Raw genomic sequence first — 110,996 nt, forward strand, 5'->3', positions numbered from 1 at the left:
TATTGCGGTGTTTCTTATTTGCTACACTAACTATTCATAAGTTTACTTGCTTCATTGGGATACGACCTGCGCTAGCTGTGGGGATTTTGATAGAAAAAACACAAACCCCATTTTGCTAATGATAAATATATAATAACTTTTGTGAATTTCTGCCAATAGACCGAATTTGAATACTACAAAGGAATTTATCAAAAATCTCCCGATATTCAATGTTCTTCGTTTGATATAGGTGTATTTTTTAAACCTGTTAAATATGTGTAAGTTCACCCTGTAAGTTAATTTCCTGATGAAAATTACTATTTACGAGTCGGACACAAAGAGCTCGATGCCGCATAGTAAGAGCCTCTCTGCACGCCCTTGGTTTAAAGAACAGGACGGTTCTAAGTTGCTGTATAGACCAGGACGGTTCTAAGTTGCTGTTTAGATCAGGACAGTTCTAAGTTGCTGCATAGATCATAACGGTTCTAAGTTGCTGTATAGATCAGGACGGTTCTAAGTTGCTGTATAGACCAGGACGGTTCTAAGTTGCTGTATAGATTAGGACGGTTCTAAGTTGCTGTATAGAACAGGATGGTTAAGTTGCTATTCCGAGTTTCACGATTAATTCGATCATAACGGTTCTAAGTTGCTGTATAGATCAGGACGGTTCTAAGTTGCTGTATAGATCAGGACGGTTCTAAGTTGCTGTATAGATTAGGACGGTTCTAAGTTGCTGTATAGAACAGGATGGTTAAGTTGCTATTCCGAGTTTCACGATTAATTCGATCATCAGATAGTTCGATCATCACGCTTAATATATAGAATTTTTCTAATCAAATTATTAAGAGCATCCTTCTAGACTGACTACACGTATAATCGCAGCATTATAGGCATAAAATGAATGTTTGCTTGAACCTATCAATAACAGAGAAAAAGTGACTTGCCATTGCCTTTGGCCCTTGTATTGATGCGTGTTGCTTCACTAGTGGTTGAACGATGTTAATCTAATAAGCGCATCTCTAGGTCAAACCTTTAAGGTTGTTATTCAAGAATTTCCAGTAGCCAAAGGTTTGTCGTAAATAATAGAACATTTATCATGGAACATATACAATAAGACTTCGTTCTAGGGATGAGTTGCCCCTCACGAAACACCCTTTTCATTTCCAAAAGACTTCCTTTTCTTTCTATACAGAATAATAGTCAAAATTGTATGGTTTTGTAATTTTAAAGTATATTTTTTGTTGGCAACGTATTCAATTAACGAAATATTTAGTGAAAAAATAGAAGTAAGCCTATGAAGGGTTTTCAGATTACTTTGCATTTTGCAAACCCCACATTTAAAATTTTCACAAGAAAAAAGTTTCTAAAAAATATTGAGGCCGTCAAGTTATAGCTTTATCAAAAGTATATGAACACATTTTTCTCAGAACTTTTAAAACTTTAATCACATTACAATAGCTTAAATTCAACAAAGGTTTTGTGTCTTTTGACAATGTCAACATCACGCTACCCACCGGGTTTGGACGCTCGTCCTTTTGGATTACAATGGTTAAGAGCAGCCTAAAATGTTTGGACTTTCATTTTCTTTCATTGAACAGCCTTTTCACCAATTGCATGGCTTTTTTCACTAGTAGCAAGCAGGTAGAAAAAAGACGATTATGGTGGCAAGCTGAATCTTTTGTCAAACATTTGCCTGGTTCTTTCTGACCTCGTTTGTAGATGGTCTTCTTGTTTCTCAATTCGAATTATGAAGAGACCTCTATATGTGACGGTTAAAAGTAGAGTAATATTGCCCAAAAACCCATATCATATTGCGAAAAATAGTGAGTAATATCGCTTATAATGCGATAAAACATCCACATAGACCAAGACCAAATACCTTTGTCGCAGACTCTCTAATTCTCGACGCAGATTTTTGATAAAACCTTACAAGTTTCCTAAATATCTAGTCTCAGCCCGAAAAAGTTTACCTTAGACTCAACACTCAGACCTAAGTCAAAAAACATCTTGGCACTGAATTTGGCACCTATGACACAAAATTAATTTGACATAAGTTTTGTTTAAAAGGAACCACTTATATAGTAAAAAATCTGTTAATATGGACTTCAGATTGGCTTTCTATTTAAATTCTAAGCAGTTTCTGTTTTAAAGAATTACTGATCCATTCAGTGCTAGAAAACTGTAGATTTTTTCAAAATTAAGAGTTTAATATTAGTCGAAGATTTACTGGAAAATTTACACAATATGAAACTTTGGTACAGTAAGACAAAACTAAAGTGGGATTTGAAAAATTTGGAAAAACTACTGAGGCACCTTGGCATTACAGAGATCATAAGAGAACATTTAACTTTAATTTAAGTCATATTGTTAATATTTCTTAGTCTTAGGACTCTTTATCAAATCAAAATTAAAACTCAAATTATAAGAGAATGTATCAATATTGACTATTGTTCTAAAAGCTGCTGAATTTTATCATGTTTACATCTTAAAATCTTCTCCTGTGATTCAACTTTGTTGACCACTCTCGTTGTAATGTGATATCACTTGACTCCAGTATGACTTTTAGTTCTAGGAAAATATATAATTAATGCATATATATTTTAGGTTGAGAAGTTTTATTCGCAGACAAGTCAAGGTCAAGCTGCACTAAATCAGACACCGCGGAGCAGGGGGCTGGGGGGGGGGGGGCTTCAGCCCACTTTTTGCAAAAAAATCCAAATATTAAGGAAAAAACTACTAGTAAAGCCTCTTTTTATACGGTTTTAGCCCTCCTCAATTTTTTAGACCCCCTACTTTTCCCAACGCTCCGCGGTGCCTGCAACCAATCTCTTGAGGGATTGGCAAGCATCTTCGCTTCCACATACAGATTGAGGTAAAGTACGCAGGCATTCTTTAAACAAGATTGTGTCATATGCTTGTATGCACATTTAAGCTAAAATCTTCTTTTCTTTGTATGCCGAACGAATCAATTATATAAACGCTGCATATAAAATTTAGTCCTTGGCTGTTTGCATAGTTGACAATGCTGGTAATATATCTAGTTTTAAATTTAGAAACTTCAGTGGCAAGATATTTGTAGAATAACCACAACAAAATACTGTTTGCAAGCATTGCATTCAGAGAAGTGTGCCTATGTTATAACAAGAGAGTAGGCGGATCGATATACCTTTACCCACAACAAACTCGTGTTGAAGTGTAAACCACAAAACATGGAAGTCATGTTCTGTTTGATATAAGAATTACGTGAAACTGAGAAGATTCATTTCTATGAAAGATTACAAGGCTTATAATAATCTGAAAGTTTAATTTGAATAAAAATTGGAAATTTTCAGCAGCCAGCGTGAGAGATTGCCTACCACACTAGGTCAAAAGATTCACAAAGTCTTAACGTACAGAAGTTTTACTGTCATCAAGCCAATTATTAACTGTGATAAACATAAAACAATTAAAAATGGTGCAGATAACTAAAAAGAGTGCGTCCATTTAATCTATTCATCTTTTCATAAGCCCTTTTTGGAACGTCAACTTTTTGCTATGCACTAAATAAGTTAGATGTGGCCTGATTTGGTGAAAATTCGAATGGCAGGGCTTTTACGTAAATGTTGAATTGGAATGTTCTGAAATAACCTGTTTTTCAAGTTGTTACGTACATTGTCTTAAAGATTTTTCATTTACAATGTTGTTCTACACTGTAAGCGATGTGTCGTCTAAATGTAGCAGAATGATAAATATAACACAGGTGCACATTTATTTTAGTGGTTGAGATTTGAAGAAAGGTTAAAGAAAGCTGGATTGAAACAAAAATAGGACTCGACTTCAAGGCAAGTAAGATAAGGTACATTTGCCCAATGGCACTCCTGCCCTTTACTAGCAATTTTTTTCATTTTATTCTAGTGTAAAACTACTAACACGTTGTAGACTGCGTTGTTGCTCGTTAACTTTCATTAGGCCAAATTGTTTAATCCATGGTCATTAATATGCCAAACTTTATACCTGTGTTAAACTGTTGCTCAAAAACCTGCAGTTAGTTCGCATTCCTACTTTTGGTCATACGTCTGCCACTGGAACAATCATAAAAAACGTTCCCGGTGAAGAGCTTTGTTGACATGCTGCAGAAGCCCTTCTGAGTAGAGAGAGAATCTTTCCAAATCGAAGCAACACAATGAAACTGATTCAAGTGACATACTTGTCAAGAGATCTCTTGTTTTCATAATACTTTTCTTTTCCCTTCTCTAAATAGTTTATCGCTTGAGATAAAAGTTCTCGCACAAAAGTTGAATATTTTTGTAAATAGCCTAGCGCAGCACAAGGCCAATTTATTCGTACAAACTTACTCAAAAACTATGATTTAGAGTTCTCAAAACCAATAGCAGCTGTGATATCAATAACGATGCTATTTTTGTGTCAAATGATGTTTTTTACGGCTGATGAACGTTATCAGCAAAAGTATATCGTCTTTTGGAATAGATAAAGAAACATTAGCTTCTTATCCTTTGAGAGCAGATTGAGTATTTACAGCCAACACTTGCGTTCAGTGACAATTTGGGCGAAAGAAGTAAAGATGACAATGTCCCATTTAGGGAGAGACTGTTCTAACACAGGATAGAAGGAGGTCCTTTTTGAAGATCGGTATGAAAAACCTTTTTCGCAGATCTTAACTCCCAGAATTTTTACTGGAGCGCTTCGGAATGACGTCACAAACATTTTCGGCCTTTTTCGCGGCCAGAAGCATCGGCTGTCCAAAGGGTCAACGAGAACCTGGCGAAATGACAGACAGGGCCTAGCAGCGGCATGCTTGTTAGAAGGCCAGACTTTTATCTGGAATCGATTTAAAGAGACAAGTATCGTCCATCAGTCTCGATATTCTGATCGAATATGGAAGTTTTTTATCGCACGAATCTGTCTGATAGAGCAGTCAAGTTGTCAAATTAGGCCAGCGAGACAGAGACACGATATGTTGACAGGTTTTAAAACAGGTTTTAGAGAGTATCTTTCGAACCTTCCACAGGACCCAAACACGACCCCTTGGAGGAGCAGCAATATGCAAATAGTTCTTTTTTAATAGTTCTTTTTTTGTAAATAGTTCTTTTTTTTGCTGAAAGGTATCTCGTATAAATAAATATTGAATTAAATGAAAAGACAGACTGCCATGTAACGTCGCTCTGATGTAGTTTGATTCGTGATTTTTAGAAGAAGATTCGCACTTTTTCATCAGCTCTACCTTCAGTGCAACAGCTACAAAAGCCATCGCGCAAATTTATTCGAGAGGAAGGACCATAACAAAACCATTATACCAGGAATGAAAGCTGTATGAATTGATACAATAAATTCATTAGGATAAAGAGCTTCATATCAACATGATTTATTGGAAATAAACTAGGACAATCGAGGACATGGAAGTATACAAACTTTCAAGACGAGACTAAACAACCAACATTAGGCATAGTTAAAACCTTTTTTAAAAATTATAAATTTGTTCATAAACAAAGAAAGAAACGAATTTGAGATTATATTTATATTTGAACTTTTCCAATCTACTTGTGTAAAGATAATTTTTAGTATTTAATCTTTAAGCTTAGGCAGTGGCCTTGTCAGCTCCTTGAAGTTGTTAGAATTTTAACCTGCTATATTAGCAAATAAAGAATGCATGTTTGTATTATTGAATTGTATATATAAATACAATCAGGCCAATGAACCCAGCTAGCAAATTGATAATTTCAGTGCACTTGAAAAATGTTCTTACAAAAGTATTACGAGGCAATAATCTATTGCAAAATTGTTAAAAATACTTATTACTGAAAAATTAAATATGAAAAGTTACTAGTTAGTTAGAAATAATCAGTGGATTTGCATACTATATATAGATAGCAACCAAATTATCTATTAAATTTTGATAATTTTAAAATAGTCTCCTTTGTAAACGTTTAAAGACAGATGTTTTTTAACAGACAGATCTTTTTTAACAATGTGTTGAGGTCTTTGTGGTAGCATTTGCAGGGGTAATGGGGGCAAGTTATCACTACCCCAAGGCCAGTAGCCAGATAACAGGATACATGGAATCTCCAACTTACATCTAGCATTGCCAGATTCTTTCTGCTGATCCATAAAAGAGTTTGTTACCTTTTTTATGCCTAGAATAATCATGTTGACAGGGAGAAATACTAATAACCAGTGAAATTTTCTGTAGAGTCATATTATAACATGCAATTATGAAAGAAATTATTATCTTGCACACTCAGGGACATTCAGAGTATTTAAAAGGGTCAAAAAGAAATTGAGAAAGGCAGCCTCTGTTACCAGAGCAAATAGCATCTTAGGTTCATATTCATTTTAAGTGGCACAATAGTAAATTCAAATTATATAGACCATGCCTATCTGAATAATTGCTAGAATAGCAAAGGTATATTTTACAAATACCGTAAATCCCCGAATTGGCCCCCCTCAAACCCCCCCTCGAATAAGCCCTCACTCTAGAATTACAAATTGTCAATAAGCCTCCCCCCTCAAATAAGCCCCCACTGCTACCGTAAATTCTCAAATTGGACCCCTTACTTTGATGGTTTTTGCCATCTGAGGTTGCCTATGGCGTTTTATTGAATTACCACAACAAATTCATACTTTTTGTATTAATTAATTAAACCATCCATTTTTAGGGGAGACCATTTAGGGTGTAGCGCACAGATCATTCGCAGTGGTTTAGAGCTAGGGGGCTTAGGTCCCCTTGTTGATTTGCAAATATCTACTTTTGGAATTTTTTTATGCAACTTTTTGCTTGAGGGCCCCAATAGGTACCTCATTGTACCACACTTCTGACCATTTGGAGGCAGTCCACGAGTTTTGCTGTTAGAAGTTTTACATTTAGAACGAAAAAAGTCTCAAAAGCCCAGCAAACATGGGGAATGTAGGAATAGGGGATTTGAATCACACCTTCCCTAAACCTCCTGCAAACCTCTACACCCTGTAGTTTACCAAAATATTCAAAATGGTAAAAGAATCAAGATGAATTATGGCTTACAGGAAAGATTCCATCTTGTGAATGAACAATTAGCTATCTTCTTTCCAATTTCGTAAGCTTGGGGTTCTACTTCTTTTGGGGTCAAGTCATCAATTTTCAGCTTCTTGGAAATACCTGAGATGAGACGACGATAACAAATGCCTTCTAATAGAAACCTTCTTGAGGTTGTATAATCCATCCACATCCCAAAATTTGTGAAGCATTCAGTTTTGAAAAGTGAAACATCCAGTTTTGAAAAGTTTGCTGCGTTGCAAAGACGAGGATTGGCATTCAGGTAGAAGCATCCATCTTGGATTTGTCGAATTACTAGTCCATTTTGGCTGGAAGCCTTCGCCCAGCATCAATCGCAATGAAGAAACGAAATAAAACGACATCCGATACGCCGACAAGAATCGCCTTTAACGAGCCTCTACCGAGCAAATGTTACACAGAGATTTTTCTATGAAATCTTATAAGACGTTAAACGGGAGTGGAAATTTGGTGCCGTATACAAAATTTTCTCCCCCTTTTCTCATTAAAATTATACGGTATTGAAAATCTGGCTGCACCTGCTGTGACGTAAGCTAAGCGAGTCTCTTGGGAAGAGTAAGCTCTGTCTCCTGAGACAGTCAATGGTTGCATTGACTTTAGATGGGTTTAATTCTGTTAGGAATTGCCCAGAACCAGAAAGAATGATTTGGAATATACCTTTCGGAAAACTTTAAGTCGCCCGTCATTCAAATTTTCTGAAATTAACTTAACAAGCTCTTTTGAGCGTGTTGATTTGGTCTTCCAATCAGACAAGTTAGAATATTTTGATAGCTAATTATAAAGTCCCGACTTTAAAGGGCAAAAATCGATGTACGTCAGAATCCATCAAGAATTTTGATGATTTTGTTTGCATCGGAAAAACCTGATATTAACTGAGCAAAATTGCGTTTACTTGTTGTCAGCATAAGCTCAAATTTAAATGTAAATTGATAGTTATTGAATGATCAAGGAATATCCATCCAATTAATAATGTTGATCTTTTCATTGAATTTATTCTACGAAAAACATGATTTCTTTGGCGTGTGATTTGATGCCAACCAAAGTAAAGAATGTTCCTCTTTGGCCAAGACACTACACTAGCGCCCTTTCTGGGCTTGAGCCCCTCCTGACGAAAACTTGGGGGGGGGGTCAGCCAACCCTGGGAAATAAGGAAGTTGGCTATCGATTTGTTAGACAATTTTTGCCAATTGTTGGTTTGATCAAAATCATTTCAAGAGATTCAATAAAGATCAAATAACAATGATAATGAAAAATGTAAAAGAAAATCGCCTTAGATATACTCATGATATACTCAAGTAGGCCCCTTTCTACACTGTGCCGTTGGCAACCATCATCAGCAATTGCAATTAATTTTTGAGCCCTCCCTAAACTGAATAATGTTTCTAATCTTTGGAAATTAACTCAACTGTAGAAAATTCTCATTCTTCAGTTTTGCAGATTTCCAATAAGCTCAACTTCTTGCTGTTTTTTTGGCTTTGAAAAGACACGAGAAAAATTATTGGGTCTTTCAAAAACAAACGAATTAGTATATAATGTACAAAATAAAATTAAGGTAAGAGGTTTGTGAACAGCTATAAATCTCCATTGATCAATGTTTAGAGCCTTCGTTCAGACCTTTTGTAGGTCAATCGAAGGCCAACTTGGCATGAACACTTTCACTGAATTTTAGAATTTAAGACTGCTTTTTTCTATTGAACAAGATGGTTCTAAGTGTCAACACGAAGTTTTACGCTAAGGATTATAATCAGGCAACTGTAAAATTTAGGCAATGAAAAACAGCTTTATTTTGATAAGAATTGATAAGAATACTTTTTTATCTCGATTTAATTAACAATGTAGAATTGTGAGCCTGGCTATTCTCTAAGAGAACGGAAATGTGAAAGAAAGACTTAAGTCCTCAAGGCCGAGATTAAAACATATTCAAAACAGAAGGTAATCTTTTGCTGTTTTACTACAATAAATTTTAAGAATTGTAAATCATAAGGCTTAAAATTTGTAAGGAAAACTCACATATACTTTTGATAAAGTCCGAGCTCGGCTTTTTTCACTTGTGTCTAAATCTTAACAGCTTTAAGCCTCGTTGCTCTTAGAAACTTTTCTAAGCTTCTTTTTAAGGACATTTTGAAGAAACTCCAAGTCCTACAAGCAACCAGCTAAAGATTTGAAAAGTATAAATATTTACTAAACTCAATCAATTTGTCAAAAACAATTCCATTTGAATTTCTGACAATTTTGAAATTCGAAAATCATATTTTCAAGGTCGCAAAGAATACTTTATAATACCCGAATAGAGCATCTTTCAAACCTAGATAAAGCTTGGAAATACGAGACGAGATGCAGCAAGATGCAAGGGTGAAAGAGCGTTCAAGTATTATAACTACCGACGGGCTCGCAGATTTTCTTGTCCTAAAACTCTGAGATTCAAAATCCAGCTACTTTGAGAAACAGTGAAGGGTGCAACTGTCATTTGACTATCTATTTCAAGGCAGGTATTATTTTAGTCAGTTTAATTAAGCATTCATTAAACAACAACATGGTAAGTAAACAAAACAAGGAAAAGGAAGGTTAACTGCAAAGTTGATAAACATGCAATGAAAGTCTTGCTTAGGAAGCACGATTTTCATAAGCAACAATTGAAAACTTATTTATCAGAAACGAGGACTTTTTGTTTAAATTAGAATTAAGTTCAAAGAAAGCTTTGGAGTTGCTGGCCAACGAGCTAATAAGTTTTGCCAGTGCTGGCCAACGAGCTAATTATATTGTTCTGAAGGAAACTGATTTTTTAAGCCAAGAAACAAAGAAATCAAGATGAAATTGAAAGAAGCTTTTTTTATGACGAACTCCTTATATTTTAAATAGAATGCAAAGAAATTTATCAATTATCAGTTAAGTTATTTCATGGATTTGTTGATAGTTTACAGTAGAAAACTATGTATGTAATCAGAAAAAATATGGCGATTTTCAATGGACAAACACAATTGCTTGCTAGATATCAAAATACTCTAGGAGAATTTCATGGAATTATTCGTCAAAAAATCTTCCACATATTTTTCAAATCACATTCATTGCATCCATGGAATTACGAAAGCTACTAGAAACTTCGGGAAAATTCCAACTGAACTAAAAATCAATTAGGCAGCATAGTGAGTGAAAGAGTATAAACTTCGAGAGTATAAACAATGTAAGTTTACCTTGACTTTTCATTGTAACATAAAACAATTCTATCCCAAGCACTTGCAACATTTTGAAGTAATGATTATCAATCTCTCTTTCAGGCAAAATATTTTGAGATTTTTAAAACGTAATTCCGTTAGATCTCACTGACAATTGTTCAATGGATTTGAAGGTATTCTGATATCTTTTAAAATGTAGATGCAGATAGCGAGATTGTATCTATATCGATATATTATCATTCATAGATAATTATCATTTTTATTCTAAGAACGTCATAATTAAAAAATATCTTCCCAGCACTTTGCTATACACGGCTGGTAATAGACTTTTGCATATGATAAAAACATTGCTACTAACACATAATTTTCTACATGTTTCATGAAATATTTAAAACACATAGCCTAGACTTTACTTGAGCAATGAATTCGTCTAAAGACTTTTAAATCGGCTGATTTCTGCATGTGCTTTTTCAGTAAACAGTCTTGAGCGATCAAAAATGATCCATCTACGACTGAATAATTAATACTTGTCCAAAAATTAAATGCAAATTTTGCTTGTTGCTCGTCGATTTCTACTTATTCTCACCGGGATACTGGCGCGCTCTGCTTGATACATTACTGTCTCCAGGGACATGAAATTTGACTTTTACTCAACTTGATTGGCAGGGCAGTGGTTTCCTTTGTTTACCAATGCAAAGGTCAAAGAAAGATTCCAACAAATCTGCATCCGAACATTTTAATGCAGCGTTTGTCTATGTTCCTATTTAATATTGCAGTATCAACATTGCTTTATCCTTTAAAAATGTTTAAAGGATTAACTTTACTCGTCCCCCATCGAATAACTTTCTTGCATAAACATAGCTTAATTTTCGGCGTTTTAAAATCAAGTTGCTTAAAAAATATATCATTTTCTAAGAAACAGTACAGAGATTAAAGATCATGTTTTCAAAGCAGCTGGAAGAACTTGAACATGGATTTAGCAGCTAAGCAAATATAAAGTTCTTCTACCTCGTATCTAAAACTATTGGTTTCGACCTGTTTAATTCCCATGTTTATTTTTCATGTAATTGCACGCTTCAACAATGCTTATGCTCAAAATAGTTAACATACATAAAGAACATGCTATGAAGACATTTGGCTAGTGTGCTCCTATGCACCGCTCGAAATGGTCATAAAGATAAAGTGCTTTTAGATTTTCATGAAGTAGCTTTAGTTGTAAATTAATGTGCTCTTGGCATGTCCAAATTACAAATTCTCCATTTATTTTTGTCTCGAATGCATAGATATCATAAATGTTTGCAAAAAGGGAAGGATGCTTTGAATTCTGCTTATCGCATTGCAAATAAATAGTACACACAAAAATCATTCCGCCAATGGAATGAGCTTAATGAATAATAATAACAATTTTTAACTTTTTTAAAACGACAAGCTCTTCCGTGCTGCTAAAATTTACATTGCAAAATACAAAGAAATGATAAAGATAATTTCATCCTGACATGAATATGCAATCAAAAATTTATAGAAGCAATTGTCGAAAGTCCCTGAAACATAATGATGTCTGAAGCAAAGTCAAATAGGTCACATTATAAAGAAGCTTGAAAAAGTTGTATTGTTTGGAAAATTTTGAACTACATTGAACTGTATGAAACAACACGGACTAGCTATTTGGCATCCTTAAAATTGCTAGCAACAACTTGAGTTCGTGTTTAGGAACTTGTTGCATTTTCCTGTCTTTGTCACAATTGACTGTTCAGTTCTTTTTAAGACACATTCTTGTCTCCAAAAAAATATGTAAATTCTTTACAATTTTCAATCTGGAAACAAAACTTCAAGTATATAAAAGTTTACATCACTCAAATTATCAAAGTTAAACAGGATGACAATTCATTACAAAAAAGGCGATGCAAAAAACAATTTTATGTTGATATAAATAATTGATAAAGCTTTATTTTTAGTCTCTTCAAAGCTACCAAACTTTCTCCCAATCTATTTAGGCTTTAATAGCTTTTCATGACTTTTGAGGCTTATTGTCATCTCCGAAGTCCGTAATTGATGGGAAAGCGACATATGTTTGGAATCGTGATCTATTGCTTTCATCCCGGTCGACAGCTGGATCAAAAGATTGCTTCATAAAGTGTTTTGTAACTCTTTCTGTCTATGAATTAACAATCTATTTAAAACTAAACTAACATTGTAAGTGACTTTATTTTACAATGTATGAAATTTAATTTGCATTGTGCCAAAGTTTTGTCATTTACTTAACTAAAAATTAGAAAAGGTACTTCTAATTTCACGTTATCTTTGAGCAAATCTTTCTGGAAATTGTGATGGGATGGGACAAGAAATATTAGCAGTTTCTCGGCATTATCCGTCTTTTGGGGTTAATAGTATATCAAAATTTTTTCCTTAAAATCCAAAAATCTACAAAATATCAGCCGTGCTGATCACAGTGGAAAAAGGACACATGGTCATTAAGTTTTAAGTTCCTCAGTGGCAGTACAATACAGAACGCTAATACGAAAACATAAGCATCGAATTTGTTAAATTTTATTCATAGGTGATGCGATTCTTCATGAAGCGACCAATATATTTTTTAGCAAGGATATTACAAGCAATTAATAGCACAGGCAATTTAAAACTTTTTAAACTTCTTCCCTATTCGATGCTCTTTCCTTATTGTCTTTATTCTAGTTTTTTTTCTTTCGTGCAACAAAGCGATAAAATAGCATAAGACGTACAAAAGTTTTCGAAGCAACAAATTTTTTCGTTTTTAATAATTCTGCATTAGAAACGGTCAATGCATGGGTAATAACACATTTATTTGGCAGTCATCTTTTCTTTGTATCTTAGATGTTTTGATGTTACAACGACGGCATTGGATCAAGCAAAATTACTTTGACAAATACTTTTCTTGCAGTTTGTTCTTAGGCTACCTAAAATCAAATGAACAGGTTTGTAGTTCGTAGCTAGAAAACATTCAGGTAGAAATGAATCCGAAAACAGCTGGTCAATAAAGAGGTTTTCGATAAATCTTTAAACCTTTCTTTTTGACTCGTTTTTCTTGAACCATTTCACAGAAGATGGAAAATGTCTTTGTAGCACAAACATTGTTTGGAAATTCAGCCCAGCATCCTTTCAACTAGTAATGTTATGTTAGGCAGGGGCGCTGGAAGCATTTTGAGGTTGCGGGGGTAGCAACTCAAAAAGGGCACATTGTTAATGACTAATATAAGAATGATTATAGAATATGACATTAAATATAATAGAATTCATATTAAATCAAAACAGAAATGTGACATAACGTAGTACTTTGGTACGGATAAAACGTTTCATTCAAAAGGTCTACAATTTTAGAAAATTTCGTCATTTAGATCTTGCAAAGAATCCACTGACAGCTTGCCTGCCATGTTTGACCTCATCCATGGCTTAACACGCTACATTGTGCTAAAGGCACGACCTGCAGTTGCAGATGAAAGTGCAAAAGCATTGTACAATTGCAATAACTTCTGTGGCTCTATCAGGCATTCTTGATGGCACTCCTCGAAGCAACGATTAAACAAATAGTTTCTACCTTTGTTAACTTTCCTTTTGGTTTAGCAACTTCTTTATTACAAATTTTGATGTATGTGGGGAGTGTAAGTTTTGATGTAAGTTTTTCTGACAAAGTAGGAAATTTGATGAGGTCGGAGATACAGGCCAACTTGTCCTTTATGACCCTTTTTTCATTTTTCATTTTAAAATATTTATACAGATTGTAGGTTTCATATCAAATTATGCTTTTCAAACTGCCCTGTTTTAACGAAAACACTTATCTAAGAACAAAGAAATTAATTTACCTATTTTACAATATAATATAATACAAAATCTATGAAAAAGAGCGTAACAATGAAATTAAAGTTTCAACCCCTTCTATAGTTCTTCTTTGAAGATTTTCAGGGAGGGTGCCAATTTTGTTTCTCGTTCTAGACTGTTCCAGAGCTTTGCACCGCGATGAGAAAAAGCCTTTTGGTCATTCATCGTTTTCAGTAACGGTATCCTAACATTAGTATCTGATTAGCGCAGAAACCGCTCCCTGTCATCTGAATATTTAAAGAATAATTTTCTCAAGTAGTCAGGGGCAAATGAATTCAGAGATTCAGAGACTGATATTTGACCAGTCGAGACTCAGAATTAGCGGAGCAGCTGAAGGATCGTATGGGATGTTTGCTACCATTCTTGCAGCTCTATTTTGGATTTTTTGCAGGATGCTAATTTTTGATTCACTACAGCAGCCCCAAACGGAGCAATAGTAACTCAAATTGTGCTCAATAACTCCTCTATACATTTTATTGAAAACGTCAGATGGAAGATATTTCTTAGAATACTTAATAAGTTCAAGGGCTCGATTAGCCTTAGTTTTGACAGCATCGATATGTTTGTCCCATTTTAGTTGACTATCTATCTGAACACCAAAATACTTCGTATTGGTAATCATTTCAAATGATATTCTGTCATCCAAATGATATCATTTCAAATGATATTCAAATGATAATATTTCCTTGATATTCTGTACGCCTTATCAAGCAATCGTGCACTTTTTATGTTTATAATATTTCTAACATCTTCTCGGTCAAGCAGTTCGTGATTACTTGGCTTATCGCAATGACCAATTTATAAAATTTCATGAGAAAACCATTCAGTTCACTGTAGTTTGACACAAAGTCTGCAAGGTGATTTGATGCTGTTCGCTTTCTCTTAGCAGCGCTCACTTTGTCAAGACCTTTTACAATTGGTAAACATGTGCAATTCCTTTACCTGACGCTAAAACTCTTCATCTGAGCGAACTTCTTGCAGATCAATGCTGACGAGGGCTTGTTCTGCTGTCAGGGTTGAGCTCTGGAATAACTTTGAGTTTTTTTCAAGCAGTTCCTGCATAGCTACAAGGAAAAACATTTCTGAACAAGATTGTGTTTTTGCTAGCAACCCTCGTGCTTTTGTTTTGCAAACAGTTCTCATCTTTTAACTGGACGCTAGACTTCTTTAAGCTCAATGTGAATTTAGAAGTAACAAACAATTGCTGCTGGTTCTCTGCTGACCCACCAAAATCCAGCAAAGAAATGAATACAGTATGATTTAACTAAATTGTACAAAAAACATCCTTGATATAAAAATCTACTTTTGTGCTGCAAACATGTCATAGTTTGGTTTCATAGACAAGAGACATAAAACCCTTCAAAGGATTAAAGAAAAACATACCAAACCCCCGAAATTTCCTTCCTTCATTGGCATTTTTGCTGATGAATCTATAAAAAAGGCACTCAGTGCTTTCGTTTTCATAACAGCAACACTGTTTTATTCTAGTCGCATAGATACAGTGAAATTCTCACAGGGGCACAGTGCTGCCCCCGCTGCCCCGTGCTTCCGGCGCCCCTCGTGTTAGGTATACCTTTCTTGAATAAAACCTTCGAAGAGAGGTAACAAAATCACTTAACAATGTAAATACAGAATAAAATTGCATCTGTTTACTGCAATACTTACTTATAACTGGATTTGCCTGCTGTGTTGACGTCATTTTTGCAATGAATACTCAACTCCGTCTCTTGAATGAATAAAAATTGAGGTTTACTTGATAGTATTTCTTTTCAACTTTTCAAACAGTTGTATTTCGTATTCATGAAATCCAATTGAAATTTTCGATACAATACGAACGTTTTTTCCAATACTGAGATCTCAATAAGGTGGCCTAGATAATTTTTTAATTGGTATAATGTAATCCATAAAAATTATCAAGAATATTTGCACCCCTGTTTAACGAGCCCGATGAAAACCGTCCACAGGGAAGTATTTCCAGGTCGGGGAGCCCCCTTTCGGAAAATTGAATGAATTTTCAGAATTTTCATTTCTGAACTTCTGATAGAATGAAATTGCTACCAAGATGATAAATGAAAATTTTATACGTTTATCTCAAATAAGAAAAACTTAAGAGTATTCTAACAAAGCTTTTTTCGCTTTTCCGCTTGTTGGAAATAAAATATTTTTGTTTAATTCTCATCAATTTTTCAGCTGAAAAACATGTTTCCAAACTTCAAAGCACATTTTTCGCAATAGAATTAAAATACCTGGATCATTTCTTTCAGAGAGCAAAACAATTTTAGAGAAAGCACATTTCAGAATTATTGAATCTTGATTGAAAAAAATAGTCGGTTAAATGAAAATAGTAGTAGTGTTTACGTGGAATTGATCTGTATTTTTGCTCGGGCTTCCGTTAATAAAAGTTGCTTCCGGCTGTCACAGTATGACTGAAATTGTGGACAAAATGAACTTCTCCATTGTTTGGAGTTGTCCTTGAATAGAAGATGTGAGTAAATTGAAATCTAAATGTTTGCTGAATACAGCATAATGTTGCCCACATAATAATTTCTTTCACAAGTTTTTATTTTTTCATTTCAACAACCACGAATGATACATATCATTTATACATATCCTATCAAAATTTGAATGAAAACACAATCTTGTTGAACATTGATAAATTTGATCCCCAGACAACCAGTCTTTTTTGCTTCTTTTCTTTTTGTTTCAGTAATTTTACTATTTCTCACAGGCTTTAGGGAAAAATAGGATTATTATGTTGTTTGATATCAAACCGTGTTATGAGATTTAATTTCCCTGAACAAAAGGATTTCGATATGAAAGCTTGCTGTTCTTAAAACAGCTATCGAGTAATCTACGTAATTTCTAGCTATAAAAAACAGTTACAGAACAGCTGCCTTCGCTGGTAAAGGCTAATAGAGATGAACAGTGTGTCCAGTCTGGCCATCAATATTCTATTCTGCTCACATTTAAAGACTTTGAATACACATCATTTCCATTGTTTTGTGTGGGAACTCAACACTTGCTAGAGAGGGTTGTTCAAACATTGCCGTACATGTAATCATTAATTCCACTGTTATATGGTTTGTTTGACAAACTTGAATTTGTCCTCCAATTGCCGCTTCCGACAATGTAATAGCACATCAGAAAGGCTTCAAATGTGTTCGGACAACATTCCTTGTGTTTCCAGCTTTCCGCACATCTACCTTCGAATTTGTTTCCATCAAGTCTGAACAAACATCAACTTAGCTTAACTCGAACTCATCAAGACCTGCTCTTGTTAGAATCAACAAAATCAAGTTCTTGATTCATTTTTTAATTCAAGAGATCCTAATAAAGTAAGGCTGACTTGATTTTAATTGAGATGGCGATTTGCAGTTTACTTATACATGGCTGTTCAACTTCTTTTGTCAACAATGAAAAACAAATCTCGATTTTATTTTACCATTTCCATGTTATGAAGTATCCATAGAAGATTTGATACAGAATGTTTTTCTTATTCGCGCCAGACATAACAACTTTGCTGCATTCAAAATTAAATCCCTGTCGAAAGTGTATTAACTGTTGCTTTTTTTATTATAAAATATTAACTAATTTCTGCAGTCAATCAAGCAAGGGCTCGTTTTTGGCAAGGTTTGGTATAGTTTCAGCCTAGCTTTAATTCCATTCGAGGTAATTGAGACGAAAATTTATATTTGCTGCTGCTAAAAGCATTTAGTCATTCTGATAAAAAGTAAAGGGAATAATTTAAAATTTTGGCGTGTTTGGTATGAAAATCGAGAGCTTCTTGTTGATTGGCAGCCAATCATTGCTGTCATCACATGTTTGTTTAGGCCACGAAATTTGGTTTCCAAGAGAAAAGTCAAGAAAACTTGTGAGTCCGTCTGAAAGATGCGTTAAACGATTCGAAAGCTTTGTTGATTGTTCCTGGACTTTCGACACGACGAGTTTCCAGCTATCGATTGACCTTCTTTATTAAAAGAACATGCTTAATAGAGGACGTAGATTCTAGGTTTATTGAAATGTGGAAACAATACAAGAGCAAGATCAGCCTGAGATAAAAGAAATGAAGTAAATGCAGGGCCGTTGCGAGGAAAGCCTTGTTGGGGGGGGGGGGGGGTGTGGACTACAAATTTACCTGATTAAAAAATTTTTGCCTGAAATTCTTTAGTTGCTGTCACAAACCTCTGCAATGCATTTTGTCAATCTAACTCTGTATATAACTCACAACTTTCATTTTAATTTGATAATAACGGAATTTTCCTAATAGTTTTGTCAAATCTCTATATCGGAACCGGCACAGATTGTCAATTTAGATCCCTCTTTCCATCTTAGCATGCCCTTTGAATGTTAAAAAAATCTGGAGCTCATAGTGAATTGCAGTTGACGCTTCTACCGATAAAATTTAGGGGAAATGAACACAAGACACAATTTTACCTAAAGAGGGCCTGGATTTTTCGATCTAGTGCCAACAAGAAATCTTCAAATCTTCAAATCATTAGTTTGTTTACCTTCATTCATATCAAGCAATATCATAATTAAGCAACGGAGTAACTACCTTTGCTTGATCCTTTATTGATTTTATGACATGAAGGTCTCTAAAATACCTAAAGCGTTTCTTCCACCGAGCGGATTTTACCTGAAATTTCCTATTGAGATACTATTGGGGGGGTGACACCCCCTCACACCCCCCCGGTCGCGACGCCCCTGAGTAAATGCAATGTGTTTTTGACATTGATGCAACCATGTTACAAAAAATAAAACTCACATTTGGTTCTTGAAAAATTTATAGTATGTGAATGTAGAAAAATCATTGCTGAAATAAGAACAACATTCAAAACACCCAAGCGTCAGGTTTATCAAAAATAAGAACATTGAGCCGTGGCAAAATCATTCCGGTTTTTATAAAATGAGTGCAGCTAATGAGTCAAAATTACTTTTCAAGGTATCAATCCGCCCCGTCTTAGTTTTCAAATATTCTTTACGCCACTGTCAAGAACGAGAGGTTCATTAGGTATATGCAAAAAGGGGGAGTTTCAATATTATTTTTCGCGAATGTACCCTACTCGTGTCAGCAAAAACATTCTTATCATGTTAAATGAATCACTGACATCTCAGTTTTTCCATCCCAATTCATTTTTTTATGTAACGATTTACCGCACTAGAATAATGTGGCAAGAACTTTCACAATAGCATTTTCAGTGGTTTGCCCGCTTTTGAGAGCTGAAGATACCAACCATGTTACAATTGGATCTTGCGTCAAATTGATTGATCTCCTAGGCCAACTGGTGTTTCGTTGCACCCTATAACAAGCATTTTGAAAACCCTAAAACTTTTTGAGTTTTCTTTATGAACATATGTGACCAATTAAAATAAACAAGACTTATATCAGATGTTTTTTTTGCACAATTAGTGATATCGCTTTTATTTATCTAAGTTGCGGTTTCATCTTGGTTGCCTTTCTCTAACCAATATGTTGTGCATCGAGACGCTTGTCATTTCTTCTTCACTCATATTGTAACCGAATTCTCTGAACATATTCGTCGAATTCTCTGTAGCAGATTCTAAAACCCAATGACATAGAAACCTAATGAAACACCAAAAAATATCTAAGTTTGGTTCAAGTTGGAAAAGTCACTTTCCAACAAGATTGTTGCAAATACAGAGAAAAATTGTTCATCACACGCCCATTTTGAAATTACAGGATATAGATCGTCACGAAATCAAGCCTTGAAGCTTTGTTTTACTCATCGAATGTTTAATGCTCGGAAAGGACCTCTGAGGCATTTGAAATTTCAAAGAGGCTTTCACTATTAATGGCATGTGACAAAAGCCAAAAGTTCGGCAGTTCCAAAATGGTTTTCATGTAATGCACAAGTAATTCTTTTCTAATCTTAAATTTGTCTGTATATTATATCCAAGTTTATGTTTTAACTGTAGCTACAGCGACGTGATTGCGATACCTGCAGCAAAAATGCCTGTCCAGCACTGTCAAGGCTACAGGGGGACGATGATGCAGAATAACGAGAATTTAATTGATATAGCGCCACAGAATTCTGTGATAGCGCCGACTGGTTGACTAAAAACGCTTTTGTATCAATTATGTCTAGGAAGGCAGAGCTGTTGAGGCAAACAAGTAAATTGTGAATAAATTCAGACGGGTAAGGAATTCGTTTCCGGAACTCACTGGGAAACCATACCAACGAGTTCATCTCCACGCATTCTCACGGATTACAACCACTTGCTTCTTCGTATGAGTCTACAACAAATCCTTTTGTTTTAGACGATGAAACGTATCGTTGCAACAGATGCGAGACAATATGACCTTATCCATATAAATAAGCTTTAAATCATCATTGGTGATCCAAAAGTTAGCGCGCAGTTGCACACAAAGCTTCGGTCTTTCATGTTCTGCCACTGGCCGCTGGTCTGGGTTTTACACGACGGGTAGCCGAGGTTGCTATGGCGTTTTACAGGGAAGCGAAAAGAGCAATCAATTTGTTTTTGGATAACAACTGAGGTTTTTAGCTGAAACACTGTGCACTGATTTTTACCGTTGCTAACAGGCTGCTTAAATGATGGAACAGGTCTGTATACGACATATTAAATTTGTGTATAAGAGACAATATTTTGGATCTACTGCTTGCGCGCCAAATACAAAAATTTCCTGCAGATAATGAATGGCCTAAAATAGCGATGTTACGTCGAACATTTTAACCACATTTTATCACTAACGTACCAGCCACCATATACACATATTTTGAAGGTAGTTAATCAACTAACCAAATGATATGATAAGTTTATCTTTGCCGCAAGCTTTTTTGCCTCACTCGGTGAAATTTCTTCCCTGTGTTAACGTTTGTATAATATGTTAACATCTTTGTCATCAAACAAAGACAAGATAAAGTAAGGCGGGACAAGTTAAAAGTTCAAAATTATCTTATCTGGTTCAACCATGATGTTTTATCACTAATTTTTCTATGTAAATAACTCTCCAAAATTTTAACTGATACTATGAGAATGGAGGATGGCTCAGTGGTTACGGATTGTGGACTTAAAATGCAATGTCTGTGGTTAAAGTCCATGACATGACCAAACTTTCCCTTAGAATGAGGAGAGTGTGGTCACATCAAGGGGAAGAACTGGGACACTGCCCAATAAGCATAGCTTTTTAGTATCTTTAAAACTATCTTTGAAACCTAGGTAGTAACATGAAAGTGGTTGGCTATTTTATTGGTAATACATTTTCACTGCCTCTTGTAATGTTGATCCCTATTTCACTTTATCTATTGAAGTTTTTGGTCTTAAAGTGGACTCCAACATAGTAAATCTTGTTGGGCTGTAACCTCCCCTCCAAGAATGTCAAAATACTTCAAGACTGACTCCTAAGATAACTTCTCAGGCATTTTAGGGTTTGTGGTATCAGAGATGTTCCATAATTTTATTAAGATGCAAGTAATCTGGTTTATTTTAAAAAAAATTATGAAATTTGAAGAACATTTTGCAATGAATAGGCTTAAGTTGTGAGATCTTGCAGATCTTCACTCCTGTCCCAACCACAAGTCTTATCTGCCCCTCAAACCCCAATATTACAAGAGTTTAGTACTCAAAGTGCTTAGTGCTTTGCCTTTGGCATGACCTTTGCCTCCTATTACCATTCTCTGACCCCTTGAAATTCCTCCATGTAGCTGAGACTTATGAAGCTGGTAGCTTTTAGGAAAATGATATTTAATTTTTGAAGGGTTGCAGATTTTTGGAGTAAATGTACCTTCTGATTCTCTTTCCAAAATTGATCTTTCCGGATGAATCTCGGGTACTATACGTAGACACATCCTTCTGTAGACTGCTGCAGTGGCATAATTCTTAGCCTTCGTCAACTGCTCGTCTTTGCCTGAGTAGAGTTGACACTTATTTGTCATCCAAGTTTAGGAATATAATGGTATGATCACTTTCGGGGGAAAATTCTATATGAGTATCATAATGATATTTTAACTGTTAACATTTACTGTTAAGTTATTTTATTGGTTATTGTTAAGAAGTTTAATATTGTTTTGCTTGTTTTTCTTGTAAACATGCCTAACAACAGTTTGGATTTAAGCTCTAAAAACCTGTATTTAATTTATTCTTTTCAATTTGATTAACAATCTGCAATAGTGACACTGTTTAATGAATTATAGTTGCAAGATGTCTCTGCTTCAACACAAATTTTAGAATCGTTAATTTTACAGAATACAAGAAGGGAGTACAGTGATGTTACAGAAAATTTGCGGAGGTTGAGAGGGCTTTCAGAGGATGAAGTTTCTGAAGAAGGACTTCTTAGGTCAAGAATAGAACAACAATCAGAGTTGATTTGCATCCTAAAACAGAGAGCAGATGAATATCTGAAGAAATATATGGAAATAGAGAAGAGAACTGGTGACCAGCCGTTTTTGTAATGTTATCAGAAAGGTTTTCTGCCAGATTCTGATTGTAAAATCAACAAAATATTCCAAATCATTTTTTGTAAATATGCAATGGCTGATACCAAAGACATGGTTTTGCTGCTTTTTGGTGCATATATTACTTTATTACTTAAAATATATGTTTGTGAATGGGTAAAGTGAACAAATGTATTTATTCAGAATGAGTTCCACATGCACCTGGTCAGGTTCCTTATTCATAGTTTGTTTTCAGGTGACTTGACCTTTCTACTCCCCAGGTAACTCTTTATATGCAAAAGGATGCCATGCAATTTTACGAGTGTGCCATAAACCATAAAATAGAAAATGCAGAAAGTGGATGAAGGATAATAATAAGTGTAGGGAAGTTTCCTGAATACACTCACGTTGTCTGCCGAAATTTACCAATTTATCGATGGTATTTTGCTAATGATTTTTAATTTGATACTTCACATTTCAGAAAATGTTCGAAACGAAATGGCAGAGTCATTGAGCCGGTATGAAGCTGAGAAAAAAGACCATGAGATTTTAAAGAACAGATTCAACACTTTGGATCACAATCATGTTGAAATGATCAAATTGAAGGATGAGTACAAAAATGAGAACGAGAAGTTACGAAAAGAGAACATGAAACTGAAGCAGGACAATGAAAATATGTTCAGTGAAACGATTAGGGAGAAAGATCGTATTCTTGAAGAACTGAGCGTGGACGTGATAAGGTTTAAAAAAAGCTTAGAAGAAGCTGACGAAAAGGAAAGGTACGCTGATAATCAGTCTTGAAATTCTTCCATGATTGCCTTGTTTTCGCTCAAATTTTAAAGCATTTTCTTTTCATAAATCTGTGGCTTATATATTCCAAAGACGCTCATCTAGAATGTTGTTTGAGAGTTTTACTCGGAGGGGGAGGGGGGGTTCTGAATTCTGGATAATGTTCGGCAGTTTGACGACGAATTTTCCAGAGCCACTTTGAGCTGAGATCAAAACTTCTACAGAGGGACACGAATGAATTAGTGCATTTCTTTTGGTTTGATATGTTTCTGTCTCACAAATTACACTCATCGCTTCATTTGAAAGCCGACTTTGTGATATTTTAAATTTTCCAACTAAAGGGGGGTACAGCATGCCTGACCTTCTGAAGAGACCATCATGGCTCTCAGGGTGCCTGGCGACAAGAGTCAAAATTGATGATGACTTTTATGCTGTGCTGTATATGTGGTGGAGATGGGTATCGTATTGAATGTTTGCTAACAGTATGTAGTAACAGTATGTATTAAACTTCCAAAGTGCATTTTCTCAAATTTTGTTGGGCACTACTAACGTATTTCTCGAAACCTAGTCAGTCCAGTGCAACAAATGCCCTGCGCACTACGAAAGAGGGGGCGGTATTTGCGAGTGGCATGGCTTTGAGCTTTGATTTGAAAATGTTTCTGGGTAGTTCAATTGCGGACGTACAGTGTCACTTTTCGTGGTTTTGAGTCCTCTCCTGGTTTGTCACTGGCTCACATTTTCTCTAAGTAAACTTTCAAAATTTAGTCCTAAGCGCAGATGAATGAAATATAAAAACGTGTAAAGTAAGCTATTTCCAATCGATTTTTTCTCCTTATCTTCAAACTATTATGCAGTGTTTTTCTTTATCTTATGTTGGCTTCATGTCGCTATTTGGTTAAACTTGCTAAGCATTTGACAGAATGTATTGTTTTTACTCAGGGATCTCAAAGCCCAGCTTGATCAAATGAAAGAGCAAAACGAAAACCAACTTATCGAAATCAAAACTGCGCAAGATGATGAGCAATCTAATAACAAAGGTATGCTGTGATATTTATCAAAAGCCTGCGTGTTTAAATTAGTGCTTGATCATTTCGTTGCTTTGACCATTCATTATAATTTTGTAAAGATGGTCATGCGTAATTACATGATATACTGTTGTTGCTGTTGCCGTTTTCTGTTGCTGTTGCTGTTGCTAAGGCTGGTTGCTAGGGAGAGTCTTTCTCAATGCCGATGGGAACTGCTCATTACGCTTGGGTTATTCTCCTCCCACATAAGCATTAATACTTTGTATTTCAGAGACATTCAGACGACTTGAAGAGAAGTATTCAGCTGCTCAGAAACAGCTGACGTCACTACAAAGGCAGCTAGACGAATCCGACCAGCAAAAAACCGGGCTGCAAGATTTGCTGGAAGCTCAGCAGCTAGTTATCAAGGTATGTTTAATGCCTAGGCCTGGGGTTGCATTTCTGCCTCTTCGCTAAGCATAGGTTCTTCAACTTTCTATTCTGAACGAAACCCAAATAACGAACGCAGAGCGATCTTTGCTTTTACGATTCCATGCCATCCTCGAAACGTATCAGATATATGGCACATCTTACCCGAATCAACTTGAGTAAGTAAGATTCAGCTTTCTTTCTTTGTTGTCAGCAGATGGCCCATGTTGTTTCAAAGTGGATATTCATTCATTAGTATTTGTGAGAAATGCGAAGAAACTTAATCAAATTTAAGTAAGATTGGTTCAAATCAGGGATGCCAACTGTGATGATGTAGGAGGTGTCACACCGTCCCGTCAATTGTTTGAAGTGGTTGATTCAAATTTATTCATGATAGAAGGGATTTGGCCATGATCCATGCTAGCGGTAGACTTTTGTCTCTATGCTTGCATTTATTCAGAAAATTGGTCCGCTCTCGTCAAAAGTTGGTTCCATTTGTGAACCCGCCTCCGGAATAAGTTTGGAACGATACTTTATTAAGTTTGATGTGACACTTGTTTAAGTTATCCCAACTCCTAAGTTTGTAAATGTCTTTGAAAAAAGCAAACATGACGCTATCTATGTTCTGACATTTTAAATTCTGTAGAGTGTCATACGAAAAACTTTAGTTTACTAAATGTCTGCTTTTTTCAAGCCATTTTCAAGTTTTGTACCACCAAAAGATCCTAAGTTTGTTTAATATTACACTTAATGTTGCCCTTTTGTAAGTTTTCAACTACTTCATAGTTTGTGTAGTACGAATGTTAAGTAAATTTGGTGAGACACTTTATCCCCAACCGCTGCAAATTGTTCTGTATTTCACTTCTGCTCTTTCCAAACGCAGGAGAATGAGATCAAATTTAACGAGCTGCAAAGACTTCTAGAGGCTGAAAATGAAAAAGTGAGACATTTGGATCAGAGACTCAAGTAAGTGGATTTTACCTGAAATTTTGAATATTTCAAAAAATTGAAACCATATCAAAATTTTGCAAATTGAAAACGAATTTTTGGAAAGTTCAGTGTTAGGGTTTTAGGGTAAATGATATGCAGAAATATAGATTTTTGAGGGTGATTTTGAAACTTAAGCGTAGAGCATGTATATAAGAGCACAATTTCCAAGTTTGTATTTACCAAATGATATTCGTCTTTACATAACTGGTTGTGGTTTAGAATGCATATTGATGTCGCATCTTTAACGTTTGTAGACTCAGTTTAGCCCCCCCCCTTCTCTATCGAATTCCCTGCGAAAATTTAAGATCTTGTTTGTCTTCGTGTCGATTTAAGGAGCCGTAAAACTTTGCATGATGTTATGTTTACAAATATTTGTATGAAACCGATTGCTGTGCCATGAAAGAAATTTGAAAAAAAGGAGTTTAAATCTCATTACATTATTACATTGAATTTTCAATTGCTGCTTTTACAAATTTTTACTTTGAAAACATTATCTGAGAGTAGCAGAAATATGTTGCTTTTCAAAGAATGAAGTTACGAAATAATATTGTCACGATTTCGATATTATATTGAATATTGTCACAAATAATTAATCTATTGAAAACAAAACTCATTTCGTTCACAGTCAGTTTGTGATATTGCGTCGATATTTTTTAATCGAAATGGTCCTAAGGAATAGTAATAACCGTAAAAGCTCCCCCTCTCTATTAAGCCTACCCTTACCAAGCCAAAATATAAAATAAGCCCCCCTCTTTGTAAAGCCCTCTCTTTATTAAGCCCCCTCCTTATAAAGCCCTCTCTTTATTAAGCCCCCCTCTTTATTAAGCCCCCTCTTTACCATCTGATGTCAAACAAAGAAAATATGCACATTGGGTCTCTTGACGGGTGTGATGATGATATGATCATGTTCATCAAATACGGCCCATGTGAAGATTTCCTTATGCGCCTTAGAAGTCAAGATGATACTGATGTTGATTCTTTTGAATAAATCCCAGAGCATTGTGGCATTTTTATAATGTTTTATTTTGAATAGACCCCCTCTCTTATAAGCCCTCTCTCTTTTAAGTCCTTTTCTTGGACTGATGAAATAAATAAGCCCTCCCCCGGTCTTAATTGAGTTTTACAGTATGCATTAAGCACGGTTATTCTGGATGATAATAGCAAAACAAGCTAGGCAACAGGGCTTTCCGAGGACTGCAATTTGTGATTGTGACTGCATGCGACTTCGCTTTGCAGGAGATCTTAGAATGAAAAGCAGCAGTAGATAGTAATTGCTACTTTATAAAATTAATTGAATGTTTCTTATCTCTTTGATGCATTGGCTATTTTGATATAATTTCATTTTAGGAAAGAAAGCGAGTCCCTTTCTACTAATCAAACAATTCGGCGACTTAAGGTTGAAATAAACGAAGCAAAGCAGTCGAACATTCAATTACATAAGGTTGGTACCTTTAATAACCTATATTTTGGCAGAATGTTTAACATCACTTGGTACACAAAGAGAATTTGAATCTAAGGTTAATCTGCCCAATACTTATATAATCAGACAATTTTTTAAAATTTTCCGAATGCTTTTTCTCGAAATTTCCAATTTTTCAAAAAATACCAAACTTGAGTCAAGTTTTAAACTTCTTTAATGAAATCCGTTTGTTAAAGGAGTCAATTGTTATGACTTTTTGGCATTTTAATAAAAAATTCTGCAGCCCAATTTTAGAAACTGTACTAACTTCATGATGTGTTATTGTATTAGATACAGGTCTTTCATCGTCTGCTAAGCTCTTCAAAAATAGATAATAAGATTTAGGTATAGCCTACAGTGTTGAACTGTTTTCGCCTGTGAAAACATACATCATTGAATAACGTACCTTCCCTTTTTAGGAATTCGATGCCTATAAGAAACATACTTCAAATCTACTAAACAGGGAACGCGACCTAAATGTGAAGTTACGAAGACTAAACATTCCTTAAGCTTTAATATTTCATTATACTTCCGATCCTGTTGTCCTGCGTGCTAATATGTTTGCATCTACAGATAACAATTAACACTTTTTGCGAATCTGAAGTTGAAGTAGGCGTTCACGATGAAATGTTCATGTCTCACAATAAAGAGGCCTTCAGACCGTTAAGACGAAAACCGTTTCTGCAAATACACAAATAGCCAACATAATTATAGAACCATAGCATGGCAAAGAGCTGCTAAATGTACCAAGAATGTGCTCCAAGACCTTTTGCCAGTAATTGTATATTTTTCATATGCTTAGCTTTGAGCGTTCCACAGATAACAAGACTCGTAGGAATCCACACATTTCCCGGGGGATTTTGGGGCCTAAAAAACATTTTTGTGTCTTCAGTTCCAAAAGAAAAGAGAAAATCTTGAAAATTATTTGACTAATATATATCCTAACATAAAACATCTTAGCGTTTAGAATAAATTCATCTGGTTTTAAAGTCAAGAAGATTATGCTTGCCTTAACTGGATAGCAATGTTCTTGTTGAAATTAGAATCCCAAAAATAATAATTGCCTCCCTTGCAGTTTCACATACAAACTTTAATTTTGTTTCATTTTGCTGACACATTTCACAATTGTTTGAGGTTAAAATTGCAATTAGGTTAGTTCAAATTGTTTATTTTGGTCCAGTAAGTTCATTTTAAATTTATTTCCAGGTCATTTTTTAATTAGGTTATATGCTTTCTTGGCCTGTATACCTTTTTATTTAAAGAAAACTGAATCACTCCAAAAATTTCCCAAGATGGTTTGTAAAATATCAATTTTGTATACTTTTGCTTGATAAATGGCTGCTGGACCGGTTGGCTGGACGTAGTTTCGTTGGCTTTACAAAAACTGTTAGATTTTGATCAAACCCTTAAATCTTTCTCTTTATAGCCTTACTGAATTGATGGAATTTTGAAATGACTAGCTTTTGTCCGTTTTTGACAATAGTATTCTGGTTTCATCACATGAATGTTTCATCAAATTTCTTAGGTACAGCTGATCCAAATAATTTCAAATATGGATTATCTATAAATAATTTGCTACTTCCCTTTAAGTTTGAGCTTGGGTGGTGTGGAGTTTAAATTTGAATTTAGAAGGCGTCCGTTAGCCTGCTTTGAACTGTCGTGTCTTTAGTTACACATATTTTTCCCGCTATTTTGTGCCTATCTTTGTCGTAGAGCCCCGGTAAATATCGTTGCCATCGACTGTAAAGTTTGATAGAATTGTAAATTTATATCATTGCATGTTTGGAATGTCATGATTTGTGGATTGAATCAATGAATTTTTTTGTATCATTACTTGTATCTTCTTTTGGCATTTCAAATTTTTTTTTGTAGATTCTATAGTTTTAATTGCGATAAAGACCTCATAATTTCATTTCTTGGCGAGATTTCGTTCTTGCAAAGGCTTGCTATTTTTGAAAATGTTATTATCACAAATTTATATAAATAGAAACTTGTAACGAATGAGAAACACTGTTAAAACAAGTGATTCTGCCATCGGTCAACATCTTTTAGACAACCCAGATTGTGCAGAACTCTAAAATGACGACATATTTCGGATAATTGGCAGAGCCCAGTCATCCTTCCATCTAGCAGTTTTGGAGTCGATCTACATAAAAACGAAAAAGCCGCCATTGTGTAGACAGAAGGAGTTCGTTTTCTCTCTTGGACTCCAGTGGTAATTTTTCTTTAGGCTCGCGGCACTGATTGGTCAACTATACCGTTCTTGTGCTTGCGTTTTTCTGATTGGCCTATTTCGATCCACAACTGGGTATATATTTTCCATCGTGTTCTTTTGGAACCTTATTCTGACGTTTATGCTCTGAGGAGTGTCAGACGAAAAAGCTTTAAGTATGTTGTAAAATGTTTGCTTTTTTGAAAGCCATTTTCAAATTCTGTACCGCAAAAAAATTGTTCACAGAAAATATATTGCTAGTTTCAACAAAATCGAAGTTATGGAATTGAATTTAATTATTACTAAAAATTTGTAATCATTTTTGTCGGAATAGTGACTAACATTCAGCTAGATGTTGAAGTCCTTATCTGTTGTTTTAGAAATGAAAACTTTTTGAAAAAGTAGGACAGTAATTCAATAACAACTTTTGACACTATTTCTTTCTGAACTTTGCTTAATTGCTCAGCAGCGTGTTTCTTGTGGAACTCAGGGGCGAAAATCCCGTGTGACACCCCCCCCCCCCAATCTAAAAAATTGTGGATTTTGCAGGGCAATCGAAGATTTCGCAGGGCGCCCAGAAAAATTTTATTGCAGCGCAGGAACGCCACCTCGGAAGTTCGTTGAAGAATTTTGAAATGGATACATCATATTTGCGCCGATTTTCCCTTCCTGACATAGCATTCAAGCGAAGGTAACAGGTTATGTCAGGAAGAGACCAGTTACATTCATTTTTTATATGAAACTGGCTATAAGAAACGAATGCTGGACGGTCAGAAAAAATCAAGAAACTTCACTACTCGAAGCAAAAGGTTTAGAAACTATGAAAACGTCATAAAACAGAGAACAATGGAATTTTGTAAAATCTGTTGGGACCACTATTTCTAGCGGTGCCCCTATCTTAATATTTAATGATAAACGAAGTGTAAGATGAAGACTCAGAGAAATATCACCATTTTGTGTAACTATTTTGTATCAAATCCATCAATATTCTGTTTCACATTTTCGCCGATCACCATCATTACTTCAACTCTACTCCAACCAACTAACTAACTTTTTACGAGTTTCAACTTAGATAATCACTGAGACTTGTCGATTGATATTTTCCATACGTTTGTCCTTATTAGGTATTGAGATTCAAAACATGTTATTTACTACTGCTTTAAATCAAATATAAAATCAACATTATAATTAAAACTCTACATGCCGCCGTGTATCTCGGCACGTATTACACTACCGAATGTAATAACAATAACTGTGTGGGGTCTTAGGATACCAAGGAAGGTCTGGGCCCCAACAAAATCCAAGAACAGGATTGCCCTGAAGACCTAAAACTCAAAACACAAGGGATAAAAGTATACTTCCCACATCTAAAAACAGCATCAGAACGGAAGCGAATCTCTTGACGTGATAAAAAAGGTTAGGAACATTTCATAACATCATTCATGACATCATAATTAAGAAACTCTCGGAAGCATTTCGCAACTAACTGTCATAGCTAATGGATGCAATGATGATTGATGCACATATGTTTATGAGTGCAAGGTTGATCTGGTACTAGTTCGTATGTTTGTTGCAGTGACTGTGATGACATTGTATACTGTAACACTCCAGATTTGCAGAAAAAAAGTATAAATTTGCAAAGTATAGATATCAACAGATTTCAAAGACTAAAGGAGAGGTTTTTAACAGAACTGCAAATAGGTTTAATTCGCACAGTAAAAGCAAGAGTCAGGTGTTGTTGCAGATTATTTTGGGGTGATAGTTGTCGCCCATTTATTCTCGTTCATAGCAAACTACCCGACAAAAAACTGAAGCAAACATTTTTCTTCATTTTCGTTTTAAATCATTGAACAGGGTATACATAGTAATTAATTAAATTCATTGATTTTTTCAAAGTTGCCCTGTATAAAAAAACAAAACCTTATAATTTGCAATCCAAATATTAAATAAATGATAAAAAAAGTAAAAGAAATAATTGGGCGTAAATTATAAGCTTGAAAATAATTGAGCGATCGGTAGGAATGAAACATGATTCTATCATGCTCTTGAGTTTTCAAGACGGAAACTTGATTGCTGCAGGTTTTTGATGAGTTTGAATTTGGGGAAAAACTCTTCCATAATTTCGCCACTCGAAAATAAAAGATTTTTTGGCCACATGTTGCTCGTGGATACGGGACACAAGTCTTTTCTTGGTGACATAATAGCTTAATAAGCAGCAAATTGAAGCCAATAATTTTACAGAGTTAAAGCTTAAATGACAACGTGTTAACTGTATTAATTGTTAAGTGGCTTAATTTACAACCATGTATGTTGATTGCTCACATGCTAGAATGCTTGGTGACAACGAATATTTTCATTGTCATCAAGGACACATCTTTTATCCCTTGATATCAAATTAAACATCAAATTTTCATGATTAGAACAGTCGTTTAAAGCAGCAAAAACCTTTTCATGTATCTTCCCCTTGGGTCCATCCGTTTCAGCATTCATCGAGAGGCTTAAGCAGCCATCATCTTTAGGGTAATTCCAGGGGCATTGAATACAGCCCTTACCTTATTCTTAGTTTATTTTGCTTAATACAAGGATTTTTTAGGTGCGAGGATGCAGTGATTAGGGTCACCGATTATAGATCCGAGGATCTCGAGTTTGAGTCCCTGCCAAACCATGCTTTCGTTTAAAGTAAGGAGAGCTAGCAGCTCTCTGCAATTCCAGGCGTAGGAATTAGGATATGTGGCCACATCGAGAGGAAGGACCAGGACACTGCTCGATAAGCATAAGCTTCTCAGTGTCCTTAAAACTATCTTTGGATGCTAGGTAGTCACAAATACAAAGACAAAATACAAAGAAAGCGAAATATGTCCATATTTCTTATTTCTTCGCAAATGTGCATAAAACAAAGGAATTTTAGATGATGCCATCAAGTGTGCCAGCAATAAAATACTTTTCAATGAGAGAGAGACAATTCGAAGTTACTTTGGATTTATAGAAGAAAGTCTCTCAACAAATTTTTTGTACACTCTATATTCTCAGTCTTTTTCGTTGTTAGTCACATTCAACGGCTTTTAGTGTCTATTTTTATAAATTTTGGTTTCTAATAAAAGTTTTATAAAATTGACTGAATTGTTGCGAATTGCTATGGGTTATTTTTCAATGTCTTTTGCATTTCAGAGATAGACATAGGATTCTAAAATTCATAGAGGTCATTTTCTCTATCAAAGAAAGTTCAGAAATTCTTCGCTTTGCAATAAATATATCATAGATACAAAGATATTATTTTCCGAAATTTCTGACAAATTTGGTAAAATGTGAAGAAAAGAAATATGTTTTGGAATAAAATATAGATTGAAGCTCTGTCTTTTACAAAAACAGTATTATTGTAATTTAGCTTTGTTTAATCTCGAATTTTTTGAATGGAAGCAGCCTGGTGATTGGAATGGACCTTATGATAACCCTACAGCTGATCATCAACGAGACATCAACAACAACAACAAACCAAAAACTGTCGGAACAAGGTGCCCTTTTCTCACAAAGGTTTTCCAGGTTTTCCGCTTCATATTGTCGCAACGAAGGGCACCTGTCTAGAAGACAACATTTATACACAAACTATTACTATCAGTTCCGTATGTTTTCGTTACATTGTGGCAGAAATTCCAAAAAAGACTTTATCTAGATTTAACTACACATTGGCTTATCAGCATTGTTAATGCGATTTCTAATCAGATTTTTTGGAGACGGTTTTATCATGTCAATTGTCTTTTGTATTTATAGAATTCCAGGTTCTCTAATCATTAAAGTTTCTATTGAAACCCCCAAAAGGTCTGAAACCATAGCATCATCTGCACACACATACCCTCTCTCTCGCTGCTATCAAACTTTCTGTTGAGATAGGAACCTTCATTATTTTTTAAAATTTGTTTCAAATTGATGTGTAACAATTCATAAATGTCATCCAATAAATAATTATCATAAACATACTGTGGGTCAAAAAAAAATCTTCTTGGTGCAAAATTACTCGCCCTGCTTGGCAAAAAAATATGACAAGTGACGCCTGACAAGTCAAATTTTTTAGGTCAGCTCTCTATAGAAAGAGCTTAGAAATATTTGTCGAGTTTTAACAGCAGAGGCCCATAGCAACGCAGCTATATAGGACCGGTAATTTTGACCTCTCTAGTAAACATTTTTGCAGAATTTTTGTCAAAGGCAGGGCTATGGGGATGCATACTTCAAATTTACTGTACAGAATTTTGTACCATTGACTTAACGTCAACCAAAGCACATTGGGCTTAGATTCAGTTGTTACGATGTCAGGTCTGGGCTTGTTTCTAACATTAACGCAAAGGAAGGCTGAAAGGTTTCTATTTAGCTACAGTTGCCCTACTTCAGTTGAAATGTAGTCCTGAATTCGACAGAAGAGCGACCATAAGCTAGGCCATTTTGATCCACAAGTGGGTATGTATATTTCTGAGCATAGAAACCTACGCTAAGTTTTTATATTCTTAAAAGTGTCAAATGGATGGCTTAAGTTTGTTTTAAAATATTTTTTCTTTTCCAGTACAATTTTTCAAACTTTACACCAGCAAAAATAAGTTGTTTAAAGGTATTCCTGCAAGAAAATCTGGAAGATTTCTCTTCTTAATTTTTGAGTTGGCACATTTCTGTAAATGACAAATTCAATAAAAAAACAAATTCGTGCATTTTCTTTTGCTAATTGAGTATATTTTGAGCGTGATAGCTATTTTTCTGTAATATTTATGTCTATTTTTATAAAACTAGCAACAATTATCATTATTACAACGAAGAATTTCTATATTGCAACACGATCCAAGTGGAATTTAGAAAGTTAACAAGTGAAATTAATTTAGATTATCATCAAAATTTCTCGACCTAGCGTCAACATTAGTTCACTGTTCACAAGTATCTAATAAACATATTTTACTTCGTGAATCATGTGATATCTAAAAAATTTGTTTTTCTGCCGTTTCTTTATGTTTTCATGACCTGAAACTCACTGAAACTCAATATGAAATTAAATGCGATGCATAACAAAAAAAGAAGGTTGATATGAAATGATAAAACAGACACTACGACATTGTCTGTACCAATCACACTGACCACAAATTGTCTAGCATATTAGATAATTCAAAAAGGATTTTCGAAAATGGCGGCTTCCAGCACGGTTCTTGTTACTCTGTTTATTTTCGTGTTAAACTTGCAAGTTAAAAGAAGCTTATTCGTTAGCTCAGACTTTATTGGACTCACATTACTTAGAAATGAGATTGATGAAGTAAACCACAGAGAAATTTTTATCTATTCCAGTTTATTTCAAGTGGAAGGTGGCAAGTTTTGTTTTCGTATTCGAAGCTCGAAACAAAGTTTTTTTCAACGTCCTTATCCTCATGTGCGGTGATGTGCAGCCATGCCCTGGCCCTAAGAACTGTACAAGGAACATACAGGAGTTGCATTCCCTAATCAAAACCAGAGGCATAGAAATTTTATGCGAGTGGTTTCAGTGGAAACTATGGTCATATTGCCGAATTGCTTCAAAGTTTTCCTGGTATCCATTTTCTGTCAATTAGTGAAACGCATATTGAGGCGAGAAGTAGCCAAGGGGGTGGGGTCTGTGATATTTCTGGTTACTCTTTCATTAGCCGCCCAAGGAAATATGGAAAAGGCGGTGCGGTTGGAGCATACATTTTAGATAGAATCAGTTGGGATTGACGAGATGACCTGGAAAACGAAAATGTTGAAACAAATCGGCTTGAATTTAGTTAGGCCCAGTCACTCGAATAGCTTTCAGTTGTGTATAAAGCCCTGGTCAAACGATCAAACATTTCACCCAACATTTCGCCCAACAAGATGTTACTGTCTACGGAGTTAGCAGCAACCCTGTTGTTAGGTGAAATTCGGAACAATCTCGATCAAGGCAAACTGGTAGGCGCAACGTTTATAGATCTCACCAAAGCCTTCGATACCATTAGCCATTAAAACCTACTTCAAAAAACTCCCTCAGTATGGTATCAATGAGGGTGAACTTTCTTGGTTCACAGATTATCTATTCCACCGTTCAGGAGCTGCAAGTTATGGCAAATCCTCATCAATGACAGCGAACATCCAAACAGGAGTACCTCAAGGCTCTATCTTGGGTCCGTTGCTATTTTTTCTAGTCTTCAATGATATCACTGATGTAATTGAGGTTGCCAGGATAGTCAAATATGCTAATGATACAGTGATCTACGTTGCTGATAAAGATTTGAACGTCATCAAAACCAATGTCACAAAAGATGTGGAGTCCATCGCTGATTAGTTTGATGAAAATGGTTTGATATTTAATTTGAGAAAAGGCAACGCGGAATATCTTCTTCTTGGGACTTTGCAAAGAATTTCAAAGCAAAGTGAGACACTTGATGTAATGTACCGAGGCTCTAAAATACTAAACACCAAACAGTACAAATATCTTGGTATTTAAATAGATAGTACACTAAGTATGAATACCCACTTTGAGAAGTGTTTCAAACGGGCATTATCCAGATTGCGATTATTGGTAAAGATAAGGTATTCCCTTGATCTGACCTCTGCAACGGCAGTGTATGACTCGATGTATTGCGGAGTACTGCTACTCAAGTTGACCTCAACTCAAGCAAAGAGACCCTCGTCATTTCATGATCGCTGTTTGAAAATAACCAACGTAAACTCAAAAAATCCCACAGCAACTCAATCAGTTACCAATGCCAAAAAGACCAGGGCATGTAAACTTGTGCGTAAATGCTTAGATAATGATATATGTGAGAGCTTTCAAGGTTATTTCGAGCTACAGCAGCACAAGACACGAACAAGAGACAGCGAATGTTTAATTAGGCTTTCAGGCATCAAAACAGAATATGCTAGGAAGTCGTTCCATTGTATGGGTGCAAAGCTGTACAACGAATTACCAATCGATCTTACAAAAACTGAATTTTTAAGCAAAACGATGGACTGTTAAAAAAACATTTTAGTTGAAAATTGTGATATTATAAGTATGGATCTTTTAAGTATTTTATTACTGCTAAGTTTTATAAAAGTTTATTTTTATAGGTTTTCATCTTTCTTTTCTTTTTTTACAGGACACATATTGATAACTGCATTTTTATGTTGAAATGTACATCCTGTATAAAGATTCGTTATATTATTATATAGTATATATCCCCTTTATTGTGTTTTAATGCATTCCCTTCATACTTTCATAAACAATAAGCAAAACATTTAGGTTAACATCCAGCGTGACAAACTATCTTAATTTTATCTCCTAATGCTGCAAAATGTGTTATAATTTCCCGGTGGGTCCACTCTCCTTGTCAAGTGTAAGTCCCCGAGTCTTCAATATCTCGGAAAAAGGGGTTCAATACTGCTATGTATGTATCTATGACATAGAACATAGAAAAAAGGGTGTTTGATATGGGAATCTTAACATAGTTTCTAATTTTTATCTGTTTGGCCTTATTGCAACTATTTAATTTCAGGAAAAAGGAAATAAATTTTCTTTGGTTTCAAAGAAAAGGGGAATCAAATTGGAATCAAATATCAGAGATAAGGGTCAGTTTTTTAGACCCTCAGACACGACCCACCGTGTATAATTTCAACAATGATCTATACTCTAGTGTCTCTAATAGACGCCCCCCCCCCCCCCCCCCCGTGTATTAATTCCACTCCCCGCCGTCACTTATTAGCACCCCCCTTCTGTTAAATTTTACAAATCAAGTCATTTGATTTTCATTATTCGTTGCTTTCCATAGTTTTTGTAAAACCTCAACCGTACAAAAAAAACCGATGATTTTTGACTTGGAAGTTAAAAGCTGTGAATTTGATTTATCTTGGTATGATTGCAATTTTCTCTAAAACTATGCAAGAAACTGAAACCAAATTTTGACAGTATATTCTAAAAGGTACTTCGATTTCAAAGAAGGATTGCCGACATGATCATCCCCTTCTATTAGCACCCCTTTCTTTTGAAAACTGGTCGACATGAACACCCCCTTCTATTGAAAATTGGTCGGAATGAACACCTCCCTTCTATTACCTCCCCCCTTCTATTAGAGACACTAGAGTAGGCCCCAGTGGCGCTCGGTTTGTTGCTGCGAAGGTGCATGACTGTTGTTGTTGTTAATTGCTTTTCTTGATCTTCGTCCTCTCCAAACTCGCCGGGTTTCAGTTGTTTGGAAACACGAAATGTGGTTTTTCTAGCAACAGGACACAAGTGGAACCGATGGTTTCAAAATACATTGAAGGCATAAAGATGGTAGCCGGCCATAATCAACGTTTAGCAGCCAAGGTAATGAAATGGCCGGCTGTTGCAGTGATTGCTGCTGCGAGCTCTTTGTACACCATGAATCATGCGAGAAACTGGTGGATGGATATAACTGATCGCCTGGGATTAACTGTTAATGCCCTTGATGGGTCGGGTATTTCTGAAGGAGGGACCAAGCAGCCTTGGTGGAAAAGCATTTTGGGTAGGGTGAAGGAAGAGATTCCTGCAATACCTGTCGAAGTTATGGACGAAGTTCTTAGAAAGGACGAGTTTTCTAAACCTATGAATGAAGGAATCGTTTCAGGATTTGATACAAATCAATATTCAGCCAACAGCCCAATTGAGGATCGTCATATAGAGTGCTTATTCAGTTCTTCCAAGTCGTTTATGTTTGGGGTATTCGATGGACACAGTGGTTATCACTGCTCGGAAACCCTGAGACAAAGAATGCCTCAATACATTTCTTGTGCTATAGCAAGTGATGATAAGGCTGAAAAAAAGATGGATAAAATTAAATCACGTAGTTATGATATTATAGGAAAAGAGCATGATGATAATCCTGTGATAGAACTTGCTAAAAACTTTGACAGGAAACAGAAAATGCTTCAGACTGGCTCTGATGAATTCTGTAACTTTTTGGATAAATCTGAAAATCGATTTTCTCAGAGTGAGTTGTTGAAGTTGGCTTTCTCCACACTTGATAGAGATATATGCAAAGAAGCAGTTCCAAGTGGGTTTGCAGATGAATCATTGCTAATTGGGTTGGCAGGATCATGTGCTATTGCTTCAGTTATCCAAGGAGATGATCTCTACATTGCTAATACAGGTATGAATGATTTGCTTATTCATCCCTGTTTTTAATATTAGGCCTGTCAACATAAAATTTTCAGAACTGGAAAAATTTAGATTTTTTCTTAATAAAAACAAGATGATGTGGCCAAAACATTGAGATCACCTCAAATTGGTTGAATTGTATAAAGGAAGTCATTGTAATCATTTTTGTTATAAGAATACCTTGGGGGAGAAAATTTGGAAAAACAGGGAGGGAATTTTAAAAATACCAGCAAAACCTTAATTCTGCCAGTTAAACTTTGAGTGTTGAAGTGGCAAAGTACTACTCTTAGTAATACAGGTTCAGCTTGGAAATTAGAGTTATTTTGCATGAAATCACACAAGCTAATGTTGTGGCTGTTTAAAGTTGTTCCAAGCATTTTAATTCTGCTATAATTGTGACCACACCCTTTATCTTGCCCACGTTTTTGTTTTGTTGATGGCTGAAATTAACCGTGATCTTGAGCAAACATGGTAGACACATACAGAAACAGTTCAGAATTTAAAAACTTTAGAAAGGTAATTGACAAAAGAACAGAAGCCTTTTTAGGGCTGTAAACTGTCCTCTATGTGAATGAAAATCAGAGTGCTTGATGAAGACCCTTTAAAATAACGACCCAAATTGATAATGATTTAATTGAAAAGCCAAGATTAAACTTAAATCCAGTGCAACAGAACTTTCAGTCAGGGTCTTTGCAATATTGGAGGTGCTAGGGTACAGCTTTGTCTAGTTGTACCCATTACTTTTAATTAGAGGGAAGAGCAAGACAGAAATAGCATGCAACTGGTAGTGAGAATATAAACTGACTGAAATCATTATCAATTGAATAAAGATTATTTACAAGTGAAAGCGATATTAGCATAATATATATCTTGTGAAATACAGTCTTACTACAGTCCAATTCTTCTTACAAAAAGAAGCTTGTCTTCTTTTGTCGTTCTATGTGACATTACAGAGGGACACGAGTGTCTGGACTTTATCTAGTCCATGAAATAGATCATTTGATTGGATACTCTGATTTCGGCATCAGGCTTTTGAAGATGGTTTTTTCCTAAGATGATGTCAGCAAAAAGGCGACAAAGTCTACCATTTGAACTTGATAGTGCGATTGTTTGCAAAAATGATAAGAACAGAGATGTTTCCATGAGGCATTGAAGTTGAGTCATCAGCATTCTTTAGAGTATACTTGCATGATTCCAATGGTTGAATGGATGTGGAATCTGCTGCTTTGGCAATGATGTCATTAGCATGGCGTTATGATACCGGAGACAATGGCAAACATGTTGCTTTTGGCATCAAAAGTGTTTTGTTTGCTGACACAATTGCTTTCCCAATAAGCCACTATTGGAGAAAAAAATAGCCAGTGTTTCTTGCTTGGTGAAAAGAAGTGTTTTCCTGTTGCTAGGTGTTGTAGGGACCTTGAGATATTTATCTTGTCAGTAATTTTCTGTTTCTGATTTCAGTGAGAGGAAGGTTTCTGAGAGTTTATTTATGGTTTCAACAATGTTCTGCAAAATTGTCACAGTTTTTCCAAATGGGCCTTTCATCGATTTGATGTGAAAGAAAGTCTTGCAAGTAGATGCTTTACAAAAGGTGCACAAGCCATTGACTTCACAATATAAATATGCAAATCTGTTAAAATCTTTACACACATCTTAAGCATCAGAAGTCTCTGTAAGACACTCCAGGCAAAATGCTATAAAATGGCCTTTGGCTTTACAGGGAGAACAATGGAACAAATCTTTGATCTTAAATCTTTGACCTATTACTTTGAGTAGTCTTTAGAGCAAAGAGCAAGACAGAACAGCATGTAACTCGTAGCGAGAATATAAACTGACTGAAATCATTATCAATTGACTGAAGGTTATTTACAAGTGAACCAGTGGCGGCTTACAGTGGTACTAGTGGTACCAATCAAGTACCATTTTATTTTTAAATCTTGAAATATTTTTGCTTTGTATGATTTTTCTTTTTTCTATGATAATTGAATTAAGGCAAAAAAAGGGAAGAGCAGCTGAATACACAGACAATACACTCCTTATCTGAATTCTCATTAAAAGACTGGCATTGAATAAGCCCTTTATGTACACCACAGTACTGGACCTCATTCACCCAGTGCTGCAGAAGTCTGTCCCATTATCATTTGTGACTCAATGATAGGTAAAATCGTTTGTCTTTTGACAATCCAACAATAAACAAATTGTTAGCAGTACTAGATTCCTCTTTTTAGTGATAAAATGCTGCTAGGCCCTTTAACCTTTGCAGCTAGCAATATCACATGACATCAGACAAACCAAAGGTATTATATTAAAACTACTCACCCGCCTTTAAAAGACAATTTGGCCATATTAGCTATAAGAACAAACATTTTCCAGGGACCATGCCCCTGTGCCACCCTTCCTCTAGCTGTTTGGCTCTGCTAAAAAATTTGTTTGCTTTACTAGTACCATCTTATTTTCCTGCCAGCCGCCACTGAAGTAAACGCAAGGTTACCATGATTTCATGTGAAAAACAGTACTACACAGCACCCCCCCCCCCCCCTAGGCCAAATCTCAGTCAGCAAATCAAGTAAAAAATTACATTCAGTTGGCAAATTGAGGCAGAACCTAGGCAGTTTTCCTAGATAAGTCACAATCTGGTAATGCTTGTCATAAAACCGAGAAAAATGGTTTATTATCAACCAAGGTGTATGCCAATTTAATCATAATTGGTACAAAATTATAATAAGAGTGCAAATTTTTCATAATTTGAACAATATGCCACAACATGTGTCAATTTTTCATAATTTGTACCATATTCTGTGTACCACCATTCTATAATTAAAGTAAAGTTCAATTTTACACCTCCCCCAGCCAGGAAAGCCAATGTACACCACTGGCTACAATGCTACAGTCAGTCACGCTAAAATTTTCTCTAATGAAACCATATGAGGTCGTTTTTTTTCTATAGTTTTTAATAGGCTCAGTAGTTAGGGTGACTACAGATTGGAAGGTTTTGGGTTTGAGACCCTAACATGACCAAACCTTTCACTTAGAGTGAGGAGAGTTGCAAGCTCTCTGAGTTCCTGGTCTAGAAAACACAAGTTTGAACAATTTTTTTGCGGTACAGAATTTGAAAATGGCTTTGAAAAAAGCAAACATTTTATGACATACTAAAAGCTGGGTATATATTTTCCATCGTGTTCTTTCGGAACTTTATTCTGACGTTTTATGCTCTGAGGAGTGTCAGACGAAAAAGCTTTTAGTATGTCGTAAAATGTTTGCTTTTTTCAAAGCCATTTTCAAACCACAAGTTGTGATCATAGGAAGAGGAAGGAGCAGGACACTGCATCATTAACATAACTTCTCTGTTTCCAAGAAACTACCCTGGAATGTTAACTAGAAACAAATACAATTAACAAAGTCATTCCCCTTAGCTAAAACTTTCCACTTTGATAATCATTTGTAGAATGCCCTACTTTTGTTGTGTTGCAGGAGACTGCAGAGCTGTGATTGGAAAGCATTCGGCATCTGGTAAGTGGATTGCCAACCAGATTACTCAGGATCAAACGGTCGAGAATATCAGTGAAGTTGAAAGAATAGAGCATGAACACCCAAATGAACAGAAAACTGTAATCCGCAACGGGCGTCTTTTAGGACAGCTGCAGCCATTGCGTTCTTTTGGTGATGTACAATACAAATGGAGCAAGGAGCTGCACGAAAAAGTCATCAATGTAGTTTACGGTAGGCCTGTAGTTTCCCCTTTTAGTTACTTGACGCCGCCTTACCTCACAGCAGAGCCTGTTGTTAGTCATCGAAAGATAACAGACGAAGATAGGTTTCTTATAATTGCTACTGATGGACTTTGGGAAAAGGTTTCCAGTGAACAAGCAGTGAAGCTTGTTGGCTCGCATTTAGACAACATAAAGAAAAGTGAACAGGAAGAGAATGGCGCCACTTTGTTGATCAAATACGCGTTAGGAAAAGGAAATGACAGTGCTTTAGCGAATATGATGTCATTACCTGTTGAATACAAACGTCATTTTCATGATGATATCACAGTCACAGTCGTTTATTTTAATAGCAATTTTAAGAATTCAAAACTTTAGATGATTTTATTGCCTAAATACGTATATACTATTTTTAGCAAGCTACTCGTCTATTGTGTGGTTTTAAAACTATATTTGCTATGTTCGCACACTTATTAAACTGATCTTATTAAAATGATAACTTAATATATGAGCTGTGTGTTTTTGTTATTTTTATATGTTTAGATTAAAGAATCAAATAAAGAGATATTGTTTTTGTTTTTCGTAAACGACTCACCAACCATGGCCTAGCAACAGTTGCACAGGTTCAATTATTGCTTTGGTTCTCAACATCTACCAAACAGGAATCCTTGTTTCTGTCGGAGGATTTATGTTAAACAAAACTCGTACAAAACTCTCGGACGCATTTTCTGTAATTTCGGAAACTGTACTTTCCGACAAGTAGTTTTTTCCTTATACGAAGATATTTGTTAAAGCTAACTGCAAATTTACGTTAATTTATCATGGCAAACATAAAACTTAACGAACCATTATCTTTGCACTGCATAAGAAGCACTGCACGGAAAAGAGCCTTGGAATTCTGATACAACGGAGTTTTGAATATATTGAAGCACCCAAAAACATTTTAAAAAGCTTATGTGCAATGTCTGAGAATTTCACAGAAATTGTTCTCGAAATTAGGTTTGCCATTAAAAATGTTAATTAACGTTGTCATGAACACCGTCCTGCCATGTAAAGGTAAGCAAATTTTGAACTTACCATGATATCGAAAATCTTTTAATTGCTTTCCCAATATCCAAAAACAATCCCATCATAATACGTTTCTTATTCTATCTTATAAATGTAAATAATAGATCAGTTATGAGCAAAGGGGACCAAGACAAGATCCTTGAAGTACCCCCAATGTTTATAGCCTTGACATATCTATATATAAGAGAAGCCGAATGAATTCAATATTGTCGCTTCGCAATAATTCTATTTGCTTAGCAAGATTTAATGATCTAGTCAAGTTTCTTTTAATCGTTGAAAGCCACCACTAACAATCACTTTGCTGAAGCAGCAAATGATAAAGTAAGCGCTTTACAGGCATCCTACTATCTGCACCCACTCTCGTCCCCTCACTCATATTCTTAATGGAGCAGCTGAGTGTCTAAATATTGCGTGAGATAGTGAAACAAAGAAGAATCTGCAAAAGTTTAGCGCTTTGGGTGATCACAAGAATCTCGTTAGTATCAGTAAAACCTCCTTAGAATGATAAATTAGCAGCCATTATCGAAACAAGTTTTTATGAATTATTTAATCGTGCATGTTTCATTTTTCAGACAATTCACCCGCTATTAAGTTGTTTCTTATGTTTTAATGCAACAGACAGTTGTCGCGTGGATTTGTGAAATTTTGTGTAGAAGCGATTGAAAAAAACTGGAGCCGAATGAATGTTTTGACAGACTTTATCAATTGTCATTTTCTACGTCCTCTGTGGGAATGATGTTGTTTGTGCTATTTATGTAACAGCCCAGTGCTGCTAGCGTGCTTGTGCTTCTCCTTTGCCTGACTTCTATCACGATCAACATCTGTTTCCTAAGAAATCAATTCGACCAATTCAATGCAACGACATTTCAGCATGTAATATTGTCCTAAAGTAAGCGATAAAGATTCTAAACAAAAAGAGTAGTTCACGTTCCATGTTTCAGCTATTTCCAGTCATCGTCAGATTTTGCAGTACCAGAAACATGTTTAGTTAAAACGAAGTAGTTTGATCTGCATGAAGTCGAACTCTGCTCCTATTCATTATATGAACTCTGCTCCCCCCCCCCCCCCCAAAGAAAGAGCCCGCTTTCATAAGATTTAATCAATTTCAATCTTATTTGCTCTTCGCTGTTCACAAATTTTTATAAGGATACCTTGATTATTTGCTGATCTTCGATATTTCTCAAAAAGTATTCTGAGCTTAAAATTTATTTTGAATTGTTCTAAAAGGGAATGTCCAAATCTTGGCTACTGGATTTCCTCATCACCAAAAATATTGTAGGAAATGAATACATTTAAGCACGATAACAGCTTGATGATCTCAAGGTATGTATGACACCTTTCCTTGCTTTACCCAAAATACACACGAATATTCAGGCTCGGAATCCTCCTATTTTCAAGATTTATATATGCAGATTGCTCAGCTCGCATAATTGTGTCTGCCTGTTTCGCGATGTTCATAAAAGGGAATTGCAGAACCGACATACCTCGTTTTTCCAAAAGCGTGGTTTTTTCTCAAGAGAAGACGATATCCCCCTGAAACTATGTATATCAGTTTGAAAAAAATACTTCAAGAATAAAATCAGGCTTAAAACGAATGTCTTCAGAATATCAAGGCTGGAAAAAAGTTAAAGTATTCTTATAAAAAGATAAAAAGTCAACCTGTCTATGAAATTCAACCTGATTATCATTCGGAATTGGCTCTAAAATCTCAAAAATTAAGACCTCAATATTATTTCAAAATTTCTTCTTATAAAAGAGTGTGTATGCGATATGGTGATACGGGCACATGATTGTAAGCTGTGTTTTGCCGCGTGCAGTGTCTTACGGTTGAATACGCCAATTTGCTTTTTTGTATTTACTATTTGAGGCTAATTTAGAAACCTGCCGACACCAGACCTCTCAGCAGATCTGCATTCAATAAATTACAGGTCATTTGTTGTCCTCTGCTGTCTTGCTGACTTCAATTGCTATAATTTAACGAGATCTTGGCCGCTGTGTCATTTTTCTCGAGGTTTCCATCAGTTCATGTTATTGAATTTGACAGCCTAAATCCTGCTGACGTCAAAGCTGAAATGACATACATCATTAAAATAAACTAAGAGCAAAGTTAAAAGAGATTCCCAGTGAGAGCCGCAGGAGATACAGTCAAATTTTCGGGCAATTTAATTCAAGGTCGCGCTTTATTCCACTTGCCTCTTTTCCTCAGCCATCCCTGTGGGAAACCAAAGAGCTTTCGCTTCATCATCCGAAATTCTACTCTTGATTGCAGGCCCGTCGCTAGCTATTATGCTCAAGAGGCGGTCTCCAAGTTCCATTTGCCGACAAAGTGGGTGAGCCATCCTTTATTTGCCGACAGGTTTGAAAATTGCCAACTAAGCACCTCTAGATGGCAGCAACTCCACGTTTTTTCAATGCAACTATTTTTTCAAGGAAAGTGCTACGCCCCATGCGCCTCCCTATAGCGACGGGCCTGCTTGAATGAGGTGTGTTACATAGAAGTAGCTATTATCATCAAAAATTTATACACTTCTCCATATTGTTCAGATGTTTTGTAATACATTAATATTTTCAAGAGAGTATCCGTGCTTTTATCATTTAAATAAATTGATTGCTCATAGCTTGCGTTACGTTGCAATTCCTTTTAAGTAAGAATGCGTTTGAAAACCAAATGAAGACCCTACAAAAAATAAAGACTAAAGAATAAAGTCCAGAGCTACTAAAGGTTAACATGGACCCTGAAAAAATCATCCATTTCTGGTATTATAGTTAAGCAATGTTTGCTAAAATCTTTCGAAGTAAACTTACAATTAAATCAGGACCAGCTTCAGCTGTAATATGAGATGAAGCTATGGCGGTGATGAGTTAGTAAAAGCAAATTCAGGTGAAAGTCCTACGGTGAAACCACTCCTGTGATGAGAGCACCCTTTTTAAGCATACACTCTTTTTTTATAAGAACAATTTTATAAGAACACGAGCCTCAAAACTGGTCAAAAGTTAAGAACAAAATAAGAACAAGCTGAGGCTGAGCTTCTGCGAAATGCAATTTTGAACAACGTTTTTCTCAAAATCGAGGATTTTTAGCGATGTGTGGGTGCTTTTTCGGTGAATATTCAAATTTGTCAGCCAATTAAGGTTGTCTCACTCACTTTGTTAGCAAATGAGGCCTGAACACCTCCTTAGAGCGAAAATGCTAGCAATCGCACTGCTTAAACCCTCTTAATTTAAGAACAAATTAAGAACAATCCAGCCTCAGATTTTCGAAAAAATTAAGAACAGTCAGCCTGAACTTAAATTTACTGGTTCTTATAAAAAAAAGAGTGTTATCATTATTAAGAATGAGACCGTTAAAGTCATGTTTAAAAACTTTGTGCCGGGGAAAGCAAGAATAGTTTGGTTATATCCACAGAAAGAGACAGTGAATACGTAGGAAAAAGGAAGTGAAGGGTGGATCTTGCAAGCAAAAGGAATGCAGGGAGTAAGAGGAGGCATGGGAACGAAAGAATGTATAAGGACGATCCACGCCTAGGGGTGCAGTTAACAGGAATTTAGAGGATGTGACGCCTCCAATATTCCATGAGTTTGTCAAGAAATCTTTTTTTGATCAAGAAGATCATTAGTTGGTCGGTAAGATAAGTAAAATCACTTAAATATGTTGCAGGTCGGCTGAGATTTGACGATGTGGTTGTAGGCTCTTTCCCCATCAAATCGCTGCAATGTTGTCTCGGTTCCCCTTTTTATACTCTGGATAACAGAATATTTCTAAAGAAACACTCTCCCTTTTTTTTCTAGAGAGAGTCTTGTACTCAGGGAGTAAAAGCTTTGAATTAAGCCAGAGTTGAAATATCAAACTTTAGAAAACATTAAAAATGTTCAAGATCGTTAGCTGATTTTGAATATTAAGATATATTTCATATAAGTCTTTTAGAATATGTGGTCAAAAGTAAAAAGTTTGATAAATTTCTTTGTATGATGTCACATTTAAGCCAACAGAAGAAGAAGAAGCAAATCCTCTATAAAGCCAGCAGAAGAAGAAGCTGATTGCAACTTCGCAGATATGACATCTAGCTTTTGAAAACTGGTGACGATTGCTCGCTCCCAGACCCTTGAGACCCCGACGAAAACTTGAAACAAAATTTAGAGGATGGAGATATGAGATGGAGCTGTAAAGGTCATGGCTCTTTCAGCCCAAAATGATACAGGACAAAGCGGAGCTGAAGAGCAAAAAATGGTCAAAAAGAATGCATTAAGTGCTGAAGTGAAGAGCAAGGTATGTTATTTGAGCCTAGCAGCGTATAAGGGCAGTTTTCAAGGGTTGTATTCAGGCCACCGGAAATTTTGGAGAACAGCTTTTTTGTGTTTACAACAACGTAATTGTTTTTCATTTGACTAAAAACCCTGGGTATTAAGTTGAACTCAATCATCAATTGACATTCTGTTAAAATATTGCTGCCATTTCTCAATCAAGCATCCGTTGTCCGTGTGATAGAAAGTAACCTGAGCAAGCGTTGTTGTCGATTCATGTTTTCCAAAACCAGAAGGCTTAGCGTAGGCCTATTTGATCTCTCGAAAAGCAGGCCATTTGTGTTCAAGGCCCGGGCTGTTGAAGCGATGAAGCTGCAACAAGAAATACTTGGGTGAATCATTTCCCTCAGTTGAAAGTAGTAAGTTGTTTGTTTTCTAGATACACTGCCAGTTGCTCTAGTTTTGTACATCAATGCTCTCCCTTATTGTTACAATGTTTTGGTCACTTTATTGATGAGAATTAGGTCCGGTGAACCAAATTTATTGTTAATTAATGTGTACCATACGAGGCTAAGAGCAGGCTTCAAGACATATAATTGTATCACATCTTTCACAATTGAATGGCTGTTACAACTTCAGTAAATGTATGCCAACCAAAAACTGCATGTTGCTAAGGAGGAATGGAAACATTTTTTAAACAAAACAGTTCTTTGTAAAGAAGATTGAAATTTCTATTGTATAGATTTTCTTTGCTGTGTTAATAAAGTTAATGTATGGATGTAATCTTATGTCAAAGGGAGTATCAATTAGCTTATAGATAGAAAATAAGAAATAGAATTTGCAATTCACCTGGTCTATTTTGATTTTAATATGTGGTTGAGGCTGTTCAAATTATCTCATGAAAAACTTAGCATTGTCTTTGCTGGAAACCTTTCTTTAGTTTGAAAGAAAAGCTGGACTGGGTATGAAAAACCTAAGGTACAGAATTGATTAAAAAGTTAGCATTCAAAGTAACAGGACCAGTTGATGGATTCTATATCTAATAAGGAAGTCTTTCAAAAGAATGCGAATTCAAATCTTCATTATTGTTTGGTTAAGCAGGGATGATTATGAAGGAAAAGTATTTTTTCAAATAGGAAAAATGAATTATTAGGCAGCTGATTGTTGAAAGTGGTTAGGGAGTTTTGAATTAAGATGAAGATAAAATAGTGTCTGTAACTAATTATTTCGAAAAGATTTAAAAACACCTTTTAAGACAGACATGTTGCTAAATCATGGTAGTGTATTACATATATAACTTTACTGGGAATCAGTTTTATCAAAGTATTTTTATGTGGTCGGAGACCTCAATAGTTTGATGTTGTGTTGTCAAAAGCTATTATGAATTGTAGTGACCAAATTTAACTCTGCACTCATAAAATTGTTGCAGAAGCTGCTATCAATGACTGAAATTTTGTGGATTTCTTAAACATTAAACATACTGTTCATAATATCACCAGTTATTGTTCTCGTTAACCAATCCACAAGAAGACAGATTGCCTTTAAGCCCTGTCTTGTAAAATCAATGTTTAAAGAGGCAGTTGCTTGGTAAACATGAGATAGGAAAAAGCTTGATGTTTGGCCCAAACATAAAAACACTTGTGTTGCAATTGAACAAATGTGTTCTTCTTTTTAAAAAGTCTGCTGTTTATACATTATATTAGGGAATAGTAGGCAAAGAAATATAAAGCAGTTATCAGATTGTTAGCTTGGAGTGAATATAAAAGTTATCATGCAAATTGATGTATTTATGGATGGAATTTTCAATAAGGAGAGACCATCAAACTGAGCTAGGCTGAATCAATAATATTTATAATGCCCTTAACACAGCAAATTGCCTAAAATCACTTTTGGCAAGGTTCTGATATGTTGAAAGCAAGGCTTATGATAGAATATTAATTTGAACCTCCATCATAATTTCTTTAAGCTTTAATGATAAAGATAAATGCCAATTTGTCACATCTATTTATTTGCCCTGGCACTCTTGATATTTCTTTAATGTTAAAAACCAGCTTTGTTACTATGAAACTATACTCATCAGATCATAGGTGATAATGTGATTTTTTGTCTTTGAGATAATATATCTTATTCAGAACCTCTTGCTTCCTTCAAAAATTTTAGACCTATATATACAGTCCTTACAGCAGCATTAATTTTCAGAAATTGACAAACAAATTCTTTTTTAATAAATTGTTTTCCATTAGATATCACTAAAAGAAACTCTGATCAATTGTACAGCAGAAAAATCTGTAGTCTTTGATTCAAAGGGATCTTTTCTAGCATCATGAACTTCTGTCTTGCTTGCATAATTCAGATTTTTTTAACATTTACTTTTACGAATCTATGTAATTTTTCCCATTTTGAAATCATTTTGTACTTGGCATAATTTCTCCTTCTAAACACATAATTTCAATTTTTGTTTGATTATTTCCCTTTTTTCTTCACAAATTCTGCATTTCTATATTATCAAATTCTGTTATTTCTGTATTTTTCTATCATTTAGTTCCTATGATGCTACTAACTTAATTTTAGTTCCATTGTGTTCAAAAAATGAAGCCCTTAATTGTTGCAATATGCCTGCAGCAAATGTTTTGGTAAAATCCTGTTCAGTTTTTCATGTACCAACAATTTCCTTCATTTCACTTCATCTTCTTTTAAATATGGTTACTCAAGAAATTATTATGTAAGGGGGGGGGGGGCGCTAAGTATGGATCTTGCCAAAATATTGTAGCTTCATTGAGATAAAATTGTCTGAATGTTGTTGAAACTCAATAAATTTTGCCTGATTGGGGGACTGGTGCCCCTGCCCTATGACTATGTGCCAAAGTGTCACAAATCCTTGCCCCAAAGGGTCCCGTTTAACAGCAGCCTTTATTTTTATAAGTTATTCCTGTTTTCTTTGTCACATGCTTTCTCAGGTTGGGGGGGGGGGGCTATTTCTACTCTTCTGTTTCACCTTGCCCAGTTTTTATAAGATTCTCCTTAGCCACGAATGCCAACTACATTCATTTTTAGCATAAGGAACTATTTTTAGGAGCTATATTGTAAAACTCTGTAATGCAACATATTTGAGTCTTCTAGGCAGTGTCTACAGATTTAGAACATCCAGATGGTTATAGAAACTGACCATGCGGCATCCATGTGCAGATGTGCAAAAAAAATATCAGCAATTCACATTACCCCCTGGCTCTTGTTTTTCGCACCCAATGCGTATTTTTATTAAGCAATTATCCAAAAACACAAAAGACCTTTCCCTTGGTCTGATATGACATCTAACATAACAGTTCATCGCTAGAGGCAGTACGGTAAATCCCGGATTGGACCCCTCAATTTGATAACTTTTACCGTCTGAGGTTGCCTTTGGCGTTTTGTTTTTGAATTTCCCTAAAATTGCTACTTTTGGTGATGATTAATTAAATGCTTTTTAAAGAGATTCCTACTCAAATAAATGAGGTCTTTAAATAATTTCTTCTTATTGTCTACAATAATTTTATAAGCCCCCCTCCTCTCGAATAGGCCCCCATCCAAATATATCAACGTGAATAAGCCCCCAGGGGTCTAATTCAAGGATTTACGGTATGTCAATTCCGGAAATCAAGCGATAAACGGAAATAAACACTACTAACATTATTTAAGCTATTAACATCTATTAAACTATAAATTTATTTATACAGTCGCAATAATTTGTTTTTTTACGATCGGCTGTAAAAATTAAAATTTGTTCTTTATACGCACAGTACCAATAGGTGAAATTAGCTTCAGTTTGAATAGGCAAACAAGACGTTTAGATGCATTCTTGCATCAAATAAAAATAGGCATCCTTGCATCAACCTTTTTCGTTCATTCCTCTACATTTGTCACGTTCATCGTTTCACTTAAGTCCTTTCGTCGTTTATGTGTTTCAAAGCTTTCATAGTTCGCCTCGCGTTTTCTGGCTTTTGAAAACCTCACCTCACGTACCACGGTATTACCCCTTTCGTTAGTATTGTCATGCCCAAAGTTTTTAGCCCATTACAAACCTCAATGCTCGAGTTTTTCTCCTTCAGGAGTTTGTTTGAAAGCCCAAACTTCAACTTTATCGTGTGAAGGCCTAAGTGGATCTTTGATTATTTGTATTTTGACATTGTCATTTGTCTCGGGTGCTTGAATGTTTGTTACTGTCTGTTGAAGACAATTATTTACATTTGGCTTTTGTCTGTAAGTTTCCATGCTGCATCTATGACGTCAGCAAGTTTATTTACACTGCACGCGAAGCAGCTGAATTACCTGTAGGTACAGCTGAGGGCGAGGTCCGTTGTTTAATAGCTCTCTGGTATCAATATTTGATGTTTGCTTTTTATTCATGATTTATTGCTCATGTGCAAACTTTGGAAAAACAGTTTGTTAGCAAAATGAAATGGTTCTTTGTTTCATCTATTGACGATGCAATGTGTGAACTGTATTTTTACACTTCCCCGAATTCTATTGCAACATTCAAACAACAATTGGCTTTCATTTTCTCCTTTTATTTGACATGTCAAAGGTCATCAAACAAGGTTAATTAGAAGATATACATTTGATAGTTTACATCCTGAAGTAAAGGCCAATTAATATAGGCCATATGTTGCTACTGGTGTTTTTGAAACGTCCTTTTCTTTTCAACAACTTTATTGCAATGTCTGTTTTTTGGGTATTGCGCAAATAAAATCACTTTAAGTTTATCGGTCTGTTTAAATGTGCTCCATGCTCCATAAACACGGACAGTTGTCATATGGTCTCGTTAATCTTGTAACTTGGGAGTTGCAACTTTCAACTGACCCAATCCATATTGCCAAAAAGTCAATCTCATTCTGCATTGGTTAGCTCCCCTGTGTTCATCGCTGGTGTATTTACTTCCTTAATAAATATCTTCCTCGTTACTTTCTACCATGATTTCAATTTCAGCATGATTCGGGGATCTGCCTGGAAACTGGAATGTGTTTTCCACCTTTTGAGAAAATGGAAAGTATGAAGGTGCCAGGCTCAGTGCCAATATCGCTGGCCCACAGCACCCCTAATTCCGAAGAGAATGCACCGCCTTTGATGGATGTACAGTTTGCTGGGCATTTTGATGATGAAAACCAACCATCGAAACAGCACATCGCTTACCACGTACTTTCAAACCTGCTAGATGACGAAATCAACGACGGAGGAGCGCAGCACACGGCAATATCCAAAACAGAGCTGAATGATGTGTAAGCCTTAATTAATTAATTTCCTTGGCAACTCTTTCGGCCGTTATTCCGCATATCTTAAAACTTCCAACAAAGAGCAAAAAGTAAGCGGATGTTTATATCCACGTGTGAATCGAGAATGACTACAGCAGATATATTTTGTTTTCAATTGGTTCCGTGCTTTTGACCAGTCGCTGCCTGCTAACCTACTTTTCAATAAACAGCTAGATTCTGTGACAGAAGATACTGTTTCAATGGAAAGTACAGGTGAAATTTCTACAGGCGTGTTTATTAGAGAAGATAATTTCAGCGTTTATTTTTAAAAGAATTCTTCACCTAAAGAACGTTTAAATCTTAGAATTCTTTACCTAAAGAACGTTTAAATCTTAGAATTCTTTACCTAAAGAACGTTTGAATCTTGTTCACGGTATCTTTAACATTTCTTTTCAGCTATGAGACCTTTTTCATAGGCCTGTTAACTTTCCGGAATAGTACCCAGCTTTGTTCCACCAGTTATTAAAATACCTTTGGTTTTGAGACTTAAGTTTTTTCTAGAAATAATCTCAACTGGTGCCAATAGACTTCTAAGCACCCTTGTTGATTTTACTCTTCTTTATACTTATCAACTGAAAACATAAAATCAAAATAATTTGGTAATATTATCAAGATGCGTGTTTTCATTTTATAGCAGCCTTTCTGATATCTATCAAAGTGTATTGCCACATTGCAATAAAAAACTGTGTTGTTTTAACTCGATAGGTGATGTTTGGATCAGTATTTTTCCGAGAAACCGATAAATACCAAAACATGATATTCCATTTTTTATCGCGATTTTTTCCAGTATACTGCTTCCCAAATCAGTACTGCTTTAGACATTAGTTTATACTTCAGAATAGAGAGATTATAAAATGTACGGAAGGTGTAATACTTAGCAATTGTCTGATCCAACTACAGAACTTAATGTACTAGAATAATGCAGTTGCGTTGTTTTGTTCTCTCCAATCTTGTAATATTCCAACAGCCATACTTTTTCAAAGGACATTTTAGTTACATTTTAATCATCACCAATTCATCTGTTATTGGATTGGACTTTGATATTTTGGTTTTAGTGACCTAAAATGTAAACCAATTTGCAGTTTTCATGTAGCTGTTGGGAGAAATCAGTGTCATCTTACGTTTAGGCCTTTTCATCTCGATATAATTTACTTCTTTACTTTACTTTTTTCAACCACTTTGTTACTACTACGGCCATATGCTTGAAACGAAACTGCTTTCCAATACCTTCATTGGTCCTTTTGCAGGTTTGACGCTGGCTCCTGGCCGCCAAGCATCTCTTCTTTGTCATCTAGTTTCAGTCTGAACCTTGACCTCCACGACAATGCCAACCAGGCTGGATTTCCAGGAAGAATCATTCACGACATTTGGTCGCCTAACCCCTCTCCCAAAGGCTCCTACCCATCAACCCCGAGTGAAGACAGCATTCCGTATTTTCCCAGTAGTCATGACAACCGCGAGTCCCCATATCACAACGGCAGTCCAGTAGATCTTCTTATGGGGAGGTGCAGTGGTTCTCCGATGCTTGCATCGCCGTGTTGCCTCTCATCTGACCAGTCGTTTTTGTCACACAATCAAAGGAAAGAGACATCCCCGTTCTATGGATCTGGCTACGTCAGCATGGATTCTTTCAACAACAACCACGGAGTAAGCAATGGCTTTGATAACGGACTTGATATTGAGCATGGCAAGCTTCAAAGGCAGAATATGCATGCCATCAGAGCCTTGCAGTTCGCCGACCCTGGTAATGATGGGCAGTTTGGTGGGCAGGACTCAGGGGGGAGAGAGCCAACTCCAACAGGGCTTTCAGATGATCCACACAAGCACGAAACAAGGTCTAGAAAACATCAGGTTCACTTCGAAGAAAGAGAGAAGAACGGTTTTGTGAGCAAGCATAAGAACGGACAAGTCATACCGTCGAGGGAGGAAATGATGTCTGCAGGAAAACGACTTGGATCAGGTCTGGATGAATGTTTGGAGCAACTTAGGCACTTGGAGAGGGAATGTCGTAAGGTAGGAGCTTCAATGCCTTTTAAGATATTAATTAATTATAATTACATATTTATCCTCCTTTCATGTATTTATAGGCAGGCAAAACCTCATTTCGCAACTGATTTTGTTTACTTCATTTTATGTTAGCAATTCATTATAGAGTCAAACCATTCGTTAGCAATACACCATCGCTGTATCATATATAAGCTAATTTCTCGGCATTCACTGTAAGCAAGATTTATCAAAATTTTGACAATCTATTTTGAGTACACCTATGTGTATGATAGTGACAAACACTAGTATGGCAATCACCAATCACGGATCATTAAAACTATATGTCAATGATTAGTCGTGATTCCTCGCTCCTACCCAACAATCACCTCGGCTGAATTTTTCGCTTGAATCATTTTCAATCAATCAAACCACGAAAAGTCCAGGCAATCAACAGGTACTAACGTGGCTTATGCCATTGGCCAATCTGCAATTAGCCAATCAGTGAGCTAGGTACTACTCAGACGCTCATTGATTGGCTAATGTTGATTGACAGATGAATTAAGCCACTTTTCGTATATATCGATTGTCTTTAATATAAGCTATAATCAGGGTTGAAAAATGCCCCGCAGCGCCGGGAAACGTTTGGTACAAATTCATTGCAGGAAACTGTTGCTTTTGTCAGGAAATTGTTAGCGTGAAATCTCCATAGTGTGATTTTAATATAAACATTGAAATTTATGTTACTCTCTTTCTACCGAACGCTGTTTTCTTGTGATATGCATACATTCTATATAACTTTTGTTCTGCACTACTAACTAAAAACGAAGTTTAGCTTTCAAAATACAATCATCTGGTATTATCAGCGTCTGTTATGCTAAATTTGCGGCAATTCGGGCATGATTTTCAGCTACTGATTTAATCCAAGCAAGCTAAAACAAAGTTCATTTCTCTTTTTACATTAGCCATTCTAGATAAGTAAAAACACTTGAATACGGCAATTCTTGTTACGTCATTTGTGAACATGCCACAATGTGAACATGTGAACACACTGAAAGGTGAACATGGCCCAAAAACTGTGTGAATGTGTCCATTATTATTCATACTTTCTACTGGGATTTGCATAAATGTTTCATCGCTAGCTTAAATAGAACGTAAGCATTTTGGGCTTACATCTTTGACTCTAGCACCACCCCTGATTTAAAACATTAATTTTAACCATTGAAAAGTAAAATAGTATCCACTGGTTGTATGAACTACTAGCTTTGATGATAAATTGAGCAACAAACATGAAACCCAGGACATAAAACAGTAGGATACATCAAAACTTTAATATTATCTAGTTTGCTAGTACTGATATGAAATTAAATCAAAGTTATTATAGATTTTCAGATCCACTAACTTCAATCTTGAAAACAAACATTGAGCTTTGTGCTCGATCTTGTTCTTCTTGATCCTCTTATAAAGTATAAACAAAATGATTGCTGTTCGAATAGCTTTGACCAAATTTTTAGGACAAATGTTTAAACAAATCAGGCAACTTAAAATATTACTTTCAGTTGATGGAAACTTTGTCAAAGCTTCGCAGGAAATTTTCATTTTTTTTTTCTATTTGCTGCCAGGAAGAAAAATCTCTTTTTAAGCCCTGGCTATAATTTTTCGGCTTCAGAATAAAATTTCTTTTAAATACCGCTTTACCACATGCCATTTACTGAGGTTATAGAAACTTGACTGTTGTCGAGTGCGGAGGAGATCTTCTTGTCAAGCCAGATGGTGGCAGCATGTTTAGATAAAGAGTATTGAGAATTGTCACACGTTGTCCTCGGCATTGCCGCTGCAGGCAGCCCTTTCATCCAACTTTAAGCCGTTAAATCTTCATTTCCCCTCAGATTGTTTATCTTTTCACAAATGTTTTTTGTATTACCTTTCATTCTATTTCTGGCGCCAAGGTAAATTTTGGTTCCTATAAACCCTTCTTTGATGAATGACAGCCCTCTCCAAGGGAGAAATCTGTATTCTTTACAATAGAAAAAGGTTCGTTTCTCGAAACTAATCTAAATTTAAGCAACATTTAGCGTTTGTCAACTAATAGATAGCCCCGCCGTTGGAAAATTTCTCGCGCCACCATGTTTTTGACTAAGTGTATTTTAAATTCCCTTTTTCCATGCAGGCAGAACAAGAGCTGTCCAAGGTTTACCCTTCGAGACGCCGATCGTCATCAAGTGGTGGTGGCTATCATACCAGAATGTCGTCTAACCCAACAAGAGTGGATAAAATGATTCACGAACAAATCAAAGTTCATGATAAGGTATTCATTTAGTAATTGTGATCTCAATTTCGACCTTAGTTGAGCAGAATTGCTTTCTATAATGGCTGTACTGCAAAAGTCAGTGGCCTACTTTTTGTCCGACACTGGTAAAGTACTGCGATAACAAAACGTACAAATTTGTTTTGTTTGACCCCTGAACTGAGGCAATGTGAAGCAATTTAGGCTAAGAGGCAACATTTGTTTTCTAGGCCTGCCTAGCCCTATATCCAAAGGTTTTTTCTAAACTTTGGACCCAAAGTATATCTATAATTGAATTAGAAATGAAAAAATGTGGGCATGCTTTTAAACAGTTTATCATAGTAAGGTCCCCTATCTATAGAGAATTTAATACCCCTAGACTTGCGATACTGCTTCTAATTTCTTTGGTATTAATGATGATGAAACAATGCTACAAGGTTGGAAAATTACTTTTGACAGAGCAACCATACAGATATCCACTATTCTTGACATTTTCATTTAATGAACATAGACATGTGTTGTAGATTTTTAACCCAAGTGTAATTTTTCTCCAGGTTGAGTCTCTGATCGGTCGAATTGAACGGCTGGGAAGGAGGCCTTTGCATTCCAACGTAGGAGTTGCTTTAGACAAGTGGCTGGCGTGTATAAGAGAGCTGCAAAATTTGAGGAAAAACGAAATCAATAGCAGCCCAGGGTCGCATGTGGGAAGTTATGGCTGTAAGTCTTACGATGATCGAGGTACGTGAATTACAGTTGCAAACTGATATTTTCATAAAGATCTAGCTTTCTAGTTTTTAAAGAGCCAATGAGCAAGGGGCACCACTTTCTACAGAATGTGCAAGATGGAGGACTGCTAATCGGTTAGGGTCGTAGAAAGCAGATCCAAGGGTTTAGGGTTCGAGTCACTAAGATAGCCAACCTGTTACTTAGCATGGAAAGAGTTGTTGATGCTCTGTGATTCCAGGCAGAGAAATCATCAGGTGTTGTCACATCGAGAGGAAGTGCCAGGGCACTGCTGAATAGGCACATACCTTGTCAGTTTCTCAAAACTACTTTTGAAAGTTCAGTTGCAACAAAAGGAAGCCAATATTATTTACTTGCCCTTTTTTCCTGAATAGAATAAACTTTGTTAAGTGACTTTTTTAATTCAAATTGATCTCTCGCTCTAAAATAGTGCTTCAGTGGATGCTTTTCATAACAAACTGTAAGGTGGTGTTCCCAAGAAATCGTGCTCCTTTTTAATTCCATTTCATTTAAATGTTTTTATAAGAACACCGAAGGATTGTGATCAACTATAGCCAGATCAAATAAAATTTGGCTGATTTTCATGTTCATGAAAAGAGTTCTTCAGTATGATTGCAAATTCACCAATTTTGAATCTGCGTCTCATAACGTGAAAAGCATCCTGAAATACCTCTAAATATGCAAAATCAGTTCAAGATATTAGGAATATGTCATGAAAATATTCAACTCATTTCTAGATTTACTGGCGTTAGGAAGCTGCATAAAGAGTCTGGTTACGCACACAAGAGAGGCTAGGACAACAGTGTGGTGTGCCACCCAGATGCTGCATGCTGAAGACTACTGGATGATGCGACCAAGCGAGAGCTGCACCAGCCTCGAGCACCACTCAGACCTGTCTAGCGAGAAGTCGTAGAGGGCAGAGGGCCTGACCAGTCAGTCTTGGGTATTTACGTGATGAGGACGTGGTTGTTTCCTCGGTTTAAAGATCTTTGCTGTCACGTGTTGTTGGGTCATTTTATGGCACCCAGCCGTGATTCCTCGGCACTTGTTTGTCTTGCAAAATTCTCGTGGGATCAATATTTTCGCTTCATTAGTAGCAGCTAGCCTGCTACAAAAGCAATTTAATCGTGTTGTTGACTCGTGTTTTGCAGAGGAACTTTAAAACATTTTGAATGAGAAATTGAAGATTTTGGAGAGAAGAGATCGAGCTTGACAAGCCTGGAATTATCTTGGGACCTTTGGAATTTAATTGACTTTATTACGACACGTGTAGAAGTTTGCATGAAGAAGTCCAAAAACAGTCACAGCTTGCTACTGATGCACAATTTGCAGTTTGTTAGCAATGGGATTGCAGCTTTTTGCTAGTATTTTCATCTTTGTAGTTACCAAGTCATCATGAAGTTTTACTGCGGAGGATTTTAATGCAGTTACTAAAAATTGTCAACTTTAAATTGACTTTATTTACTTTTTTGTCTTGGAAATTAACACACTTCGCCAGCACTTAAAACTGATATTCCGAATCCCCATTTATTTACTCACGATTAATGTACTTGTTGTGATTGCAATTTTGATGTTTCAAATTTTTCTTCCCTTGATTTAGGATTGTCCAATTTCCAGACTTCTATATAACATTTTGAATTTTTAAGAAGATTTCTGATAATATCAGCGATGTAATTGGGTTTTAGAGGAGGGAGACCGATGAGTTGGGGTTTATAAATATTCAACAATTATTTTTTCGATTATCAACATATGCTTCAAATTTTTCCCTGATTTTTGCTGACTTGATTATTTCGCTGATTATTATAAAGTTTTCACAATAGCCACTTAAAACCTTGTTAACCTCCATATTGCAATATTTTTCACTGAACTTGTGTAAGAGAAATTCGTGTTGTCAAACTCGTTTTACACCGGTAATTTCACTCATCCTATAATTGTTTTAAAAAGGTTGAATATCTCGATTGGCCTTCTGGCGGGTCAGATGTCTCCTCTGTTCGGTGGACCAAGATTGGAACATTTGACTCATTTTAATCTGACTTTCCCAATCTTTTCCTTATTTTCCAATGAAACACTTGCAATGCGGGTTTCATTAGATTTTGCCCCCTTATACCCCCTAGAGTATTTAAGCCCCCAGTCGATATGTTATTTTGATTTGTGAATCCTTTATGCAAGAACATCTCTGTAGCTAGCAGCCATTGTTTTAAGATGTCAGTTAAAGGGGTTCCTACTAATACTAGATCCTCTGTATTGCCTGAGAATTCGCGATGTTTCTTCCTAAATAAAGATTGCGTCATTTCACTTCGCTGCATGGTTCATGTCTATAGTCCCTAAACTGAGGATGGCATTGGATCCGTTCGAGGCATCATTGCCTAGTGTATTTATATCGCTGCATCGATGGTTTGTACGTTTTATTGTGTATCTCAAGTGTGCCTTGGAAGGAATTTATCAAATTATAGCGGGAGATAAATCAAAACCTATTGTCTTCTTTGAGTTTATATTTTGTGTTTTGTTTTTGTGGTTGTTGATTTTAATGTACGAGAAATATTAGCAAACAGCAAGCTTGAGTACTTGTGGTTTAGCTACTCACCTTGGACACAGATGCTTCGAATGAAAAGTCTAAATATCTTGTTGAACTTTATTATCGAACGTATGAAAATATGTCTAGCAATTAACTGAGAATAATGCAGGTCGCTGCAATGTCAGACAGTTTATGGTTTTGAACTAATTACAACAATTTCATCTCTCGAAAGCAACGTTATCTAAGTTTTTAATAAATCCTGCTTACTTGTTTCTGCTTGTTTTCATTTCAAAAGTCAAACATATTACGTCGACGTAATATGCTGAAACATTGGTCAATCTATTGCTCTTATCTTTACAGACCTGTGCGATATCCCTGTCATATGTTCTGAATCTTCTGCTCTCAAGAACTTCTCTTCTCTTTAGGGTATCCTCACTCACCCCCCACCCCCCTCCCAGTATGGAATGAAGCATGCCCAAATCGGTGCATTCTAAAAAGAGGAAAATAGTCTCTATCGAGCCAATGATATCAAATAGATTCTTTTTGAACACCACAATTTCCAGTCATATCTACGACACGGGATTATGCAAAGAAGACCTTTATGAGCTCTTCCCTCACTTGTTATTGTCAATTTGGTTTCTCAGTTCTGATACTGTCTCTCAGATCTGTGATTTCATGGCTTTTGTTACTGATTGCCACGATTCCCAAACCTTCAAGTTATCTACCTATGTATTCTTCAATCAGCTCGTTGATACAATTAAATATAATAAGCTACAATGCCTGCCAAAAGTCTTGGAACACTTGCTATAATTTACGTTGTGCACGAGCTGCAACATCCCCCCTCCCCCGCCTTTGTACAATGTTGTGCCACGGAAATGTGAATAATCATACATGTACAAGTGATACATTTTTACATAGCTATGGTTTTCAGCTAGCGATCAATATTGTATGAGGGGGAAGGGGGCAGCACCCTCCTTGTTGACATGGAAATAGAACGGGACACGCGAATTCACAGAAATCTCAGGGTGTTCCAAGGACTTTTGGTAGGCATTGTAGATATTTGCAGTTCTGGTAAGATACTTCCGAGTCTGCACGCAGGTTAAGATATGGTTGACATATCCCCCATCTCATAAAATTCAGATAACCGATGTTTTAGGAGACAGCAAGGCCAGTAAACACATTTTGATTGGGATTTACAAAGCAGGGCACACGCCACAGTGAAGGCCGGGGTGGCCATGCCCCCTCCCCCACATTCTTGCAAAGCAAGTATTTTAAAGCTGTAGTATAAGGGGTGACAAGCCTTGGCCCCCTACTTCCCCCTCCCCACTTTCAAATTCGTGGCACAAATATTTGGTGTAGATATAATTATTAGGTGTAACTTTAAACGCCAGAGCTGTTACTGTACAAACATTATCAGAACTGGGATACTATGCTGCACCGCAAGAATCTCTTATGTTCTCAATCTTTTTCGGTATATCATCTTATGCTCTCCCAAAATTTCAATCCTGTTCTATGTATAGAAGAGTTTTATTTTTACGTGTTAATTTGTGTTTACATAAAGGTGACCACGTGTAGAGCAATTTTTTCCACTATTATAACTTTTCATTAACTTTTCAAAGCAATAAAAGACTGCTATACCTTGACGTCAAATTGAAAATTTGTCAAAAGAGCTTTACGAGATATGGAGAATTAAATTCATGTTTACAAGCAATAGACTGCGCTAACTAAAACTTAAAGTTGCAAAAAATGACCTGAAGCTTTAAAGATTAATCGCAAACAGGGTACCAAAAAATTCTTATTTTTAATTAAAGAAACCTTTTGATAGAGAATTGAATTCAACGAAGAAGCAAAACGTTCCTGATCCATCACATGAATTTTTTTACTCAAATTTTGACGCTTGTAAGTTCTGATATGCATCTCATAGGTTGTATACAATCTGGATATAAATGAGAATTGTCTTTTTCGGTTGCTTTTCGAGAGAAGTTCATTCAGTGTTGTCTGAATCCTTTGCTGGACTCATCTTCAAACTCTGTGTCTTGAAGAGACTGACTAAACCGAGGCTTGACGACGATATTCTAGATGAGTTTTCTCCACACGAAGGAAAAGCCTCTCCTATTTTAAAATTGCTGCTTGATTTCATAACATGACTGGATTCCCCCTGAATTAACAACGGCCTTGTTTTCCAGTTTAACGGCATCATTGTCTTGCTGCCTGTCTGACTGGGACTGTCCTCCTGCTGTTGACTTTCATTTCCAGTTTGTGGTTCGGACATACCTTGCTCAGGTAGCTCCTACTCGCCAACAATCAGCTGATCTGGTATGCAAAACATTGCAACTTTAGTTTATACCAAAATAGTAGAAATTCCTTTGACGTCATAAAATCAAATTTATCGATGTCACAATCAAAACGCCTAATCATAGATCTCAGTGAGCCCTCAAAGGAGCATGGGACGCGTACATTTGATGTGGGACATTTTCCTCTTTCAATAAACCAACGACTTAAATCTATAATCAGTGGAGTTGTGTGTGTTGTACATCGAGTAATGAACAAAAATTGATACAATAAAATAACGACTTTGTACAATCCAGCTATAATTAATTTTTACCCTATCTAGTCTATACGCTTTCTACCCCCTCACCAAAGGATTCCGATTTGTGTAGATAGAAAGAATTAATTTATCTCTTGGACCTGCGGCCGCCGATTGGCCAGAAACAAGGAACCAATCAAATGCACTATTCTTCCTCTCGAATTACTTTCGATCTATATTCCAGGGGGCTAGGATTCCAAGTAGGCAGTTTAACTTACCCCCCCCCCCGAATTTTAAGTCTCAGTTTTCAGGAGCTCGAAAAGCGCGGGCCTATAATTTTTTGAGAATCTAAACATTGAAGAAATAGATTGTCATTCTGATATTTATATAATTAAAGATATACATGTTGCTTTCCTCGTGCAATTTTCTTTAAATTCGCAGATCCCATAAAGTCGTTTTAGTTTTGCAATTCACAGTCCCCCAGAAGTTGAAATGGGAGGGATTACCGCGAATGTATTGGGAACAGCTTAAAATGTGGGGTAATACTCTTTTCCAATGCCACCCCCTCATCAGTCAAACAACATTCTTCTAAGTGTCGATTTAATTTCATTTGTGAGACACATATTTGGAGGATTTGTAGACTTGCTCCAAGTCTATTTCATGCTTGAGAGAGGAGTATTTATTTCCTCTTGTGGACTTCTGCGAAGGAGACCGACGGCGGGAAATAAATACTCCTCTCTCAAGCATGAAATAGACTTGGATCAAGTCTAGAGTATTTGCTACTCTTTACTTGGGCCGCTATACCCAATATATAGTGCTTTCTCGAGCCATTGACCTGTCACCCACTTTATGCACTTGAACCTAGAGGTAGGCTGCTAAAGTTTTCGCGGCGGCTGTTCCGCTCCTTCGCATAGGTAGCATTTGTGAGAAATACACGGAGTACCTATGACTTTTTAGACTCCCGCCTAGAGCACGAGGTTTGGAGAGAGTTTGCCGAGTAAAATTATCAACCATTGCTACACAAGCTGTGAATACAAAAAATGTAAGTTGAACGCTGTAAACAATTATTTGTTGAATTATGTTATTCAAATTCCAGCGCAATTTTAATGATAGTAGAAGAAAATTTACTATGGCGCTAACTTTTTGCTCGTAACTTTGGTTTTTCATGGAAAAATCTAGAAATCTGAGGGCTGGGCCTAATGAAGAAACCCTTGCCTTGTGTTAAATTTTTGCAGAGCTGAAAAATCTCTAGTGAATGAGGCAAGAAAACATGTTTTTTGGCTGCGTTGATAATTATACATACCAATGCAGGCAAAGACAGACTATGTTTGATAACTGTGTCGTGTAAACTACTCTGCCGATCAGGCTGAAAGCAAGGTTTTTCCCCTCCATTGTCATTACATTGAAAATTTCTTGATATTGCGAAAGTTAAGCAAGGACAACTTTGTAAATTGTTACCTTAATTTTAGGTTCGATTCTATCCAGTGTTAATTGTTTATTGAAAACCAAACTTAGGAGTAATCTAACCGGTATGCAGGTTTTTCGACTCCACACCAAATTAGTATTTCCAAGAAATGAGATACACACTGGAGTCTTGCGTTTTGCATTATGTAGCAAAATAGGTTTATTTGTATATAGCCTAAACATTTGGCAATCGCTGGTTAACCTTAATAAAATTTCTATACTAAACACATTTATCTAAAAGATACAAAAACCTCTGAAGACAAAAGATTTATCAAGAGACATCATGTTTGCTCTTTACCCAGTCTGCAGAGTGTGGCAAATGCATGGGAGGGGTCATTTTAGTATGGCTAGCTTTGCATGCCGAAATTCGAAATTGCAAGCCAAATGTAATAGGAGGATATTAAATTTAATATGTTTATAGACATCCAGTGGCTTATGTGGATACTTAAATTGTATATATTCAGATTCTTTATGTCGGTCTTTTACCCAAGGCAGCACTATGGTTGCCCCTAAAGGGTTGGAAAATGTTCAACTTTGGATGCTTTCCGTTCTCTGGAAAACGCACCCTTTGAAGCAATTTTGACTATATACAACCTTTTCTCCTAAATGAATATTAACAGGGAGAAAGCCATTTCAAGGTTTTGATCGTTTTCTTTGTGTTACATTTTTATTGTTTAGCTTATTCAACATTATTAGATGGGTTTTCTTGAGATCGGGACAATATCTCTCAAATTGGGTTGTTGGGACAAAGTCTTGATATTGTGACTAGTTGGAAGGGTTGGAAGTTATTAATAAAAAGAGGTCAAATAATTTGAATGAGGCCTTTGCCTGCCATTACCCTTAGCTGTTATACCTTTAAGGGTTTATAAAAGGGCAAGGGATATGGAGATTAATGCTGAAATTGGTTTTAGCTAAAGTCCCCATCTGGTAGGGCAAGAAACAAAAAATAAACAAAAATATTTGAAAAGAGGAATTTTTTAAAAATCCATTCAAGGTCAAAATGAATATTTTTCAAAAATATTGAGGCTTAACAAAATCTATATATAGTATTCTTATAAGAAACTAAGCATAATGGTGGTGTCACAAATAGCTTATGCAAAGATCTTGTGGGCTGTTTATCAAATATCTTCTGTGCTTAGGTGATGGTTCTCCCTGTATTGTACTATAAAGCAGTCAGTGGCAACACACACTGTAACCTTCAAATCTGCTTGATTTGACAAAATATATACATAGTAATGTACAAATTAAAGAGTATACCTTTAAATCTGCTTGATTTGACAAAATACATGGTAATATACCAATTTAAGAGCACAAAAACACATTTCTTGGTTAAAGTTCTTTAAGGAGCATCTTTTTGTGACAGGTTAATCAAGTTGTTATTGTTGCTATAATATTTAATGGTTTTTATCGGGAGTTCTTCTCCATTTTAGTGCATTACATGCAGGTCTTGATTCTTTCAAATTTTTAATTTAAATGCACAGATAAACCACATATTCATGGTGGAAAGGCTAGAGAAACATGACTAAATGGGCTAGAACATCCGAAGATATTTTTGATTTTTAAAAGGCATAAGTTTAATCAATGAATTATTTTGTAATTTATCAAAGATTAATGGAAAATTCCATAATTGACAGAATTAACGCCCCCTGCTAAATAACCACCCCTAACAAATAAGTGCCCCGGGATAAGGCAATTTTTGCAATAGCACTCCCTGCTTGAAAAAGGCACCCCTTAGACAAATGGGGCACTAATTTGAATACAAAAAATCAGACTGGGTGCTTATTTGAATTTAGCAAAAACAACATATTTTGTTGTCAACATGTATTTCAATGTATTTAAAAACAAGAAATCATTTTATATATAATTGGTTGATATATATTGATGGAAACTGTTTTGTTAATACACCAATTCGACTTACGACCTCGTTTTGGAAATTTCTCCAAACTTAATTATACGACTTTTTTAAGCTCAGATTTGGTTTTATCGCCATAATTTTAGGCGGGATACTATTTTTCATATTGTTTCAGCTTGTATTTTAGATTTTACGGAGAAATGAAGTTTAAAAACTTGTAAGGGATTTGACTGCAAAAATCGTTCCGGGGGAAACTTTACCCCCCTAGTCGCAAATCACGGTCAAATCCTTTATAAAGTTTTTATCTTTATGTCGTCATAAAATCAATATCGTGAGCAATATGATAATGAAAACTTACAATTAGACTAAAATCATTGTTCTCAATCTGAATCTGAGGTCAAAAAATTTATACAAAAGAATTTTGAAGAATTTTTCAAAATGAGGCCGTAATTCAAATTGGTGTATCAAAATGAGGTAAGTTCATGTGCCCAGTTTCAGCAGTGGCAGACACCTGGGAGGGGGCAAGAGGGAGCAGTCACCTCCTTCCCCTTATATTTTGAAGGAGGGTAGTCTTTTCTTCTAAAAAAATGGGAAAATGTGACATCATGTTATCAAAACAATAGACTTGCCCCCAATATTTGACCAAGTGTCCCCCTGAGTTTCAGGTCAACCAATAGCAGGCATTGCTGTAAGCAGAATGGAGGTGCTCCATAAAAAGAGTCCCGTAGAAACTCTAGGCGCTCTATTTCACACCTCAAAATAGAATGTCCTTGAGAGCATCCTTGGAGAGCTTTGGGAGATCGAGATCTTCATATCTAGAGCTTCGAAAGATTGTTAAATATGAAATTCAATGATGATACAAAAAATCACAATAATATGAAATAACAAAACACGCAACAAACACTATGTTGATATAAATATAGAATTATGATAAAACAAAGCAATGCGATAATCTGGACAAAATTGTGATCTCTGATTTGCACAGGTAATTTTAAGTTATTAAGAAAAAATCAGAAGATAATACTTCAACAGAACATTAACACTTGCTCGAAAATCAAGACATAATATTGAGGTCTGTTGAGAAGATTTTTTTTGCTTGATCAAGTTTATTCAACAAAGGCAAAAAAATATTTTGTTCTGTGGTTATATGGTTTTTGTGTTTTAAGGGGCTCTATAAATGGCCCTCCAAGGCTTTTTTAGGGTGCGCTCTAGGCACACATGCTAGATTGAGCACCTTTCCGGGCAAGGCCAGCAAAAGTAAGCTTGCAAATCATGACTCGGCAGATTTTATTACGTTTGGGTATACCACCCCTTTATATAATGACTGAGTGCCTTAAATTGTTAGTTAATAACTCTTGTAAAGCACTTGAAAGAAACCTAACAAGCAAGACAATATCAAAGAAGGTGCTTGCAACAAAACAGGAATTAAATATTGTATTTTCAACAACAAAATGTATTAATAAACAAGTTACCTATAAAACTTTGTCATCATAATGTTGGTTATTGCTCAAACCTGATTCCGGTTATTCCTTTACTTTCCTCTATGATCTCGACTCCACAGATGATCATTCTTGTGTAAGAGTTTTCTAACCAGACTGCTCTACCTAAACCAGACTGTTCTGTAGTTACTTACTTAGTTACTGTTGCATAGTTACTATTGCTATGCTTCAGGCTTCATTTTTGCAAATAAAAATCATTTTCAGTGAGAATGCTTTCATTTTGATTGTTTTATGTTTCCAATGACATCAAATTGACCGCAGATGTATGTATGTAATGGGAGCCAAAATACGTTTTGTCCTTTTTTGCTGGTCAAGATATGTATCTATGAGTTTGTGAAATTGTATTGTTTTGAATTTCAGTAGCATTTTGTTTACGTACATATAAATATATATGTATATCTATTATTTTAACAAAATTATTTTTGTTTCAGACATATATGTATGTTTCTTTCATTGTAGGGCACTACATCCTCCAGTCTATTGGGCACAGAGAAATGACAGAATTTTAGTCAGTGTACAACTTGAAGATGTGAACGATGAAAAAATTACTGTAAATAACACAATGTTAAGTTTCAGGTACATATCTTAGAGTGGTCTTTTCAATTCTACTTTTCAAATTATATGTAGAAGAATATATAGCTTATGTTTTTGGTTTTTTAAACAAGCGAAATACAGAAGGCTGTTTTGAGGACAGTAAGAAGCTATGCGGTGCCCTTTCCTTCCTCTCGATGTGACTACATTTTTGGTCATAATCTAATGTCTTGAATAGCAGAGGAGAGCTGATGACTCTTCTAACTCTAAGCAGAAATGTGGTCCTGACTGGGACTCAAACCTCAGAACTTTGGATTTGTAGTCCATGTTGCATGATGTATTGTGTTTGTTCTTGTGCACCCTTGGTATTCCTCAATCAACTTATAATGAGGGTCTTGTCCACCCTTTGTGTCAGGGACTCATATATCTCTTCATGATTGCAACTTTTTCTAATGTAGTGAAGTTTATTAGGCACCATTTGCCTTCCAATTATAGAATCATTGGTAACACCCTTTATTGCATAAATCCATTTCTGTGTTGCTTTTTTATCAGTCTCAGCATTTTACTACTGCCACATTGAGTTCCTTGATGATCACATTCTATTTAACATTGAACCCTATGTGGCAATATTTCTTCCTTGCTTGTCTCTGTTCATGGTGATATTTATTCTCTTTGCAGTGGTAAAGGTGGTTCATCACAGAATCAGTATCATGTTGATTTAGAGTTTTTGAAAGACATAATTCCAGAGGTGAGATTTTCAGTTGAATTGAAATCTTCCTTGAATTATATATATGGGCCATTATAGCCTAATGATTTTGGTTTCCAGATTCAAAATGAAAAAATTATGATTACTGACTGCACAACAAAGAGCTTCTTGTTCATTAGTGCTACTCAATCCTGTTGTTGAATTAAAATATTAGTTGTCATAGTTAAATTTTACAAATTGGTTGAAAAGGGGGGGATTTATTGCCAGTATGCCAAAAGAAAGAAAAAAGGGATGTTGTTTTTACACTGAGGCTCGACAAGTCTAGTTATAACAGCAAGTATGCAATTTTGTTGTCGGTGTTACTGTAGGCTGAAGTTGTAAGCAACAATGGTTTGTTACAGATAAAAAATATGTTGAGTTGATTAAAAGGAATTCCTGATTTGTCTTGTAGGACAATTCTTGATATGAGATAGAAAATATGCAATGAAATTTATAAACATCAAATATATAATTCTGATTTTATCAATTTCACTGCATGGACTGCATGTAAAAGTTGTTTCTTCTGGAGAAAAATAGCACTTAGTAGTCACAGAAAAGATGTAGTAGGGGATTTTCTGTAAAAGATGGACCAGATATACAGCAGAATGCAAACCCAAGCAGAGACCAAGTTAGATTTGAGTTGCAATCTGATGGCCGTACTTGTAGTAAAACAGCAACCCCATGTTAAGATTATTATCACTGAATGTGTTTTGCATTGTTTGTTGGAGAATGAAACATAAGATGGAACACTTTTTAAGAAAGCTGAACAGAAAATAGAAATAATTGGTTTCCTTTTTTAAAAGAATGACTAATGGTACAAATACATTGTTTCTAGTATATATTTAATTGATAAATATGTTATATAATGTATTTAAATATGTTAATGTATTTATGTATATTTGAGGCTAGTACTTTTTACTTTTCTCAGGAATCGAAGCAAAGAAAAGGAGGAAGGGAATATTTCTTTGATCTAAAGAAAAAGGAAGAAGGATTTTGGCCACGACTACTAAAGGAGACAAAAAAGGTATTTTGTTATGTTTTTTACTTTCAATAAAACTGCTCTTTTTAAATCAACAACCTTGTCACAAATTTTACATCTGTGGAGAGATTTAGGTGATTAGGAAGGGGCTCTTGGCATAATCATTTTGTGCTGTCCATTCTTCTGCAGTTGAAAATCCTGTGATTGAGGATCAAAGTTTTTTATAGTAATTGCAAATAGGCAGGGGATAAAGAATAAAGGCGTTTTTCGCTAAAACCATCCTATTGAATGACAGCTCGAGATTCCATGCTAAGGCTGTTTATAGAAAATCTGGATCACTGTATTTACAGCCATGGGTATATTTACGATGCCTTTATTTAACTCTCCTGCTCCTTTTGATGCCATAATCTACGCCCCTCCATTGAACTTCGCTTAGTGACATGAACACTTCCTTTTAAACGTCTAAAGCTGAATTCACACTGGATGCATCACGGCGCGGCGCATCGTGACGCTAATCAAATATGGTTATCATTTTCTGCAGCTATGCGTACGCAGCAATTTTTTCAGCCACGCGTCACCAAACGTCAAAGTTAAATAAATTCAACTTTGACGCTTCAGAAAATTTAGAGAATAATGACAGCTAGAAATGTAAACAAGCAGCTTCTGAAATAGGCCATTATAAAACTGTGTTGCTTGTACGGTCAAGCATATTTTAATGAGTCTCTCTGAAAAAAGCATTCGGAAGCTAAATTCAAAAAGTAGCAAAAACAAATTACATTTATTAGTTTATAATAAAAAAAACATTATTATTCGTGTTTTGAGTCTCTGTCTACAAAGTTACCTCGTTGATGTGCAATTCAAAAATGATGTTGAGTCATTGTATGTTCAGTTTTGGTAAAAAAATATTTCAGTCATTTCCCGTTAAGCTTTCAATACCTTCCAAAGGTGTACTTGCGAGGGATTTAATTCATGTAAATATGGGGAGTGTTGCTAAAATTAAGCTGTTTGATATTCCTCGAATTTCGGTGGAAAGAAAACCCTAAAAATTCGTAAAGCCAGCCATTTTGCTAATTGTAGTAGACCTTCCTAATCTTAAATATCAATAAAAATCTAGGTTCTCTAATGGATGATCTCTAAGAGAATGATCTTCCTGTCAAATAATAGGCCAGCCTATCAAACCGAAATGTCGAAGAAACCACATGAGACTGTATATGATATATTAGGTTCAGATAACTGTTTCATCCGTTTCTGTAGCAAACTTAAGTTTCCGGCTTGATTTTGCAATGCAAGGAATACAGTATAACTTGTTGAGAATTTCGCAAGTTTGCTTTGAACAGCATTGGAAAACAGATGGCGGGCGCTTGATGACGCATCGTCTCTGAATAGCATGAAAAAGCACATGACGCGACGCTCGGTGACGCACCACGCCGTGACGCGTCCAGTGTGAATTCAGTTTAACCCATGGATCCAAGAGAGCCTTGATCCGAATTTATGGTGCTTTTAAAAGGAAGAAAAAACATGGAACAAACCTTTAATTCTGGTTGATAACGATTAACAAAAATGCCTTCACATTTTAAATGATTCACTTTCTGAACATCTGCCTCTTTTTAACGCCCGTCCTTTAGAGAGCAAGAATTTATAATTTAAAAAGGGATTACCGCTCTCCAAATAGTCGATTTTCAATTGACTGCTAAATCTGAGCATCTTACTTGAGCAGCTCTATTGGCTTTTTATCTTAGGCAATTCTCCTGTTGCTACAGGCGGACCGAAAGTTGGTACACTGAAATCTTTCAATTATTGAGCTTCTGAATGAAAAAGAAGAAAAAATTGTTTATGTAGTGCTGGCATTGAGTCCAACAAGATACGTGGATAGTTTTAACTTGTATAATGAAAAATGAACAATGAATTATGTGGTCAATTAGATTTTTTGAAGCTCCATGACACCACTTTCTTTTAGCCACCATATTTGAAAGTTGATTTCAACAGATGGAAGGATGAAGACGATTCGGATTACGAAGGTGATTTTCACGAGCCAAATCTCGAAGATGTAAGTTCTCCAATTTTTCATTTTTGCCAAGTGTGACAAAGAGCACAATTGATTCCAAAGAATGAGAGCTTCAAGTTATTCAATGGAGGCTAATAGCCTTAATTTCACCAAAAGATTTCCCCATGATGCAATTTGCAAGTCTTGTGAGATTTCACGCAGGGCTTCTTGCAAATTGGGTCTACAACCAAATTTTGCCAGGGAGTGGCGTGTCAAACCGTGTTCCTAGACTTTGTAGGGCCATTTTCAATTATGTATCTTTGAAGATTTTCTGGCCTAGTGATGCCGCTCGCTTTTTCTGATGAATTGTAGTACTGGCTTTTGTCTCACAAGCATTTTACTAAAACCCTGGGACAAATTAAATAAAGAGGATCATAACGGCCGAAAACAGCTCTAAAGTATTGTAGTGTGAAGGTGTTATTTTCTTAAAAATGATATTTTTCAATTCAATTTGATATTTTTCAAAAGTAACAGTGTACCTAAGCTTCATTTTGTTATAATGTTATTTTGCTGCTTCCAAGACCATCTTTAGGCTGTTCGTTCATTCGAACTTCTTCTTCTCCTTCAGATGATGAAGAACATGGGAACAATCGACTCGAAGGTTTGTTCAGATTTAATGATGGCTCTTTATAATGTTCAAATATTTTACTGTAACTTTATCACAACTGGGACTTTTTCGAAAAACATCGACCATCCTGCGCCTCAAAGAGCACTGGTGCATCTTTACTAACACAAGAGAAGGCATTTTTCATATGCCCTGTAACGAGAACATATTTCATCTATCTTTATGACAAGAACTATTTGAAAAATATATTCTCAGTTATTTAATATCAACTTTGCGCTTTATATCTTGAAAAAGAAATCTTTATCTCGTTCTCCGCGATTTTTCTATTCGGGTGAAACAAGAAGTGATAAGAATTACTTGAGCTAGTCCAATCTCGATCAGAACTTAGCAAGTCCCATTCATTTTACATTTTTAGATTATTTCAAATCTCTTTCCGTTTTTTCTCAACCGCAGTATTTAACTTAGCTGGCTGCATGTAAAATAACGCCTTAGAAATTTCAATTCTATCACGAGGCTATTAATTTTGTTTGTTAGTAAGCTTGATTAGAGGTCATTAGCATCGAACATTCGATTATGATTGGCCAAATTAATGGTGCATGCATTTCGGTAAGGCTTTTAGCAGGTTATTTGTTTTTTCTGTTAATCAGAGGTGCCTTTCAAGTCCGTTTGTGTGATCAATGTTGACTTGAAAGAGACAAAACTTTCCATATACTAAGAAACATAGACTTTCCTCATTAAACTGTCTCCCAGACACGGTTTTAGATCATTAACACCTTGACAGAAAAAATAACCCGTTTTATTAGACAAGCATTTTTTCGCACTCTTTTTTTAAAGAAATTAACAACTATGTTGCTGAGATACTTGAGTCATAACAAATTTTTAAAAAAGGGGTCTTTATTAAATCTTTTGTGGGAACTTTAAGCATGTCAGATATTTTACTAATTTTATATGGTTTATTCAATTTTGCTTATTCCGGTCAGATCTTTGATAGGCACGTGGTGTGATTCTTGAAATGTAAATTACGATGAGTCAGCACCCTCTTTCGCCATTTGTACATTCGCCTAATTCTCTTTAAGTTTTTATGTATTTTGGCATTTGAGGTTTTTTCTACAATAAGTCTAGAAATGCACCGAAAATTCTTCAATCTGGCAAAGATGCCCAAAGTGATAATGAAATATTGAAATAAAGATGAAATTAAATAAATGAAAGAACTTTGACACCTTTTCGTTTCATTATTATATCCATTGCATTCCATCTCAAATGGAGTTTCTTTAAAGCGCAGAATGCAACATTTTATTACCAAAACTATCAAATTGACATGGGATTTCTTTGAGCTTCCATTACAGTTTTTGTCTTATAATATGTTTTCAATAAAGCTAAAAACATTTCCACATCTTGTTGTTTTCGATGTTGTTAACCTTGATTGTATTACCATCTAGGGCTTTGACCCGGAAGATGGCAATGCTGATGCTGATGCCGAAGACAGTGACGACGAAGGTAACTTTGGCAATTTTTAATTTTCTCTTCACATGCATTTCAAATTGCAAAACTCGTAAGTCGTAGCAAAACTCTTTCAAGCCAATGGATTTTATATTTTATGATGTTTATGTCCTCGTACTCTGTGTGATAGAAAACCAATTTTTGTTTGCCACAAATGCTTCGACAAACCCTCTTTGTTCAAGCTTTTGCCTTTAGTCCATTTGTAGAAGAAAAAATATTATTTTGATGATAGACTTGATATTTCCTACAACGATGTCTCTTTCTTTCAAAATATCAGTGTAAGTTATGCGTGCTAGGCATGGATTTGTTATGATTCTAAAGAAATAATTTGCAAGAAGATCCTCGCCTTGGTTATTCAATAATCCACCAACTGTTCTTAAATCTAAAAACTTGATATGTCCAATCATAGTCATATTTTAAAGAAAGTAGGTCTTGTTTCCAAATGATTTAAATTGATAAAAGAAGGACAATTACTGGTTAATCGCAAAGTGTTCGATTCTGCATAGGCAGAATTTAACATGCTTTTATGTATGTTCTACACATCAAGGCGTAAATGTTAAAGGGTATAGCAAATGTTATATTCGAATTAAAGTTCTGTAGGCATCTCTCGCTCTATATTTTTTCAAGGCAAAATCAAACTGTTGTGCCTTTTTACTTTATAAGAATAAGTCTTATATATAATAAACTTTTCAAACCTCATCTTTTTCACACTAATTTTATAGATGTTATGCATTGTGAAAAAACGTTTTAATGTTTTGTAGAACTGCCCGATTTAGAATGAACACAGCATGATAGTATATCGAAGTTGGTGCACAGACCAGACGAGAACTCAAGGAGGAGTGCCCAGGCATGAATTCTTCTTAACGCCTTGTCAGTTTTCTGAAAGTCGCCAAACATTGTGATGTTTCTGTTTACACCTACGGTAGCACTGTAAATTACTCTATTCCGTCTCTTGCCCTAACATTTCGTCTGTATACAAATTTAAATGTGCTTTGTGAAAGAGAGAGGACTTGCTACTCTTTGTCGATTTTATGATTGCTGTTCTTCTTTGTAGTGTTTTGTGGTGCATTATTGGCACATAAAATCATGATCAAGTTTATTATCTTTATTGTTTACTAGTGAACCCTTTTTTAATTGTTTTCGTTTCCATCTACGTCAGTGTGTTTTTCTCACCATAATTCTTGCCAGGCTGTTCTCTTGAATTTCTAAACCGTTTTTTGAGACTCAGAAATAAATAACTTCTGTGGGGTTTACATTTTTAACGGTAAATAAAAATGAAAAACGTTCACAATATGATATATCAATAATTATTGATATGATTCTTGGAATCCGGTAAATGGCCTTTCGCAGCAGCCTTTCTTTTATCAAAGAATTTACACTTACCAGGTTGCAAGTTTCTATCGATTTTTACTTCGACATCAGCCAGAGAAAGAAATATTTTTTTTATTTCTTTTTTTTCTTTATTCAGATGAGACATTCGTTAACTTTTCTTTAATAAGATGAGACACTAAGAAATTCGAGTTATGTTGGGTCATAGATTCTTTTTTTTAATTTTAAGCTGTTAATGTTTTGTCCACAATCTAGAATGAGTATGTTTGCCACAGATTTAGCAATAGTTTTGACATATTTCTTTTTCTTAGTTTTCACCAGCCCAGTCGTTTTAATTTCCGTCTTCAACTTTACTAAGCGTCATTTTCCTTGCCTCGACCCTCTTCATTTTTCTTTAGTGGCTATTTATGTTTGAGAAACCAATGCTGCTTTTTTCCAATTTGTTAACAATACTGAGGCTTTTCTGCCAATGAACACAAAAAAAGTTCCCCTTGTTAGTGAACTGGAATTTCTAGGATTGCCGTTAAAAATTATATCGCTGGTAGGTCTAGCATTGCCCTATCCAACAAGCCCCCTATCTGACAAGGCCCTTATCTACCATGGTCCCTATCAGGCTGAGCAACCCCCCCCCCCCCCCCCCCCTCCCTTTACGAACGAGCAAATATTTAGTTAGGCAAAACCTCTATGATGCTGTAGATCTCCCCTGAATGAGTAATTTTCTGTCAATCCCTTTGAGTCGGTGAAACGAATCACAACAAAGAAACTTTATCACAAATGTAAGTATATTTGTGGGTGTGGTCATGGGCAAAGTTGCCTTCTGCAAAGCCACCCTTCTCCTCATTGTTTAGGACGGCAACCCTAGTCCCAATCTACCATGCCTGTTGTTTAGCATTGTCCCTATCCCTGTCCCTAAAAAGCATGACCCGATAAATTATTCCCCCTATCAAGTATAGCTCCTTTCTATGATCTACCATGGCCCTTACCTATCATAGCCCCTATCTAGTATTGCACGTCTCTAACAAGGCTGAGATCTTATATGGCTTCTATCAAATATGCCATCTATCTAATTATGGCATCTATTTAGCATGGCCCCTATTTAGCATTGCCCCTTTTTGTTATGGCCCCTTCCTAGTATGCCTCTATCTAGTATGACACCTACCCTAGAGTGATTGTGATCTAAGATGGCCCTACCTAGCATGCCCTTTATCTAGTCTGGTCCGTATCTAGCGTGTCTCTGTCTAGTACGGTTCCTACCCAACATGGCTGTGATCTATTATGGCGCTACCTAGCATGGCCCCTATCACTTGGCCATTGACAGCTGCGTGCATTAGAGGGCTACTGTAGCGTATGATCTAAACCTTGTTTGAACAGCATACAACTTGCATGGCCTGGCCACATCACAGCAGTTCATAACTATCTCTTTAGTGTGGTGATCCTGAGATGGTTCCACCTTCTAGCTAGCTCCTTTTGCTTGCTTTTTGGCAGCATTTTAATCCTTTCGGCAAGGATTACACGCTTTAATCTTGTAGATATACCGAGACTATTCAGCACCTTCTCGTTAGGGCGATAATATCTTAATATAGCCTCCAGCGCTTTACTTATTCGACTGTTTTCCACCTTTGCCTTGGCTAGAAAGCGAATCATCTGATTTCTCACTTCTTTCTCTGTGCGTATATTATCTCTCAACCGATTAATCTCCTCCAGATTACAGCACTTCGAGTTCTGCCCACAAGCCTCAACTACTTCTCTATTGCTGTTTAAAGTGTCGATACTTTGACTCGAGCCCGCCATTTCTGCCTTGCTTTTATTGCCTGAGCCATTTTTCCCATCAACCATAAGCGACTTATATAGTTTATCTATCTCCAAGGTTGTGTTAACAATTTGTACCTTCAAATCTTCCATCTGCCGCTCCACGTCCGTATTCTTTGCATAACTTACACTGCTTGCGTGTTTCTCATTCCTCTTTCCTAGGTTGGATTCTTCCGTATTAAGTGAAGAAGAGCTAGCGAGATTCGGAATCGAGTAATCGCGTCTTCGAAATCCAGCATAGTTTCCTTTCAGATTTCTAATATTGTTAAAAAAGGCCTTAGCCTTGCGTAAACTGGAGACATCCAGGTTGCTGTACGTCTCGACATTTCGCAAACCTTCTGATTCCTTATTTTTGTTTTGGTCAACGTCACTTGAAAATTCGTTGATGATTGGAAATTGGTTCAGTTCATTTTGAATTGTTTCCACGGACCCCAAATCATTGAGATAGTCAACTTTGGCTCTTGCAATATCCGCTGTGAAAAGATAATTTGATACAAGCATCAGTTTATCCTATCCTGTCTTTGTAAAAATACACAATGTTAAAGTACATAATGCTTGAATATTGTTTATAAGTATTAAAATGTCTCGAAGAATCGCTCTAAATATCTCATAACTCAAATATATGTTTTCCTAAAGTGTGTTACAGCCGAATTTTCATCATTTATTTAATCCCTGAAAGATAAAAGAAGCTACGCATTTGTTGGTTCATAGCTTTTGCGATTATTGCTGAAATTTGAAATTCATTGATTTTCCTAGCATTGTTTTTTCGTAAGTCGTCTGTTGGCAAACCTGGGACCGTTGAATTCATGTTAAATATTTATAAAGATTGACTTTTTGGTGTTATTATCGAACAAATCGTCTCATTTTGAGTGCTACTGCTAGCTATACAAACTATATTAAAGTACATATATACTAAATATTTTAACAGATCCAATGACTTGGGCGCCAAACTATGCTTGCCTTGATTTCCTGACCTATGACAGATTTGTGCAAAAATTTTATCGCTGTTTGTCGTCACAACCGTAAATATTGATAAGTGCCTTATTCTTCGAAAATTTTTCAAACTTCAGCGTTTTTTCGTGTGTTTTCTCATATATTGGCATTGGCAAATTCTTATGTTTTCCATCTTGTGATATGGCAGATCCTGCGACATTGCATGAAATGGGATGATCTCTCTTGAGACAATGTTTTCTTACTTCAAATAAAGGTGCTATTGTCCTCGATGTCAATTTCACAGCTTTTTCAGTACTCTAGGGAGAGTTGCGAAGAATTCCCTTGTAATGGTCGTTTGATCTCTTCTAAATGTATTGTTATCATTGAAATTTCATCAGTTTTACAATAGTTGCCATGGAGATGTTGAGCTAGGCCTTCTCTACGGGTTCAATGTCGAATGAAATACAGAATTTACAACATTTCAAATGATAGTACGAAATATAGTATTGTTTAAATACTACTTTTTTTACATTGATATGAAAGCTACAATGATTTGAGTTTAATACATTCACAGTAAAAAAATATGGACAAGTAACTTTTACAATGACCAGTATTATACTGCAGTAATTATGAGAGATATATAGAAAAAATAGTTATATTTGGTTATTATTTATTTCATCTTCTTGCTAATTTATATGACCTTACCTTGTTTTGGTATGTTTCTTACCCTTACAGTTTTTATTTTTATTCCAATTCGAACGATAAATCTTGACTAGACTATTTCTTAATCCTTTCTTTAATTATCTGCACTTAATAAATTCTATGTTGTTGTGAAGATGTTTAAAATTGAGATTGATAATTTTTAAGAATGTTATACCGATTTTGTCTATATATGCTAATTATTGGTAGGTTGTATTGCCTCCTTGAAATCCCTACCGATTGCTATAGTATTTGGAATTGTGTTATCAACAAATACGTGTTTTTTAATTATTTCGTTAAACATACCTTTTCCTGAAAGGACAGCTAGCACGATAGCAAGGCTGGCCAGGGCTGCAATCAACGCCATCGCTTGAAATATTGGTACAACATGACTTTACTCTTGGTTTTATCTCGGAAATCATCTACGCCTTTCACCCATTATCTAGGAAGTTAAAAGTCTGATTCATGGTGGCTATGAATAATCATGAGAGTGAAGGGACCTCTTTATCAAAAGCTACAGCCACATATGAATAATTTATCGAAAAGTACCCGTTGTGATCATCCTCTTCATGGCATATGTACTAGCGATTCACTTTAGCTTGTATACTTCATTGTTTTAACAATTATAGCAATACGATTATTGATTTGCATTGTTTTGAACACTTTTATTGGGGTTCATTTTAAGTGCTCTGTGATTTAATTTAATATTATTTCTATATCGTGGCTTTTGAAAATCAAAAGCCAGATCTGGTTCGCACCAAACTTTGTTGAAATCTTTGCCCATAAGCCTATTTATCTTAAAATGTAACCGAATATAAAACCTTCCCCTTTTCTTTGGTTATTCCATTTTCTGTTGCGGTTTTGGCTTTTCTAAAGATAAACTTATCTTCAGACATCGACTATGTTTCGCAAATTTTTATAGGCCCACAAGTTTTCGCAGTGTTGGTTTCTTCATTAACTAGACAAAATAATTCATTTTCCCCTCTGTTTCAAACAAGTCCCCGCTCGTTCCACGTCTTCTTTAAACATCATCCTCCCCTGCTTTGAAGCTTTCCTAAAAAAACTTATAGTTAACAAATCCCCTAATTCTTTGTCAGATAAAAGGAATCCTTGTACTACCTATCCCTGTCTGTTTTTCATTGAGTATAATGGTTTCAAATTATTTCCAAACCATGAAGAAAAAGCAAGTTCAAAAGCAAAAGAAAAAACAAAAAACTTTATAGGCAAAACTGTTTGAATTTCAAACAACTCATATTTTCTGCTACTTGGAAAAGGACATTGATTTTTGGTGATGAGTAAAATAGTGATAACACAACAACCAAGAGGTTTAGTAACTCGACTGGTACCACAGTGATTCAGTGGAAACTCGCACAGCTTATTCATCTTGGAAGCAGACAAATTAAACGACTTGCACGTCTGAAATTCAAATTGACGCACCACAGAGTAAAAACCAAATTTCGACTTTACAAGCCCTTATCAAGCGCCAAAGACTAAAATTACGGAATCCTATCAGCTGAAATGTAGATATAAAAGTTAACCATCCATGGACAACGTTAATCTTATCATTTATACCTGAACTTTACTAGCAATAGGCAAAGATTTGTTGGTCAATTGGTCTATCGAGGTACAAACATGTGACAATCCGACTTACAAAAGTCTGTGCAATTAATATGTATAGTGTTTATTCAAAATCAACCGGACCACGCATTTGTGTCCGAGTCACAAAATATCTAGCTTATGCGAGTCTAATTTAGCGAATCTGATACACCTTAGTCCGACTTATGCATGTCTGACTTATGCAAGCCTGATGCCAGTCCGACTTACGCAAGCCTGGCTCATGCGATTCCGACATAAGCAAGTCTGATTTATGCGAGTCCAACTTGTGCAAGTCGGACCTGTGTGAGTCTGAATTATGCATGTCCGAGTTTGACTGCAAAATGGCTAGTTGCCGAAACCCTGTTGTGTAAAATTTAAGCAAGGACTTGAATTTACCAACGATGCACTACAAGCATTGTTTTGTAGATTTGTAAGCGTTGAAAGTTTGTAAGCGACAACAAATATATGACGTCAAGATTCCTCTAGGTGGATATCAAGTAACATATGTTAAGGCTTAGTGGAAAAGGGACAAAATTTGAAGTATATACTTTGAACAAGAAAGAGAACATTTCTGTAAGTTACATATTGATTTATCAATAAAATCTATTTTGACAAATACGACCCACACACGAGGTAGTTTTGTCCTTTGCTAGCTGTTTGCTTACAGTACACTGTTTAAATTATCCTTATGAGTTGTTATTTGTCTCAGCTATGTTCGAATAAAGCCAGCTGAGAGCAAGGGAGGGACAGAAAATGGTTTGCATTTATATCAACATTCCTTGCCTTGTAATTCAGTTTCCATGACGTCAAAGCTACAGTATCAGCGAGGTTGAAATCCTTGTTGACATTTCTTCTACTCAAATGAGAAACATTTTTACAAATGACAGAGAAAAGACGGAGGAATTTAGACTGTAATCGATTTTATTTTTGTTATCTTCAATTTAGAATTCATTGAGTCGTTTTTAAAAGCAGCTAAAACTCTTTGAATCAACTGAACGCTTTGCAGAAATTGGTCATCAATGCATCTTTGAATGGAAATTCCCAAAAAGGCAAACAATTTGGTGGCAATTATCGTGAGTAAAACTTTGCTTTTTTCGCAAACTGTGCATAATTTTCAGGTAGATTCTAAATTTTTTTCCGTGCTTTTTACAATGTAAGGCACAAATCCCATGTTATTATTTGGTCAAGTCAATTCCATCACATCTAACGTTAATGCAAACGAGAGCCAAAATTGCAGGGATTAGGAAGCAAGACAGTAATTGTTTATACTTTTCCCACCCTGGTTATTTCTCCTATTCAACTCACCCCGCATAAACAGAGTGTCACCAACCTTTCCATTATTCTGTCTACATTGTAAATCGCTTTAAAAAGTAAATTAGCAAATCTAAGCTGGTAGTAAGCTAATCTACTGGGCTGGATTTCCGATTGTGGACAGCGCTTGAGGCAAATTAATGGCCAATCGATTAGAAATCAAGCCAATTTGCGTTGCGAGGGTGGCATTGCATGGCCAAAGAAAGCGACTTCAATTATTGGATTCGGTTTAGGCAGTTTTGGCGCCCTTTCGTTTCCAGCTAGTCTTTCGGCAAAATAAAATGGCTCTTTGAACCAAATATAATAAAGAACTTGCTAATGTGTAGAATAAGGAATGCCTACTCTTTTTATGTGTAGATGTAAAACTTGATCTTAGCTTGTCTGTCAAAACTGAAAGAGAAAAATATTGTATTGCTTTTTATTGGTTTCTTTTTCAATTGGTACACAGCCAGTGGTTAAACCACGCTTTTTACTAAAGGTCAGAAATACGAATAATGGTATCAGATCATTACGTTTCCAAGGGCCTAAAATCTGGAATTCACTCCCGGAATCAATAAAGACAGCACAGAATACAAGATAGTTAAAGAATTTAATCAGAACTTGGTTCCTTGAAAAGAAGTGCGCGTGCTCGTTTTGCAGTAAATAATCTGGTATGTTTTCGCTATTGTAAAAACTACATTGAATAATCTTTACAATACAATACAACAATTCAATACTAAGGGTTTGTCTGAACGCCAAGAACATTAAGTGCACAAACCCTCGGACGAAAAACTATTGGACAATAAACTTCGACGCAGATATTTTTAGAAGCTTTTTAGATTTTTAGAACAAATATCCACTTTTTTTCTGTTTAATCCGCTATATGGAACATCTCAAACCTAACCTCAGTTAATTTTCGATTTTTTAGAAGCAGCAAACTTTTGTATTGTAGAAAGGAAAAATGCATTTTTAAAAATAAATGCTTCTGCATACCAAATATATTTCAGAATACATTGGCACGTTAGGCCATTCTCTTGAAAATTCAAAGAATACTAGATAGAATATTGAGAATGCATATATATTTATGACATTGAGAGGTATCTTCTTGAATTGATAAGAGTCTCTTCATGACGCTTCTCGTTGATTGTCCTAAGATCGTCCAAAATGCAATAAATCTTTGCTACCGTGATATCTTGCCGTTCTCATTATTAATGCTTTATCATTTTCAAGGGCCAAACTGCGTGAATATCAAGAAATCTATGGAGTAGGTGGTAACATTATTTGCTAGTCTTTCTTGCGTAATCATTTCATGAAAAGAATTGATCCATTAATCAGGGTGGCGTGTCCGTATCCACGCACCCCCTCCTGTCTTGCCACTATGATATCTTGGAATTGCAGTTTTTGTGCTTTTGCAATCATAGAATTGCCATTACAAAACCATTCTCGCAGAAAATTTCAATATTGATGTTTTCTAAGTTTTACCTATTTTCAACGTTTTGGGAAAGAGTGAAAAATAATGGGCGTGACCCATAGGACCACGCCTTTGTCCTTATTTTAGTGTTATAAACCAGCTATTTTTTCCAAAGGCAACTTTTAAAAATACATTACCTTCCCTAACCCAGTGTATTTTTATCAACTTTTTATAGAAATATGTGGACCATATTGAGATTATGTGGACCATATTGAAGAGTGAGGGACCTCCCCCCCCCCTTCCCCGCCCATACCATTCATTTGCGCCACCACTGAAAGCAATGTGATATTTGAAATGAATCTAGAATCTAAGGACACGCTTTTTATCTATATAACTAAAGAACACTGAACTACTTAACCACTTCACTGTGTTTCTCGGGACTTTCAAGTTGAGGTGGAGCATTCTTTAATTTTTCATTTATTGCGTTTGCTAAGGCCTCTTCAAGAGATGTATATGTTTGGGGCTTCGGTATTCTTACTGCTTTTTTTATTTGCTGGGTATAATGCGGAGCTATTTCTGTTGTTTGAATCTACTGCCACCTGCCTCTCGCCAAGTAATGCCGCAATTTTTTCTTTAGCATACAAGATAAAAAGCATAGCGCCATATAAACCAAAGGCAGAATTTCCTGTGTTTGCTAAGCAAATTTCTTGAACTGGCAATTGATTTATAGAAAATTATATTTTTTGTTTGCTTTGTACGAAACAAAAGGGCATAATAATTCTAGGTGGTTGAAAGTAGGAATGAAGAAAGTAAAAGTATTAGACTTGCTGCTTGCTACTACAAACGAAAAGTTGTAATTTTTAAGAATATGTACACATCAAAAAAGGAGTGTTATCCGTCACTTTAAAATCATCCATCTTCTTTATCCAGGCACGATGTGGAGTTACTACGATCAAGATGGGTTTGCAGTGAAAGATACCGTTTTAAAGACCAAGTACGTCTGCTCTTATTATACTGTGTTTTTAAGTCCACGATGAGTTCTAGTTGCATGTTCATATAAGCTGGATTTGATGTTGGAACATTTGGAAGTCAAAGATTCGATTATGCTGTCACATTTCAATTATCATGCAATGTGGGTGCATTAGATTCACTGAAATATTTTCAATTGAGATCAAAATTAGAGGAAAATACATTGCAATATGTGTTATCTACTATAAGTCTAAGAAACGAGTTTCGGAAAAGTTTTTGATGCACTTTTTACTAATGGAACACTGTAAAAGGAACTAACATATGAAGGCAAAACTTTTAAGGAACTGATACTTCTAAAGACAATTGAAATTTTCGGTTTGCAAATAAGGATGCCGGTTCTATTCATGTGGCCGGTTCTTCACTTTTTTGCCTTTCTTTAAGGGCACTTAATTTGCAGTTTGCGCTTCTTTAAGGGCACTTATTGTGCAGTTAGAATTGAGAAATGATTTGGGGTTTTTGGTACCTTAAGTGAGCAAAAGATATCCAAAAATAAGGGACATAAGGAACTAGGCCTTGGGACAGGTCCTTTATTAAAAGTACAAAGATGAAGAATAGCTGTATGTATAGAAAAGCTTCAAAAAACTGGAAAAATTTACTGATAGACTCAACCTAAATTCTGCGTTGGATATTTCTGGCAATGTTCATTAATTCAATCGAAAGCTTAAATTTAAAGAATACAAAATGATAGTAGGGAGTGAGACTTATGAAAATTTCTTTCAAGTTCATCAGTTCAAATTCAAATGATGCAGCTGAGAAAGGCAATGCAAAATGCCATCTTTATACGAATGCCATTCCAACCGTTATATGCCATTCCATCTAATGCCATTCCAACCGTTATACATAATTTATTTTCGGATTTGGCAGCAGGCTGTTAATCCTATACAATCCTTGCAGATGCATGAAAAATGTGTCTTCATTTGTTTATTTTCAAACTCCGGCAACGACGCTCTTTGTTGGCAATTCTAGTGTTATTTCCTCATTTTCTATAGTTTGATATCAACATGTAGTACTTTTAAAGAACTTTGATCTTGTTTAAAGTCTTGCTCAGGGGAACAGCTGGATGATTCAGCCGGCTTTAAATATTATCAATAACATTGAATATTCGTCCTCTTTATGTTCGAGCAACACCTTGATATAGGCTCTTTGTCACGCGCTGAAAAATCCATTTTATAACAAATAAAATATTGGTTTAACAAAGGCTTCTAAAAAAACTTCAAGTCTTTTTTCATAAACTTCGTTTGCATTGCTGCAAAATTTATCATCTTCATTCTCAAGTAGGTAGATTGTGGAGTACAAAGGTTTAGACGAAAGACGAAAATTGTTTAATTATAAAAAATTAAAGGTTTGAAATTCAGTTGAAAATTTCTGATGATATTGTATAATGAATTGTTAATTCGTAATATCTTTTGATACTAAAAGCTGTTAATTAATAATTTCCCATATCTCAATTGTGAGACCAGTAGACTAGACCCTGTTTACACGGGATCGATCCAGGCCGGGATCGATCCCAAACTGGTACGGATCGGCCTTCCGTTTACACGGGAACTCTCGGGATCGATCCGCTATCCGTGCTAATTTGGGTTCGCTTTGGAAAGCGTTCCAGTTTGAGATCGATCCCGTCTCGTGTAAACGTTTGGGATCGATCCCGTCATTTTGTTGTCAATCTTCCTACAAATTTGGCGCTATCTTCTTTAGGTGCTAATGACATAAGCAATACGCATGTGCGTTCCTCCCTAGGGACCGATCTGGGATCGATCCCGTGTAAACGCAAGCGAAATGTACGGATCGATCCAGTTTCTTCCGTTTAAACGGGGGACTATAACGGCGAGACTGTCTCATGAGAATCAAGAAAATGACATCATTTCCCGATGAATCAAGTCGCTTTGCAATTTGCAAGCCTCGAGGGTTTTTCTTAAACATTCTTTGCCATTGTCATCTGGAATCTGTAAGGTTTTAATCAGCTAGAATTTTCCGGCTCGATTGTTTCTGTTCCTTGTTAGGTTTGATTCATCGAACAAAGCAATCTTTTCATGTTTAGTAAGCAAATATTTCCTATTGAAACCATCTTCGTTTGTTATCATTATTCGTTGACTGTACGTGACGAGGAAAGCAAACTTTTGATGATTTTAATGTCCATCCAAGCTAAAGCAGCAAGTCTTTTGTTGGTATCAAAAAAAATTTCAGTGATCGGTATTCTTTTATTTGCATCGATAAAATGAGACATTGTTATCTATCGGTTTTGGAAGTAGGAACAAAAATAAACGGAGATCCTGAGTAGCTAAAGCCAATTACTATTAATAGTTGCGGGTTCCTGAACCATATCCTGATCAGCCTCAGCCTCGTTAGCACTGAAGGGCCTCGCCCAATTATGGATTTTTGATTATCAAACGCTGATTGCGTCATGGTTTGTCAATGTACAATATAAAGTTATCGTTGATCAAATGGAACGCTATTATATTAAAGATATTATTGATTGCGTTTGGTTGCGTTTGGCGATCAATTTTTAACGAGTTTGTTTGATGAACAGGTGGGAAGAATACTATTTGTTGTTCCTTATTCTCATGCATTGCTCCTATTGTTTCAGGTCTTACATGACGAAGAGAATTTCGTGGTCATTGCGATCCTAGTTCATTTAAGCCCACTCACATCAGAAGCACATGAAGATCGGTTGGTAGTAGAATATTTTGGGGTAAACATGACACTTTTCATCTGATCGATAATATTTGTTTTTTATCTCATTAATCTCTGGAAGATCGCAGTCACTGGACGTGTGTGGACAAATGCAAAAGCTGTTTTTCTTGAGTTGACAATATTGCAAGCTTGTTTGGTGTTATCAATGGGAATTAAAGGCGGATAAACATTTTTTATCGGAGTTATATTGCGCGAATCGTATCGGTGAATGGAAAATGAATTGTTCATGGTCAACATCGTGCTTGGTCGTCCCGGAGTACATGATATCTTGCACAGACGATGCTTTTAAATACAACATTCTTATCAACTGCATTGTCAACTTCCTCTTTGCTGTAATCTCAACCGTGCTTAATGGAAGTGTCATATGGGTCATATTTTCGCACGAACGTCTCTGGACAACCTATTACATGATACTGCTATCTTTAGCAATAACAGATTTTACTGCCGGAATTTTGGCGCAGCCGTTGCACATAGCAAGGCTAGCTGTTTTAGCCACGAAGGGACAGCCACCATGTGCTCTTGACATTGCCACTGTAGCTATTGGATATACATTACCAGCCACCTCGTTTTTTACTGTCTCCTACGTGACTCTCGAGCGTTTTCTCGCCATTTTTTATCCGTTTTATCACGAACGCCGTTGCACCAGCAAGAGCTCTCTGAAAATGATTTTACTGATATGGATAATTGGGGCCTCTTATGGGGCAGTTGGGTGTCTCCCGTACAAGCAAACCAGACTCGCATTTATCGTAATGGTCACTGTAATTGGGACGTTCTTTTTGCTATGGAACAGCTTTGCTTATTCAAAAATATTCATCATATCGAGAAAAATTAGAAGAAAAATTCGACAAGAGCAGCAACGATTCGCAACAGACGAGAAGCTAGTGAAAGAGGCGAAGGCTGCCAAAACAACGTTCGTAGTAGTTGCAACGCTTTTTCTCTTCTATGGTCCTGCTTTTACCACGACTGCAGTGTCACATAGAATCGAACTTTTTCCAAAATTCATAAATATCTGGGCATACACCCTTATGCTTGTTAATTCGGCAGCAAATCCTCTTGTGTATTGCTTCTTTTGCCAGGACATTGGACGTGAAATGAAGAAACTATGGTACCGTGTTAGAGTAAAGTCTGCATCACCTATTGAAGTAACTTCGAATAATCCTTCACAACAGTATTCTTAATAGTAAAGATGGGTCTTGTTAAAGAATGTTGCCAATAATGACAAGCGTTCTAATTCATATCGACGAAGCTCCATTTTGTAGGTCCCTAAAATGCATAATGTAATTTCCGTGAAATCTGCGAATATTTTGACTGTTGCCGCCGAACTGAAATTCATGTAGATAATCGTTTTATTTGAAGTAGTAACTTTGAATTATCTATTTAGCCTACAAAAGAAACTCGTCCGTTCTTTTTGCTAAACAAATGATCTTTGGTTGACTCATTATAAATCTTAATTCAAGTCACCCAAATTATTTACAAGATCAATACATCGATTCACAATTTTTCAAAACTGTCCTTTTTTGTTGATTTCAAGGTTAACAGTTTCTTAAAGGCTTCTTAAGTACGAAATGCCAAAGAGCCACTTTACAGTAACACCAAGACCTTGGACAAAGTAACTTGAAATAGAACCCTCAATAAGTCACGGAGCTCTTTTTTCTATTTAATTGTATCAATTAAACAGAAAGAAGAGTCGTCGAAGGAGTCATTTTCACCCCATCTTTAAGAGAAGGATTTGGAATCACTTTCACCCCATCTTTAAGAGAAGGGTTTTCGAGAACAGTACTTTGGTTTCCTAATTTTTTTATCTTCTAAGACTTGGTTTTTAAAGACGATTTCTTTCAAAAAATGACTGTAAAAGACCTCATTTAAGGTCTTCTTGTGGCAAATTTTCGAAAAATGTGGTTAATTTTATAACATCTTCGAAATTTGAACCGTTTTTTATTTCCTTTTATTTCATTTCGACCACGATTCAAGAAACACTCTACCCGCAACCTCCCAAAAATCGATATGAAAATGATTGTCTGGTGTCTGCCCTTTGCAAAAATTCGTTTCGTTTTTGATTCGTTCTTGCTCGATTTAATTTATTTCATAAGATTTTCTTATGTAAATTTCCAAAGTTCAAAAACTTGTTGGAAATTCAAAAACTCGAGTTTGTTTAACTTCGCTTAAAATAACCTTGAAATTCAGAGACTAAACCTTGGTTTGACCAAATAAGTGATTATAAAAGCAAAAATTGCTCAACTTCTTTCAGTCTTACTCAGCGAGAGTTATACATTGCCAGCCAGTTTTACTAAGAACTACGAGAAACTTATGTTGTTTTCGTATATTTTTTGTTTCATTTCTCATAAGCTAACGCTCCCAAATCTCAAACGTTGTTTTATAAAAAAACCAACATTGTTGCCTGGGGAGAGGGAATGGCTAAATTTGCGCTCGAGAACTGTCCTTAGTCGAGTCGTGACTTCAGACTTGCGTTATTGTTCCAAGACTTTGGGCAGGGCTTGTTGATGCAGCCAAGAAGTTAATGAATATTTTACAACCAAACTATCAACTAAACCTAAATTCCAGCTAAAGATAGAACGAACAACAAAACTACAAGAGCATTATAATGAACATGAACTTACTACGAATACAAAAAAAATACAGAAACAAAATTACTCAAAGAAAGAGCTCCCTCACTAGATAAACCTATCAAGGAGAGATCCACTTCTCCAATTCTGAGATAATATTTATGAATTTTGATGAATCGAAATAGTTTAAAGAAATTTAATGATTCATCTTTTCTAGCAGCAGTCACAAAAGTAGCCCAGAACACCCCTCAGACATGACCATTCGTCGTTCACATAAAATAACTGTAAAAACATTGAAAATAGCAAGCAAGACTGAAAAAAGCTGAAAACACAAGAAATAAATTGTGAGGATCGAAATATTTAGCTGGTTTACCCTGCTCAACAAGTAGTTTTTTAGATTTACTTTGTTTAAGATGAATTCTGAGTACAACAGGTAGTGCTTAAACAAAAGCAAATCACCGTCACTGGCTTGTCTTGTAGAATATTGATGAACTAAATTAGAAAAAGTTATAAAAGCAACAGGTTTACGTTTTGTTGGTAGAATTAAAAACAAAAGTAAAAAGTCGAAGTTTAGAAATCTTTGAAAGTTTCAAAAATTTGAGATCTTTTAAGATAGACGATGATATCGAAGCTGAAATGAAGCTAATTGCCTTTTTTCTGTAAATTGAAGCTGGTTAAATTCATCATTCATATGTTTGGCCCCAAACAATAAGGTAATGTTTCAAGAAGGACAGAAACATAGAATTGTATAAGCAGAGTTAGATTTCTTAGTATCTTAGTTAAATATAATGGAAGTAAGCAGGAACTCCGACACAGGTTTGAAAGTAAGGAGGGCCAGAGCAAATTAAAGACCCAGTAACAAATGATTTCACAAAAAACTCTATTCTTTTGCAGAAAAAATTGGAGCAAAGGTACCCCACCCCCCGTAGTCAAGCATCCTGATAAGTCTCTTATTTTTAAAAAGATTTCACATATTCTAGCTAACTTTTTAAGTAGTTCTCTGAGTTGGTATTCCCAGCTAAGTCTATCAGAAGGCCTAAAAATCCAACAATTTTCACTCTATTGACACACCCGGTTACTTTCACAATAACAGCACCAGAAGGCATATTTGGAGATAATGTAGAATGAAAGATATCGTAGATAGTTTTATCAATATCTAGATATAGTTTATCAGCATCAAGCCATTTCTTTACTGGGCGTAGCTCTCTGTTATCAATTTGATTGGATTAGACAGATCACCTGACTCATAAGATATGCTTTTATCATCACCAAGTAGATAAAACTTGAATTTCTTACACGCACTATAATCGTCACCAAGTAGATAAACTTAAATTTTTTAGATGCATTAGGCAGTTCAGTGATATGTATAATGGAAAATAAGGAGCCCAGCACAAACCATTGTGGAGCACCACAATTAATTTAGAGCAAGTCAGATTACTTCCGTTAGCAGAAACGTATTGCTTTCCAGATGTTATAGCAAAGACTCAAGGCCGCTATTTTTAATCATTTCGTCAAGAAAGATTTGATTCTTAAACTGCAGGATTCATCAAGAATTTGCCCAATAAGACTTAATCATGTCTTCCATTGTAACACTGTCCTTTAAATCTTGCATTATATTCTAATCCACAGTAACGTAATCAATCACACGTTCGTAGCGTCCCCTTGTTTGTGTTTGCTGCACGTCAAATATAATCCTTCAAACGACTCTCAACACAAGCAAATTATATGAACCAGCGATATATAAGCATCATCTAGAGTTCTTATATTGGACTCAATCGAAAATATCTCTAATAGAGTGAATCCGAGGAGTTTTTCTCTAGATTTCTGGTAGCCCCTGGTATTCGTTGTGAAAAACAATAGTAAGTTTGAGGGAAGATTATACCAGATACCAGATATCAGGGTTGGAGAATTCACCGAACTTTGGGTTGTTCAGGAGTCTGCAAGCACCAAACTAAGTCTTTCCTGTGACAGTAAAGCACACAATGAAAAGAGATTTTCGCTCGAAATTTTGAATATTCATTTACTTTCCTTGTCATAATGACCACACACCGTGCTTACATTGGATCAAGAGTGCCCCAAGACTAACAGAAATTTATGAGAGACTAAATTTTCATCTCTGCTTGCGCATTTGTGAGTTGTTGCTCTTATGTTAAGAGGGGTTTTCCATAAGGAAAAGAAATCGAATAAACGTAGGATTTGATTTCCAGAGACAAAAATTGAATTGAGACAACAACTAACTTAAATAGGTCAGCTGCACATTGTCTGCTTTATTTTTTCAGTCTAAAGTCTTTCCATAATCTGGAGTCTGTAATTCTGATTTCTAAGTTAGGAAATATATATACCCAATTGTGGTTCAAAATAGTCCAATTACTTCAAGGCGAACATCTGCTTGTTAATGAAAAGTCATTGAAATTTTAATGTTTTGCTCATCTTTAACAGTCTCAGGCTGAGCCGTGTTTTCATGAAATACGTACGATAAGCTAACAGAAATATCAGCGACGTGGTCACAGTTTATGTTCCATAAATAGCAGCAAGAAGCTAATCAAATCGGATAAGTCTGTCTAGATCAGAAATTAGATCAAAATGTGACCAAATATAGAATTATTTATCCTCATAACCACTTTAACGAAGAGATTTAATTGTTAAGTCTATTGTATGGCCTTGGTTGTTGGAGAGTTCTCTGGGTAGTGTTAAATCAATTTAAGACGCTAAGTAGTCGGGCCCACGAAGAAAATTAGGGGTTGCTGCCAACTGAAAGCCAACGACAATACAATTACTCGTGTTAGAACAGAAAGATGTTTTATCTATCAATTTCTCCAGGATTTTGCTGCCCAAAGCGTCCATCAAGTAGAAAAAGAAAAGGAAAGATTAATGGTTTGCAGATTAATGGTTTCAACAACTGAAAGGAAGACCATTGAAATAAAGAATTTTAAAAGCCACACCTTGGCTACGCCTATTTCTTTGCATGTTTGAAATATCTGTAAATTTGGGCCCATTTGTTACAGGAAGGATGAAGTCATTCTGAAGCTGATTGCTTGCAAAGAGAAAATACGAAAAGGAATCCTTTCCTTGATGCATTAGACACTTGAGAAGATTATGAGATACCCGGCCCAGGTTTCAACTAGCAATCATGTTATCCAGGGATCAATTTGCTTATCCCAGGTTTCATTCAACGATTCCTGTCGCTGTTGAATCTAACGTACACTTGTTATTACAACAGGCACCGCACACCAGTCTAAAAGTGGGTGGGCTGAGAAGTGTGTGACGGAAAATCTGATTAGGCCACGCCCTTAAGAACGCCGGAAAGATAATAATTACTGTGAAATAGATAAACAAGATAAGACACCAAGAAAATGAACAAAGAAGGTTCCCAGTCAAGAAAAATTGCTACTACTTAGGATCCGTCAAAGTAAATTTTACAAAAGTTGCGCTAGAGCAAACTTCTAAAAATTTTCTAACCTATTATTGCAAAAGGAGGGGGGGGTCTTTAGCCCCTGCTAGCCCAATGGCTGCGCGGTGCCTGTCTACAATGCAATCGCAACAAGAGTTAAAATTAGTCAGTTTCTTGATCTTACCTAAGCTTTTGACACCGACAATCAGGAAATTTTGAAGAATCTATTGGTGCACACAAAATGAGCATTCGTCGAACAGAGCTCGTAAAAACAAATTAAGCTGCCGTATTCCACAAGCATCGTGTTTGGGACTGCTCTTATTTATTATGAAGAGAAAATGTTTGTACACATTTGCGGGTAGTATGCATTTGTACACAGCACACTTGTTTCCTTCAATATTCCGAATTATAAAGGGGCAGTTATGAAGATTATTACTTTTTTGATAATAATGGTTTGTCTGATAGAGCATCTATGAAAAGAATATTGAATCACGAATTATCGAGGGTGAGCGGAATGTTTGCCAGGATAGTGGTATCAGCTTTTATCGAATTTGAAAAATATGGCGATTGGATACGCTCTAGGCCAAAACATAGCTACAATTCGGCATCTTTATATTGCGGTTGTGAGCTTGCAGCGTATACAACAATCGTCAGAGGATCATGGGATTGCATGGCCATGTTTGATTTGTTTTTGTTAATTCCATGGCTTGCTTGAAACATTATCACGTTTATACCATATTGGTGTTTTTTCTTTACCATTACCTAACAAATTAAGATATTCATGTCATGCAAGTCGAAGAAGTTTTTCATTCGTCTTCACGGCAGTTGCCTCTGCAGAGCGAAAACTCGCAAACTTCTTTCACGAGCAAACTGAGATATGTTGATTAATATTGTTGCATTTTGCATATGAAGTCGCAGGGCCTATTTTAGTGTGGTTTTTCCCACATTTTATGGTCTTGGAAATCCAAAATGTGGTCTTGGAAATTCAAAATTGTGGAATGAGGTTTGTCATGTTAGCTATGATAAGTACATGGTAATTCGAACAGCCCTCGCAAGGATCGTAGCAGCTAAGCCACATTCTGCAGACGTTGAACGTTTGATCAGCACATACAACAAAATAAAAACAAATGACCGTGCCTCCCTGTCTCCGCAAACGATGTTCAGTTCAGTCAGAATTTGACCCTATTACAGCTGCTTTGTTCTGGATAAACAAAAAGCAACGACGGGAACATTCTGTATCGAAAGCAAAAGAGCAAGAATGGTTCCTTAAAGTGTTTTTCGGAAGCAGGTGATGCCTACAAAGAGAGAAGGATCAGAAAATATTAAGAAAGGCAAACCTGATGTCGATTTCTGAAACCTGAAATAATTGAAACTGATCAGCTTACTCTAAGGCCCCCAATAAATGAACTCCCCCCAATATTAATCTTTCAAAAATCTTATAGCCCTCTGCTCTTATTAGAGCTCCCCGCTTTTCAAATTTTTTGGCTTCGCGTGTCCTTCAATATTAAGATAAGTATAAACCTTTAACTACTGTTACTGTCGGAGTCCATAAAGAATAGGCTATCATAGAAACATATTTCTAATCGTGTTATATTGAATATTTTTGTTTTACACAAATTGACATAAAGGCTTTCTACGGAAACGGTCGATATTTTGAAATTCCATGCTTCATATACAGCTTTCTTTTCTTAAAGTGTGGGCTTTCCATGAAAATTTCCATAAAATAGGCTCTGTGAATTCACAATAAAAACCTTAAGAAACCCTTATTGAACAGTCAAACACTCTGAACATGAATCGTCTAATATTCTGATTTGAAGGGGTTAGTGAATGAAAAACGTGTTAAAGTTTTAATAAGTTAAATGTACCATTGATTAAGTAATTTTATATTGATAAAAACAAACAGTTAAAGAAGCTAAACATTGCGCACTTTTTAAAGCATACTTTTTAAAGCACACTTTTTAAAAGACGTTTTTTAAGTGAAATTAGTGACGCAAGTTTTGAAGATAAGGAAATGTTTTGATTGGTCGGAAATTTGTTTTTTGAATTAAATGATCGCAGCTATAATCAATCGGAAAGATTGAAATAAGAAGGAAAGCATCGAACTAAGCGAATTAAGGCAAAGAGGGACTCCCTGTCAAAGGAACAAATTAAATGAAATTTTATCAGATACAAATGAGTTTGTTATTTCTCCCAGGCAATGTTTATACAGAATAATGATTCTTTGTTGCTTTAGGCCATCAATTCGGAAAAAGCTTCTGATCCTTGAATCGTTTCAAAGTTTCTTATATACTTCCATTATTCCAGGTTCAAAAGCATGATACAATATAAGCTTTCTGTGATCAAGACATTTAACAAACGTCTGCTGTATACCCGCTGTCTTTGCCCTGTATAAAGGTTTCGAAAACATTGCCACTCTCTAATTTCAGGCAAATACATACATTACAACAATATAATGATTGCAACAGCCGACAATAACGAGCTGATAACAATATATTGATATTCTATCGAGAAATCTTTTTGGATAATTTCTGCCGACAAATTAGAAAAATTTATTCTAGCTTTTTGAAACGTATTGCAACGACCCCGTCCCATGAAAAGACCTTGGTTATTTTCAAAGATTCCCAAGTTGAGTCAAATCGAGTCATTGAGTCAAATTACTTGTTTCAAGTTAAATATTCACCGCATCGAGTTAAATTGGCAAATTTTTTCGGTAGTTTTTCTACCATTATATTTGTTGCCATAACCTGAATATCATACTTCGGCAAAAGTGAGGTGGCCATAGCCCCCCCCCCCCAGCCCCCGCCTCCGGCGTGCCTGTAGTGTTCTTCTGTGCTAGTATAATTTATTTTTCATACCTAAGTGGCCGTGGCCCCGTCCATCATTGGCTCTTTTGCAGGGGGCTGTGAAAACTTTGAAAATTGTAATCTTTTATAGGTTAAAAATACATGATACATAAGACTAAATTAAAAACATATGTAGTAGTATGTTTTTTACTGTTTATTACTCAAGATATATTTTTTCATATCCAATGAATCACATTACATGTGCTTTGTTCGGCTATTTTGTTACAGCCTCCCTTTCAAGGAAAATATTATTTGATCACTTGAAGGCCACTTGTTAGAATCTCTGTTATTTGAAAATTTTTGTACTTATAATTATGGAAATCCCATTTTTTCCTTTATCTTTGTATCTTTTAATTGTGTTTCCAATTGCTGTCAATTCTTATGACACAACAGATCTAGAAATTTTCGATTTGGTCGAAGAAATTGGGATTGGAAACTCTTTTTATGACGTGCTTCAAATTTCACAGGTGAGTAAATTCTCTAGCTATCTTTTTCATTGCGTAAGATCATCGAAGATTATTTGAATACGATGGTCTCTTTTCAGCTAGAAAGTTTTGTTCAGTACAGTTTGACATCTTTGATATCTTTTTTGTCGAGGGCTTTGTGCGTGAAGATAGGCCACAAGAACGACAATGGTTAGTCAAAGCATTCCTCAGGCCAGGAAGACAATCGATAAAACTCTTCCGTTTAGTGAAAATTAGCCAAATTAAAAAAGCTCTATCTTTCACCAATTTCTAAGATCTCATTTTGTTTTTTACAATCTGAATTTAATAATCTCGATTTTACAAGACACTGCATTCTGGTGGTATCACTAATGTAGAATTGTGTAAGGATTGAGTGATAAGTAAATTAAACTGACTGTCCCTGACTGGTCAACCTTCATTTTGTTTTATATTTTTGGATTAAAGTAAACTTTCAAGATTTCAGATATTTTTGATAATGTTTTTGTCCTTGCAGGCTGTCTAGCATCCTCTAGATTCTAAAATCTGTAGCGTAAAGCCCGAGTCAAATGTACCTATTCTAATGGGCAATATCTATTTGTTGACATATGTGCACAAGACAGTGGCATAACAGAGGCAGCAGAGACCCCTAATGATTTTTCATTTTGCCCCCCCCCCCCAAACATTAGCATCCTCCCAAACATTAGCATTAGAAAGCTACATAGACAAATATTAATAAACAGACTTTCCACCCTGTTTGGACTGATATATCATACCAGCCAAAGAAGATATATCATATTTGGTTGGAGGTTCCACCCAAAGAACAGCTAAAATCAGGAGTTTTGTAATCAATTCCTGTGAAAATTTGACTTTGGCACATCCACCAAAATTAATTCCTTGATATGTCGAAAAGAATTCAGACCCGAGGAATAAAGTAATACATTATCCATTACAAACATTCAGTACTTTTTGGACAATCCTTACCTTAATATGAATCCACTTTCTAACATATGTTGAAAAATTTACTATAAAGAGGTTTTAAGAGACAAACACGCTGGAATGAAAATCTAAAGTTGAACTTAAAAGTTCTCTGTTATAAATCATAAATGTAGATTTACATTTAGGAATTCAATTATTTCCTCAACATGTCTATGGAAATAAAATTTTATTACAGAATCATATATCACTTCTGAAAGCGTGAGGTTCCATCTGAAATCGGGAGAGCGGGAAAAGAATACTAAAGTCAAATACTCATGCCCAAATTGGGAGAGTTGGAAGCTTTGAATGTGACCCTGAACAGCTTTAAGTTAAACATCATACTTATGTACAACATCTAAAGCATATGTAATATATACATACTGATTATAAAAGTTAGCGCTCAGGTCATGGTAAAAAGATGCTGGTATTTCATTTTAAACTTGTTATTCTGAGTCACAAACTACAACCAACAATGGGGTCATTTTGCTGTAAAAAAAGCTTAACAAAGGATTTTTTCTAAAATATCTGGCTTTATTGCAAGTGGTTTAAACAATTGCAAGTTTATCTACTGAAAGAGCTCATCTTTTTTAAGATTTCTCACTCTCTAATCTCCGTAATCTAATCTAATATCAGTTTATTTTTTGTAATATCATATTAGTATATGTAACTTATTGTTTTATTTTTAAGGTTTAATGTTTGTGTGATAAACCAAAATTGATCCATTTAGTTCACTTTCATGAGAGAAATTATTTCTCTTGCTTTGAAGCAAGGGGAACTTGGAGATTTTAAGACTGTTTGTGGTGCTATCAATTGCTGGGATTTGTAGTGAAATGTTACTGAGAACTGTCAACAGGAATGATTTCAAAAAATTTTAATAGCTATGTCCGTTATTTTTAAAGCCTTTATTGAAAAATGGGTAAAAGTAACAGTGAAAAGAGCCCTTTTATGAGCTATTTTAATCAGCTATAAAAGAAGCAAATTTTGTGTTGTGATTAAATTGTGATTAAGTATTGGCAAAGCAAATTAGCTAACCAGGCATCTTTCTGCATACACACCCATTTTAAACATTAGTGTTAAAGTTTGTTTTGCTGTTCTATCTTAGTCAGCCAAAGTTTCAGAAGTCAGAAGGGCATACAGGAAGCTGTCCTTAGTATGGCATCCAGACAAAAATGATAGCCCAGATGCAGAAACCAAGTTCAGACAGGTGAAAGCAGCAATTATATTAAAAATTATGTAAATTTTCATGGCTGCAGATATTTGCTCAAATACATTATTGCCACTGTCTAGCATTTTACAATGCATTTAGTAATAAGATAATAAATGACACATGAAATTTTAAAGAGTATGATTCATTTGTCACTTTTGCAATCACAAGATTATGTCTTCTGATTTATGAAGTCAAAACAAAAGTAAATCAATTTGGCTTTTTGGTTGCTTCGTCAAATGAAACAATCAATGGGAACATCTTTGCAAAATTAGTTTAGACTCGTTTGATCATACCATCACAAACCAGTTTAATTATAAATATCTTTATTTAATAATAGCAGGTCAGCTTTTTACGAAACAGCTGGTAGATTCATAATTTGATTTTCAAGTAATTCCTTTATTGTAGCTGGTTGCTATATATGACGTACTTAAAGATGAAGAAAAAAGAAAAAAGTAGGTCAAACTACTTTTATTATTACTGTGACAATGTATTATGGTTATAAGAAGCTATAAAGTATAGAGTGTTTTTTAATGCAGTTTTGAAGTGGTTTTGAAGCCAATTGTTTCAGCAAAGTGGGTCAATCACCAGGCAGCTGCCATGCAATATTTTTGCATCAACCGAAGCAAGTACCATAATGAATGAAGTACAGTCGACTCCATTTAAAATTTAGACCCAAATAAGCAAAAATTAAATATAGATTAGCTTACATTCACACTCTGTTTACATTCACAAATTTTAAAGCATCATTTTATGTGAATATAACCAGAGTCTCCTGTAGCAGCAAATTTTCCCTTCACTGAAAAACTCTTGGCATATCTTTCTATTTTGTCAGACATTTTCTCACCACTTATAAGTTTGCTTCTTCTTTTTTGTCAAATTATCAAATTTTGTCAAATAATAAAACACAAAAACTACCATCTACTTCTATAGAAGATTTAGGGCTCTGTCTTTCATCTTGGCTTTCATCAAATGTCAAGTGAACGACCTAAGAACAGGCTGATAATTTTGATTTTTTATATGCAAACTTTTCTCCGTTTAGGCCAGTTGTTGATTATTCAAAAATTCGAAAATTGAAAACTCCTGCTCTCCTAGAAAGTTTGAATCAAAGAAAACTGCCTGTATCTTAATGAATCAAAAATAATTTTTTAACAGGCAAATCAGACATGGCTTAAAAATTATGAAAGGGTATTTTGTCCTGACACAAAAATTGTTTTGTATGGATATATCCTACCGGCAAATTTATTAACACTGCTTCGCTTCGTCTGTTTATGACATGTCCCTCGAAGCTATTAGTTTGTCAGAAAATATATTTTGTAATGTTTAGCCAAGTGATTTACCTAATTTTTTCTAGGTATGATCAGGTTCTTCAAGATGGATTACCTGACTGGAGACAGCCAATATACTACTACCGAAAGGTCAAGAAAATGGGACTGGCTGAGCTGGCGGTTCTCCTATTCTTTGTTTTAACGCTTGGCCATTATATAGTTTCATGGGCCGTCTATTTGGAAAAAGCATTTGAGTTAGTAAGTATATCTTTAGTCTTTAGGATGGTTCCAATGACGGATTTTGATGGCTTATACTTCAGGTTTTATTTGTGTTTCTGTTATGTTCGAAATGGGGATGGGCAGGCATTACTGTACGAGGATTGTTGCTATTGAGAATATGGTAGCCCTGGAAATATGATTAAGATAACCCAATTTAGGGCCCTTAAATGTATGTATAGAGGGTGGCCAAGGGAGGGATCGCATGCAAATGTCATTTGCAAGTCCACCACTGGAGTTGAAAATTCTCGATATTGTTAAAGTAAAGTTTGATAAAAGGACAATTATTATGGTTCTCTGCTTCTGTTTCGCCAGCATGTATGTAACTTTACGAGATTATGGCTCCTTAGCGTAATGTAGTTCCTCTATATAACGCATGATAATTTAGTCAAAATATAAAGTAATAGATACCTAATTTTGTTGTTAACATAGCAAAGAACAAGTTCATTGGAGCCATATTTCATATCCGCATAAATTTTTATCCGGATTATCCGCATAAATTTTTATCCGAATGAAAATTTATCCGGATAAAACACTCTAGTGTAAACGGGGTCTTAGAAGAAACTCAACTTAAAAAAATCATAATTAAGTAGAACAATATAATTAATATTTGATTTCTTTATATTTATGTTTTGAACGTTAATTTCTTTGTTCTGGAAAGAGTCTTGATGGTGTTAAAAGTGTTCCAGAGCGAATGTCTTATTTGTATATCGTCTGCAATGTTGTTCAGGGCTATTAATTTTCTAAAGCTTGACCTATCATAATTCTGTGTTATTAGTTGTCAACTAACGGACGTTATCTTTTATAGGAAGAAATATTGGCCCCTGTGAAAAAGCGGCGGGAGAAGAAGCGAGCAAAAGGAAAGATCGTTGCAGATGACATCGATATAACTCCAACTGCAGATTTGCTAGGTGCTCATGATTTAGGCATCTGGAATAAGTACATCATGCTTGTCAAAAAGCAATGTCAAGTTTCGAAAGTAAAGAGAGCATATCAGACTTGAATTTTGATCTATAGTTGAGCAGAAAAGGATGTGAACTAGATTTTGAGTTGTAATAGCGTTTCAAATGATGATGAAATAAGCCTGTTGTTGATCGCTTATATACTTTGACAAGCTTTCATGGAACAGAAATTAGAAAAATATGATAGGCCCTTCGGGAAAGATCTCTTTTTTGTATCGATAAATTAAACTTTATTTCTTTATTGTAGAAAAGAACTATGGGTACAAGAAGCCAGAACTACGAAATCTTTTGCCATTTTTGATATACAGAGGAACAGTGTCAACCGTTGTAGGCATTCCTCAAACATACCGTGATTTGAAGCAGAAATATCATGATTACAAGGAAAGGAAAAGATTGGAAGAAGAAGAGGCCAAAGAAGCAGAAGAAGAACCGGCTGAAGGTAACTGTCTATTGAACCAAAAGCTTGCTCGTTGCCTTTTAAACCCCCACGGGGGGTACTCCCATTATGACCTTACAGGTCCAGTCAGGGTCGAAGAGGGCCAAAGCTAAAATGTTAAAAAATTACGCTCAAATGGTAGTCTTTTTTGTAATAACCCTCAAATGTTAGCATAAGGACGGAAATTATATTATTGATAGCAACCAAATCATGTTATTGATAGCATCCATATCTTTGTGTGCGCCTGGTCCTTCTTTTACAAATTTCTTCACAATTGACTGCTGTTGTTTCAAGTAAGATAAAATCTTGTTCACAATCTTTAATGAATCGTAAGCTAAACTAAGCCGTTGTGTTATGATCGAAACTTAGCCATTTGGGAGCCATTTGGTAAGACCCTCAAATTAACTGGACCCCCCCCGTCAGGCTTTAATGGGAGTACCCCCTGGGTTTTATGCATGACAAATGTTTACTTTTCTTGTAGTTTTTTCAGATCATTTTTGTTCATTTTCTCATGTCTATTTAAATAAATTTGCATTGATGGAAAAGCATCCTTTTGATCTTAATGGATGTTTCCAGTTTCAAAGCTTGCGGTTTCTGTTGTCTCATCTTTTACACCTTTTTAATTTTTGTTAATTTGAGTGAAGATGGCACTTTATGGATAAGAAACTGCATACATTCAGAAATATTTTTACGAAAATCAGATATTTTTGTTACCTGTTTACTTCCCATTATTTGAAATCTCTTAAGTTCATATCTTATAAGTTTAGTGTCGGTTAACAATCAATATGATTTACCACATTATCATTAAAAAGCAGTGGCCGCGCCAGCTACTGTAGAGTGAGAGGGTAATGGGCGTGACCAGTGATACCACGCCCCTTTTGCCTCGTTTCATTGCTTTGTACCAGGTTAATTTTCCTCAAGAAAGATGAATTACTCCTACCTAGTGTGTTTTAATCCGTTTTTTGAAGAAATTTGTAGACCATGTTTTGACAAAAGTGGGGGGGGGGATATTACCTCCCTTGGCACCGCAACTGTTAAAGAGATGTTTTTGTAATGACGGCTTTGAATTTTCTAAGTCACTTCTCTGAGTTGCTCAATGAGGTTATCAGGCAAGTGTTCTATGCATTAGTACGACTATAAAAAGATAAAGGTAGAATTAAGTATAATAACATGTCTAAAAAGCAGCTGATCTTCTAGGAGATATGTTTTAAGTCAATTTCAGCTTGTGAGGTAAACTTTTATCTAAAAATTGTGTTTTTAATTCATAACGTGTAGATCTCTCATTATAAATGGGAATATCATAAATATGCTTTAAAAGCCAAATGGCACACGACTTTTGATTTATTTAAGATCATCTCTTCGAATTTTTAGGTTCCTGCAATTTCTTGTTTATAGTTATAGGGTTTGGCCCTATAATTATATTTATCCTTAAGGCTACCAGGACATTGCCTGTTTATTCTTTTGTTTTTAAGATATGATCGATCGAAGTTTATTAAAAAGATGCCGTGAAAGACTCTGGTGTTCAGGGGGGGGGGGGGGGAGGGTGGAGCTGGTGGGGCTAGGCCCACTCTAACAAGTGTGCATATGTTGTGTTCGACGAATTCTGTGTAGACAATCTTTTATTATGCTGGGACTATTTTCCGCGAAAGAGCAATTCCTATCAGTCTTTGAGCTGTTGAAGGACTTAAATGATTTCAAATAAACGACAGAGAAACTTCAACATAAGAGTGTGGAAATGGGTTTGGTCATTGATGTGGCTTCTTGCAGTTGCATATAGCAAAGTCCCCTCCAAGCTTTATAGGACAGCACCCCTGTTTATCCCAATACCTTTGAATATAAATTGTTTATTTCATAGAAAAACCGCGGCAAATAAAGAAGAAGCCTGTAGTTAAACTGCGAGATGCTTCAGAAATTGACGACAGTTTGCCAGTGATGTCAGCAGCCTATATGAACCGACAAAATGAAGATGATGTGGAAAGCGACGATCAAGTAAATCGCAAGGTGAGAAGCATCTTTTAAAGCATGAAATAAACAAACTTCGTCAGGAAAGCATTTATCGACGTATCATACTTCATGAACTGATAATATCTGATTTCATTCCTGCTAAGCCCTATCTATGCTGGTGCCCTTAAAGAACGTTTCCACATCAACTCTCCATTTCAGTCGAATTTAAAGCGTCCATTTGACATTTAGAAACGGATAGAGATTTCTGTTCCAACGTTGATCTGTTTTCCATTTTGGCTGGAGCTGTTTGTGTCACTTCTGGAATACCGCTAGTGAGATTTTTCGTGCCAGAGAGGTCTGGGAAGATCTTTTAGTTCTAAGCTGCAGCCCTGATTTAGTTTGTAGTCTACATTGTTGTGGAATAAAGCAAATAGATAAGCCAATGATGATGACGCAAAGGGGTCTTTTACATCGATTATCAGGACTGCTAACAAAGAAGATTGCTATTTCAAATCTCAATTAAGTGTCAGGCTCCTTCCGCGACGCTGATTAGCAACCGTTACAGCCATGTGCTCGCTTTACTAATTGGCCTATTTCAATCCAGAACTGGATATGTATATAAATGTATATATATCATATATGTTTTCTAGCTTAGAGTTCTCGAGTGTCAGGCCGAAGTATTAAAAATTTTTGTCGATGTAAGCTATTTTATATTCTTTACCGCCAAAACTTTGTTTGGATGTATGTTTATAATTTTTGTTTGCTGGCTCAGCACTGAACTAAATGAATCTCTGTAATGACTTTAGAATTCCGAATGGACCGAAGAAGATTTGTCAGCCCTTGCAAAAGCCATGGCCAAGTTCCCTGGAGGGACACCAGGTCGATGGGATCGCATTGCGCACCAGATTGGCCGTACTGTTCAAGAGGTTAGTTTCGTTATTGGCTACAGTTTTTGTCGTTGCATTTTGCATTGTAGTGGATGCCATTTTCATCAAGAGGGAAGAGATCATACACGATAAAACCGCTCTCTTTGGCAGAAAAACTTGCTTATTATCCAACAAACAGATTCCTTTCATAGTTGATTGGGTCCTTTTGAATCAGGTCCTTTACAACAACTGATGGCAGCCAAGAACACTTCTTCCCTTTATTTTTTGTTAGTATTTTCACTAAAGTTTTGCAGAACAGTAATATATTCTCATATTTCCATCAAATTTAAGTCGTTAATGCTGCTGACTGTGTAGCCTCTTTGCTACCTTGAATTTTTTAATACACTTACTCTGAATAATTTTAAATATTTTATAGTCGAACTTTAATGTATAGTGATCAACATTTCAATATATATTTGAACTGGCAATGATTATTTCGGTTAATAGCGATTAAGTAACATGAAATGTTTCATCTTTATTTGTTTTTGTTAAGGTTACAAAGAAGGTCAAAGAAATGAAGACTTCTTTATGTGATTCTGGGACAATCGCATCAGGTATTACTCAATAGTTCTTGAATTTATTTGTCATATAAATAGTTTTGATTGTCATATAGTAATTTATACCTTGTTAAAATTCCATCAGTTTTTGACAGTAAAGCGATGGAAGCATTTTATTAAGAGTAGTATAGTTGTACCTTCTTGTGCTTATTTGATTAAGACAGAAACAACACTAAAAGAAACACTTTATAGAATCCACCTAAACACAAGTTTTTGCTCAAGGATTAAAAGCAACATGAATCAAATACATAAATATTTGCCCCCAGGGCTAGACCAAGAGTGTGCTCACTAACCAGCATGACCCAATCCGGAAAATTGTGAATTATTCTTCAATCAAAGAAGGTTCCATATAAAACGAGCAGGAACCTGGAGGCTCTTTTCCATAAACTGTAGAAACAAATTTGGGAGGACAGTTTCCTGGCCCATGAAGTGCGGAAATGCATATTAGATTGTTCTAGAAAAAGTATCTGATAATACAGAAAATTGGGTGGCTTTTCTCCGTTTTGATAGTAAATTGCCCTAAAATAATTATTTACAGGGTGGAAAGCATGAAAAGATGTTTTTTTCTGTAAACTTTTTCCAAACAAAGTAATGGTGGAGGGTGGAGTTTATGTGAAAATAGGGGTAGTGTAATTGGGTTTGACTGCAGTTTCAATAACACGCTCTTTAATATTGATTCATAGGCTATAAAGATTCCTAGAAATTCACGAAGAAAGTGCTCTTATTAAGATATCCAAAGAAAAACATGGATATTTATAAAGCGTTGTAATCTGCTACTAGCTGTGTATCACATACTATAGTTTATTTTCATCTTACAATTACATTTGAATTACGTTTTAAATGATAAATATTCATTAGTTTGTTGAATGTTATTTTTTTGTTTTTATCAGGCAACCAAACATCAGTGGCAGTTGGCAAGCGAGCTGCATTCCAAATCAGCGATAATATAATTTCAAAGGCGATAGAATCTGAGCTGAGTACCAAACCAATCATCACGGTCACTCAGAACGAGCTGTACATGACCCAGGATGATATACCAGATGATTACGACCAGGGGTTTTCGAACAATGATGACGAAGATTCAGACATTGAGCAATACAGACAAGTCAGGAAGCGGAAGGTCAAGACGAGAAAAGAAGTACCCAAAGAAGAAGAGCAACCAGAAGACTCAACTGAGGAAGAAAATAAGACGCAATGCAAAGAAGATGAGAAGGAAGAAAATAAACAGGAAGATGCTACGAAGGAAAAAGAGAATTTAGCAGATGTTTGGAGCCAAGTACAGCAGAAATGCTTGGAGAATGCATTGGCTCAGATACCGAAAAGTAGAACCGATCGCTGGACACACATTGCACGTGCTGTTCCAGGTAAAACGAAGGTAAGCAGGATGGGCTTTTCAATATTAAGTTAATCTTATATTGAGGAACAAAGAAATGATCTTGAATTTCTCAAATCAATAAAGTTTTGAATTGTCAATTTAAAGGAAATATTTTCAACACTTTGATCAATATAAAGAAAAATTTCAATTTTTTATAGAAATTTCAAGAATGGTTTTTCCAACTGATGTTGCAGTTTTTTCTCTTTCTTTGATGAGGAATATAGGCTTTCTATGACTTTCTCTTTCTTATCATGTTTATGCGAATATACAACGAGCTTCCAAGCAACATTTTTGTCTAAAATTAAAAAAGATTATCAATGTAAATTTAGCAGAAACAAAACAAATTCAAATGGGTTGAAATAATTCAATTACTTTTCAGCACGTTTACTCAAAATGAAATAATCAATCGTGTGTAAACTCCATAGGTTTTTTCAATGCAGTAAGTTGCATGTTGACAATTTAAAATTGATACAGAAGTGTATCCACGATTCTTTTCAAATGAGTGTTTTTTATTGTATGATAATCGAAAGATTTATCTTTAATTCCTGAATTGCATTCACTAATTATGTGGTAAATCTATTGTAGCTGGTAAAATTTCATTTTTTGAATTGCCAGTTATAATTGGCTGGCATTGTGTCGATTCTAGTTTTTTTGTGTATCAAAATTTAATTTCAATCATGCATTACTTATTGTTATGATATATAATGCAGCTGCTTCAATGATATAAATATTTTTCATAAGGCCTAATTAAACGGTGTAAAATTACTGCTGAAAGTTGTTTCGACTTTCTCAAATACTGTTAGAGAACGTACATAGGCCTTCTTGCCCTATCATTGTTTCCCTTGTTCATTCTTCGTGTTGCTTGAAAGGCTTTAAGGCTCAAAGGCCTCGAGCCAGTACATATCTGCACATAATGGCGTGATCAACCTAAGAATTAGCAAATAAGAATGTAGCAGGAATGAATTTTGCTTCAAATTTTTGTTTCACAAAAATTGTTTTTTTACAGGAAGAGTGTATTCAACGATATAAAATTCTCGTGGAACACATAAAGAAGATGAAAGTATCAGGAACTACAAACACAGTAACTAAAGGGAAAAAAGTTGAATAGAAGTATAGAAGCTTGAAGCAATTCTAGTTTTTGCATTATTACTCTTAATACAGGTATTGCAATGCGCGATGCTCAAAGTTGGGACCAATCATTTTTCTGCAAATTTGAAAAATGTTTAGAAACTAATAAATGCAAATGTATAGTTCTCCTGGGGCATGCCCAACTGTTGAGCCAACTTTCGGAAATTAAGTTGGTTCCTGCATGGGGATGTACGCACATGCATCCACACTCCCTTGTAAACTTGGTAGTCAGTGATAAAATAAGTAATTTCAAGTATTGAACTTGTTTTGTCTGATCTGATTAAAATAATTTAAAAACCACAAGCCTTTGGACAAGTAATCTTCTATCAACAAGTCCAGGATTTTTGAAGAGTTTCTTTGGTTTTGCATTATAAGCTCGATTTCTGGATTTGAAAAATTATCTGAACAATTTTCTTAAAGGAGCGTGTGCTTACATGAGATGCAAAAATGGGTTTATTCCAGGGCTTATTTTAACGTGCAGTGATAACCAATTTGTGCAGGGATAAATCATAATTGTGCAGTGATGAGCTCAAATTTTGTGCAGTGACAAAACTAAAATAAAGAGATTTGGTATTGAAAAAGCAAATTTGCAGCAGATACCAGTAGACATTTAAAAAAGCATTACAGTATTAACAACGAGAACAAAACAGCACCATAATCATAGTCTGTGAAATCTCTCTAAAATTTGTTCATTATTTAGAAGCTATCTGGTTTGTTTCGCTCTTAATCATTTTCCTTTAAATCTTTCTTCTCGAAAACATGTTTAAACCTAGACTGCTTCTCCTTGTCTCTTGTGAGGCTTTGACGAGAGCTGGTGTAATTCGAAAGCTTCAAATAATGTTAGTTTGATTGGTGTGGTCATGAAAGTTTTTAAAAGGCAACACCCCAATCTTCAAACATTTTGAATATGTGCAGTGATAAAAATTCCTTAAAATATACCCTGGTTTATTCTGTCCTGCTTAGTTATCTTCACACGCAGACGTTTTGGCATGAGGTTTGTAGTTAGATGAAACTGAGCTTGCCAGGGGCCCGGAAAACAATGCGACCATACGATCAATAACAGTGGGGGAGGCTAATAAATAAGAGTATAAAAAAACTACTTTATTTTCTTTGTTTTTTTATGGAAAATTTTGAAAACTTGAAGATTTTGCTTGGAGAAATGGTCAGTAATTTTCTTGACACCTTAGCTTGTAAATTTTCATTATATCTTTAAAATTCGCCTGAGTGGCATATTTTGTAGTGCTTATGAAGTGAAACGTTTTAATGCTTAGCGAGTGGAAATTGTTTGCCAATTAAGAAATCCTGTGCCATTTATTCAATATTGCTGTCCGTTGCCGGGAAAGTAATTTTAAAGTTCACGTTAATTGAATGTAGATGTGTCCATATGTGCTCACAATGGTTTGTTGATACAGATGAAAAATGTTTTATGTCATTTTGAGGACCAAGGATAATAATGAAAAATAAAGCCAGAATTTGATTCTATTGCATTCATTTATTGGATTTAAGAGAGGGGGGGGGAACTCAGTTCAGTTCAGTTCATTCATTCATTTCAAATTCCACTACATACAGATACTCTAATAATAAACTACTTACAACAATTATAATAAATACATGAGACAATAAACATAGAAAGTTGCCCCTCCCCCGACGAGTTGAAGCAAGTACGTTGTCCTTTTTTTGGAAATTGTGCGCCCCTTTTGTAGAATGAGAATCAGGTGAAAAAGTTTCTGAGACCAATAGATTAATTTGCTTCAAGGATTACTTCAAAGTTATGTTGTTTAGTCCGAAAATGGATCTGAAATTGTTGTATACAGCGTTCTCTCGTCATCAATTTTTGAAAATTTTTCAGCGCCCCTACTACCAACTGCCCCCTTCTTCAAGTTTTCTCTGGATCCACCCCTGCAAGATTAAAACTTGGCATGTGTGGAAGTATGGCAGGCTACAAAACTTTAAGTGGTTGTAATTATTGTCATATCAATTCTAGTTTAACAAGGCTGTAGTTTCTTTAATTATTACACATAAAATATAACATCAAAACTTCGTGGCAATAGAAGACATTGAATAACTTGAAATTTAAAAAAACGTTTTTAAATAATATTATATACTAAAATAATTTGGTTAGGCTTCCATCCCAAACGAGTCACCCTTTCCCTCCTCTTTTGCATCGAGCTTTGAATGAGCCCCCCCCCCCCCCCTCAAATTAATCTCCCTATTATGCTGTCATCTTATCACAAAGACACCAATTAATTATAACTCCTTTAAGACTGCATGTCATTTTATTTAGGAGCTTTTATATCAACTTTCTTGGGTTATAAATCTTTTTGTTTTTAGATAAACTCGTCATGCCAAATAAACCTCCCAATGATGATGTTTTAGATAAATATATTCTCAAACACCTCCCCCAAGGCTTATTCAAATTATTTCGATACTCTTGTGATGATGCCCTAACTAATGGAATTTAGCTGCAAGAGACCAAATTAGGATGTTGAATGGCAACTATGTTACTTTCAGTCTAAAGCGTTTAGTTGCTTATGAATCTCCTGGCAATGTAAAGCTCTGTACAGGACATACTACTCTGAAATTGGTAGAGACAATTAAAAATCGTTTTCACAGGCATCATGCAAAATAACATAATAGTATCAAAAAGACAAGCCATACCATTTTTGCAACAGTCACAATTTTGAAATAAATATCACTTTATATTAGGCCGGCATTTGATCAAGAATCCAGAGTTCACCACTATGACAAAAATCTTGAAAGCATTGGGCAATCAAGTGATCTTTCCGCTTGAGCATTTTGGAAAATAAATTCACTTTAATAAAAGGTCCTGTCTTGTGTAGATCAAAAAAGTTTTTTTGCTTTGGAATTCTCTATGGATTTAAAAGACAAAAAACTAATCAAACACAAACATATTGTTTTTGGCAACAAGAAATTAATCACAATATACATTGAATAAGACAAAAACAAATTACTTATCATATTACCCAACATTTTATATTTTGAAAAGCATCTGATAAAAACTTTCCTTACACATTTATATGATTTTTGCCTATTTTTGTAATCTACAAAATAAAAAATATTGTATCAAGACAACTAACTGTTCTTGGCATAGCTTTAAGACATATACCTGATAAAAGCTCTCAATGAAAACTATTATTAAAAACAAAAAAAATCATGGCTGTATCTTTGGGGAAATAAATAGAGAAAGTGACTTTGCTGTGCTAGGTTTTCTTAAGAAAGGAAATAGATTTACTTTGATGGACTTATGATAAGTGAAACAGCCATGAAACAATAAATAAATGAATTTGCAAAGACAATTAAAAGTTAAATATTTGAAAACATTGTAAACTATGCACATTTATACCAGTATTTTAACAGAATGTGTGATGCAATGCATGTGTTGTTGAGTTGTATGTTGTTTTGGGTCATTTTGTGATCAATGTGATGATTTGCTGATCTGTTTAATCACTGCAAATATATCAACAATGCTATCAATAATGAAATCAGGGTTTTCTTCCATTAAATTTGATCTTTTTTGAGTCCCAGTCAGTACAGCAACTGTCCAGCAACCAGCATTCTTTCCTTCCTGGATGTCAATCCGTGTATCACCAACCTTGACAACTTCCTTTGACTCTGTTACATTGAAATCTCTCATCGCTGACTGTATCAGATGAGGATGTGGACGACCATGGCCTTCTTTCTCCGCGCTGGAAACAAAATCGACATAGCTCTCCCACTTAAGATTCTGCACAATTTTCACAACAACAGCATGAGGAAAGCCACTACCAACCCCAATCAAAATACCAAGTTCTTTTAATTTCTTGAAAACATCAGTTGTTCCAGGTATCTCTTGATTAATGCTGTTAAGATTACGGTCTAAGGCTAACTTGAAATCTGCAAAAATCTTATCGATTAGCTT

The 110,996-nt window shown here is 35.6% G+C and overlaps 7 protein-coding genes across 10 annotated transcripts; 6 read left to right on the forward strand and 1 right to left on the reverse strand.

Moving 5' to 3' along the window:
- Window positions 1-20,113: 20,113 nt before the first annotated feature.
- LOC135682560 (coiled-coil domain-containing protein 89) lies at window positions 20,114-31,790 on the forward strand. The gene is made up of 8 exons (XM_065197506.2): window positions 20,114-20,633; window positions 22,275-22,461; window positions 22,945-23,242; window positions 24,192-24,289; window positions 24,549-24,685; window positions 25,569-25,651; window positions 27,023-27,116; window positions 27,554-31,790. The coding sequence occupies exons 1-8, from the start codon at window positions 20,622-20,624 to the stop codon at window positions 27,641-27,643; spliced, it is 999 nt and encodes a 332-aa protein (XP_065053578.2). The 5' UTR covers window positions 20,114-20,621; the 3' UTR covers window positions 27,644-31,790.
- Window positions 31,791-37,483: 5,693 nt separating this feature from the next.
- LOC148958376 (pyruvate dehydrogenase [acetyl-transferring]-phosphatase 1, mitochondrial-like) lies at window positions 37,484-44,299 on the forward strand. The gene is made up of 2 exons (XM_089113077.1): window positions 37,484-38,453; window positions 41,933-44,299. The coding sequence occupies exons 1-2, from the start codon at window positions 37,586-37,588 to the stop codon at window positions 42,544-42,546; spliced, it is 1,482 nt and encodes a 493-aa protein (XP_088969203.1). The 5' UTR covers window positions 37,484-37,585; the 3' UTR covers window positions 42,547-44,299.
- Window positions 44,300-47,341: 3,042 nt separating this feature from the next.
- On the forward strand, window positions 47,342-60,269 carry LOC148958377 (uncharacterized). The gene is made up of 6 exons (XM_089113076.1): window positions 47,342-47,503; window positions 52,441-52,730; window positions 54,011-54,776; window positions 56,917-57,054; window positions 57,588-57,771; window positions 58,515-60,269. Exons 1-6 carry the CDS (start codon window positions 47,408-47,410, stop codon window positions 58,688-58,690), a joined length of 1,650 nt encoding a protein of 549 aa, XP_088969202.1. The 5' UTR covers window positions 47,342-47,407; the 3' UTR covers window positions 58,691-60,269.
- A 3,481-nt stretch (window positions 60,270-63,750) lies between these two features.
- Window positions 63,751-75,014, forward strand: LOC135682405 (prostaglandin E synthase 3). Its single transcript, XM_065197280.2, has 8 exons — window positions 63,751-63,861; window positions 68,094-68,210; window positions 68,844-68,913; window positions 69,839-69,934; window positions 71,847-71,936; window positions 72,502-72,534; window positions 73,938-73,995; window positions 74,760-75,014. Coding segments are annotated over exons 1-8 (486 nt in total). The 5' UTR covers window positions 63,751-63,859; the 3' UTR covers window positions 74,780-75,014.
- On the reverse strand, window positions 74,853-79,263 carry LOC135682404 (uncharacterized). The gene is made up of 2 exons (XM_065197279.2): window positions 79,075-79,263; window positions 74,853-77,609 (listed from the first exon to the last, which is right to left on the reverse strand). Exons 1-2 carry the CDS (start codon window positions 79,133-79,135, stop codon window positions 76,741-76,743), a joined length of 930 nt encoding a protein of 309 aa, XP_065053351.2. The 5' UTR covers window positions 79,136-79,263; the 3' UTR covers window positions 74,853-76,740.
- Window positions 79,264-79,428: 165 nt separating this feature from the next.
- LOC135682555 (trace amine-associated receptor 1-like) lies at window positions 79,429-92,457 on the forward strand. 4 transcript variants are annotated; one of them, XM_089112976.1, is made up of 5 exons: window positions 80,256-81,437; window positions 82,197-82,325; window positions 82,885-82,918; window positions 83,996-84,059; window positions 86,679-92,457. In XM_089112976.1, the coding sequence occupies exon 5, from the start codon at window positions 87,001-87,003 to the stop codon at window positions 87,961-87,963; it is 963 nt and encodes a 320-aa protein (XP_088969102.1). In that variant the 5' UTR covers window positions 80,256-81,437; window positions 82,197-82,325; window positions 82,885-82,918; window positions 83,996-84,059; window positions 86,679-87,000; the 3' UTR covers window positions 87,964-92,457. The 4 variants fall into 4 exon arrangements, with proteins under 4 accessions (XP_088969103.1, XP_065053568.2, XP_088969102.1 ...); XM_089112977.1 differs by having other exon boundaries at window positions 79,429-82,325; XM_065197496.2 differs by having other exon boundaries at window positions 79,429-82,918.
- A 3,361-nt stretch (window positions 92,458-95,818) lies between these two features.
- On the forward strand, window positions 95,819-110,228 carry LOC135682353 (dnaJ homolog subfamily C member 1). The gene is made up of 11 exons (XM_065197213.2): window positions 95,819-96,050; window positions 98,104-98,205; window positions 98,614-98,660; window positions 99,560-99,731; window positions 100,558-100,660; window positions 100,959-101,150; window positions 103,003-103,148; window positions 103,898-104,017; window positions 104,511-104,571; window positions 105,465-105,949; window positions 106,956-110,228. Exons 1-11 carry the CDS (start codon window positions 95,898-95,900, stop codon window positions 107,055-107,057), a joined length of 1,683 nt encoding a protein of 560 aa, XP_065053285.2. The 5' UTR covers window positions 95,819-95,897; the 3' UTR covers window positions 107,058-110,228.
- The last annotated feature ends 768 nt before the right edge of the window (window positions 110,229-110,996 follow it).

This window comes from Rhopilema esculentum, chromosome 16 (genome assembly GCF_057945365.1).
Source record: "Rhopilema esculentum isolate cy_ngs chromosome 16, ASM5794536v1, whole genome shotgun sequence".
NCBI classification, from domain to species: Eukaryota; Metazoa; Cnidaria; class Scyphozoa; order Rhizostomeae; family Rhizostomatidae; genus Rhopilema; species Rhopilema esculentum.

Excerpts from the sequence above, each read along its gene's own strand:
- LOC135682560 (XM_065197506.2), top strand. Across the intron at positions 24,290-24,548 it reads TGAGCAATCTAATAACAAAG|AGACATTCAGACGACTTGAA; the intron begins GTATGCTGTGAT and ends TTTGTATTTCAG. Across the intron at positions 25,652-27,022 it reads CATTTGGATCAGAGACTCAA|GAAAGAAAGCGAGTCCCTTT; the intron begins GTAAGTGGATTT and ends ATTTCATTTTAG.
- LOC148958376 (XM_089113077.1), top strand. The coding sequence starts at position 37,586 with ATGGTTTCAAAATACATTGAAGGCATAAAGATGGTAGCCGGCCATAAT. Across the intron at positions 38,454-41,932 it reads TCTCTACATTGCTAATACAG|GAGACTGCAGAGCTGTGATT; the intron begins GTATGAATGATT and ends GTTGTGTTGCAG.
- LOC148958377 (XM_089113076.1), top strand. The coding sequence starts at position 47,408 with ATGGCTCTTTCAGCCCAAAATGATACAGGACAAAGCGGAGCTGAAGAG. Across the intron at positions 57,055-57,587 it reads AAATCAAAGTTCATGATAAG|GTTGAGTCTCTGATCGGTCG; the intron begins GTATTCATTTAG and ends ATTTTTCTCCAG. Across the intron at positions 57,772-58,514 it reads TAAGTCTTACGATGATCGAG|ATTTACTGGCGTTAGGAAGC; the intron begins GTACGTGAATTA and ends ACTCATTTCTAG.
- LOC135682405 (XM_065197280.2), top strand. Across the intron at positions 69,935-71,846 it reads TACTAAAGGAGACAAAAAAG|CCACCATATTTGAAAGTTGA; the intron begins GTATTTTGTTAT and ends ACTTTCTTTTAG. Across the intron at positions 73,996-74,759 it reads CGAAGACAGTGACGACGAAG|AACTGCCCGATTTAGAATGA; the intron begins GTAACTTTGGCA and ends AATGTTTTGTAG.
- LOC135682404 (XM_065197279.2), bottom strand. The coding sequence starts at position 79,135 with ATGGCGTTGATTGCAGCCCTGGCCAGCCTTGCTATCGTGCTAGCTGTC. Across the intron at positions 77,610-79,074 it reads AGCTGTCCTTTCAGGAAAAG|CGGATATTGCAAGAGCCAAA; the intron begins GTATGTTTAACG and ends ATCTTTTCACAG.
- LOC135682555 (XM_089112976.1), top strand. The coding sequence starts at position 87,001 with ATGAATTGTTCATGGTCAACATCGTGCTTGGTCGTCCCGGAGTACATG.
- LOC135682353 (XM_065197213.2), top strand. The coding sequence starts at position 95,898 with ATGGAAATCCCATTTTTTCCTTTATCTTTGTATCTTTTAATTGTGTTT. Across the intron at positions 100,661-100,958 it reads TCCAACTGCAGATTTGCTAG|AAAAGAACTATGGGTACAAG; the intron begins GTGCTCATGATT and ends TCTTTATTGTAG. Across the intron at positions 104,572-105,464 it reads TTCTGGGACAATCGCATCAG|GCAACCAAACATCAGTGGCA; the intron begins GTATTACTCAAT and ends TGTTTTTATCAG.